At 37.5% G+C, this 144,179-nt stretch overlaps 1 protein-coding gene and 1 long non-coding RNA gene across 7 annotated transcripts; both read right to left on the reverse strand.

The window, feature by feature from the left end:
* Positions 1-5,473: 5,473 nt before the first annotated feature.
* On the reverse strand, positions 5,474-71,394 carry SPOPL (speckle type BTB/POZ protein like). 6 transcript variants are annotated; one of them, XM_030801169.1, is made up of 12 exons: positions 71,045-71,285; positions 28,313-28,450; positions 28,003-28,124; positions 27,576-27,656; positions 25,944-26,071; positions 24,129-24,225; positions 19,403-19,580; positions 19,265-19,320; positions 17,685-17,807; positions 13,773-13,915; positions 13,630-13,683; positions 9,225-9,745 (listed from the first exon to the last, which is right to left on the reverse strand). In XM_030801169.1, exons 4-12 carry the CDS (start codon positions 27,603-27,605, stop codon positions 9,601-9,603), a joined length of 954 nt encoding a protein of 317 aa, XP_030657029.1. In that variant the 5' UTR covers positions 27,606-27,656; positions 28,003-28,124; positions 28,313-28,450; positions 71,045-71,285; the 3' UTR covers positions 9,225-9,600. The 6 variants fall into 6 exon arrangements, with proteins under 6 accessions (XP_030657026.1, XP_030657029.1, XP_030657028.1 ...); XM_030801168.1 differs by having other exon boundaries at positions 27,576-27,727; XM_030801166.1 differs by lacking the exon at positions 24,129-24,225 and having other exon boundaries at positions 5,474-9,745; positions 27,576-27,727; positions 71,045-71,394.
* Positions 71,395-97,079: 25,685 nt separating this feature from the next.
* Positions 97,080-100,869, reverse strand: LOC101176913. Its single transcript, XR_179941.2, has 3 exons — positions 100,776-100,869; positions 100,183-100,474; positions 97,080-98,039 (listed from the first exon to the last, which is right to left on the reverse strand). It is a non-coding gene; the product is annotated as an uncharacterized LOC101176913 (long non-coding RNA).
* Between the last annotated feature and the right edge of the window lie 43,310 nt (positions 100,870-144,179).

Genomic DNA, 144,179 nt, shown 5'->3' on the forward strand with positions numbered 1-144,179 from the left:
CCACTGCTCAATGAAATAAAAGAGGACACAAACAAATGGAAGAACATTCCATGCTCATGGATAGGAAGACTCAATATCGTGAAAATGGCCATACTGCCCAAGGTAATTTATAGATTCAATGCCATCCCCATCAAGCTACCAATGACTTTCTTCACAGAACTGGAAAAAATTTCTTTAAAGTTCATATGGAACCAAAAAAGAGCCTGCATTGCCAAGAGAAACTAAGCCAAAAGAACAAAGCTGGAGGCATCATGCTACCTGACTTCAAACTACACTACAAGGCAACAGTAACCAAAACAGCATGGCACTGGTACCTAACAGAGATATAGATCAATGGAACAGAACAGAGCCCTCAGAAATAATACCACACATCTGCAACCATCTGATCTTTGACAAACCTGACAAAAACAAGAAATGGGGAAATGATTCCCTATTAAATAAACGGTGCTGGGAAAACCGGCTAGCCATATGTAGAAAGGTGAAACTGGATCCCTTCCTTACACCTTATACAAAAATTAATTCAAGATGGATTAAAGACTTAAATGTTAGACCTAAAACCATAAAAACCCTAGAAGAAAACCTGGGCAATACCATTCAGGACATAAGCATGGGCAAAGAAATGTCTTTTTAAAATAAGAGGAATTTACATTATCCTAGTAATTGCATGCCACATTACTTCCAAATGATTATAAACATCTAATCAGTAATGATGGTCTGCATAAGAATTAAATATAAACTGCCAAATCAACCACATGACCTATAATATTACCTTTCCCAAGCTGGGTGTAGTCAATTATTTCACTAATTTACTGTTCTTGATTTTACCATCTTTACCATTCTGGATAGCTTTGATATACCGACTTGCCCAGAGTGTACATTTTAAAAATACAACCTTTTTTCTTATTAATAATGTAATACATTGTTTTATGAAAAGCTTGGAAAATGAAGTACATGGGAACAAATGATCCCCAGTACATAATCTGAAGACAAATATTATCATTATATTCTTGTTTTATATTTCCCTCAAGTATATTTTTATTAAATATTGGTACATAATAGCATGGCTTATTTTTTCTACTTTATGTAGCATTCATTTTTTTCCCTATCTTCCAGTAGAATTTTGTGGGATATTTTCTTCCTTATAGAGTCCGCAAATCTCAAGACAAGAAAATTCCTAGACTTTTTCTATTTTCTGCCACCGTGATTGGGATTTTATTTCCCATCGATGGTTTCCATCAGTACATATATCTTGTGGATTATCTCTAGATTTTCCTGGCCATTTTACCAAGCTGGCATGAAATTCTAAATTTGAGTCTCCTAGGAAGACAATTGTATATAACTTCCAAATATAGGCCTACTTTCTCCTATACTTGGAGCATCCATTTGCTCACTCAGATTCTACTTCTTTCCTCAAAGATTCCTTTCACTTCTTCTTTGAAAAATCTTTTACATTTTAACTTCCTATTTGGCCACTCAGCAGTATGTGACACTGTTAGCCATTTCTTTTCTTGAAACATTCTCCTCTCCAACTTCCTGGAGGGAAACTTTCCTGATTTAATCTTATTATACATCCTCTTTTGCATAACGGTAACATTTTATCTGTTTCTGCCCTGAGCTGCCTTCTCTTCAGCCTACATGAGCAGATTATATTTGTGTATTGATGATTACTTCCTTTATAACTGAGATCACTTTTATGATTCACATATCCAAGCAGAATGCACCATAGGAACCCTAAGTTCAACAGCCTCCAAATGAAATTTTTTTTCCCAAAAACATTCCCATTCTTGTGATTACTCTATCAGGGAACAGTACTACCCTCCACCCAGTTAGCCAAATGCAAAACCTGGAACCTGGAAGCCACTGTTAACTCCTCTTTCTCCCTTCTACCTATGCAATTTATTTTCAAGTTGTTTCAGTGTTTCCTCTCAAATCTCCCCTTAATGGAAAAAGCCCCCTCCAAACTATGTAAAGATTGATAGATTGTTGATCAGCATGATGTATCCCCATTTGAAACACTTCAGTCCTCCCAGGTTAAGTCAGGTTCCTTTAATAAGGCCTATAATAAACTGTAATCCTGCCTTACTGGTTTGTTAGTCCTTTCTTCCCCTTACACAGTAGGATATAGCCATGTTCATTTTCATTTCTATAAATGTTCTATATGAACCTTGGTCAGCCTCTAAGACTTCAAATAATGGGCTGGATGACACCCTCACTAAGCTGCTTAATTCCCACTGAATCTCAATTTAGATATCGCTTCCTCAGAAAAGCCATCTGGGACTTCCACCCTCACACTAGCCTAGGAGCTCCTCTTGTATTCCTATCACAATTATCACATGCTATTATATGACTGCATTTTCTTCAAGAAAATAAACTTTATGAACACAGAGAGTATTTCTGCTTCATCACTGCAAACAGCTCCACACAGTGCCAGGCACTCCATTTAATTAACTGCTAATATAAATTAAACTGAATTGTCTTTTTCTTCATCTCTCTATTCTTGTCCTTATAATCTGGGAACATTTCTCAACCTTGTCTTCTACTGATTCAAATGTCTGCTTTATCATTTCTGGTGTTGATCAAATTTAATGCATCTAACTTTAGTACCTTTTTTCAACTGCATGCCATTCTCATTTTTCATCTTTGCCTGTTATAATGACCATCACAATTTTTTAGGACTTTTAAAACACATATTCTAAAAACCTCTCCTTATGGCAATATATCTATCTTAGAGCGAATAGCAGAGTTCTCAGTGCACTTTTTTTGTTTGTTTTTGCTGTAATTGTTACTTACAAATCCCACCTTTTTTTCTCTTTGCTTGTTATCGATTAAGGCCTGGTTCGAATCTGAGCAAATGGGTAGGATACCACAGAAATTGTTCAGGTGTTATGTCACAGACTGGCACAAGACTACACCTGCATCCTTTACAAAAGGAACAAGGGGGTGGGGGAAGAGCCAGGGGGAGGTGGAAAGGAAGCACAACAGGAATGACAAACCTTTTGTTTGCCAGTGTACACTGCAGATGCATGCTGACCTCTCTGGTACTCCCCAACAGCCCTCCAAAAGCAACAACATATTATGTGAAAGATTTCTACCAATGTGTCTTCTATTTAAAAACAGTGATCAAAGCAAATGCCACTCTTGGCCTTCTCTTAGGAACAAATGATTCTGAGGTGGTAGACGGAGACATCACATCCCAATGTTCTCAAAGTATTAAGGGGACTGGCTGCGGCAGAGTAGGAAGCAAAAGGTAACATAGAGTTCATTAGTAACATTTATTTATTTTATTATTATACTTTAGGTTTCAGGGTACATGTGCACAATGTGCAGGTTTGTTACATATGTATCCATGTGCCATGTTGGTTTGCTGCACCCATTAACTAGTCATTTAGCATTAGGTATATCTCCTAATGCTGTCCCTCCCCCCTCCACCACCCCACAACAGTCCCCGGAGTGTGATGTTCCCCTTCCTGTGTCCATGAGTTCTCATTGTTCAATTCCCACCTATGAGTGAGAACATGCGGTGTTTGGTTTTTTGTCCTTGCGATAGTTTACTGAGAATGATGGTTTCCAGTTTCATCCATGTCCCTACAAAGGACATGAACTCATCATTTTTTATGGCTGCATAGTATTCCATGGTATATATCTGCCACATTTTCTTAATCCAGTCTATCGTTGTTGGACATTTGGGTTGGTTCCAAGTCTTTGCTATTGTGAATAGTGCAGCGATAAACATATGTGTGCATGTGTCTTTATAGCAGCATGATTTATAGTCCTTTGGGTATATACCCAGTAATGGGATGGCTGGGTCAAATGGTATTTCTAGTTCTAGATCCCTGAGGAATCGCCACACTGACTTCCACGATAGTTGAACTAGTTTACAGTCCCACCAACAGTGTAAAAGTGTTCCTATTTCTCCACATCCTCTCCAGCACCTGTTGTTTCCTGACTTTTTAATGATGGCCATTCTAACTGGTGTGAGATGGTATCTCATTGTGGTTTTGATTTGCATTTCTCTGATGGCCAGTGAAGATGAGCATTTTTTCATGTGTTTTTTGGCTGCATAAATGTCTTCTTTTGAGAAGTGTCTGTTCATGTCCTTCGCCCACTTTTTGATGGGGTTGTTTTTTTCTTGTAAATTTGTTTGAGTTCATTGTAGATTCTGGATATTAGCCCTTTGTCAGATGAGTAGGTTGCAAAAATTTTCTCCCATTCTGTAGGTTGCCTGTTCACTCTGATGGTAGTTTCTTTTGCTGTGCAGAAGCTCTTTAACTAGATCCCATTTGTCAATTTTGGCTTTTGTTGCCATTGCTTTTGGTGTTTTAGACATGAAGTCCTTGCCCATGCCTATGTCCTGAATGGTATTGCCTAGGTTTTCTTCTAGGGTTTTTATGGTTTTAGGTCTAACATGTAAGTCTTTAATCCATCTTGAATTAATTTTTGTATAAGGTGTAAGGAAGGGATCCAGTTTCAGCTTTCTACATATGGCTAGCCAGTTTTCCCAGCACCATTTATTAAATAGGGAATCCTTTCCCCATTTCTTGTTTTTGTCAGGTTTGTCAAAGATCAGATAGTTGTAGATATGTGGCATTATTTCTGAGGGCTCTGTTTTGTTCCATTGATCTATGTCTCTGTTGTGGTACTAGTACCATGCTGTTTTGGTTACTGTAGCCTTGTAGTATAGTTTGAAGTCAGGTAGCGTGATGCCTCCAGCTTTGTTCTTTTGGCTTAGGATTGACTTGGTGATGTGGGCTCTTTTTTGGTTCCATATGAACTTTAAAGTAGTTTTTTCCAATTCTGTGTAGAAAGTCATTGGTAGCTTGATGGGGATGGCATTGAATCTATAAATTACCTTGGGCAGTATGGCCATTTTCACAATATTGATTCTTCCATTAGTAACATTTAGAATATTATTAACCACTTATCCTACTTGACTATACTTGCATAGATGATGTTCTAAATTTTTCAACCCTCTTTTATTCCATTAGGGAAAATTCAGTGCATGTATGTGTGTTTGAGGTATATGGAAGGTTTTTCACTGTGCCTCTCTACTACCAAATTGGCCATAATTTTAAAGCACTAATTGTGTTACTGTTATTACACTGGTTCAGGAATATCCTGCCCCAATTTGCTTTTTGATAGCATCAAATGATTAAATTGTCTGGGATAACTGAAATTAAGACAGGATAGGAATGACAGGGAAAAGGTGATCTCTAAGTTTTACATTAATGGTATGTAGCATTAGAATAAGTCATCCAGTATTGATGGTTCATACATATTAAAGTAAATGCATATTAATATTTCACAGTTAAGAATGTCTTCAATTGGTTTCAAAAAATAAGAGCTTCCCTATGTAGAAAAGACAATTACTATGCATGATTTATCATACCAAATACATGGCTCTTTTGCAAAGCATCATACCAACCTGAAAAAAAGAGTATGTATTTTTCAAATAAACACAAAATATGCCAATTAATCTTGAATAAGTAGTAACAACTTTATTTTAACTCAATGTGTTGAAATGCAAAAAATATTTTCAGCAACAAGATACAAGTTTTATGTATCTTATCATTAACATCAGCTAATTAAAAACGAGGCTGAAAAGTTCAATTTAAGTTTTTATACATTTGAATCTTGAAAATCAATTTCCCCAGGAACTAATTTTTAAATAATTTTTGCAGAATTTCATTTTCAAAAATGAGACTCACGTAAGTTACATCTTCATTTTTTAAAACTGAATGCAAAATTTACTGCGTTACAGTATACAATGATAAACTCTGACAACAGAAAAATTTAAATATAAGAATTTCTTTTCAAACATAAAGTTCACATACTGCAAACAGAAGACACTGTGTGATTTCATTCCTAGTAAGGAGTTAAGTCTTACATATGGTAGGCACTCAATATTTGTTCAACTGGACCTAAAATTTACATCATTCCATGAACACTTAAAGTAGAGCTCATTAATTTGTATAAAAAAGGTTTGTAAAATACACTTTGTGTGCGGAAAGTGCTGTCTTTATAATCTGAGAACACTAAAACAAACCCACTCACCCACCCACCTTCTTTTGTAAGAATACATTGAATATTTTTATTTTATCCATCAAAAAGCATGCATGTCCAAGTCAGAATAATTCACCTCTTCAAGTATACTTGGCTCTAGTCCAAGTACACTTAAGTATGTTGAGCTGGATTTTCACAATCCCTGTTCTATTTTAGTAACACTGGGTCATATCTATGACCCACATTTTATAAAGAATTCTGATTAAGATTTTAAACTTATGAACAAAATTTAAATGGGTATATTATTAATTCTAATTTTGGCCATCTAAGCTCTTATTTAGATCCAGTTTAAAAATAAATGAACAATGTTAATGACAACTTTTTGAGATCTTTAATATTTTAAAACAATTTTATTATAATTGATGTCCTAAAAAGGCACTGTTTTCACATTTCATCATGCAGTAAATTGATCACATTTTTGAAAATTATCATTTCCTCTGTTAATCAATTGTCCTCCAAAGTAAAGCAATTTAAATGAAATATTTCTGCTAACCTGAACTTTCAACATTTAATTGATTTCTATTTCCAGAAATTCACTCTTTTTAACATACCACACACAAGCCCCAAGCAAATACAGGTATGTACAGACACACACACACGCGCGCGCGCACACACACACACACACACGATCACATATTTCATGCAAGGTTCTCCAATTACCAATTCAAGACAATGACACATGACTATTCAAGGAGGTAACATTGGCAAGCCATATTATGGCACCTTCATTATTTGTGCTCCAAATATCAACACACATTAAAATTAAAAAATCAAAAGGCACAAATATAGTATTTCTAAGTGTTGGTCTAAACAACAATTACCCAATGATTATTTTTATAGTATGCAACATCTTAAACCATTCATTACTTTCTCAGAAAAAGCCTTGATTAGGTGACAAAGGGAAACAGGCTAACAGGCTAATAGCTCAAAAGGCTGGACAGAATATCTATACCTATTTTGAAAGTAATGTATGCAGTTTAAAAATGAGGGGGAGGAGGCTATTAGAGCACTCATGTCAGAATACATTAAGTGTTTTTATCATTGCCTCAAGAACCCACAATACCAAAAATATACATAATAAATAAAAAAATAAATCAACTACCATATGATTCTGTTAGTATAATGGTAGGCATTATATTATCTGAAAAGTGGACATTTCTACAAACATGGATATTCTTACAGCACAGTGTTTGACATTTTTAGTACAAAATGTGCTACCAAACTAAAGAAAAAAATCTTTATAATAAAATCCTTAAGATTTGCAATAAACTCTCGAGTAAATAAGAAGCTGAAATGTTCATTACATGGTATTTTTACTGAAGTCACTGTGGTTAGAAATATAGATTCAAGCGGTGAATTAAATCACATGTGCCGGGGTGGTGTGCATTGGATATAAATGGATACATCAGTACTTTTCTGATATATGACAACATAATTCTATAGCCTGAGGGAATTTTTGTTTTCTTATAAGACCCTCGCAAAATCTTAAACTGGAAATGTATACATATGTATGTGTGTACGTGTATTTTTAAAATTGTATATTGCAAACTTGAGGCTCAATCTTATGATGGATTTAAGGAAGTGAATTTTTACTTCCCATAATACCTTTGCACAGGATGAAGGATGAAGTCCATCACCAGGTAAGAATCTTTCTTCTATCCCAAGAGATTCTTCCAATCTCAAATTTAAGTTACCACGACAAAGAATGAAACTACATAGAAAGTAATGAAGACAGGTGAAAATACGATCTTTTTAAACTCTAGGTTGTTGTGGATAACAAATGCTTAGTTGAGTTTTTTCAATGTAAATATGAATCCAAATGAATCTGGATATATTAAAATTGCTTCAGTTAACACCTAACAAAGAGATAGCAAAAATAAGGTCTATTTGAAAACACCTCAAGCTTCATTTTTTCTTTTGTCCTGAATTCAAACATTAAATAAACAAATTATACAAATTTTAATCTGAATAGTTACGTTTGCAAACATAGGTATATGCGTTTTTTTCCAGTGACACACTTTTTCCCTTGTGGTCAAATATAAATCTTGCCCTTAAGAAGCACACTGTCACCACCACAGTAAGTCAGATGTGGTACCCCAACACTGACTGCTTCTGCTTCTCCAGGACAATGCACCAGAACAAACCTCCCTTAAGAACACAACTATCAAACACTGAACGTGTATATGCATTTAAAGCTAAAATTCATTTATAATAAAGAACTGGCCCATGAAAAGCAGTTTATAAATAGTTTATCCTGTTCACATTATGCAGAATTTTAGTATCATCCACAATGTTAGTACAGTAACTGAAACACAATGAAGAAAAATGCGGAGTGGGGGGGAGGTTCCTAGTGTGACCTGACATAGTCTAAGAGTTCTCTCCTTTTGTATGCATCTCCCAAAGGCAAGTATCGGTTCATTGTTTGAAGGAGAGTAGACTATCCAGGATTCACTTATTGTTCAGGTGTCTTTTCCAAAGTGTGAGAAAATAAGAGTCAATTCAATAATGAATATCTGTAATCCAAACCAATTTAACTACAATCAAGGATGTCTTTCTCATCTATTATCACAAACATCCCAGTTGCCTCCATCTAAAAATTTCTTTGAAAAGTTAAGACACAATTAATTATACCTTATTAATTCCCTCAAAAGCAAAAAAATATATGTACCATTCAGCATACAAAAGTTACACAGTGAAAGTGCATATATATCTTTCTTAATTGGCCCACTCATTAAATTTGGATTTGGTCATCCTTACTTTTAACATGTACAGAATTCTTCATATAAATGTAGGTCAGTATAAATTAAAAAAAAATTACTTCCACACAATACATGCTTTCTTCATGAAATCTTAACCTCAATCAGTTCTCAATCATTGTAAACTTAGAATAAACCCACAGTTTGTTGGACAGTTAACATACAAGACAAACATCACAAATGTCACTAAAAATCTGGGCCAACTCATTGCATATGTGCCCCCTGAAATGAAAAATAAATTAGAATTGAAGCAGTGTATTGCCATAACTTACCTTGAAGGTAAGAGGGTTCTCCCATATTTATAGAACTTAGACTGGAGACATTACTGGTAATCTCCAATACAAGTGCTTTTAAAGAGAACTTAAACTTTGAGATAGCATAGGACAAACCCCATAAAATTCATTTTTCTTTTTGCAAAATAATGGAAGATCCTTTTGAAACTTAGTATCTTCAGTTATCAATATTACTGCATTATGGAGCTAGTGCAATCCTGCATAGCCTTGGTCAAAATGACAAGGCACAATAAAAAAAAATTAAAGTATTATATGAACAAGAGAAGTCATTGAAGATAATTTAAGGCCTTGAAGTGAATTAATCAGTCTAATTTAAAGCTGAAGAATAAACCATAAATAATCCACCTGAAATGCAAGCAATATGCTTTTTCAGCTTCTGTTCTGTGGACAAAATAACAGAAACAACTCTTGCTTATGGTTTGTGTATTAGAATCCTTCTGGACCTGGAGGAGTGAAAGTCAATTCCATTTTTCAACTGTTCATGGAAGATTTCAGGACTGTTTTAGCCGTTTGCGTGGAATGCCAAACTGTGGACACTGTGCAGATGCTAGTGCTCGAAAAGCTTCTGCTACTAAATGAGGGTGAGACTGAATCATGGACTTCCACCCCGATGTTTCCATTATGTCGGTTGCTTGGCTGAAAAATAGAATTAAAAGATATTTACTAAAGAATACTTTTCAAAATGCACTGTTGCACTGTCAATTTTTTAAAAACTTGCAAATTTCAAAATATTTGAACACTTTTTACCTATGTATTCAAATCATTTGCGTTTATTAAAATACCATCTTTATCTTACTGGTGTTTTCTGTGGCAACTGAAACTATTAAATTTTTCTGGAAGTTCTACTCCCTTAAAGTACGTGACACGGGTCTTCATAGTTCAACTCTCATCGTTACCATTTCTGTACCAGCTCTTTCAAGAGCCCCTTTCTCTTCTTTTACATGCCTCTTACAAGGCAGATTTTCTCTTGAGTTACAAATATTGAACTCTACTCCCTTAACATGCATTATTCATTCTATGTCATCCACTCTTCACAATTTTAACTATGAAATTCAATGATGTTATCTACCGATTTGCTAAATTCTAGGGCTCCACACAAGGTTCATTTGCAACCACTTGGTTTTTTGTGCCTCAAGACCCATAAATTCAGGATTGTCAGATAAGAGCTCATCATCCCTCTCCCCAACCCCAAATTCTTCCTCCTACCTTTCCAGTCACCTAAAGCTTCCACCATCATCCAGTGATGCAAGCTAGAAATCTGGCAGTCACCCTAGACTCTCCTCTCCAATCATCAAAACCTTATTTTAAGGTTTGAAAGGCTTCAAAGATGTCCTGAATCCCAGTTTAAGGCCCCCATCATCTCACGTTTGGATTATGACAACAGACTCCTAAGTGGTCTTCTAGTCTCCTGCTCCCCTTAAACTGAGCTTCCATAATATTACCTTGATAACACAAATATGACTATATGAGGCCCTCTTCATTGTTCCCCACTGCCCATATCCAAGTTCTTTAGAAAGAGAAATACAGCATCATATTATGTTTGGTTTCTTACTCTACCCCCCACTTCCATGATCTGGCATTTTATACTCTGATATTGAACTGCTTATTGTACCCTATGTACACTATGCTCTCACCAAACAATAACAGTAAATAAATGCTCAAGCAACAAATCTAGTTACCCTTCCTTGCCTCATTTCTCTACTTTATGCCATCTACCATCCAAATAATATCCAAATATTAGATTCTCCCTTCAAAATATTTCTTACTTTCTTTTCTCTCTAGCCCCACTGTCAACAATCAAGTCTAATTTCCACCGTTCATCTCTTGCCTGCACTACTCCAGTAACTTTCCAACTGGTCTACCTGTATTCAACCTTGTTTCTCAACTACTGTCGCCACCGTAACCTCCCCACAATTCGTTCTCCACCCTGCATGCAGAGATTGTTAAAAATGCAAAACTAATCATGTCTCACTCTGGGTGAAAACCCTTCACTGGACACCCACTACTCTGAATACCTAAAAACTCTAATGTTATTTTACATGGCCTTTCAGGGTCTGACCTCTGCCTGCTTTCTCCAGCTTCTGCTCATTACCTACCTCCCTGCCCACCACACACACACACACACACACACACACACACACACACACACACACACACTATACTGCTCTTTCTCATTGTTAAAACTTTGCGCATCTCATTTCCTTTTTCTGGGGTGTACTTTTCTTCCTCTCTTCCCTCTTCTTCACCAAGGTAACCTCTACAATATTTCTGGTATTTAGTTTTGTGCTCTGATTCCTAGATTAGGTTAAGTCTCTGCTATATGCTCCTATGGGTATGCTACATATTCTCCATCATCACGCTTTGCTGCAATTACCTATTTAATCTGCTGCTAGACCATAAACTCCATGAAGGGAGGGAAAATATATGTCATGCTCACCACTGTATTCTCTATACTGTGCACCATGACTTGGGAATTTACTGGATAATAAAGGATAAGTATCTGTCAAATGAATGATCAACTACTATTTTACGCTTCTATACTTTGGTTCATGCTGTCCCTTCTCTCTGCAATGCTTGCTACTTCCTTCTTACTTCTGCTAACTCCTATTTGTATTTTAAGACTCAGCTATATCCAGGAAGCCATTTCTAAATTTCCAGGGTTAGTCAAGTGCTTGTACATATTCTCTTCTATTGTATTACTTACCATATTATAATGAAATGATATATTTATATATCTCTCTCTTATTAGATAACTTTCCCCAAACCAATAATTTTCCCTTGAATTTTTTTTTATATGCAGCACCCTAGCATTGTACTTGAAACACAGAAGATGCTAGAGTAATGTTCGCTGAACTAAATAGTAGCTGATACCAACAAAACAATTTTTTAAGTTGGCAAACATCAAATTAGGTTGGTGCAAAAGTAATTGTGGTTTCTGCCATTAAAAGTAATGCCAAAATCTGCAATTACTTTTGCATCAGCCTAATACCAGTATGTCATTGTGTTCAAAATTTCAATTAGTTGTTTAGAATCACAGATACCAATTATACCTTTTTCATTTATTAATAAGTATCTATTGATGAATACAAATACAGCTTCTCCAAGGGGGTACAAAACAAGCTATTTTTTTTGACACTGAAAAAGTTATAAAACGTAAAGTATTTCCCTAGAGTAAAACTAGAGCTTGAAAATGGCTAAGTACGAAGGATCATAAACTGCCATTTGATGCTAATATAGTATACTTTAAACTCAAACAATTTTTCTCTAGGATCAAACACCATGATGATATCATATTAGCATACACTAATCAACATATTATACAAGACAACCAATAATTTTAAAGTAGTCACTACTTTTTACTTTCAGAAAACAGAATCTACAAACTAATAAGATGAACTCAGTTAAACAACATATATCAAAACAGATTAAAGCAATGGGAAACAATTAAGTCGACAAACTAATTCATTTCATTCTTTAAAAACTTTTGGCCAGGCATGGTGGCTCACTTCTGTAATCCCAGCACTTTGGGAGGCCAGGACAGGCAGATCATGAGGTCAGGAGATCGAGACCATCCTGGCTAACACGGTGAAACCCCGTCTCTACTAAAAATACAAAAAAGTGAGTGGGGCGTGGTGGCGGGCTCCTGTAGTTCCAGCTACTTGGGAGGCTGAGGCAGGAGAATAGTGTGAACCCAGGAAGCGGAGCTTGCAGTGAGCCGAGATCACGCCACTGCACTCCAGCCTGGGCGACAGTGCGAGACTCTGTCTTAAAAAAAAAAAAAAATTCCCACTTTCTTATATCAACTTTTGACAATTTGAGGAAATGAAATTTAAGGGTTTATAGGCAAAACTAATCAAAAGCAGATGCAAACACTTCAACCTATTGACTCTTTCCCCATTTTGATTTCAAATAATTACAAAGAATATAAAAGTCATGAAAAGAGAAGGGAAAAAAGTAGAATAGTATGTTCATATTCACAAGATCCAGTCTTAGAAAGATATAGCAACTATCCAACCCCTTATAGGTTCACTAGGGAAAAGGGAATGTCAAATCGGTACCATTTTTGGACTATTAGGAAGCTAGCCTAATATAGCATATTACTCAAGGTACCTGGCTAACCTAAGAAGCAGTGAGTCAGCCTTCAAACATAAAGGCTTTCTCAGCAAATCTGGAGGGTAACATTCCTCATAGGAGTAAATGAATTATTTCCCACACTTCTTGGAATGCTTTCTGAAGGGGCATGGACTGGATCTCTAGCAATACCTGGACTCTGCTATATATTACATGGCATTATGCACTTAAGATATTACAGCATCCATCCGAGGTTGCATTAGAAGCTGACCTACAAGGGAGCATAGCCTCAGGAATCCACTAAGTAGTCTTTGTTTGTTTTTAATAACTGGCAGTTTGCTTCATATAACATTTGGATTCATACTTATTGTAGATGAACAAAAGGCTATGCAAACACTTAATTTCACCTATGCAGAGCAACTTTAAGTCAGAAACTGATGTCGTCTTACTTGCTGTTCCAGTTTTTCCCATCTTTACACCCAAGTTGTCGAAGTACACTGCACCTGCATTGAAGATTTAAACATACTTAAAAAAAAGTCCGGTGAAAAAATATTGAAGGTGTCATGCCCACTGAAATACAAGCATAGCTTACCTATTAATAAAGTCTATGGCTTGTGCTTTCAACTGTTCTGCACTGTGCAAATCTGCAAGGACAAGAGTATCTGCAACATTCTCTACTGAGAGGTTACTACACAAAGCTTCTTCGCACATGACCTTCAGTCGTTCCAGTGCATACTATCCAAAATGAAAACATAACCATTAAACATTTACTCCAACTAAGTTCCTGAATCCATGATACATTTGCAATTTGGAAAATAAAGTTAAAGTAGATTATTATTTACAATTATTTTAAAATTCTTTAAGTTACTGTTTTAACCTAATATGAAGTAAATATAAATGAATGCACTTAGAAGAAAGACTAATTTTCTTTAGGAAACTGCAATTTGCATAAGTGTATTTTTAAAGTAGGATTTATTCTAAAAAGCTACCTTATTACTCAATATTCTTATAAATATACTTCTCTATTACTTCAAACACTAATGTGTACTACCAAGTATACTGCATGTTGCCACCACTCAGTATTGAAGGATGAATTCATTATAATGTTAAATAAATCATACTTATAACCACTAAACATTCTTGCAGGTATTAGTGTATGTTATATAACATGTTGAGCAGCTTTATTAAGGTATAATTGACACACAATAAAGTACACATAAGGTTCACACTCTGGTAAGTTTATACAGCCATAAAACCATCATTAACTCTATAGTAAATACACCAATCGTCCCTCAAAGTTTCCCCTACCTCTTTGTAATCTTTCCCTCTCGCTCCACCCTAGGTGATACCTCTGATATGCTTTCTATCACTATAGATTAGTCTGCATTTTCTGGAGTTTTCTATAAATGAAATCACATATTACATATTTGTTTTTGTCTGACTCCTTCATTCAGTATAATTATTTTGAGAATCATGCATGTTACTGCCTATCAATAATTCAATCCTTTTTATTCCATCATACATAGATATACAACAATATGTTTTACACATTCAATTGCTGATGAATATTTGGGTTGTTACCAGTTCTTGGCTGTTACAAATGAAGCTATTAGTCATATACAAGTGTCTGTATGGGCATATGCTTTCTTTCTGCTTAGGTAAAAACCTAAAATTGGACTCGCTGGATCACAGTGTAAGTTTATTTTCAACTTTCTGAGAAACTGTCAAACACTTTTCCAAAGTGGTTGTACCATTTTACATTTCCATCAGCAGCATATGAGAGCCCTAATTTTTCCATGTCTTTAACATGAGAATCCTATTCTTCCACATCCTTGACAACACTTAGTATGGTCTTTGTACTTTTAGTCATTATAATGATGTGCAGGAATATCTCATGATGGCTTGAATTTACATTTCCCTAATGACCTAATGATGCTGAGTATCTTTCATTTTTGAGACAGGGTCTTGCTGTGTTGCCCAGGCTGGAGTGCAGTGGCACAATTAGGGCTCATTACAGCCTCGACCTCCTGGGCTAAAGGAATCCTCCCATCTCAGCCTCCTGAGTAGCTGGGATTACAGGTACATGGCACCACACGAGGCTAATTAAAAAAATTTTTTTTGTAGAGATGGGGACTTACTATGTTGCATAGGCTGGTTTCAAACCCCTGGGCTCAAGTGATCCTCCAGCCTAGGCCTCCTAAAGTGTTGGGATTACAGGTGTGAGCCACCATGCTTGACTAGAATATCTTTTAATGTATTTCAGATATTATTTCAGAAAATGTTCACGCAAACGTTTTGTCTACTTTTAGAAATGACATTGTTTTCTTGTAACTGAGTTTTGAGAATTCTTTATATAGCCTGAATACAAAAGGCAGATATATTCTGAATAAAAGTTGTTCATTAGATGTCCACTGTGCAAATATTTTCTCCCAGTTTGTAGCTCATCTTTTTATACTGTCTTTTGAAGAAAAGAAGTTGAAATTTTATTGAAGTCTATTTTATCATTTTTTTCTTTTACAGATTTTTTGGTGTCACAGCTAAGAAATCTCTGCCTAACCTAACATCACAAAGACTTTCTCCTAAGTTTTCTTTTAGAAGTTTTAGATTTTTAGGTTTATGATCCATTTTGCATTACTTTTTTTTTTTGAGATGGAATCTTGCTCTTTTGCCCAGGCTGGAGTGCAGTGGCACGATCTTGGCTCACTGCAACCTCTGTCTCCTGGGTTCAAGCGATTCTCCTGCCTCAGCCTCCCAAGAAACTGGGATTACAGGCACACACCACCACACCCAGCTCATTTTTGTATTTTTAGTAGAGACAGGGTTTTGCCATGTTGGCCAGGCTGGTCTTGAACTCCTGACCTCAAGTGATCCGTTCACTGTGGCCTCCCAAAGTATTGGGATTACAGGCGTGAACCACCATGTGAGGCCTGCCTTACTTTTTATATATGGTTTGAGGTGCACATGTAGGTATTCAACTGCCCCTGCACCACTTGTTTAAAGATTATCCTTTTTCTACTCAACTGTCTTTGCACTTTTGTCAAAAATTAAATATTCATAATGTGATGGTCTATTTTCATATTCATATTCTTTATTCTGTTCCATTATTTGTCCATCTTAACGCCAATACAACACTGTCTTAATTTCTAAAGCTTTATAGTAAGTCATGATATCAAGTAGTGTTAGTCCTCTACTTTATTCTTTTTTCCCCCAAAGTTATTACACATAAAATTTTAAATCGGCTTGTCAACTTCTGAAAAAAAAAAAAAAAAAAAGAAAGAAAAAAGACTGCTAGGATCTTGAGAGGAACACGCTGACTCTACTATCAATTTTAAAGACAACTGACATTTTAACAATATTGAGACTTTCAGTCCATGGACAAGATTTATGTACTTATTTAAGTCTTCCTGAGTTTCTTTTAGCATATTTTGTAATTTTCTTTTTTTCAACTTTTATTTTAGAATCAGGGAGATACATGTGGAGGTTTGTTACAAAAGTATATTGTGTAATGCCATGGACATAAAGATGGGAACAACAGACACTGAGGACTCCTTGAGCGGGTAGAGAGAGAGGGGGGCAAGGGCTGAAAACTTACCTATTATTGGGTACTATGATCATTACCTGGGTGATGGGGTCAATCATACCCCAAACCTCAGCATCACACAATATATCTTTGTAATTTTCAATGTGCAGGTTTTAACCCTCTTTTTTCAAATGTATATATCTATGTATTTAATATTGATGATGCTATTGTAAATGGTGTTTTTAAGTTTTTATTGAGACAGTCGTAGATTCATGTGCAGTTGTCAGAAAAAATAGATTCCATATACACGTGGTCCAATTTCCCCAATGGTAACATTTTTCAAATGATGTGTATATATACACACATACCATCCATTGACACATACACATGCATAAGTACATATATACACACATACATGCATATGTGAACTTGTATACTGAATGTGCTTTTAGGATTGAGAACCATTGGCTTAGAGATTTTTCTGATGTTTTCTGCAGTTTCTCTACCTTCAAAAAAATCACCATTACAAAAAAGTATTATAAAATTGTTAATATTGTTTTTGCTCTTTCTATGCTATCATAATAAAAAATCTCTACGTGGAGAGAATTAAGTTACATAATATCCAATATTTTTTCCTTTTTTTAAAAAAGGTCATGCACTACATCTCAAGACTAAAAATATCTGAAAATTATATATGCCAGTGTGTGTGTTCTTTTAAATGAAGTCCATATACACTCAAAACGACTGAGTTTACAGGTTACTCTCCCATGAAAAAAGCCACTTCTTTCTGGCTCAAGATACTTTCACATTGTGACTTAAAAAAAAAAATTTCATTTCCAGATTACCCCACTGTATGCTATTTCATAAAGCTCTCAAGAGCCATCTACAAATAATACAAGTTTTTGGAGTTTTCATTTGATGACAGTTTTCTATATAAATCAAGCTTGAGGGTATATTTTGGTTCCTTAAGACCTAATTACTTACTTTGTCTGCAGCTGCCAACAAGTTGTCAGCCATTTTGTCAAGGTTTGGTGCTCTCCCTGTGTAAATGAATCTCATCATTTCTTTAAAAACTTCAGGGTCTAAATCATTTATTTCCACTCGATTCTGATATCGAAAAACATCACAAGAAAGTTAAAAAAAAGCACACACGAATGAACCGAAGTGAATCTTTGACAGTAATTTAAAAGCCCTAAATCTACACTAAAATAGTGTATAACTCAAATACACATATACAGATATTCCTAAATTCTACTTTAAAATTGAGGTAGGTAAACTTCATTAAGTACTTCGGCAAAGTGAAGTGGACAAGTCCAAGAGGAAAAGCATACACTATCGGAGAGGTGGGAACCACGACCAGCTGGGAGAGCCCATATCCTGATATTCAGACCAAGCCAAGCACCACCATGTGGAAAAAGAAGCCCCGATTTTTCAATTAAAAACAGTTTAAAAAAAAAACAAGTAAACAAACAGAAAACTATAAGCCAAATAAAATACATCTGTGCTAAGTTTCTGACCACTATTCTAAAGGACACTGGCTATTAACCCTTTCTTCGTTGAATCCCTAGGTCTTAATACAACACCTAAGATCCTATAACAGTTCTTAATTCCCAGAATGAAGCAAAAGTAGGGCAAGGTACTAGAGGTAACAATAAAGCCCACTACCTCAGAATTCTCCCATTTGCAAAAATGGCATGTATTATCATATACTCGCACTTCCTTGCTTACCTGAAAAACAGTCAAGCCCAAAGAGTGCTTTTTTACTGCGTGTTTTTGTATTTAGTTTCTTTTCTGAGATCAATAAAGCTAAATATCTAACTAAATGACAGCAAATTTTTCTGACCCCTTGATGTCAATAGTATATGACATCATTGATGTCTCCCAACTTGGAAGTGATCAGCAGGCTGATCACAGCATCTCCCCAAACCAAATTGGAGAAAGAAAGCAGTTATTTTATTGCAGAATCTAGTTCTGCAGAAAGAATAAAATTGAGACACATGAAAAAACTCTGGAGTTGTCCAGCTGGAGCCCTACGGTTCACAAGTTATGCAAACAGCAAAGAATCAACCTCTGATCTCTAACATAATTACATTTCATGATGACAAGTAAAAGAGAAACATCTGGGGGAGTCAAGTAGGTAACATCCTGATTATAGTTGGTATACAGTAATACTGATGTCATCGATGTTATTTTTGTTGCTAGAAAACAGATTCCAAAAATCAATCCATAAAAGTCTATAAAGGGAGAATATATACCTTGAACAGAGACTTCTCAAATAGCTATGGACCAGAACAGTCCTTTGGATAACTATCCTTTTGGATAACAACTATCCAATTTACCTACCAGATGGCCATAAAAAATAGCTGTTCTCTGGAATACTGACTTCACATCCACATTGAGCTACATCTATTGTTCTATTATAGAACACATTTTTTCCTGTTCATAAACATTTTCCCTGCTTATCACAGTATGACAATGAGAACACTGCACTATTACTTTTAAAACATACACCCAACTACTTTACGTTTACATAAATTAAATATTAGCCTTTAAACCATGTTTACCTTTTTGCTTTCTTCCATTTCATGTTCAAACATGGCGTTAAAAACTGGAGATCGAGCTGTAACAAGATTATGCATCATTATTTTATGCATAAATGTATTTTTTTAAATGTACTATATTACCCCATAAGTAGAAAGTACCTGCAAGCACAGATTTATGAGCTTTAAATTCTTGTCCTCTCACAAAAAAACTGCAGTCTGTAAATCTTGTGTTTTCCCAGAGATTACCTAAATCTTCTGCTAGACGACATTCAGGCACCTTCAAAGTATTTGTATTAGTATGTCCTGATATGTTTACTGAATCTTGGACCACACTCACCTAATAAAAAAGGGACAGCAAAAAAAACACTTTCACAAAGTAATATCAATAATTAGTTTAAGTCTATACTTCAATTTTTTATGTTTAAGATTATTTGGATAATTCAGTGTACTCCTAATCAAAATTTCTAATATCCAGAAACTGAAATTAAAAACACAATTTAAGGAAGAGAAATAAAAAAATTAGAAATAATATAGACCTTTTTCAATTTATTTTATGTAAATAAATGGCTTATCAATTGGTCAAAATGCTTGATTATTAAAGTAATTACAAAAATATTTCTCAATAGAAAAGCCACAATATGATATAAACTCAAACAAGAACATATCTTTGTGAGGTGGAGAAAAAAATTTCTTTTTTATTTTCTTATACTTCAAACCTACCTGCATTTAAATTTTACTATATGTACATAAACATAGTATTTTGTTTAGAAGTCAAAATGACTTTTTACAGTATAAAAAAGTGATAAAATTACAGTCTATGATATGCAAATTGAGAAGTTTTTAAAGTGTTATTCCTAATGTTTCACTTCTAGTAAAACTAATTTAAATACATATTAAACTGATTTAAATTTTAAGGTACAAAAACTTCCACAAAAGCAATTGTAATTATTAAAGTTCATGAAAATCTTTTATGGAAGATCAACAGCAAGAGCAATATAATTTAGTTCAATTTGCAGACTTTTATTTACTTAATAATAAAAGGTATGATTACAGTATTATTTTTATGGAGATTCCAACATAATATGGATCAAGTTATTTCCCATAAAAGATGACTAGATACTGAATAATATCCTAAAACACTATTGACTAAGTCTTGCACACCACTTTTTTAAAAAAATTATTTATTTATTTTTTATTTTTGAGACAAAGTCTGGCTCTGTCACCCAGGCTGGAGTGCAGTGGCATGATCTTGGCTCACTGCAACCGCTGCCTCCTGGGTTCAAGTGATTCTCCTGTCTCAGATCTCCCAAGTAGCTGGGATTACAGGCGTGCACCACCACACCCAGCTAATTTTTGTAGTTTTTAGTAAAGAAGGGGTTTCACCACGTTGGCCAGGCTGGTCTTGAACTCCTGACCTCAAGTGATCCACCTGCCTTGACCACCCAGTGTTAGGATTACAGGAGTGAGCCACGACACCTGGCTGCACACTACTTTTTTAAAAAATGGATTCTACAATGCTATTAAAAATTTCACATTACATTTAATACATGTAAAAAAAATACATTTAAAGAAAATACTACCTTAACTAGTAAGTACATGTTTCAAAGTAAATGACTTTTTTTAAAAAAAACAAAACAAAACAAAAAGTGCTACATTACTTATCTACTGCTGTTTTCAACTTCTAAGTTTTGGGATCATTTGTTACGCAGCAATAGACAGCTGCATTAATTTAATAAAATTTCATTAGGCTTTTATAAAAGTATAAATAAGGACATACATATATACAGTAAATTATGCAGAAAACAGAATCAGAAATAAATAAATTTGCTAAACTACCAACATGCTAACAAACACAAAGTCTAATAATGGTCCAATATAAAATGTTTGGAGAAGATTATGTCTCAGAAGTCCCAATACATCCAGACATACAAACATATATCTCATGTGAATGAATACACACTTCTAAAGAAAAACTAGAAAATCTTTATTTTTGTGAGGATATTTTTATTAACCGCTTTTGGCCTCAATTTACATATTAACCTTTTGAAATCATATGTGTCATAGAAATCATCTAATCTATTCACTTTATTTTATAAAGAGATTTCAAACCGTGATAAAGACAAGGCAAAGAAAGTGTTCCAAACCACATTGTGCTGGCTTGTACCAAAGGAAGACTAGACCTAAATCTCCACATTCTTTTGTTTTCTTTTTATTTTATTTTATTTTTTGAGATGGGAGTCTTGCTCTGTCGCCCAGGCTGGAGTGCAGTGGCGCGATCTCTGCTCACTGCAAGCTCCGCCTCCTGTGTTTATGCCATTCTCCTGCCTCAGCCTCCCGAGCAGCTGGGACTAGGGGCGCCCGCCACCATGCCCGGCTAATCTTTTGTAGTTTTAGTAGAGAAGGGTTTTCACCGTGTTAGCCAGGATGGTCTCGATCTCCTGACCTCGTGATCCACCCGTCTCAGCCTCCCAAAGTGCTGGGATTACAGGCGTGAGCCACCGCACCTGGCCCAGATTCCTTTCCTTACGGCTCTTTGTATAATGTTTTTTGATATTTTTTAAAATTAGTAAAATTAACACAATTATGATCGAAAAGCATTTATTACAACAATCTTATGAGATGTTTCTCTAAGTATGGGAGCCACAAGATATTGTATAAATAAATAAATCTGCCAATAAAGATTCTCCTATCTTACCAAGTTTTTAATTAAATTATGTCTAAAATTTTAATAACTATAAAAGAGAAAAAAAGTTTCACTAATCCTTATCCAACTGCCCTGTTCTATTACACATTATAACCTAATGATATAGACACAAAAAATGTTGGTGTTAATATTCAAGGTTTCGTAAGGGATCAGCTCTTTAGACCCGAACAGCATTTATTTGTTCATATCAAGCACTGCTCTTGAAATTTCTAGACAGAAAAAATTGGATCTGTTCAATGGCTTGCATGATATATACAGCAGAGTTACAAAATGTGATGATGTATTTAATTTCAGAAATGATTTCTTGAATTCTACTGTCTCTTAACAAATTCAAAATAATGTATTTAATGTAAAAATTTGGCAAAAAATCAGGTAATGAAAGAAAAGGATTAAAAAATAAAGACAATATTATCAGACACAGATATTGGTATTATATTTGTATTTTGTATGAGCAAGAACAATTCAGAAGATTTGTATTATTGACATACCTATCTATATAGTATTATCACAGCAACCACAAATTTTAACTAAGACACATAATTAACACTTCATACTCCAAAGAGCATTCAAGAGACTTCTTATAGAACATAAATTAATGATCTAATTAAAAATGGACATATGCAATGGATTCTGATTATTTTCTTGATACCTATATTTAAGAAAATGTTAAAAATTTGGTTTTATGTATTACATACTCAAATGCAGGTAATGAATACTCTTACTGAATGGAACCTAGAATAAAAAATTCAGGAAAAAGGCTGAGATTCTTTCCTGAGGTCAATGTTATGCTTCTTTCAAAAAAAAAAAAAAAAAAAACAGGCAAATGTGCAATCTTCAAAATTGTTAAATGTTGCAAAGCAAAACCTCAAAGTCATTTGACATTCCTTTTTCAAATTTGCTTTTGGCTCAACTCAGAGAATATAGTTTAGACTGACAAGGAACATTTGAGGGATCTAATCTGTGACTATCCTGAAAAATGTGGGTCTCTTCTAATGCAGAGCTAAGGTAACTATTGGTTCCAGTTTTCGAAATCTGAATTTTCCAACTAATTCTAAAAGCCAGGAATTTCCAATGCTAAATAGTACTACAATTTTGCCATTTTAATCAACTAGCCAAACACCCACCACACCGGCTCCAAAGTGAGAAACTTTTAACAGTTGAATTTCACATGAATATCTTCCGGAATAGCAAGTTTTAGACTTTCTGATTTTCATAGATTGGTGTCATTAAAAAAAAAAATCTGGTGACAGAAATAGGGTAGTCAACTTTTCATTTTGCCAAGAAAGGGCTTTTTAGAAAATAAATCCCAACTTCCACCCGCTATCATATATAATTATTTTAAAACAGAAAGGCTATCTGCTATGATTTGAATGTATTCCACAAAGATCATATGTTGGAAATTTAATACTCAATGCAACAATGTTGACATGTGAGACCTTTCAGAGGTAATTAGGTCATGAGGACTCTAACCTCATGAATGGATTAATGTGTTTACTGAGACAATGGGTTTATTAAAGCGAGTCTGGCCTGCACACACACACACACACACACACACACACACACACACACACCCTCTTACCCTACAATAACCCCCACTCTTCCCCTCACCTCTTCTGTCTTTCTCACCATGTGATGACTTCCACCATGTTATGACGTGAGAAAAAGGACCTCAAGAGATGTAGCCTCAATCTTGGACTTAGACTCCAGAACCATGAGCCAATAAAAATTCTGTTCTTTTAAAATTACCTAGTCTCAGGTATTCTGTTAATGGCAACACGAAATGGACTAAGACACTATCTTAGCAAAACACAAACAGGATGGGAAAAAAGATGTGTCCTTAAAAATGAGCTAGTTAAACCTCATGAAATACTTATTTATATATATTTTATCTGTACATATATTTTTCCTGTATATCATGAAATGGCATGATATACAGGAAAAAGTCTATAGACTATCAGAGTATTTAAAATCTGTTGGATTTCAAAAGATAAGTTCAACTAACCAGTTTTCTAGTTTTCCTACTTATTTCTCAATTCCTATTTTCTGCATCACTTTGGGAAAGAGGGCAGAGCTGCCTACACACTGCTACCAATCTCTATCTCTGGCTACTTTAACCACTGTAGGGAACTTGCAAGATTAAGTTATGTTTTGTGCAAGAAGGGTAGCACCCAACTGCCTTACCTGTCTACAGCACCACTTGCAGGGGAGGGGGAGGAGGCAGTTCTTTAGGAAGGGTAGTGCAATGCTTCCTCCTCTTCTGCAAGCAGTGCTGGAGATTCTGTAGAAGGAAGGGCATCCGTGAGCGGGGTGGAAGAAACAATGGAGGGCATGAAGCATGTTAGTTAAAAGTACCTTTTGCCCACCTATGCTAAATACGGTGCCCAGCGTATAAATATCTATATCAGCAAAAGGATGTATATTTCAGGATCCAAAAATGAATCTGATCAATGCCAACTTTAAAATATATGTCATGTTGGGTTTTGTTTTTGGGGGTCACTAGCATGCAGCATATGGATACCAAGTATACAAAAAAAAATCTTAAACTTAATTTCAGCCTTATTTCTGAATTTCTTGGTTGTCTAGGTTCCAGCACAGTGTACTTAGGAAAATATCTGTAAACACTATTTCAATTCTAAAAAAAAAAAAGTATTTTCTAAAAAGGTTCATTTCTAAAACTATTTTAGCGAATCATTTTTTGTTTTTGTTAAAATTGGATTAAATAGCCTTTAAGATCCTTTCTGTTCTAAATTAACATTTAAACAATTTACATGTTGAAATTTAGGATAACTGCTAAAATTCTGGAAGACTCTACAGTAAGGATGGTAACAATTTTATATAGCATAACCTATATTTATTTAGAATACTATTTAGAATATCTGCTGATTAGCAACAAATACTGTTTTCTTCCCAATTATTTAATGATAATACTTGTGCTATGTGTTTTGTCAACCAAATAATTGTGTTCATAATAAATTCATCATACAGTTCATTTAACTTAGTAAAAAATAAGATGCAATTATATAGTCTCTGGGGGCATATTTCAGTTATTCTTCTGACATAATGTCATACAATTAGTTTGTAATCTTGCCAAGAAACCTTATACACTTACTATAAAAAGATTACAGCTAACTCACAGTTAAATAAGTTATTATATTCCTAAGACACTCATCTGTCCATGATAATCTGTTGAAATATATCTAATGTTGAGTACATGATAAAAATCTTTTCAACTATCTTTCTTATGAAAATTATCAACTGCCTTAAACATTTTGATGAAATTATTACTGATGTATATTCTCTATAAACTGTACTGGTTAAAAATATTAGATAAAACTACCTAATGATAACATGACAAAAGCAAATCCAAACATCAAATTAGGACAAATCATAAGTGTACGTTATCGGCAGAGGCAATGCTAGTAACTTTCAAAATATCCCATTCTATGCACATAATTACACCTTGTAAGTTTGTCAATAGACACAGGCATATCTTAAAAATTTGAGAACTATTTCTTAGAATGCTGTTTAATTAGATTAATCCAACTGCCTGAACAATCAGAAAAGCTTTTCAATGTTTTCCAGGTACTTTGGGTTCAAACTGATAAACTCTCAGTAATAATGTTTAATACAATCAATCTGAAAATTTTTTTAAAAATTGACAATCTATGTCAGTTACTCAGAATGAAGAAAATATTTAGGAAAGTTCACATATTCACATTCACAATCTTTTCAAGAGGAAGAAGGATGTAGTATGTTGTAGTGTAAGTGTATACACAAATTATAGCTAGAAATATGATAAAATGTTGCCAGACTGTGAGTCATTACATTGATTTGTAGTCAATAATTTTCTATAGCTTTTTCTAGTCAAGAATTTACAAATGAAACTTGATGAACTATACCAATTACTTAATTTTTAAAGTGTTATTAATCCAGTTTATACTTTTGCCATATCACTAAATAAACCATGGGGTTCCTTAGAATAAAAGATGTACCCACCTCACAAAATAACGTAAGCTTGTCATCTGGTAAAAGACCATTAGCTTCGTCAAGCAAAAAGTCCCTTCTAATGAATTTTTTAAAACCCCAGTCCTTCCCTTGCACAAATCGATATGCTCTTTGGCTTTCTGGTGGAAAACAGAATAGAGTTTAAATAAAATAAATATCCAAGAGATTTTTTAAACATGGTAACACAGTTAAATAAAATGTGTGAAAACAGGACTTGTCAATACATCCATCATAAAAATTAGAGATATTTGTGTTTATAAATCGAATGTCATAAGAGTTTTAAGTCAGGTGGAAACAGTAACTCCATATGCCTACTCAACTTTGGCCATTGTCAATGAGCTTAATTTCAGACCTCTGGATCTCAAATAGAAAAGTCAGATCAAATCTCATGGAGAAGGAAGAGATCTTTTTAACAATCTAGGCCCTAAAAGACAATGAAATAGGATCAAAATATGTTGGTATAGGCACACTACTCATCATCTAATATCAAAATCTGGTAAGAAACATACATCTTATTTCCTGCTTCTCCCTTCAAAAATGGATGTTCTAAATATCAAGGCATGTTTAAGCTTTCCTGGCATACCCATCCCACTGATTTAAGTTTTATTCAACTATAGAAAATTCCATGAATCTGTGAAAAAGATAAATAAAGTCCTTTATCATTCCTAAGTCTCTAGACATAACTTCCTCTCCCCTAAAAAGAATTTTTCATAAAAGTCCAAAAGATGCTTTTTGTGTAATTTGTAATAGATTTAATAAATACCTGAAGTAAATATTTCAAATGCCTAAGGTAGTCTATAACAACTATATACTAGGCAGTAAACAAGATCCTCTACAGAAAGTATTCATCATCTATTATACAAAGAATAAAATGGAAGTGGAAAATCAGTAATCAACCTGCCTGAAATACTCCACTATCTTAAGGTGAGACAACGTGAAAATATATATTATTATAGCAATACATTATTTAAAAATGTATGTGAATGTGAATTTTCTATAATCAAGTTACTTGATTCTGTGATTCATTTCTAGAAAATATTATTCTCCTGCCACACACAATGTACATTTCCTATGTCACTCTTCTATTATGAAGCTCAAGGCTACTGCATTTCAGCTGACTATATATGTGAATTTTGGACTGAAATTAATAGGCCCTGAAACTAAGAAAAACGGCTCCTTTCAGTCAGTGTTCAATCTACTGCTCAAAAAATTCTAGTACAAAATATCAGGGCACTCTATCTCTTTCTCATTGTTCTTCAGATTTTATTACCTGGCAAAAAAGGCAAGAGAGAAATGCTTCCTGAGCACCTATTATATATGCCAAGCACTGAACCAGGCACCTTGCCCTAACAGCAACTATTTTTCTAAGTGACAACTGGATGTCATTTTAGGACATGAAGAAGTAATATTATTAATCATTTTTACATGTTTTATGAAGTCTAAGACTCAGTAAAACAATTATAGCTCTATGTTGGATTTAAATAATGGTCAAATTAAAAGTTTCAGGTTAAGCAGATTTTAGCAGAAAAAAGTCCCAGACTTTTCTAGGTAAAGGTGCAGAAGAAGTCACAATATGTAGTTATATATACAGAAATGTCTTCGCTCAGTTTACAAATCACTTACCCATTGCTTTTGTTTCTTCCCTTTTAGCATTCAGAAGGGAAAATTTGAATTTTGCTCGAACTTCACTTTTGGGGCAGCTGACTAAAAGCAAATATAAGGACAAGTAGTCTTTACTTTCATCATCTAATCCCTTTGGGTTTACCCTCAGGCACCTAAAATAAAACAATAAGCTCACATGGAGGAATATAATACTTGAAAAGCATTAGAGAGAGAGAACACTGAAATCACGTGTTAATGTCACAAACAACACTCCTGTCAACATCTCACAGTTCTTTATAATTCCCCACATTATTAGGAACATATTACCAATCTAATATGAAATTACATTAATACTCATTCAGGAACAATAATAACAACAAAATCATGAGCAGCTGACAATCACATCAAAAACAAAACAAAAAAAATCCAAAGCAAACAAAAATCTTACCATTTCATTTTGTCACTTGGGCCAGATGAAAATGTTGAACTTTTTAACACTTCACCCATTTCCTCTCGACAAAAACTGAAGTTATTAATGGTCCACATGTAGGAAAATTTTACTACTTTAACCTAAGAAATTCAGAAAACCACTTTTATAATGATGACACTAATACTTTTAACTTGCTATATGTTCAACATCCTATGATCCAGTCTTCTAACACTTCTAATAACTATGGCAAAGTGTTTCACAATAATATTCTCAACATACTGTAAAATTTATAAGTGACATAAAGTGAGGGATTTTTAAGAGCATGTACCTGTGTGTAACACCAGCTTTCTGCTATGGGACCAGTAGACATATCTCCAGGTAGAGGTGGGGTGGGTTCCCGAGACATTGCCACTTTATTGTAGTCTTTTAGGATTTATGTAGTACCCCACACAGTTGAGTACTTTACCTACAAAGGAAAGAAGTTTGATGTACTGATTAAAAAGTTTAAATGACAGAATCAAGAGGGAAAACATACTTAAACAGACATGAAACAATTACTATTCCAAACTAGATTATGAAGGAACATGTGAGAATTTTAAATAAATTTAATGATTTTAAGAAATACGTTTTTGTAACATGTAACACTTGAAATCTAAACAAACTTAGTATTTATAGACAAGATTATTTTATAAAGCCATGTTCTCCAAAAAATCACAAATTTAAAAATAACATATAGTTTAAGAGTAAGAGCATATACATAAAATCACAAAATATCATGGAAACATAATGACATCAGTTAATATCTGGTTCACCTTCCTTTACCTTTTTATTGACATAGTCATGAAAACCAAAAGGTTTGCAAAGTTAGAACTATAAATACTAGTTACCCATCTGTCACACTCCAGAAGTTTTTGTCAAGTAAAACATAGAATGGAATGTAACAGGCAACGAATGGTCTGTAAGAAGAAATACAGACTTTCTACAAAAGTCTACGTCTATCTCAGACAACAGGTTCTCTGATAAGACTTCATCCCTAACAGAGTGCTTCTTACCGAGACGTACTGTCATAAAATTTCCTCCCAGTTAGCTGTTCTTGTACTATATCCAATGGTAATGCATAATTACCTCTTCATAACCTAACCAGGATATTAGTGACCGGATGCTGCTGCTTTGTAACTTACTAAAAGAAAGAGGCACAATCAGAATAAGCTATATAAGTAGTGCACTCTGGAGGTGCAAGAGGGTTTCAAGATTACATGACAACATATGTACTGAAGTCTGGAGAACCCTATGCTACCACAGACAAAACAGACTTTAAGACAAAAATTGTTATGAGAGACAAAGGATATTATATATTGATAAAAGGGTCAATTCATCAAGAAGGTATGACAAGTACAAACATATATACACCACATAATAAGAGTCCCAAACTATATCAAGCAAAAACTAACAAAGTTGAAGGCAAAATAGACAATTCTATAGTAATAGTTGGAGACAGCAATACCCAACATTCAATAATGCACAGAACCAGGAAGATCAAAAAAGAAATAGAAGACTTGAACAGCAGTATAAAACAACTAGCTAGACCTAATAGCCATTTCATCCATCAACAGTAGAACACACATTATTTTCAAGTGCATGTGGAACATTCTCCAAGACAGACCACAATTCTTTTCTACAGACTTGGGAGTAGAAACAGGAGCAGAAACAAAAGTTGAATATTTATTTTAGGCAAATTCATAGTTAATTAAATAAATGTACTGAAAGAGTAATGATTATTAGACTTATCTGTTAGAAAAATCTCTAGTAATATACGAGAGAGATGTGTCCTGGTCAATACTTTTGCCAGTGACTGTAAAAAAAACCGGATAAAATAAACCATTATGACCAATTTCAAAAACAATAAACCAAGAAAAATATCTGAAATGCATATAGCACATAAAACTAATTTCCTTAATAGATAAAGAATTTTTACAAATAAGAAAACAATAAGCAAATAACTCACAGGAAAGAAACTTATAATTAGAAAAATTAAAATTAAAACTAAATTAAAAAGCCACTTTTTACCTATCAAACTAGGAACAATCCAAAAGATGAGTGAGAATGTAAGGAGAGGCACTCTCACACTTTTCTTGTGGGAATATAAATAGTATAATAATCTCCCTTATTATTTCATGGTAAGATTTCTGGCAAGAAGGGAATGATGCTAAAATATAAGCTACCAATTTCTAAAAGTATAAAAATGCAGATGGTGTTATTTGATGTCCATGAAAGCATTTATATGGTTTCTGGCAACTTGCATTGATTTCAAAAACATTGACACACACAAAAAAATGATGAGATGAGTAAGCATTTCACAGAAGAATAATTACCAAAAAAAAAAAAAAAAAGTTTACCTTCACTTGCAATCAATGAAATAGAAAAAGAACCCACAACATTTTCTACCTATTGCACTGTCCAAGATTATTTTAAACTGTCAAGCCCTACAGCCAGCAAAACTGCAGAGAAGCAGACATCACTATACTGGGGATAAGGCTTTGCTATAGATCAATTTTATAATTAGTATCAAAAGAAATTTTGTCAGACTCATCCTATAAATACATCCTAGGAAAATGATTACAACTGTGAAAAAGATAATTTTGAGCACAGTATATTTCTGTAATATTAATACATGGAAAATGTGCAACCATTAAGAGTGTATTAAATTTTCTTAATGACAGGGAACAGTGTTCAGCATATGTTATATATCTAAAAAAATCAAACAGTATGCCTAACAGGACATTGCTTTTATAAATATAAATAGTATATAGAGGTACTGGTACATAAAGAAAAACAGACTGGCGGGTGGAGGCACTGAGTTGCACTTTGGCATTTCAGTGATAATGTCAAATACATCTAAATATTAAAAGGTTATCTCTGGATGATGAGATTTTTTCTTATTTTTATTTATTCATATTTCATAAATGTGTTGTTTTAATTAATACAGAAAAACAAGTAATTATTTTTAAAAGTAGTGGAAAACATGGTTATTTTCAAACTCATATGGACTACAGAAAATATGTAATATCTTGTGTCTATGTTACTGTTTAAGTAATAGATCCTGGGGTAGAAGGTAAAAAGAAAGAAATCAAAGAAAACGGTAACCTGAATCTTTAAACTTTGATAAAAAGATACTATTATAATTTAATACTAACAAAAAACATAAATAAAAAACTTTTAGAAACCCTGGAGGGTAAAGGGAAAGTTCTTCAATATCTCTAGAAGAGTTATTATCTTCCTGAAGTATAACTCACAACATACCTCCTATATAAAAATATACTTCATATACACTTCAAAATGTAATTCATATATAAAAGCAACTACGGCCGGGCGCGGTGGCTCACGCTTGTAATCCCAGCACTTTGGGAGGCCGAGGCGGGCGGATCACAAGGTCAGGAGATCGAGACCACGGTGAAACCCCGTCTCTACTAAAAAAATACAAAAAATTAGCTGGGCGTGGTGGCGGACGCCTGTAGTCCCAGCTACTCGGAGAGGCTGAGGCAGGAGAATGGCGTGAACCCGGGAGGTGAAGCTTGCAGTGAGCCAAGATTGCGCCACTGCACTCCAGCCTGGGCGACAGAGTGAGACTCTGTCTCAAAAAAAAAAAAAAATAAAAAAAATAAAAAAAAAAAAAAAGCAAACTACAGTCAGGCATGGTGGCTCATGCCTGTAATCCCAGCACTTTGGGAGGCTGAGGCAAGCAGACCACTTGAGCCCGGGAGTTCAAGACCAGTCTGACATGGTGAAACTCTGTCTCTACTAAAAATACAAAATTAGCCGGGCGCCTATAACCCCAGCTACTCCGGAGGCTGAGGCAGGAGAATCATTTGAACCTGGGAGGTGGAGGTTGCAGTGAGCCAAGATCACACCACTGCACTCCAGCCTGGGCAATAGAGTGAGACTCCATCTCAAAAATATAAAATAAAATAAAATAAAAAATAAAATAAAATAAAATAAAATAAATAAAAAATAAAAAATAAAATAAAATAAAAAAATAAAAGCAAGCTACATAAAAGGTTACAAGGATTTTTTTGTTTGTTTGTTTTCTCTCCAGCTACTCCTTCAAAGGATGTAGTTACAAGATAAGGGTATGGAGAATCTGAGTGAACAGATTGTATGTGTGAGCACTTTACAAGATATTATATATGTTGTTCATTCTTCAGTAGCTCTGTGAGATGGGTGTTAATACCCCATCTTAATGATGAGAAAATAGACAGTTTAGAAAGTTTACTTTAAAGTAATTAGAAAATAGTTGAACACAAATTTGCCTGGCTCCAAAGTCAATGCTCTTTCCATAGAATCATGCTGCCCTTCCAGATTTTACAAAGCTTAACAGGCCTTACCTATCTGTTCCAATTCTTATTTTACAAATGAGGACTGGCACAGAAAATAAGAACTGTCCAAATTTACACTGTTAAATGAATATTAGAACAAAGAACAAAGACAAAGCTCTCCCAAAGTCCACTTCAGTGCTATTTCCAGGATTCTATTTTTTTCCTCCTCTTGGTAAGAAGAAAAATGAAAATAAAAACAGTAGACTATCAACTACCTACTAACATTCAGGCCTTCCTATCCTCATTCTTACAGAAAAAGCTTGCAGAGAAGGTACAAGGAAACTAAGATCCAGAGAAAAACACAAGACAATCAATCTATATACATCAATGAATAAGTAAAAGACTCTTCCCTATTCCATCATATAAACTAGTCTTAAGCATTTCAAGTGTGACATTTCCTACTTTTACTTATTAAAGGGAAAGCAAGATTTGTTATTCGAATAAACATATACAAGACTTTCTACTTCAACAAAATGCTTGAATGTCACAATGTTTTATATATGTCATATAGACACACGCAACTAACTTTATATAAAAATTTCAAATATTCAGAAAACATAAAAAGAATCACATGTCAAACAATCATGTACCCACCATCCTGGTGCGTCCCTACCACCATCATGTTTCCTCTCTTTACCAGAAGTAATCTGTATCCTGAATTGCTGATTGTCATACCAATAAATTTCTTGACATTCTTTAAAAATATCTATGAATCCCTAAACTATATAGGTAGAAATTCATAGATACGTAAAAATGTATATACATACAGATGTCACAAAATAGTAGAGAGCTCCAAAACTCCATCCGTCCACAAAAGAAATGAATAGCTGGTGAAATGGTCAGAATCAGCTTGTTTGAAACTCTGGAACTGAATCAAAAACTTAACAGCTGGCCGGCCACAGTGGCTCACGCCTGTAATCCCAGCACTTTGGGAGGCCGAGGCGGGCGGATCATGAGGTCAGGAGATCGAGACCATCCTGGCTAACATGGTGAAACCCCGTCTCTACTAAAAAATACAAAAAAAAAAAAAATTAGCCAGGTGTGATGGCAGGCGCCTATAGTCCCAGCTACTCGGGAGGCTGAGGCAGGAGAATGGCCTGAACCCGGGAGACGGAGTTTGCAGTGAGCTGAGATTGCGCCACTGCACTCCAGCCTGGGTGACAGAGTGAGACTCCGTCTCAAAAAAAAAAAATAACAAAATAACAACAACAACAACAAAAAAACTTAATAGCTAAGGGAATGCTTAATGAAGAAGCTACTGAATTTCAGTGAGAAAGGGCTGTGGCATTTTAACACACCTGCTTACTATGTCTCCCTCCCCAAGTTTGGTGGTCTGCCCAAGTCATCAGCCCTCATTCCTGATATAGGATGCTGATATAAAGTCATTTGCCCTCATTCCTGGTATAGTGTGCTGGTACCAAAGACAGCAAGATGGACCTTATTCTAAAACATATTGTCACGTACTTTGATCAGTCTGGCAATTCCCTGAAGGACTGACTAAAGGGCCAGTTTCACCTGCCTTGGAGCTTCCCCGAGGTAGGGGACAGCATTCTGGGATCTGGCATTTATCAAAAGCATTAAGAGGCAAATGTATTAGTTATAGCCACCTAGAGAAGGAATCAGAGCTGGCACAAGCAATGACCAGGCAAAAAAGCATGGGAAAGAAGAAGCTGGGGAATAAAAGCTTTGAAAAGCTCCCATATATACCAGGAAATCTAGAAAGCCATGGGTAAGCCCAGGGGCAAACACATGCTTGAAAACAGGTAAAAAGGTCCTAAGCTGGCTGACAGTGCTGAGCCAACAGGAAGTGAAGACTAAGGCAGAGTTGTAAATGGCCTGGCTAAGCACTGAAGAAATGATCCAACAGATAGGCAATCTGAAAAGACTGGAAGAATACTGTTAAGGGTTCTTGTGTTTATGGAAATCAAAAATAGGTTGAAAGTGAAAGGATGAAAAAAGATATTTCATGCAGAAGAGAGCTGGGTGGCTATGCTACCATAAGACAAAACAGACTTTAAGTCAAAAATTGTTACGAGAGGCCGGGCGCGGTGGCTCACACTTATAATCCCAGCACTTTGGGAGGCCGAGGCGGGTGGATCACGAGGTCAGGAGATCGAGACCACGGTGAAACCCCGTCTCTACTAAAAAATACAAAAAATTAGCCAGGCGTGGTGGCGGGCGCCTGTAGTCCCAGCTACTCGGAGAGGCTGAGGCAGGAGAATGGTGTGAACCCGGGAGGCGGAGCTTGCAGTGAGCCGAGATTGCGCCACTGCACTCCAGCCTGGGCGACAGAGTGAGACTCCGTCTCAAAAAAAAAAAAAAAAAAGTTACGAGAGACAAAGGATATTATATATTGATACAAGGGTCAATTCATCAAGAAGGTATGACAAGTACAAACATATATACACCAAATAATAGACCCCCAAATTATGTCAAGCAAAAACTAACAGAATTGAAGAGAGAATAGACAATTCTACAATAATAGTTGGAGACAGCAATACCCAACATTCAATAATGCATAGAATGAGGAAGATCAATAAAGAGATAGAAGACTTGAACAGCAGTATAAAATAACTAGACCTAATAGCCATTTCACCCATCAACAGTGGAACACACATTCTTCTCAAGTGCATATGGAATGTTCTCAAGGATGCTAGCTAGGCCACAAAACAAGTCTCAACAAATTTAAAAAAATTTAAATTATACAAAGTATCTTCTCTGATTGCAGTTGAATGAAACTATAAATCAGTAACAGAAGAAAAAATTTTAAAACTCACAAATGTGGAACTACCAAAACTGATTCAAGAAGAAACAGAAAATGTGAACAGACCCCCATAACCAGCAGAGACTGAACCACTAATGAAAGAAACTTTCAGCATGACAACTTGAGGAGTTCCATGGACACACTCCCCAGCAAATTTGGTGAAAAATATAAAAACACTGCTGGAAGCACAGAACAAATGAAGAAACATTTATTCAAGAAAATTTAGTAGAGACTATGAGAAAAGTGAGAGTCTGTGGTCTTTGAACCAGGACCTGCTCTGTCCTAATTCAAGGAGTCCGAAACTCCTAGACTGGTGTAGCCACAAACACTGTGTCCCCTCTTCCAACAGGTCCAGTCAAGTTCTTCCTGTGACAGGAAGCATGTCAACATTTCTCATCCTGCCTCTAAGGGAAAAGACCACCCTTCCTATTGTCTTGTGCCCAATTTCTGCCTCCAAAGAAAAAAGAAGTAAAAACTAAAAGGCAGAAATGAAATCCACAGGCAGACAGACCGGTGCCATGCCCTGAGCCTGGTAGTTAAAAATCAACCCATGACTTAACTGCTTGTGTTATCTATAGATTCCAGACACTGTATGGAAAAGCATCGTGAAAATCCCTATCCTGTTCTGTTCCGTTCTGATTACCGGTGCCATGCAGCCCCCAGTCACGTACCCTCTGCTTGCTCAATTGATCATGACCCTCTCACATGGACCCCCTTAAGAGTTGTAAGCCCTTAAAAGGGACAGGAATTGCTCACTCGGGGAGTTCGGTTGTTTGAGATGTAAGTCGGCTGACGCTCCCAGCCGAATAAAGTCCTTTCCTTCCTCAACTCGGTGTCTGCGGGGTTTTGTTTGTTTGTTTGGCTCATCCTGCTACACCTCTAGCTACTTAGTGCTGATGTTCCAGGTGAATGTAGCCAAGAGGTAAGGGGCTGGCTCCCTTCTTCAAATCAGTCACTGCTGGAAAGGTGGAGGCTCTACTTTGGGCATGGTGCTGTTGGAGTACCAATCACTGTTGTCTTGGCTTGTAAGCTGTGGGTTCCATACTAGGAGAGTGAAGATAAGAAGAACCGAGGTTACTGCCTCCCTCCAGCTCAGCTCCTACAGTAGAGATATCACTGGGAAAGAAATACCATTGTTCCTTACTCCTTACTCCAGAGCCTGGGCTTGGAGATGTTTGCCTGTGGAAAGAAGTGGACCATAAAGCAGACTGCTTTTAATCTCTTCCCAGAGAAACGAAGTTCATTTGGAAGGAAACAGGCAAGCATGATCTGAAAAACAGTAGAGGCTGTGAGAGGCAAACGAGAAGAGACTGAAGAATCAATGGATACAAAGGCTAAACTACAGGACAGTTGATTGCCAAAAAAAAAACAGGAAAAGAACAGCTGAGAGAGCCACCTGGGTTCAGAAGAAATTTCAAGCACTGACTTAGGGAACTATTTCTTCAAAGGAAACCAAAGTTGATGAGTCTGTAGAACAACATAATGCCCCAAGGCATTGTTGAAAACAGTGCAATTAGCACTAGATTAATGGACCTTAACAGATGTGTGTAGTCAGGCAAAAAGAGAGCCCTGCCAAACCACCATCACCCACAGTAACTGGGAATACCCAAGGCTGCTTCCCCAGAGGTGCAACATCACAGGCTTAACACTGTGTGTGTGTGTGTGTGTGTGTGTGTGTGTGTGTGTGTGTGTGTGGTGGGGGGGGGGGGCACTAAATAGACTCCACTAAAACAGTCCATAAACAAAATAAGCAAGAAGCAACAGCATGCACTGGAAGGAAGAAACCAGTTCCAAGAATTTCTCAATATACTACATAAAATATCCAGCTTTGAATAGAAAATTACAAGGCATGAAAAAACAGAAAGTATGACCCATATGCTGGGGAAAAAACAGGTAACAGAAACTGTGATTAAACCTACATGTTGGATTTAACAGACAAAGCATTCCAAATAGCCATTAATAAGTATGTGTAAAGAACTAAAGGAAACCATAATTAGAGGAAGGTATGATGACAATGTCACATCCACAAAAATAAAGAGTATCAACAAAAAGGTAAAGTTTTTTTTTTAAAAGAACCAAATAAAAATTCTGGAGCTGAACAATATAACTGAAATGAAAATTCACTAGAGGAGGTCAACAGTAGATATGAACTAATAGAAGAATTAGTGAACTTACAGACAAATCAGTAGAGATTATACAATCTAGATAGAAAAATACGAAGAAAAATGAACATCTTCAGAAAAGTGCAGGACATTATTTTAAGCACACCGATGTGTATATAACGGGAGTATCAGAAGGAGAAGAAAGACAAAAGCAGCAGAAAGAAAAACTAAAAAAAAAAAAATGGCTGAAAACTTCCCAAATTTATTGAAAAGCAATAATATACACATTTAAGGAGCTCAATCAACTCCAAATAGGTTAAATGCAAAGAAATCCACAAACACATAGATCACAGTAAAAATGCTGAAAAAGACCAAAAAAAAAAAAAAAAAAGAAAAGCCAATAGAATGGCAATAAAAAAAAAAAAAAAAGGAGTGGAGAGTCACCTGCACTGACGAGGATGTAGAGAAACTGGAATCCTTGGACACTGCTTGTAGAGATGTATAATGTTTTAACCGCTGTGGAAAACAGTTTAAGGATTCCTCAAAAAATTAAACATAGAATTACCCTATGATCCAGCAATTCTACTCCTAGGTATATATCCAAAAGAACTGGAAACAGGTGTTCAAATGACTGAGACATAAATGTTCCTTGCTGCAGTATTCACAATAGCCAAAAGGTTACTAGCTAATAATCCATCCATTGATTGACAATCCAAATGTTCACCAAGGAATAAATGAATTTTTAAAATGTGGTACATGTACACAATGAATTTTCCTTTTTTTAAACAGGGTCTTGCTCTGCCACTCAGGCTGAAATACAGTGATGCAATCACAGCTCACTGCCCACACCTGGGTAATTTTATTTCTTATAGAGACAAGGTCTCACTGTTGCTCATTTGTGGTCCTGAACTCCTGGGCTCAAGGGATCCTTCCACCTCAGCCTCCCAAAGTGCTGAGATTACAGGTGTGAGCCATTAAGCCTGGTCACACAATGAAATAATAGGTAGTCATAAAAAGAAATAAAGTATTGATGCATGCTACAACATGAATGAATCTCGAAAACATTATGCTAAGTGAAAGAAGATAGGCACAAAAGGCCACATTGTATCATTTCACTTATATTAAATATTGGGCAGATCCATACACACAAAAAGCAGATTAGTAGTTGCCAGGGCCTGTGGGGAGGGGGAAATGGAAAGTAATTGCTTATGGAGTTTCCTCTGGGACTGATAAAAGTGTTCTGGAACTAGACAGAGGTGCTAGTTGCACAACACTGTCAATGTACTAAGCCACTACTGAACTGTACTTTTTAAAAAAGTAAAAATGATAAATTTTATGTTATATGAATTTTACCTCATTTTTAAAAAGTACCTGCACCTACATGTCCATATGCATATATATACACAATTCTTTTGTGATTAAAAAGTAATCAAAGTTGTCCTTTTGTTTCCATGCGAGAGTGATTCCAGGACTCCCATGGATACCAAAATTCACAGATGTTCCAGTCCCTTCTACAAAATGGCATAATATCTGCATTTGATATACATATATCCTCTGGTATCTTTAGATCATCTCTAGATTACTTAACACCTAATACAATGTAAATGCTATGTAAATAGTTCTTATACTGTGTTGTTTTATTTGATTTTTTAAATTGTTGTATTGTTAATATTTTTTCCCAAACGTTTTTGATCCACAGTTGGTTGAATCCTCAGATGCAGAATCGGTGGATACAGAGGGTCAACTCTATAAAACATCTTCTACAACTATTGAGTCTATATTAGCCACTATTAGAGAATAAAGTACTAATTGTTATTTTTAATCACCCAAAGGAAAAACTATTAAGTTTCTTTAACAAATGTCTTCAGTTGTGCAGTATATCAAGTGTGTTAGCTATCAAGCTTCTAGACCAATAAAATATATAAATTACCCAGCAAAGTAGGGTTAAAAAAAACATGCTGTCTAAAGAGTATTATCAAAACTTTATCCAGTTATAAAATGAGACTGATGTTTATGAGCTACGTCTTTCATTGTCATCTGCAATCAGCTCATTCATCTTCTAGGAGGTAGCTTAATCAATTGTGATTTAATTATACATATAGTATTTTTGTTTATTAATTCTACAATTAACAAACGGTAAATTACTTTACAATTTTGAAATACTACCATATTTATGCTAAAAGTCCTCTGAACTGCTTCAGGATGTTACAACAAAATACTGCCTGAGGTCAAAACAACTTTATATATATGATGAAAAACAGTTAATATAATACGTAACTTAACATATAATGTTCAACAGTTTTGCTAAGACTGTACCAGGGAGAATAATTAGATTCTAATAAGTGTTTATAAAGGTGATAAAATAGTAATACACATATAAATTTCTTAAATCTATTCAAATTAAGTATACAATGACTTTAGGGAAATACAATAAACATTTATTATATGCTTAGATATATCACGCACTCTAATGAACCCTGGGGTACAAAGATAAATAAAACACATTCCCTACTCTTGGCAAAAACTGTAACAGTAGAGGATACAGACACTGAGATATTTTGAATATGATAATATGAGAGAGAACTGTACAGAGTGATAATGAAGCACTTCAGGACAGAAAGAATGTCCTGAAGATATTCCCTGAGCTGTATTCTATAGGAAGCAAACAAGATTATAGAAAGACCACAAACAATAGCATAGATTTTAATAGCAAGAGTTATATACTGAGACCAATGTGAATCAGTGCTTTGCCATGAATTCTGTGATCTTACAGATACTGGGCCTCTCCTTTATTAAATTATTATAGCACCTCATTGCCCTATGGTTGCTGAGTGGATAATAGGAAATTTTATACATATACACACTCTTAGCACAAAGTGAGTACTGGAGTGGAAACAGTAAGTAAAACTTTACTGGTGACAGTTGATGGTAAAGATGGGCAGGGGAGATAAGCCTGGTAATGATCAAAACAATTAACATATATAAAAAGTACTTAGAGGCTATCATGGGATGTTCTGCTTCTGGGGATAATGGAATAACTGGCAGGTAAACTAAATTCTGCTGAGAAATAGAAAAACTTGAATAAAAATAAGTATGTTTAAAGGTATCTAGAGCTGCTCAAGCAATCAGGACAAAAGGTCACAAGATTCTAGAGAAGGGAGAACAACCTAAAGGTGGGCTGACATTTCAAGTCATTACAGAAGTAAAAAACGAAAACAAGGCCCGGCGCTGTGGCTCATGCCTGTAATCCCAACACTTTGGGAGGCCGAGGCAGGCGGATCACAAGGTCAGGAGATCGAGACAATACTGGCTAACACGGTGAAACCCCATCTCTACTAAAAATACAAAAAAAAAAAAAAAAATTAGCCGGGTGTGGTGGTAGGTGCCTGTAGTCCCAGCTACTCGGGAGGCTATTAGCCGGGTGTGGTGGTAGGTGCCTGTAGTCCCAGCTACTCGGGAGGCTGAGGCAGGAGAATGGTGTGATCCCGGGAGGCGGAGCTTGCAGTGAGCCAAGATGGTGCCACTGCACTCCAGCCTGAGCGACAGAGCGAGATTCTATCTCAAAAAAAAAAGTGAACAAAAATTAATAAATAAATTGGGCTGACAGACTACAGCCACTTTTCTCCCCAAGAATATTTGCAGATTCTAACCATAATGCAAGAGCGAGAATCCATACTTTACCCAGACAGAGCCACTGCCATGGGGTGAAACTATCAGCAAAGATTCTGTTGGCCTTACGGCGCTGGAGATAAAACAGGGTACCCAAGGGGCTAAGATCCTGGTGAGGTGCTCTTTAAGACTTCTGCCAAATGCTGACTTTGCATGCAGCAGGAAGCCAAGAAGCAAAGTTTTCAGACATCTTATATTGCAAACGAGACAAGGATTAGAGTTCAGATTTGCCAGAGAGAGTATCCCAAGAATTTAAGACTCTAAATTGAAACGCCTGTAAAGTAAAACTAGACTGTATGAAGACAAATCAAATGTACAAATAGCCTTAAAACAGTCTTGATTCACTTTAGTCCCTGACTGGATAAAAGTTATCAGCTCCCACACTAACATGTCTAAGAAAAGAAAAAATAAATCCTGTCTAAAAGAGATTATCATCCGGAGCCTTCACAATTTTTACAATGACAGTTATTCAATCAAAAATTATCAGGCTGCCAAAAAACAGATGCTTATGGATAAAGGCTAGGAGGAAAAAAAACCCAACAGGCAACAGAGTTTTACCAATAATGTAATTTTAAAAGAATCAAATGGAAATTCTAGAACTGGAAAATAACTGAAATTATAATATAAGTTGAATAGACTAAACAGCAAAAGGTAAGACTAGAAAACTTTTTAAAAGATCCATGAAGATATTTTCACTAAACCAGAGAAAAAAATATAGGTATTACAAAGAGCCTAAGGCAAACGTGAGACACAGTGCAAGAAGAGTCTAACATCTATTTAGTGGAGTCACAGAAGAAAAAGAGAGAAGCAATATTTGAAGAGGTAAGTAAGAATTCTCCAAAACTGGCCAGCAAAAAATTGCAATGTCTTGGGGCTTAAATATAAGTAGAATTAAAATGCATGCCAACAGTAATGTAAAAATCATGAGGGATAAATGCAGTAAAAAGTGTTCTTCATGGGGAAAAAGGTAATCTAAGGTTTTAGCATTCTCGGGGAAGTGGGGTAAAAATAATGATCGGTAGTAGCTCAAGTAACTCCATGAAGTATACTCTAATCTCTACAGTAATCACTACAAGAAAAGACAGCATAACTAAAAATAAAATAGATTTTAAAAAGGAGAGAAAAAGGAAAAGATTGTAAATAAGTATATAATTATATTATTTATAATTACATTTATACATAAGCCAAAATACTCCAACTGTTAGACTAGATCAAAATCAGAATTTATTAATGTGATTTATCCCATTAACAGAAAAAGAAGGGAAAAGATCACTTTGATAGTTGCAGAAAAAGCATTTGATAAAATTCAATACCCATTCAGGATGAAAACGCTACAAACTAGGAATAAATCCTTAATTTTAAAAGTGTCTTAAAACACACACACACACACACACACACACACACACACACACACCCTACAGTAAGGTTTCCCTGAGAAACGGCAATGAGACAAGAAGACCACTATTACCACTTCCATTCAACATGTACTAGAGGTCCTATCCAGTACCTTAAGGCAAAAATAAATAAATGAAAAGCGTAAGAATTGGAAAGGCATAAAGAAAATGGTCACCATTCACAGATAACATGCTTGAGTCAGACAAACTAACAGGAATAACAAGGAAGTCTGTCAAGGATGCTGTATACAAAGTCAGCATATAAAAATCCATTATATTTTTATGTTAACAACAATCGGAAAACAAAAATTTTAAAAGAAACCAAAGTATAATTTAAAAGTCTACTTCCTAGAAATAAATCTAATGAAGGAGGCCATCTTTACACTGAAAACTACAAAATGATATTAAGAGAAAGTACAGGTAAGCTAAGTTAATGAAGGGATATAAAATATTCATGAATTAGAAAATTCATTATTGTAAAGACATCAATTTTAATATATTCAGACTGACTTCAACCATTGTGGAAAACAGTGCGGTGATTCCTCAAAGACCTAAAAACATAACTACCATTCGACCCAGCAATCCCATTACTGGGATATAGCCAAAAGAATATAAATCATTCTATCATAAAGACACATGCACACATATGTTCACTGCAGCACTATTCACAATAAAGACAGACATAGAATCAACCTAAATGCCATCAATGGTAGACTGGATTAAAAAAATGTCGTACACCACAGAATACTACACAGCCACATAAAAGAATGAGATCATATCCTTTGCAGGAACATGGATGGAGCTGGAGGCCATTATCCTTAGCAAACTAACACACGAACAGAAAACCAGATATCACAGGTTCTCACTTATAAGTGGCAGCTAAAAGATGGAAACACATGGACACATAGCAGGAAACAACATACACAGGGGCCTATTAGAGGGTAAAGGGTGGGAGGAGGGAGAGGATTAGGAAAAAGAACTAATGGGTACTAGGCTAACTAATACCTGGGTAACAAAATAATCCGTACAACAAACCCTCATGACAGGAGTTTACCTGTATAACAAACATGCACATGTACCCCTGAACTTAAAAGTTTAGAAAAAGTATGTATTTTCAGACTCACATATAAACTCAATGTAATAACAATAAAAATCCCAATGCTGCTTTTTGTGGAAACTGACAAGTTGATTCTAAAACTTACATGGAAATGCAAATGGGTCAAGAATACCAAAGCAATCATGAATAACAAAGTTGAAAGACTTAGAAGTAGAAAACATAAACCTAAAATATAGCAACTGTAATTAGGACAGAGTGATACTAGTGGAAAAACAGAGAAGTTGACTAATGAAAAAAAGAGTCCAGAAGCACACACACACACACACACACACACGCACATGCATACACACATACACATACCTACACTAACAGTTCATTTATGGCCAAGGTAACAATGAAGTACAATATGGAAATGGGGTGGTCAAAAACATTCAAAAGGGCCATAAAGAATACATCATATTCATTATAGCTTTATAGAAGTACACACAGAAAAATGATATGAGACGAGTATTACTTATTGGCTTCCTATGAGCCCAGTTATGCAAAGAGCTGTACTATTCCAGCAAGTGCTTCCTAAGAGGGACAACCATTTCTAGTAGCTAACTTCTCTCTGCAAGTATACTTTCTACTCATTCCAGCAAGCCACTAACAAACTTATTCACCAAGAGCTTTCAACCCATAGTTTTTCTCCCCAAATACTACAAAGAGAACTATTTTGAAATTTGTTTTATAATAAACTGCTTCGCAGCCAACTTTGCAGAAACTTATCTGTCCTATAAGGAAGGGGCTATCTAAAATGTATAAATAACATTTTCCTGAAGAGAGGCAATTTAAAAACAATGAGAACAGATTTTTTCTAAAGGTTTTCAATATGCCAGGCTTAAGTATTTATCTAATTGATTCTCAAATTAACTCTAAGAGGAAGATAATAACTGCCTCTGTCAATATTATAGGTAAGTAAACTAGGTCACAAAAATGCAAAGTAACCTACCCAAAGTCCTAGCACTGAAATTTGGCAGCACTTGACTGGATTTGAGTCCAAGCTTACACTAAATTATTTAAGACATGTCCTTTCCAGCATGTAAGTAACAGATAATGTTTGGTTTTAATAACCTAGAACAAAAGGGAGTCATACTGTCTTGTCAATTCATATGTGACAAAGTATACAGTTTTTCTATTAATTTTCTGATTTCTAGACACCTGAGTCATATATTGCACCCAAGATGGAACTTTGAGAAAAATGTATATGGTTCAAGGCAGTGAAATGAACACATTTATCAATCTCTTTTACTTCCCAACACGATACTCAATGAGATGACACCAAATTTTTACAAAAAAATAAACCAATAACAACGTTAGAAAATAAGAATGGGTGTGACACTGGTAAATCAGACATTTTTAAAAATTCAAGTCAGAGGAATGGCAATAAATTAGCAGAGATATAAAGGTAGATAAATCACAATCCAGGGTACTGTAAGTATCCATGTTTCTTTCAAGGAGGCCCAAAGAAAAATTAACCTTTCATCACATACACAAAGAGCAGGAAGAGACCAAGTGGCAAGCCTTAGAGTAATTATTTTAGAAACAGTATTTAGGCTAGATGAGACAGCTGAGGCTCTACCCTTCCCCAAGGGTGGCAGCTGTAGCTTTTACCATCATGCCAAAGCCCAACAATTGCCCTCTAAAGGAAGAGGGCCACCTGTCTGGGTATGTTTCTTGTGAGAGCACCAATTCCTGAGAGACAAACAGGATACAGGTTGGACTAACTCTCAATATCACAGCAGACATTAGGAATGAGATGCGAAGAAAAATAAGGAGAAAAGATAACTTCTAACAGAAATTAAATAGTATCAGAGCACTCTCCCACACAAAAAAAGCCCTCCTTACTTTGACATGTGTGACAGTTTCCAACTTACGCATGCAACTTCAGGGAAGTCATCATGTTGAGACACCTTGCCCACTTATAGTGAAAGTGTTCATAACCTTCCCATTCAAGGAAGAGGATGCTGGGGAAACAGATCTACACAAATGCCCTGAAAACCATGACACCCAGATACCATCTTTTAGCAACACAGTCCCTCATCCTAACACATGAACGGAAAGCCAAGGATAACAGACATTTGGGGAAAACTAATAGATAAAAGAGAAGGTCCAAAATGAGAAGAAAAAAATTAACAAAGAACTCTCATAGAAATGGAGACAATTCAGGGGATTGAATGGTATACTTTAAAAAAATTTCTCATAAAGTACAATTGAATAAAACAAGAACAAGCGGCTTTGAAAAAGTGGTCAGAAACAAAGACTTCTTTGATTAAAAATAAATGACAAAGTAAGTTTAATGTGCAAGATAAATAATAATATAGTCATAACTGATGCATAAGTAGAAAATAAAAGATAAAGACGACTTCTGAAGAGACAGATTAAAAACACAAATATAGGAAATATGAGAAATCAGGGAACTGTGGGTCAGATCGAAGAGGTCCAGTATTGATCTGACAGGTGCTCTTAAAGAAGGTAAGACTAGGAACAACAGAGATATATAAAGAGAAAAACACAAGATTATTTCCATAATCTGAAGGCAGACACAAGTTCGTAGACAGGCCTCATCAACTGCCAAGAATGATTACTGAAAAAAGATCTATACCTAGACACATCTGGATAAAACTTCAAAATTCCATTAAAAAAAGAAAATCCTAAAACTTCTATGTTATCTACAAAGGAACAAGTCAGACTAAAATCTGAACACTGTATTAAGGCAAGGGGTAAATGCTGTTAAGAAAAAAAAAGCTTAACTTAGAATTCCACACTCAGGTTGGGTGCCATGGCTGCTGCCTGTAATCCCTGCACTTTGGGAAGTCGAGGCAGGTGGGTCACTTGAGGTCAGGTGTTTGAGATCAGCCTGGCCAACATGGCGAAACCCATCTCTACTAAAAACACAAAAATTAGCCGGGTGTGGTGGCAGGTGCTGTAGTCTCAGCTACTTGGGAGGCTGAGATAGAAGAATTGTTTGAATCCAGGAGGCGGAGGTTGCAGTTAGCCAAGATTGGGCCACTGCACTCCAGCCTGGGTGACAGAGTGAGACTCTGTCTCAAAAAATAAAAAATAAAAATAAAAATAAAAAGTTCCATACTCAAATTTATTCAAGAATGAGGACCAAATAAAGGACATTTTCAGACAAAACATACTTGAAAAGTTTGACATCCTATATTTAAAATGTATTCTGAACCCAATTAAACTCTAAATTTTTTTGTATGGCACACCCTTATGAGTAAAAAAAATCAGAATATACTCTCAGCATAGTTTTATAAAAATATACATCACTATATAAATATATGTATTGTAAAACATACCAAACAATTAAAAATTCCAGATAAAAATTAACACATAATTTAATTTCTAATAAATCCTGATACTCCCCTAAATTATTTTGTGTGCCTCCTTTTACATGAATGTCTCACTTTAAAGACCACAGCTCTAATCAAATGAAGAAGAAAACATGGAAGTGAAGACACAACAGAGCTGAATAACCTCAGAGGAAGAGTAGGAAACAACAACAATCAGATAGGAATCCACTAGAATTTTCCACTTGGAAAATTTTCAATTGATGAAATTTTCATGTACATAGGATTACCTTTCATACTCTGTGGGGCCATTCCACTTTGTTCTAAAGTAAGTATTCATAAAATCATCTATTTCTAGGTTAAAAAATCATTAGAATTGATTTAAAAAGCAAAAAAAGTTATAGTCAGAACAAAATGCAAATACCTTGATGATGCAAAATTAACAACTAATTAAAATTGGGAGATTGAAGGAGTAAGGAAAGGAACAAGACTATGATTCAGAAACATGGGTAATACTATCTAGAGCTAATAAAGGACATATAGAACATTATAGAAACCACTAACACAAGTAAAAGCAAGCACAATAAAACTGGGAGTGAAGGTGAGAATGGATGATATCCTATTGTCTCTACTCTCTAATGTAATGCAAAAGTTGATACAACTTTTTTTTTTTTGAGACAGGTTCTCATTCTAACTCAGGCTGGAGTGCAGTGGCACAATCAAGGCTCACTGCAGCCTCAACCTCCCAGGCTCAAGAGATCCTCCTGCCTCAGCCTCCTGAGTAGCCGGGACTACAGCCATGTGCCACCATACTTTGCTAATTGTTTTTTGTGTTTTTTTTTTTTTTTTTCTACTTTTTATACTGATGCAGGTCTTGCTGTTACCCAGGCTGGTTTCAAAGTCCTGGCCCTGAGCAATCATCCTGGCTCACAAAGTGCTGGGATTACAGGTGTGAGCCACTATGCCCAGCCACAACTTCTATTTTTTAAAAAGGACTATTAAGTAGGAAAAAAAGCAGTATATAACACAGTGTGTCAATTATCTGGAAAACTGAAATCAGTTACTGACTGCCAGTCAGCTCATGTGAAACACTTCTACCACCCTGATACAGTTTGGCTCTGTGTTCCCACCCAAATCTCATCTTGTAGCTCCCATAGTTCCTACGTGTTGTGGGAGGGACCCGGTGGGAGACGAGTCATGGGGGCAGGTCTTTCCCATGCTGTTCTCATGATAGTGAATGAGTCTCATGAGATCTGATGGTTTTAAAAATGGGAATTTCCCTGCACAAGCTCTGTTCTCGTCTGCCACCACGCGAGACATGCCTTTTGCCTTCTGCCGTGATTGTGAGGCTTCCCCAGCCACGTGGAACTGTAAGTCCAATTAAACCTTTCTTTTGCAAATTGCCCGGTCTCAGGTATGTCTTTATCAGCAGTGTGAAAACGGATTAATATAGTAAACTGGTACCAGTAGAGTGGGGTGCTGCTGAAAAGATACCCGAAAATGTGGACGCGGCTTTGGAACTGGGTAACAGGCAGAGACTGGAACAGTCTGGAGGGCTCAGAAGGAGACAGGAAAATGTGGGAAAGTTTGGAATTACCTAGAGACATGTTGAATGGCTTTAGCATACATGAATGCTAATAATGATATGGACAATGAAATCCAGGCTGAGGTGGTCTCAGATGGAGATGAGGAATGTGTTAAGAACTACAGCAAAGGTGTGTCTTGTTATGTTTTAGCAAAGATACTGGTGGCATTCTGCCCCTCCCTAGAGATTTGTGGAACTTGGAAGTTGAGAGAGATGACTTAGGGTACCTGGTGGAAAAAATTTCTAAGCAGCAAACCATTCAAGAGCTGACCTGGGTGCTGTTAAAGGCATTCAGTTTCATAAGGGAAACAGAGCATAAATGTTTGGAAAATTTGCAGCCTGACAATGTGACAGGAAAGAAAATCCCATTTTCTGAGGAGAAGTTCAAGCCAGCTGCAGAAATTTGCATAAGTAATGAAGAGTCGAATGTTAATTCCAAGACATTGGGAAAATGTCTCCAGGGCATGTCAGAGCCTTTTCAGCAGCCCCTCCCATCTTAGGCCTGAAGGTTTAGAAGGAAAAAATGATTTCATGGGCTGGGCCCAGGGTCCCTCTGCCCTGCAGTCTAGGGACTTGGTGCCCTGGGTCCCAACTGCTCCAGCTGTGAGTAAAGGGGGTCAAGGTACAGCTTAGGCTGTGGCCTCAGAGGGTGGAAGCCCCAAGCCTTGGCAGCTTCCATGTGATGTTGAGCCTGCAGGTGCACAGAAGTCAAGAATTGAAGTTTGGGAACCTCCGCTTAGATTTCAGAAGATGTAGAGAAACACCTGAATGCCCAGGCAAAAGTTTGCTGCAGGGGTGGGGCTCTCATGGAGAACCTCTGCTAGGGCAGTGAAGAAGGAAAACGTGGGGTCAGAAACCTCCCCCACAGAATCCTACTGGGTCACCTCTTAGTGGAGCTATGAGAAGAGGGCCACCATACTCCAGACCCCAGAATGGTAGATACACTGACAGTTTGTACCGTGTGCCTGGAAAACCCGCAGACACTCAACACCAGCCTGTGAAAGCAGTCAGGAGGGAGGCTGTACCCTGCAAAACCACAGGGGCAGAAATGCTTGAAACCATAGGATGTTGCATCAGTGTGGCCTGGATTCAAGACATGGAGTCAAAGGAGATCATTTTGAAGCTTTAAGATTTGACTGCCCTGCTGGATTTTGAATTTGCATGGGGGCCTGGAGCCCCTTTGTTTTGGCCAATTTCTCCCATTTGGAACAGCTATATTCACCCAATGCCTGTACTCCCACTGTATCTAGGAGGTAACTAACTTGCTTTTGATTTTACAGGCTCATAGGTGGAAGGGACTTGTCTCAGATGAGACTTTGGACTGTGGACTTTTGAGTTGAGACTTTGGGGGTTAACTACTCAAAACCAGTTGGAAAGGCATGATTGGTTTTGAAATGTGAAGATATGAGATTTGAGATGGGCCAGGGGCAGAATGATATGGTTTAGCACTGTGTCCCCACACAAATCTCATCTTGTAGCTCCCATAATTCCCATGTGTTGTGGGAGGGACCTGGTGGGAGATGACTAAATCATGGGAGCGGGTGTTTTTCGTGATGTTCTTGTGACAGTAAGTCTCATGAGATCTGATGGTTTTAAAAACGGGAATCTCCCTGCACAAGCTCTCTTCTCTTGTCTGCTGTCATGTGAGACGTGCCTTCTGCCACGATTGTGAGGCTTCCCCAGCCACGTGGAACTGTAAGTCCAATTAAACCTTTCTTTTGTAAACTGCCCGGTCTCAGGTATGTCTTTATTGGCAGTGTGAAAATGGACTAATACACACCCCCATTAGCCTACTTCATTTATTGTCTTTTACTATAGAGTTTATGTGCATGGCTGTGGTATGACCTAAGTATAATATCATCTCTATTTTATTCACTTCTGTAAGGCAAAGCCTAGCACAACACTCAGTGTTGGTTTAAAAATAAAATGAAAAAGGAAGGGGGCTATTTACATATTTTGAGAGAATTAATGGAATAGCTAATTTTGACCTACACATGAAAACAGAAAGTCCATCTTGTAGTTTTAATTACTCAAAACCAGTTTACTTAAAGTTGACTAAAATGTGTACTAAATGGAGAGGCTCCGCTCTGAAATAGAAACAGCTGTGTCTTTCAGCAGACTGATTAGACTAAGTGGCAGAGCTGGACACCACTGCTATTGAAAAGAATGTGCAGGGGCAAGAAGAGGGGGTGATTAAAGATGCAGTAATGGCAACAGCTGAACCCTCAAGAAAAAATAATTGGCTAAGGACAGGAAAAAATATTCCTTCTTCTTAGTTATATATATTTCTATTTAAAGGGGAAGCCAACAGAGCTGGGGGAAAGGGAGGGAGGGATGGGTACACTGAAGTAACTGGCATTGGTAATATATTTACGCAGGACCCCAGTTTTGAAAAAAAAGGTGGGGGTGAACAAAAATACCTTCATTTACCTTATAGTCCACTTACCTGGGTCCTGGAGGCATAAGTGAAATAGCTATTCTGTAGTGTGAGCTCTCTGCCCCAAGCAAAAGGCAACCTCCCTTCAAAGTCTGACAGGGTTTTTCAGTCAATTGTATCTGGTTGAATTACATGACACTGACATTTTTGTATGTCAAAAGCATAATATTGGTAATTTCATGTGGTCCTAAAGCAACAGTCCCCCCCTCTAAGTGATTACAATGGTAGACCTTAAGGCTTTATGTTTTTCTAGGGCAGTAAGTCTCAAAGTTAAGTGTGCAGTAGAATCACCTTGGAGGGCTTGTTAAAATGCTGGGCTTCAATCCGGATGTTAAGGGTTCAGTGGGTCCGGGTCAGGTTCCCAAATTTGAATTTCTAACAAAGTCTCAGGTGGTCCTGGGATCTCACACTAAGAACCTCTGTTCTAGTCTGAAGGCTGAACCAGGAAGCCATCCATACCACTAACACAAAAAAAACTCATCATCATTCCCCCAGCTGTTCATTTGTCCTCCATCTCTGAATAAGTCTTCCATTTTACTTGGTTACTATCCTGAGGAACTGGACTACTTTCAACTTCCTTTTTGGGGCGTCTTATTCCAATGTTAGGGAATCTCTTTTGAAATCTACAACATCCTCCAACACTGAAAGCAAGGAAGTAGTTTTAATTACATTTTATAGATACATGAAAAGTTTACAAGGGTAAAGACTTCCAGATATTTTTGGAACAACTCTTTTTCTACTTGATAATTCCTAAAAGCTATTAACACATGCTGTTTTAAAAGAGGAGATTTAGAGCCTCTGTTTACTGCTGCCTTGTCACTTACTGCCAGGGTTCTCCCACAAAAAAAAAAAACAACTAAAAATTAAACTAAGAGTGAACCCCTGTGTACCACAATATAACCCCACAAAATCACTTCATTTCTGTTGCTTTAATGTATTTTCAGCGAAAAGATTAAAAGCAAGAAATCATCTAACAACATTTCTAGATATAGGCATAATGTCATTTTCCATGGCAATAGTAAAAATGGAAAAAAAAAAAAAAAAGGCCCTGCGGTCCATGTGCTGAGATACCTGGATTCTACTTCTACCCACTTCACGTTTCAGGCTGTGTACTCTTTGGCTCATCACTGAGCTTCTGGCTATAGACAGAACTGGAGGCAAGAATTGCTAAATTCTGTCCAGTTCTACCATAAGTTAATACAGATTCATAAACTGTAGTGTAAGATTTACTCAACATCACCAAATAATTTCCTCACACTGCAATTACCTTCTTTTACAATACAAACTACAGGTCATTGCAGAACCTGATTACTTCTCCTATAGATTAACATATTAAAGATATTCTGGATCTCTGGAAACCATTTTTTAAAATCATCATTTGCAAACAACTACATTTATGTGGCATACTAGTTGCGACAAGTCCAATTTTTTCTATTATGTATTAATAATATTGTATAAACAAGGCATATAAGAAAAGACGAAGCCCAGTGTACCTATGTTAATAGTCTTATACAGTATTAGGATTTTTAAAAATCAACTTTATTCAGTTAGCACCAGACTTTATAACTACAGTTATAAGAGGTAAGATTTCAAATTATAGTAACATATAAACAGGGTAGTAAACTACAATGGGTCAGACTAGCAGTCAGGTGACTACTCACAACAGAAAGTTGCACAGCCTCTTCTTTTTTTAAAAAATCATTCATTCATTTGTTCACTCTCCTTCTCTCTTATTCATTGACCCATTTGAGTATTTTGGGGGAACCTACACTAATGTAGGCCATGTAGAAACGAGGAAGAACAACACAAAGACAGCCTCTAACCTCATAATTTGAACTAGCTCTCAGAGGTCCTCCAGATAAAATCTTCTACAACTTCCCATGTGCTTAAGTGAATAAACAAAATAGCAGAACCTGACCATGCCTTTTTTGGTAAAAATTACAAATAGCTGAAACCAAATGTTGTGACCCAAATGTATGTCTGTGTACATGTATGTACGCAGGTATGTATGTATTTTTAAGCAACACAAACATGATAAAAGGAACAGGATCTTAATGCCAAAGCAGTACCTTCAAGTTCACCATAGCCTCTAAAAACAAAGTTACTTGAGCACTGGCCTACAAAGTTTTGCAAATTTCAGCAATGGCTTAAAGCTCTTAAAAGACAGAAGGAATCAGAAATTACCTATGCATAATTAGTCTTTTATAAAACATTATGGAATACAAAAATATACATTTTTGATATAACAAAATTTTTAGTCAATTTAATTCAAGCTCTAGTTTATAAACTATAGTAATACACTTCTTTGATTCAGCTCATAGAGGAATAGGTTATTTCAACTACTAAGTGATAGATAATTTAACCTTATCTCTTTAAGCACCAACATTGCATTTTAATCTTAAATGTCACCTCTTCCGTAAAACTTTGACTAACCACCCTTTGTCCCTATACCATTTTCCTGGGTAAAAATTACTCCCTAGCTAGCTGGGACTTTCACAAAAAATGCCACCCACACAGAATTAATCAAATGTATTGTAGTTAATAGTACAATAATCTGTAGGAGTTTGCTTTACACATTAAAACTTTACTTTTTAAAAAATTTATTTTTTATTTTATTTTTCTGACAGAGTCTCTCTCCGTCACTCAGGCTGGAGTGCAGTGGCACGATCATGGCTCACTTCAGCCTTGACCTCCCAGGCAAGCAATCCTCTCGCCTCAGCCTCCCGTGTAGCTGGCACTACAGGCGCATGCCATACCTGCATAATTTTGTGTTTGTTTTGAGACGGGGTCACACTATGTTGCCCAGGCCAGTCCTGAACTCCTGGGCTCGAGTGATCCTCCCACCTAAACTTTCTTCTTCACACACATTATTTCATTTGATCCTCTAGACAAACCTGTTAAGTATTTACTTCTATTCTACATATAGGGAAACTGAAACACAGAAAAGCAATGCTACTTAAGGTCACAGAGTTGTTGTTTTTTTTTTTTTAAGCCCAACAAATCAGAAATTGAATCCAGAATTTTTAAGTGAAAACACTATGATTTTTTCCAATTTATCAAATACGCTAAGCTCCTTGAGATTACTACATTTCTATCTTTATGCAACCACTGCCTAGTATAGAATGTGACAGAGAGTAAGCAAAGATATGCTGACTGGATAAGAAGTCAACCACTAGTAAAGAACTAGATGTTTACAAAACGGTACATAATTTAATGCCTTCTAAAATAAAGCACCAAAAATACTTTAGTATTACAGAATGATCCAGAGAACACCATCACAGTTAAAAGTTTAGTTTCTGATATCAGACTTAGGTTCAATCCCAAAGCAGTGTAAGGTCTTGGGGTCTCAGTTTTCATGTCTATAATATGGGAATAATAAATGGTAATTATCTCAAGTGACTGGTATATTGAATGGGAATGTACAGAAGACACCTAGTACAGTGTCTGGTAGATAGAAAGCACTCAATAAATTATTCATATGAGTATCAATATAAAACTCAAAGATAGAGCTTGTTTACAAAATAGAAATAATCTTGGGAACTATGAAAGACAGCAGAGTTAAATTTGTCCAAATATAGTTTTAAAGGTTTTATTCTTGCTGTTTAAACTTTTATTGCTTGGCTCTCCATCAGGTATACACCAGCTATTAATTCTGCTCTTCTCACACTGCTTACCTCTAGTAGCTCCAATCTGCCTTTTAATATAAGCAATGTGGAGGTGCAGTTGGAAAAAGACAGACTGATATCTAACATGTCCCTTAGGAATTGTGTAACCTTTGAGCGAACTTTCTGGAGTAACGTAAATGATCTGTATCTTGATTTGGCTGTTGTTACACTGGTGAATACCTCCTTCGAAACTCACTGAAATGTATCTGTAAAGTCTGTGTATAAAACTTTGTAAATTAAAGAACCTTAGGTTTTATACTCTTGAACAAGTTACTTTCCTTTTCTGGCCCTTAATTTTCTCATTTTCAGAAAGAGAATAATTCTTCATTCAGAAAAGTCATATTATAGGAGTATTACAGGAGATAAGGTCTATAAAGTACTTAGGGTAGTTCCTGCACAGTTATTGCCAATTCTGGATCTACTAATATTAACCCTAAGCATTTTTCAAATTTACCTTAGTTTTAAAACAAATTCATCTATAATAAAAGCTATGTTCTCTCCCTCTTCCTTCTCTCATTCTTCCCCAACCTCTTCTGTTTCAGAACAATTTGGCTAAACATTTCATTAAAGCTTCCCCCACATCCAAAGTTTTCTTTCTTTTCTTTTTTTTTTTTTTTTTTTTTTTACAAAATCAGAATAGAGTCATTTGCCTTCATTATTTCTCTTCCTTCTTCATTTACCAAGTCAGAATTTCTTTCTTTCTTTTTTTTTTTTTTTGAGACAGAGTTTCGCTCTTGTTGCCCAGGCTGGAGTGGAATGGCACAATCTCGGCTCACTGCCACGTCTGCCTCCCGGGTTCAAGTGATTGTCCTGCCTCCGCCCCGCAAGTAGCTGGGATTACAGGCATGCGCCACCACGCCCAGCTAATTTTTGTATTTTTAGTATTTTGTATTTTTGCACCATGTTGGCCAGGCTGGTCTCGAACTCCCGACCTCAGGTGATCCGCCCGCCTCGGCCTCCCAAACTGCTGGGATTACAGGAATGAGCCACTGTGCCCGGGCCTAGATCAGATTTTTTTTTTTTTTTTTTTTGAGACAGAGTCTCGCTCTGTCACCTAGGCTGGAGTGCAGTGGCGTGATCTTGGCTCACTGCAAGCTCGCCTCCCGGGTTCACACCATTCTCCTGCCTCAGCCTCCCAAGTACCTGGGACTACAGGCACCCGCCACCATGCCCGGCTAATCTTTTGTATTTTTAGTAGAGATAGGGTTTCACCATGTTAGCCAGGATGGTCTCGATCTCCTGACCTCACGATCCTCCTGCCTCAGTCTCCCAAAGTGCTGGGATTACAGGCGTGAGTCACCGCGCCTGGCCAGAAATTTTTTACTTTAAATTACTGAAGATTTCTTTACCCATCTTGCCCCAAAATTAATCTGCTACAATTCAATCCTCAAAAGCCTAATGCTCCAATGAAAGGAAACAACAAAGTAAGCAGCAGTCAGAGATCAGAGGTGTAATAATTGTCGAAAGTTCTAAAAGATATGCATCGATTCCACAATATCCTCCTGCCAACCTCTAAAAACCAAGAATATTCTCTCTAACATCCCAACCACCCTCCACAATCCATCAAGAAACTGTCATCCACCTATTTATGTAAAAAATTTTGTAATTTATTTCCCGTATTATGCCTGTAAACATAAACATGTCTCATTATAGTTATGGTACTTAATTCCATACTTTGAAAATATAATTGTGTTAAAGTAACAGTTCTTTTACTAGTTTTCAAATCAGCTTTTTTAAATGTCTAACCAATGCTCTTTGTTCTACAATTCCAGGACACTGGCACAATTTCACATTTGTCTAGCATTTACAGAACAAACATTTATTAAGTACCTAAATAGGTCAGGCACTGGTGAAACAAAGATTATGAAGATAAGGTCAAAGAGGTAAATACCTAATTAAAGCAGATAAACCAGAACTGCTCAAATAATATTGTTTTCTTACACCTGTGAAGGATCTAGAAAAAAGGAATATGGAGCAATTACAGTTCTTTCAACTCCCTGATGTTGTTTCCAGACCACTTTTCCAGCCTTCTTCCAAAACTGTTTGGCAACTGTGTGAGTCAAATGCTATACTCTCTTCCCCTCTTTTCCCTGGCTATCATGGGCTCACCTCTTCTATTAATAGTTAGGTTCCCTTATTGAGGACTTCATCAGTACTTGTCTCCCTGCATAGTTTTCTTCACTATTTCTATCATCACCTTGGATGAGTGCACCCTGTGGACTTTCAACCTACCAGCATCAAATTCCTTGACATTCCTGAATGATCTCACCCACATAACATTATAGCAATCTTTTCCAAACAAACTTATTACCTAGAATAGCTTGACCAACTCTGAAAATAAACCTCAGTATATCTTTTACAACAGACCTTATTCCTGTTCTGTCACCAATTTAATCCCTCAATATCTCTTATTATCAATACTTCCTTAGCCCCTTCCCATTTTTTTTAAGTCATTATTCCCATTATGGCTTCACTTCCTTCCTTGTCAAACCTCAAACCCACAATGCATCACCACTTCAAACATGCTCTAGCAAGCATGCTTAACATTTCACTCCTTTGTTCTTTTACCGCAACCATCCTGTAAACCCTCCACTCCATATCAATCTAACCACTCACTGTCTGCTTATTTGAGCTGATGAACAATGCTGTAAAAAATCTTAAAAAGCAGAATAGCAGCTTTGTAAATTATGCTTTCATTAAACATGTACTTCTGTTTTTTGTTTTTTAGCTAGTTGCTGTCTAACAGGTTTATTCCAAAATAAAAATCTTACAAATAATGAATGACATCTTAGATCTTCTGATGATGAGCTAATAATTCCAAGAGTCCTGTGACTAGCAATAATCAGTAAATACTTTTGAATATGTAGAGCACAAGTATTTATCAAATGGCTGCTCTACCTTAAAACAGTACTTTGCAGCAGTAAGAAATGAAGCCAGTTATAAAAATAATAGGTGTAAAAAGTTAGGCATATAAAATGTAGAAAGGGAAAACTATGAGCTTATCTGGAGTTAAGAGTCGATGTGCGTATCTTAAAAGAAGAAATCAACAAATATTATCCCCAAAAGGTACAGGAATGACACTTCCCTACATATGATTGTAACATAATCTACAATGATTAAGGAATGAGAAAAGATTAACTACAATCCTAACACTGAAAAGGATACAAGGGAAAAATATTTTTTGCACTCTTGGATTTTCACTACAAAATGACAAAAAATACATTTTAGCAACACTTCTGTGAAATTTAAAAGAAAAAATCCACAAATAACAAGAAATTAGATATAAAACAATACACAGCATGCTGTGAGTAAATGGTAAAATTTATTTTGTCAACTTTTTTCAAGTTCTGAAAATTGAGAAAGACCTGCTTATATAGTGTTTCCCTTCTTTAAACTGTAGCAAAACCCCACAGAATAATGAATGAACACAACCTGCAATCTGGGTAGATGGTCAAGTAAGAACAAGCGCATTCCAGCATTGTGTAATTAAAGCTTTGGGCCAGTGTTGCAAACTCACTCAGTAAAATAAAAAAGCCTACAAAACTTTTCACCAGCTTGCAAAATCTTAAAACTCATCCATGTTTAGCAACTTAGAAGTGCACTATTTGCCAGAAAGTCAATAAACTACACTGTGGAGCTATAATTTTCATGACCGTCTCATTTTCCTTAAATTATACTTAAATTTGTTGTATATTCTGCATCTTACCAACTGGCAAGGTGACCAGAATCATCTGATAGGTTTTATGAAAATATACAGGTCTCTGTTCCACTTTCTCCTGGTGTGCACAAAGGAGGGGACCAAGGGTAGGAGTAGGGAAAGAAATCATGTTTATTTTGAGAAAATAGCCTACCCACAACTTAATACCATGTTACACCCACCAGAATGGCTAAATATATGAGACAGAATATCAAGCCAATGTTCCAGAGTATATGGGATAACTAGAAATTCTCATCTACTAGTGATGAGGTTATACATTGGTACAACTACTTTGGAAATCACTGGGTTATACTAAAACTGAACAAGTCACACATATGACCCAATGATTACATTACAAGGTACATTCCCCACGGAAATGCACACATGGGACCAAAAGACATGTACAGACAGGAATACAAGGATATTTTATACGGACTCTATTCATGACGGCCCCAAACTGGAAACAACCTAGATGTCCATTAACAGTAAAACAGATAAATCATGATATACAGAGTCATACAGTGGAATATTATGAAGCAGTGAGAATAAACTATTGCTACAGACAACATGGTTGAATCTGTGAAAGGAAAAAACCCTTGGGGCCCCAAAATCACTAAGCTAAAGGGAAAAGTCAAGCTGGGAACTGCTCAGGGCAAACCTGCTTCCCATTCTGTTCAAAGTCACCCCTCTGCTCACTGAGATAAATGCATATCTGATTGCCTCCTTTGGAGAGGCAAATCAGAAACTCAAAGGATTGCAACTATTTGTCTCTTAGCTACCTATGATCTGGAAGCCCTCTCCCAACTTCGAGCTGTCCTGCCTTTCTGGGCCAAACCAATATTCATTTTACATATGTTGATTGATGTCTCATGTCTCCTTAAAATGTATAAAACCGAACCATGCTCTGACAACCTTGGGTACACGTCGTAAGGACCTCCTGAGGCTGTTACCCCACCGCAGGTCCTCAATCTTGGCAAAATAAACTTCCTAAATTAAATGAGACCTGTCTCAGATATTTGGGGTTTACAAATCACATAACCATATATGTATGTTTAGGGTAAGAAGCCAGGATAAAAGACCATACATGCTGTATGATGATATGTGCATGTCTTTGCATGTTACTTCAAAAGTTTGCCTAAAATAAAAAAGCAAAAAAAGTTTAACAAATAAATAAGCACCCTTGATGCCCTGAAGTGTATAATAAAATTCTGTTCCCAGTACCATATTCCCTCTACCCTAAAATTGGGACAGGATACTTTCCTGAATCTTCCCTCATGCTAATTAATTTTTTTTACATTAAAAATTTATTTATATCAAAACAAAGAAAGGTATGTTAACAGAATGCAAAAGCCAAATTTACTTATTTATTTATTTATTTATTTATTTATTTTGAGGTAAGGTCTAGCTCTATTTCCTAGGCTGGAGTGCAGTGACAAGACCACAGCTCACTGCCTCCTCAAACTCCTGAGCTCAAGTGATCTTCCTGCCTCAGCTTCCTGAGTAGCTGGGACTACAGGCGTGCACCACAACACCAACATGTGGCTAATTTTTTAATTTTATTTTTATTTTTATCATTTTTTAAGATGCAGTCTCACTCTGTCACCTACGCTGGAGTGCAGTGGTGCAATTTCGACTCACTGGAACCTCCACCTCCCAGGTTCAAGCGCTCCTGCCTCAGCCTCTCGAGTAGCTAGGATTACAGGTGTGTGCCACCACACCTGGCTGATTTTTGTATTTTTAGTAGAGACGGGGTTTCGCCATGTTGGCCAGGCTAGTCTTAAATTCCTTACCTCAGGTGATCCACTGTCCTCGGCCTCCCAAAGTGCTGGGATTACAGGCGTGAGCCACTATGTCTGGCCTAATTTTTAAATTTTTTATAGAGACGATGTCTTGCTATGTTGTCCAGGCTAGTCTAGAACTCCTGGCCTCAGGCAATCCTCCTGCCTTGGCCTCCCAAAGAGTTGGGATTACAGGCATGAGCCACCATGGCCTCAAATCATTTGTAAGAGAAAACACTAAATTGAAAAGAATTTTAACATCAAAGCTCTCCCCCTTCACCACCACCATTACCACACTCAGATTGTCGCCTCCCTTTGATTCCCCAAGAGTTTCCTCTTCTCTGCCATCTATTTAATAGAAACATTCAAGAAGCACTGACCTACCTTAGCAGTGTAGTTACGAAGATTAAATCAAAAGATGTATATATAAAGTCTTTGGCACCATGCCTAAGTACTCAATGACTAGACACTCAATAAATCCCAAATACTGAGTTCTTCCAGGTCAAGGGCTATTTCAAACTCATCACTAAACACAGGACCCTGGCATTTAACAGTCAGTCAATAACTATTTGTGAAGTAAATGAATAATGTGAGTCCAAAATAAACAGAAAAACAAAAAACAATGAAAACAAAGCAAAAGTGGGAATGAAGGAAAAAGCAAGAAGTTCAAAGGAAGGTCTTAACCCATTTTTGTTATCAGGGTATAAGAAAAGATTATATTTTATTTTTATAGAACTGTGGTTCAGAAAGATGACAAGATTTTAAATTTCAAGGTGAACCAACAAAATCATGTGCATATAAAACTATTACAAAACTGTCTCGGTATTATCTTTCCTCTATACACTGTGCAATGAAAAAGCAGTATATTTTAACTGAAATTAAAACACGCGTCAATAATACTGAAACCCTTTAAAAAAATTTCTGAATCAGTTTCTTATGAGGTTGACAGGAATCCCAACTATATCACAGGTTATTTTCAAGATATCCATCATAGCACATCAATATTCTGACTAAATATGTCATAACAGAGATGAAAGGAAAGCAGATTTCAGCTAAAACTTTATACAGCATTATTTTTATGAAAATAAAAATGTAATTTAGATGTCAAAATTGTCAAGACTGCAATCTTACAATAATTTTAAAAGACAAATCAATAAAATACTTTAATATTTATTATGTGCACAAAATATCAATGAACTATTTGATAAGGCTCTTTTCCTCTCCCTTTTAAGCAAGCATCTACTTAGATCAGAAACAACAATACTGTTTTAATTAACCAATATATATGCAAAGCATTTAACCTCAGGGAAAGCACATTATAAATATACATACAACTCATTCAGTTCTCATAACAACTATATGGTTTTACCATTATCATTTCCATTTCCATTCCACAGAAGAGAAAACTAAGACTTTAAGTAACTTCCCTAAAGTCATACAGCTATTAAATGGCAGGGTGGCTGTATGCTCCTAGTTTCTATGCTCTGATGCCTGGAGAGCTCTGAAGTGAAGCAGACCGACGTTTGTCCTGACTTCACTTCATTTTGGGAGGTAAGTTGCCTTCAGAACCCTGAGTGATAACCACAAAACAAGGTAGCACTAATTCCACCTTTCACTAATTCTAAGACAGCTAGTTTTGTCACATTTTAACATTTCTGAAATTGATAGCATCTTACAATTATAATCCGCAGTGCTCTCTCTCTGGGGTACATAAAATAATAATCCATCTGGTAATTGACAGCAACTGTGATTCAAAAAATTATGATATTATTTATACCTCATGGATTAGTGATAAGAAGTAAATGAGATGAAATGTCTTAAGTACTCAACACAGTGTCTGGCACAAGTGCTTTACAAAGGGTACTTCTCTTTTAACAAAATAATCTATGAGGAAATTTGATGTAAAGGTTATCTTTACACTGTAGAAAGTTGTCAGTTTCTCAGGCCCATGTGTGAATACACCTGGTATACTCCCATAAGAAAAAATACTGGTTTCATTATACAACTTAAAGATGAAATCTTTGTTGATAAAAGACTTGGGGTAGGGAAAAGCAGAGAGACAACAGTAAAAATAAGTCAGACACCTGAGAAAATAAAATGATCAATAATATTAACACATAAACCAAGATACTCCACAATTCAAGCCAGTTCTCAAACACCATTGATAAAATGCTTATAGGAAAAAGTATTTTCATGTTTTAAAAGAGGTACTTTATTTATTTATTTTTATTTTTAAATTCTACATGCAGGATAAAGGTTGCACTTTAAATGCAATCAGAAATGACCAAATCTGCTTAGTGTGTGCCCATGCCCCACTTAAGCTTTTCCACCAAAACTTAATTCCTAAACGGTTAGTAAAGGTTTAAACTGATCCAAAGTGTTGTCACCAAAAAAATTTAATTAAATGAAATTAAATTCATTTAGATATATGGTAGCTTCCTGTATCTGTACTCGCCTTGGCAATCTCAGAACAAATTTATATTCACTGTTATTTTATTTCACTTTTTTGTCTTATAAAAACTACAGAGGAATTTCCTACTAAAACATTAAAAAATATATCCAAATGACAGCTGAAAAAACACCTTGAGACTATTGCAATCTTTACCTTAAAGATCGCTCAATTATATTTAAATGTGAAGAAAGTTATCAGGAATAAAGAGGGGCATTATAAAGTGATAAAGAGGTAAATTCTCCATAATTCTTAATTTGTATGTACTTAACAACAGAGCATCAAAATATGTAAGGCAAAATCTGATTTGCGAACAGAAATAGATGAATCCACTACTGTAGTTGGACACTTCAACACCCCTCTAACAGAAATGGGCCGATCTGGCAGGTAGAAAATCAGTAAGGACAAATTTGAACTCAACACTATCAATCAACTAAACATAATGGACATCTACAGACTACTTCAACCAACAGCAGCATAATACCAAATACTGACAAGGATGTGGAACAACAGGAACTCTCACTCATCGTTGATGCGAATGCAAAATGGTATGGCCACTTTGAAAGACAGTTGGGTGGTTTCCTACAAAACTAAACATACTCTTACCATGCTACCCATCAATCATGGTCCTTGGTATTTACCAAGAGCTGAAAACTTACGTCAATACAAAAACCTGCACAAGGTTGTTCGTAGCAGCTTTATTCATAATCTGCAAAACTTGTAAATAACAAAGATGTCCTTTAGTAGGTCAATGGATAAACTGTGGTACATCCAGATAATGAAATATTATTCAGTATTAAAAAGAAATGAGCTATTGAGCCATGAAAAGACACAGAGGAAACTTAAAATGCATAATACTAAGTGAAAGAAACTAATCTGAAAAGGCTACACACTTTGGAAATGGCAAAACAGTAAAAAGATCAATGGTTGTCAGGGGTTGCAGGAAGGAAGAATGAATAGGCCTAGGTCAGAGGATTTTTAGGGCTGTGAAAGACATCATAATGGTAGATAGATGTCATAAAAATTGTCCAAACCCATAGAATATACTATACAATACCAACCATGAATCTAATGTAAACCATGCACTCTGGATGATAATGGTGGGTCAATGCAGATTCATCAGTTTAAAAAATGGGTCACTGTGGTGAGGAATGGTGATAATGGAGGAGGCTACGTCTGTATGGGTGCAAGGGATGTATGGAAAAGCTTTGTAGATTCGGCTCAACTTCTTCAGTGAACCTAAAACAGCTTCAAAAATATAAAATCTATTTAAAAAAAAAAATCACCTAACTGGAGAGTTCGAGGAGGGGAGATACAAATGTATTTTACACAAGAAAAAAATTGTTAAATTTGCTTCAGAAAACATACTCAAACAAGAAACAATGGTATTTTCTTTGTCAATAAATATAACATTGTATTTTGTTATTTTTGCTTTTTGAATTTAATCTCAGCTCATACCTATAAAATATTTCAAAAGCATACTACTTTATAGATATACTATTAACCTTCAGTTCTGCAGAAAATAAAAACACCTCTTTGTTTTTAATTGTTAACCCTAAATATTTTTATTTATTTATCTAATATAGGATGAAAGCAAATACACCAAGTCCAAAGAAGTGTGTGTGTTGGGGGAAGGGGACTATTTTCTAAATGTATTCATACTGCAGAGACGAGTGTCTTCATCATACTTTCACTTCAGGTATATATATATATATATGTATCTCCTATCTAACCTGTCCCAACCATGGTTAGAGGTGCAAAAATTTCATACTTGAGAATAAAAAGATGATTTTAATCTGCTAGCTTTTACCTATGTAAAATTTAATCTCATGTGTTACACAATTCAGAATATAATGCTACTAATTATCCTGACCTCTTTTAGAACATATAAGCAGGTATAAAGAATACCAAACAGGAGCTATAGTAATGTTCAACACAAAGATAAAAGGCCTCTAAAAGGGCACCTGTAAGAGCCATAATAAACACATGAAAAGCACACAGTTGTTATATAAGACATACAAAACTTAAAACCAAGGAGAAGGCAAGAGCAAAAGATTTTAAAGCCAGTATGAACTAGTAAAAAGAAATTTTCAAAGTTATAATTTTCTTAACTCCCTTGAGGCCAGGAGTTTGAGACAAGCCTGGGAAAGACAGCGAGACCCATCTCTGCCAAAAAATAAAATAAAGTAGATGTCTTCTAGAACTTTTCATTTACTGTGTTTTTAAAATTCACTTTGGCCAGACCCAGTGGCTCACGTCTATAATCCCAGCACTTTGGGAGGCCGAGGTGGGAGGATTACTTGAGGTCAGGAGTTCGAGACCAGCCTGGCCAACATGGTGAAATCCCGTCTCTACTAAAAATACACAAGTTAGCCAGGCATGGTGGCTGTGCCTGTAGTCCCAGCTACTCAGGAGGCTGAGGCAGGAAAATTGTTTGAACCTGGGAGACAGAAGGTGCAATGAACTGAGATCATGTCACTGCACTCCGGCCTGGGTGCAGGGCAAGGCTCTGTCTCAAAAAATAAATAGATAAATAAAATAAAGAATAAAATTAATTTTAACAGAAGTTTCCTTTCTATCCTATTATTTTCTATGAGACCCTGCCCTTGCCAATTAAGGTTTTGCCAACTACAGTATTCTTCAAAAAGTTTATCTATGTCTATAGATAAATTGTATTCTACCCATGGTCCAAGAGAAAAGTCCAGGGATTTGTAGATTCTTTGATGTAATACAACCACCTAAAATAACATTTAAGCTATCAGAGGATGGCTGTCATTCTACTGAGCCCAGAAACACCATCACTGACCATATACCCAAGTTTAGTAGTACATCTTCACCAACCCTTAGCAAGGCTTTCCTTTTAAACTCCCTAAAATTGAGAGAAAAAGTTACCTGTATAAAATTTCTTCCATAATAAGTCACTGGAATGTAACTAAAATATTTAAGTATGCCATGAGTTATTGAATGAACATGTAAGTATAGATTTAATCATATAATGTAAAGCTAATCAGCAAAAATAAAACACTACCTTGGGCAATAAATACTAAAACAAAGAAATATTTAATTCTTAAAGATATTAAAAAGATACCTCCACATTTAGTGACTATATGGGTGGTAAGGATATTAATCAAAAAAGTCCAAAAAGGATACCAGTTCAAGCGAGAAACCTTTCAATGGCATGGCCAACCTCCCCAATCTACTACCCGTGTACTCTAGCCCCAATTTCTGCCTTTGCAGGCTTTCAAATTACTTAAAGTATCATTTCTTTAAACTCCTCTGCCACCTATGTTTAACTCGCCCTCTCCACCTATGTAACTTGACTTTCAGAAACACTCTGCTCAAGGGTCATTTTCCTTAGAAAGCCTCCCCTGATGCCCCTGCTCTGTGCTTCCAAGGCAACCTGAATAAACTGCCACGACAGCACTAATCACACAAGAAAAACAAATATTTGTTTAATCGTCTACGGTCCCTAGTCTCTGAATTCTAATCCCATACCTAGAAGTCTAGTATTCAGTGTCTGATAAATAGTATTTAAAAAATACATACTATGAATGAATAAGCTGTGAAAAGTTTAAGCTGTGGAAAGTTTTAGATACTTATAGAACAGCCAGATGATAATAAAAACATGTCTCAACTCAGGAAGACAGATATGGTTCATGTCACAGATTTAATATTTTATTTTAATTTAGGATTGTGGCTTTGGCAGATTAATACAAAATTCATCATCAAACAGTTTATGGGTGTATTGACAACCAGAAATATAAAATTTTCTTCATGTTGCTGAATTCAGCGTATGCTCTTTACTTTGCCATTTAATTTCCCAGTTGCATTCAAAATATTCAACTGGCCACTCCCTTCTTTTCCAGTCTATTGCCTTGGCTTCAGTGATACCAACAAAATTTTCTTGCAACCTCTAGCTTCTTCCGTCTCAGCCTCTTTTGTTCCATTTCTTTCCACCAAAGTTCAAATGTGAAAGATTCACAGGGCTTACTCATAAGCCCCCTTATCTTCTCTATACTCTCTCCTTAAGCAATCTCATCCCTCACCCCCAGACATCAATTATAAACTGTACGCTATTTCCAAATTTATTTCCAGTCCAAACCTCTTTGCTGAGCTCCAGACCTATATATCCAATTGCTACTAGGCATCTCTACTTATATGTCTCAGTCTCAAATTTAATAAGTCTCAAACTGAAAAATGACCAACACCTCCCCCTTCCCTAAAACTACAAAATAAAAAACTGCTCCTCCCCCAGTACTCTCACCTTAGGCACAAGAAATACTGGCCCTGGAAGTCAGCCTTTTCCTCTCCCCAGGACCCCCAAATCTCATCCATCTCTAAATCCTATCAATTTTTCCTCCCAAATATTTGTCAAATCAGGCTAGTTTAACTCTATCACTGCCATCCTGAACCAGGGTTCCATCAACTCTTGACGACATTATTGTAACAGCTAATCTAAATGCTATTCAAATTGTGATCTGTGCACTGACACTGGTCCACAAACTTTTGCTATTGGTCTGAAATGAAATAAATATAGAAACCTAGAGAAAGCATTTAGGAACGTTTACAGCAGTTTGACACTGCCACAACAAACATCTTATTGTGTGTTACTAAATACCAGTATGAACAGAAAATTAAAACAAAATTGGTCCTTCAACACAGACAAGTTTGAGAAGCAATGACTTAACTAGTCTCCCTGTATTTACACTTGCCTCTTTCCAACCTGTTCTCTGCAGAGCAGCCAACTGATTTTTTTAAAGCAAAAATTTGGGTAACTTATTCAGCTGTTTAACATTCTCTGGTGGCTTCCTATTGCTCTTAGGATTAAGTACAAAATGCTCAGCATGGATTCTGGCCATTGTGATCTGCTCCAGTCTATTCCCCATATTCCCCATTAACCAACCTCACGTGCTAAGGTTCATTCAGTTCTTACTGGACCTTTCAGGTCCAGAAAGTTGAAATTGCCAATATCACTTGGATCACTACAGTTCATCCTTTAGGTTTCTGCCTAAAAGTAATTTCTTCAGAGAAGCATTCCCTGATGGATTGGTGTGCCTTCATTCTTCACAATGATCTTCCTTTGTAGCAGTAATGGCAACTAATTACTTTTTATAATTTTTATTTTTATTTTTTTGAGACAGAGTCTCACTCTGTTGCTCAGGTTGGAGTGCAGCTCACTGCAAGCTCTGTCTCCGGGGTTTGAGAGATTCTCCTGCCTTACCCTCCCAAGTAGCTGGGTGTGCCACCACACCCAGCGATTTTTTTTTTTTAGAAGAAACGCAGTTTTACCATGTTGGCCGGGCTGGTCTCGAACTCCTGACCTTAAGTGATAAGCCCACCTCGACCTCCCAAAGTGCTGGGATTATAGGTATGAGCCATGGCACCTGGCCTATAATTTTTTTTCTTCATTTTATTCCCCAAACAGACTTCTGCCTCCATGAATACAAGTAATCTCTTTCCATTACCACATGTCACCAGAGACTAGCACAGTGCCTGGCACAGATGGGTTGTTAATAAACTTTCGTTAAGTGAACAAATCCAAGTAAGGAAACAAAACAGTGAGCATGACCACTAAATGTAAATGCCTTCAATATTTAGTCATATATAAGGCTTGACATAAGACTTTTGATGAAGTGCTTTACAAGAGTTACATCTCCTTTACTTTCTTCACTAAACAACATGAAAAGAGAAGGAAACTCTGCTGTGAAGTGTAAATTTATAAAAAATAAATAAGATATTCAGAAAGGTGAATAATTTTCTCTAATCAACAAGGAAGTGAGTCTTCTCTAAAGTAAATCAACAAGGAAGTGAAAGGAGTGAGAGGCAAAAGAGTAATAGATGAGAACTATGTTGCCTGGCTGCAAAACTTTCTCAATTGTCTGATTTTGCAGAAGTTAAGTGATATGTTTCTCAAGTTCCTCATTTGTAAAATTGGAATAAAAAAGCCTTCTTAAAGAATTATTATGGGGTTTAAATAAGTTAATATATATAAACTGCCTGTCAGTGCCACATCAGAATAAAATTACAAAAAAGCAGAGACTGCATATTTCTCTTCTCTGTACAGGAGCTTTTCTCAACTAGGGCTCTGCAGAAATTAAGCCCTACAAAAACTGACTGGAGTAACTACTTCCTTAGTTCTCTCAAGAACGGTACATAGCTAGTACTATTCTAGGTGCACAGGAGATGAGATAATTCATTACGTAGCTTAGATGCCTCAGAGCATTAGGGTTTGATTCTCACCCAGAAACATGGTTGAGAAGGGCCACTCTCATGTAGCCCCAATGTCTGGCACATGGTAGATGCTCATTAAATATTTTTGGAAAGAATATTTACAAAACCAAAGAAATAGTGCTAGGCATAGAGTAGATGCTAAATGTCAATTTTATCCCACTCTTTCAAAGTTCTATAAGCTTTAAAAGTCTGATTCTAGGGGAGTTATTTTTCTTCAACCTGCACTGCTTATATAAATTCATGGCCCAAAATGCAGATATAGACATTAGGAAAGCCAAGAAACTAAATGTTGGAAGGAATTATGTGGAAGCAGTGAGAGGTGAAAATCAGGTAGAACCTGGATATGCAGGAGAAAGAGCAAAGGTTATTCTAGGTCAGAGAACAGCATTACCAAAAACAGTGTCACCCCCAGTATGGAACATGCTCTATGGTGGCACAAGAATGATTTTAAACTATAAATGGAAAGACATTTTTCTTTTGATAGTTACATATGTACATATTTTTACATGTAATTAGGACAGCAAATAGTGATTTCAAACTTTTACTATTTAAAACAACACAAAAGTAATATCTATTCAGATCTTTTAATGTGAGTCCTTTAAAAATGTAATAAGTAAGCAATAGTGCACAAGAGGTAAGCAAATACGGCAAAAATGTCAGCATTTTTTTAAGTGAGTAAAGTTCTGTAAACACCAAGCCAAGAAGACATGTGAACATGAATGAACATAACACAGCGAAACGGCCACCAGTCTTCTGAATGAAGAGAAGCCAAAGCTCTATCTCGAGTAGTGACTGAAGATAAAGGTCAGATGAGTATGAAGAATACCACCAGTTTTGAGTATTTAATTTACAGTACTAAAATTTTTATCTGTAAAATCTCATTTTCCAGTATGATGTATCTGTTATACACAGTACTTTCACTTTGTTTACTCTCAAAACAAAGGTAAAATTGTAGAAGTTCCAAATAGACATCTGAAATAAGGACTGACCTATCTGTAGCTTGGTAGTTAGTTAACTTGAAAATGGTGGGCTAAAACCCTGTAGTTTTCAAATCAGAAGGAATTAATTTAAACAGTAACAAATTATAAATGCTATCTATATCAAAAAAGGATGTTAAATGTCAAAGAATAAGAAGGTAGCTTTCCACTCCCACCTTCCTGTCTTAGAATTAATCTACCCACAAGCCAAATCAAGTCAAACCAAGAAGTGATGATAAAGATAACATTTATCAGATATTTGCCCTGTGCCAGGTACTGTTTTAAGTACTTTACTTGTATTTACTTGTGCAATTACTAGCACCATCCTATGAGGTAATATCATAACCCCATTTTACAGCTGTAAGAATACTGAGGCGAAGAAATATTAAGTAACTTCCCCAAAGCCAAAGCTGGTAGATGGCAGAGCAAGGGTTTATACCCTGGCAACTACACTAGTCTGAGCTCTAGAGAAGAGTTCTTAACCATTAGGCAACATTTCTCAAAAGAATGATGAAATGGTAATTTGAAATATTCCACCAATCCCATTGTGGCAGGAGAGATATAATTTTTCAAGGTATGAACCTTTTACCTCTGTCAGTTTCTAGTCGAAGAAACAGAGGATTCAACTGCAAGTGGGAAAGTGAGTACCACAATGGGCCAAACTAGGCCCAAGATTATTCAAAAATAGACAAAGCATCAGAAGCCTGGAAAGAATCATTGAATGACACAGTTGTCAGGAAAGAGACAAGAGAAAGTTAGGATAAGCAGATGGTGAATCTTATTTCTACTGAGTTGTGTGACTGCCTTGAGAGAGAAAATGCTACCATCCCTTTTATGTTGAATCAATATACAAATACATTGACTCAAAAAGAATTAGGAAAAAGGAGAGCAGCAGGAATAAGAGTGGGATCTTTGAAGACTTGGACCCCGAACCGCGCGGTTAGATTGATGTACTCTGGTGTAAGTGAGCAAAAATGTATTAGAAAGCAGGTGGACAGGTTAAAGGCATGACCACCGGAGTGGAGGTACTGAGCGGTCTGCGGAGCTGAGAACTCTGCCTAAAATGGGCTAACAGGGACGAGAGTTTCAAGTGCCTGTGTTTGGGATGAGGAGGTATGAAAGTGGACGCAGCGCGGTGGGAGAGCATGCAGTTTCTGGCTTTGGGTAGCACTCAGGTAAAAAGGGGCAGGCGTGGAGGTATACAGGTATAGAGGAGGAGGGAGGCCAGACGAAAAGCAGGGGCGAGGCCCGGGGGTAAAACTAAAGGGGATCCTGGAAGGTGGAGGCTGGGAAATCAAGGAGGGATTGGGGGCATCCCCGGGGAATGTGGCGCCGCCGCGCGAGGGAAGGGCGGTCCGGGGACGTGGGAGGTAGCCCCCAGGGCAGGCCGGAGCTCGCCGCCCGAGCGGGGGTCCAGAACCCAGAGGGAAGAGGGCGCAGTGAGGCGCGAGCAGGAGGCCGGCGGTCTACGGCGAGCCGGGGGAGGGGAGCAAGCGCCTGGGGCTGCCGCGGGGACCGGAGGGAGGGGGAGGGGCGCCTACCTGGACGTGCAGGGCGGCAGCGGTCAGTCCCGGTGGAGACTCCTCTCTCGCTGAGGCGGCGGCCGTGTCGGCCCTGGGAGCCCGAGGCTGCGGTGGTGGCAGCAGGGGTGATGGCGGCAAGTCGCTGTGGCGGCCGCCTCCGCCGAACCGCATCCCTCCTCCCCGACCCGCCCTCCTTCCCTATCTCCCGCTCCTAAACTTCTTCCCCGGGATAAACAAACCCGCCGCCAGGGGCGGCCACCTCCGCCGCTCCCGCCCCCGCGCAGACCCCACCCCCCCGCCGCGGGCCCGTCTGGGCTCCGGCTTCCGAGTTACGACTCCAGCCCCGGCCCCAGCCCGCGAGGGCGCGTGCGCGCGGCGGCGACGGCTCCCGGGCCCTTGCTCCCTCCTCCAGCGCCGGGCACTTCCGGGCGGGTTCCGATTTGCCGCCGTGCTTGGGAAGCCGCTGCCGCCGCCGCCGCCGCCGCCTGGCACTGGGCTCCCGGCTGGGCAGGCTCTGCAGCCCGCACCGCTCTGGCTAGGCGCACGGAGGCGCCTTGCTTAGCTTGACCCTTATTTGGCCAGCGTAAAACTTGTCCTGCCTAAAAGCCTGCTGAGACCTCCTAACTGGTCTAATCCGCGGGAGACGCCAAAGGCGGCGGCCGTTTGTGCGCACAGGATTTTTCTTGGAGCTGTAGCAGTCTAGGAAGCCAGGGTGGAACTTTTGCTAAGCTCCCGTTGTGAGCCCAGAGCTGTAATAACTGCTGAGACGCAGTATACAGGCTCCAGTTGGAAATCGAGAACTTTCCAGGTAGATGAAGTGCCCCATGGAGCAGTTTTCGGGTGGAGGGGATGAGGCTCAGCTGGAAGTCTCAGGCCAGAAGGAGAGCCTGCCGAGGGGCGGCCAAGGATGCCTAGGAAGTGAGTGCGGAAGAGCAGGCGGCCTCCTGGGACCGCACGGTGGGAAATAAAGCTGCACCTGCACAAATGTGTGAAGAGAGGATGGGATTGCCTTGTTTCTTCAGACGCTCAGTTTAAAAAGGGGGAGGGGACAACTGAACTCTTTATTCCCCACGGCCATGGGACAAAGATACTTAATCGAGCTACCAGGAGTAAACTTCGTTAAAGAAGTTTGGGGGACCAACAATCCAGTCTTTGCTAGAACAGACATCAGCGTCATTCAAGGATCCCAACTCTTTTTACTTTAACTGTGCATACGTCAGCAATTTTTGTTTTGTTTTGTTTTTTGACATGGCTGTCACCCAGGCTGGAGTGCAGTGGTGCCATCACAGCTCACTGCAGCCTCAACCTCCTAGGCTAAAGTGATCCTCCCAACTCAGCCTCCCAAGTAGCTGGGATTACAGGAATGTGCCACGCCCAGGTAATCTTAATTTTTTGTGGAGACGAGGTCTTGCTATGTGGCCCAAGCAGATCTCGAACTCCTGAGCTCAAGGGATCCTCCCACCTTGGTCTCCCAAAGTGCTGGGATTTGCAGGCGTGAACCACCACACCTGGCCATAAACCACCTTCTCATTGCTTACCTGGCTTTCCAGGAAAAGAGAGAGGGCAGAGGGAAAATATTATTTTGCTATGTGCTGAGTATTATAAGCATAGTCTTGTATCACTTCTGTTCTCTCAACAACCTCTCTAAAACTTCAAGGTAGAAATTTCCATCTTAAAATTAAGCAACAAGAACTAGAAATGGCAAGTAATTCATCCAAAGGTTACTGAAATTTGAATACTGGACAGGCACATCCCCCTCATTTCAAATTAATACTACATTAGCTATCTTTTTTATTTCTTTTTTCTTTTTGTTTGTTTGAGACAGGATCTCGCTTTGTACCCCAGGCTGGAGTGCAGTGGCGCGATCCTGGGTCACCTCCTGGATTCAAGCAATTCTGTGCCTCAGCCACCAAGTAGCTGGGACTACAGGCATGAGTCCGGCTAATTTTTGTATTTTTAGTAGAAAGAGAGTCTCCCCATATTGCCCAGGCTGGGCTCAAACTCCTGGCCTCAAGTGATCCTCCCATTTCTGTCTCCCAAAGTGCTGGGATTAGCACCTGACCTTACATTAGCAATCTTACTGACTTATTTAAGACAAAACGTGCTTTAAGACAAAATCTGTGCCAAAAGTTTTCAGATAAAGATGAAGTTAGCAGTGTAACCATAAAATTCAAAGTTGCCTTGGGCTGAGTTGGTAGAATGTTTATGCAGATCAAGGAACTCCAAAAGTTAAAAAACAGAAGTGGAAGTGAGCATTACGGAATGGGGGAAGAGTTGGTGGAGAGAGGAAATATTTGTGCAAACATTTCACCATCTCCAAATACCAGCAAAGAACAGTTGGAACTATTTGCTATACTCACTGTGCACCGGTGTTAACTTTATGGTATGTGACATACAGCAAATATTACATGTAATTTTTGACTAAGCCTTTTAGCTCTTTCAACCCCTTCGTAGTATGTCACCCCGTCTCTTCCAATAATTAAAAATCATAAGACACCTAATAAATATAATACACTCATAGAATTAAATTATAAATGCATCAAGTACATTTCCAATTGGAAGTTAAGAGTGATGCTAACCCTTCACAGTTGACTGGGCTGAAGTTGGGAACTGATTCAATAAACTTCCACCACAAGGATGTCAAATTGCTCCTCAGCGTATTCTCAGAGAGTCTTTTCCCTAGGCTTGATCTCCTTACCCTGAGTGGTAGGACACACCATTCCTCTCTTGCTTGCAGTATTCAGTGACTTTACCCACTAATAAAATGATAATAAATAGTAAGAGTGAATATGGCTTGTAAGTAATGCTAACAAAACTGTGATGGCTTAGCAAAGTAGAAGATGGTTTTATGGTCAATAAGCTTGGATTAAAGCTTACTAAAGCTTGATTCTTTATTACCAGTCTGCTAAAGAACTACCTTCTTAATTTGATTTCCTACTTACTGGATACCTATTGGAAAACTAGAGAGATATGATAGGCTTTCATTTATTGCTGCTGTAAGTAAATTTTTAAAATAGAGAAATAACAGCTTTATCATTAGTGTAGAGCACAGTTTGCCTCTGCTAGGTCAGTATTGGGCTTGCTTCGTTTAAGGCATTAACCGTTAGGATCACCCAACCTGTCCTGCCTAAAAGCCTACTGAATAAATATGCATATAACTTTTGCATATTTATTTTGCTACTATTTGTTAATTTTCTATAGGAAACTATTTATATTCCTCAGTGTATATGGCCAACTTGGAAGTTCTACTTCCTATAATTATGTCAGCAGTTAGTGACGATGATCAGAACAGCCGTTCTGAGTTTAATAAACAGATGAGCCTCAGACTCTGGATCTCCATGACCCAACCCTATGAGGCTCTGCCTGAAGAACCAGTCAAGCTTCCCACTTTGATATTTTAGTGACTGTAGCATCTTGTTCCTCTTCTAAATTAAACACCACAGATGCTCCCATTTCATGGCTGTGTAGGCACAGTGGACTCACCACTGCCATCCATACCACCACCTGGTTTATACAATAATTTTCCAATTCTAGTTGTCAAAAATTAAGATATACAAAACTCAAAAATCCATTATTATCTTCCATGTAAAGATAAAAAAGCAAGGAATATGCCTGTTAGCAAGCATGCAATACTTTATGAATCCTCAGTGATGAATATTTTGGGCTCGCTGGTTCTGGAAATTTTGCTAATGCCCCTACACGTTTTAATGCAGTCCACCAAGCTCTTTGCTAGTAAGCTGTTTTCCACTTTTTTTCTTTTTCTTTTTTCTTTTTTTTCTTTCTTTTTTTTTTTTTTTTTTTTTAAACAGACAGGATCTCCCTTTGTTTCCCAGGCTGGAGTGCAGTGGTTATTCATAGGCATGATGATGGCTCACTACAGTTTCAAACTCCTGGACTTAAACAATCTTGTCTCAGCCTCCTGAGTAGCTGGGACTTACAGATGCGCACTACCATACCTGGCATCCCACATATTTTTCTAATCATTATCCCCTTCTTTCCCAAATTTTCTTCAAGGAAACCAAACTCAGTCCCAACTTCCATAAGCTAACACTTATACAATTAAAATGACATTTAGTTTCTGGAATTAATGTGGAAAGAAATGACAACTTATTTGCTAATTATTTTTCACTGTAGTAAATATTAGGCCTTTTATCTGGAAGGAAACACCAAAACCCTTGTTTAATATTAATAACTTGTAAATTATTGTACACGTAATTTCATTCTCTCTTCCCATGTCTTCATTTTTCTGCCTCTGGCTTTTCACTTTGCTTGTGAATTCCTAGTTTTGTTGTACTTTTGTATTACATGATACTGACTTCTTAAGGGTACAAAAAACTTAAGAACTCAAGCAATTCCATCTGTAAGCCTTGTCTAGTGATGCCTATGGCAAGAAAGGACCCATACATTTGATGTACTTATCACTCAAAAATCATTCCCAGAGAATTCTCAGGAAACTCAGAACAGGGCCTACCTTGAATTCTGAGAACAGGACCATTTTTAAGTGCTTTAAGTCCTTCATTGACACCCTTCCTTTCTCTTACTTTCTTTTCTTTCTTATTTTTCTCTTTCTTTTCTTTTTTCTTTTTCTTTTCTTTCCTTTCTTCCTCCTTTCCTTTCCTTTCTTTCCTTTTTTCCTTTTACTTTTCTCTCTTTCTCTCTCTGTCTTGTCTCCTCTCCCCTCACCTCCCCTCCCCTCCCCTCCCCTCCCCTCCCCTCTCCTTTTCCTTCCCTGTCCCTTCCCCGTCCTGTTCCATCTTGCTCTGTTACCCAGGCTGGAGGGCAGTGGTGCAATCATAACTGAGTGCAGTCTTGACCTCTTGGGCCCAAGGGATCCTCCCATCTCAGCCTCCTGCAGGCATGCACTATCAAGTCCAGGTCATTTTTTTTTTTTTTTCATTTCATTTTTTCTGGAGACCGGGTTTCACCATGTTGCCCAAGCTGGTCTGGAACTCCTGGCTTCAAGTGATCTTCCTGCCTTGGCCTCCCAAAGTGCTGAGATTATAGGCATGAGCCACAGTGCCTGGCCCACGCCCTTACCTTTATGTCCCCAGTCACATTATGTGAAATATTTCAGAATGCTTCTTTGTTTCAAATTAAATACACATTCATAAATTTACTGTTTTGGTTCTTTGGATAATCTGTCAGGTCTATAGGAGAGATGATTTTTGTTGTTTTTCTTGTGAAAAATGTGAAGAATAAGTTGAATGGTTGGCATACTGCCACATCTTATAGCCGTTCAGTTAAATATTCATTTGAATTAGGTTTAAAACGTGGTTGAGGCTCTTGAAATGCTAGTAATCCGTAGATTCTTTATCATTAGTGCCTCACACGTTAGAAATGGCAGTACTTCTGCTGGGGAATATATCATCTGGGAAAAGTCTTGGCTACCCTACCTGCAGGTCTTCTATTCATAGTGTAATAAAAGAAAAACAATAAAAATAATCTCTTCTACAAGATTATCCAAAACTCCTACAGCATCCCTCCAGGCATCAGCTGAGGGCCCTTATCCAAAGTCACTTACTGTTGCTGGAATTATTTTATTCTGCCAGGATCCAGGCAGTCGCTGCTGCCATGATCTAGTCCCTAATGACCTCTCTCTTCAGCTTGGCCAGCTAAGCTCTCTCCTGCTGGTGCCCTGGCCCTGTCCCTTCTCTGCTCTCAGGTAACAGAGAAAGAAGAGTTGTGGTTGACCCTGGAACCTGGATACAGACCCAGGGGAAGTCTAAAGCTCTCCACTCTGTTCTTCAGCCAGAGGCCACCAGCCTCTGCACCAGCCCTAATTGGCTCTAGAGTTGCAACTGATCGGTCTCCTCCTGTTTTATCTCTGCTCAGTCATCACAATGTCTCCAGGTCAGGGTCTGTGGTCTCCTCAGAGAGACACACCCCCCTCCCTATCAGGGCTGTACCTGGCTAGAAGAGTTTGTTTAAACATCTGCCCCTGCAGTGCATACTGGGTGGTTTCCTGTCTTTGTGTCCTTCTCCTAAATTGGAGCCACTTCGCCCCAGTCACCTTGGAACCTGACTCAAGAAATGGCAGTTCCATGCCTATTTCTCTGGACACACAAAGGGGTCCTGTCTCCTAGGTAATATCAGATTGGATCACCCCTTGTTTCACTTAGACTCAGGTGCCCCTCCTCTCAACGAGGATGCATATAGAATAGAATTAGGCCCTGCTCCGAGACAAGCAATCTAGAAGTCCATTCTCATTGGTTGACCTTCTGTGGTGTTCCTGAAATTGCCTTGTAGCCAATCAGACACTAAGTAAACCCAGGAGCCTTAGAACCTCTGGACCTCAGTGTTCCTTGAGTCACTGATTTTCCACTGGTCTGGTGCCTCAGAAGAACCAGATTATCCTGTTCAATCGTCACTTCCCTTCTGCTGCTTCCCCGCTTTAGAAACTAAGCCCTGTCTTGCCTTTGTCAATTCTATGTTTATACCCCCACACAAAACTGAATGGCCACTGGCCTCCAGATGGTTCTCCTACACTTCAGTCTTTCACTGCTAGCCTGCCTGCCGAATTGGAAACCCTGGTATGACCATTTCCAAAATTAGAAACCAGAGTGCACCGTCTCCAGGGGCACTGTGCCTGCATCTCTCAGCACTCAATCAAGCCAACCTCTGCAACTCTCCCAGACACCCGTCCTTCCAGTCTCTTCTCCTCCCCTCCCTCACATTTCTGGCTATGGTGGTTTGGGCTTTTTCCTTCCACTGTTTGCCCAACCTTGCTGAAGTCTATAACACATTGGACCTCCCCTGCCTGAACTATGCCAAGCAGAAGAAAGGCGAATTCAAGGGTTACATAAACCCTGGATATTCTTTCAGAGGCCTCATCCCACATCCTATCAAACACTGGAAAATATAGTCCTATCCCACATGAAAAGCACAATGTTTTGTTATGAAAATTAAAGGAATTCTTATAATTTTCCTCTTGAAATATTTATTAATTTCATTTTATAGTTTGCTTTGTGTTTTAGAGCCAGGACATTTTCTTGTCCAGCTCTCAAACAATTTTATAAGACTGGGAAATGCTTATGAGTTCTGGGCACTGCACCTATAGTGAGAACTTGAGCCTTAAAGGATTAGAAAAATGCCTCTGGGAGGAAAGCAAACACTTACACACGTCTCTATGATGCAGTTCAAGCCCCTCACCTCCATCATCACTTAAATCTCTCTCTTGCCCAGTTTCTATATCCTAATGGGCTTCTTTGCCTGATACCCTGTCTTGGCTACTCACCTTCTGCCAGCAGCTCTCAGGCAAACACTCCCCTTATTCCCAAAACGAGCTGGTCTGCCTGGATTTCAAGAGTTTCGCCAGCCCTTAGATTCCCTTTCAAGCCCTTGTTCTATCTCTGAGGACCCTGCCCCCAGGTGACTGCCACTTTGGACTATGGCATTTGTTTGCTTGACCCTGTAGAAATGATAACTGGACTCTCTTAAGGCTGCAGCTTCATCTGGCTCTCTGGAGCCCCAGCCCCCTTCAAAGCCCTGGTCTGGGATTGCATATTGGGTGCTTCAGTCTTGCCCTGCCTGCTGGGACTGACCAGCCGTTTGTGTCCCAAGTAGGACAGCTACCAGAAATCGCACTGCACGTTTTCCTACATAAGGTGCCTGCTTACATTTCCCTGTGCTTTGAGTGTCTCCTCTAAAGGAGCCTTTTATGACTCAGTTACATGTGGCATCCCTGCCACACTTCTCTGTGGCTTTTCTGATCAGTTATGCAGATTAAGAACATGTACAAGAAAGCCAAAATATCCCCAGCAATTACCCCAGATTACATCTGTTGTAAATGTTAACCATCACTCAGTTGAAATAGCCGTTAATAGTTGGCTTTTGTGTTCCAGGATTTCCGAGGTCTGTATACTAGTGATTCTGCAATTTCAATATATTTCTTAAAATTTAATTACACATATTTTGGGTACACAGTGATCCAGTTAAGAGGGAGAGTCTGCAATTACATATTTTTGTCTCTTTAGTTTCCTTTCTCATTTTTTTCCCCAGAAAGGAAATTAGACTAGCCTTTTAAAAATGGTGTTCTGCTACAGTCTGCAATTTTGAGAGGAAAGGTGATGAATGCCTTTATTTTCATGTCGTCAAAAGCTCAGCAAGAATTTGCCTCTATTTTGACTGTGGAGCCTACTGTGTGCAAAACAGGTGTGACAAAATCCCCTCTATTAGAGCTGTTTTCTTTCTATTTTCTATTTTAAAAAAACTTTTCTCTCTGTGGTAATCACTTAATCCTAAAAGGCCTGGATATTTATACAAAAAGGTACCATGCTTCATTTGTCAAATACTCTTTCTCTTCTGAGTTTGATTTTTATTTTAGTTATTTAATTGTTTGGTCCAGGATAGACTTAAAACATCTTATTTTGAAAGAAAACATGATTAAGTTCCTGGAATATTTACTTGATCACTTGAACCAATCCATGGTGTTCCTCCATTGGCATTCCTACACAGGACATGTGATGACTAGCCTGCTAGTCTTGGAAGATACTCCTCCCCTGCCCTTCTCTGTCCTTATCTCAGCTGGCTTCTAGAGGTTGTTTTCCAGACCATGTGTCAGCTGGCTTCCTACTGGGCTAGGCTAACAGGGAGCACTGTCAGGTGACTGGAGGGTGGGAGAAACCAATGTATCTCCCCATCTCTTTCTGCCTTAGGCACCATCCCCTGTTGCTGTCTCCCCAGAGGCTCCCTCTCTTGCTGGACAGGCCTACCATGAAATCAGCCCTGGGATCTGACAATACTACCTCCTTCTGCCACCTACTTAAAAGTGCAATAGTTTCCTGTGGTTGCTTCTCCGGGGAAGAATTTCCTCTGGATTCTTCTCAGTTTTTCCATCACCTGTGCAACAGATTCCTTGTATCACATTCTTTGTTTGAAGAAATAAGTGTGGTTTCTGTTTTTCTAGTTGAATTCAGCAGATTTATCCATTTTGTGTTTTTGTAAGGGTCTTACCCTGCTTGGGGGAGAAGGAATGATTTTCACAGGAAGGCAGTCACATTCAGTTTAGGAATCTGCCTGTGCTTCTCCAGCTGGCTTTAGTAATGTCATTGTTTTTTCCACCTCTTACTCCCCATACTTGCTCCTCACCTCCCATACTCAACCTATGTTTCTCCTGCTTCCTCCATTCTTAGAGCATATGACACCTGTCTTCTGGGGTCACATCCCCAGAGGTACACAATGATTTGTTTTTGTTTATTTTTAAATTTCTTTTCATATAGTGTCCTTAACAAGAGTGTCACCGCTATAGGATAGGATAGCAAAGGAGCACTGGGTTTTTCATTCAGAATGTGAATCAGTGTGGCTTCTTTGACTCCTCTAGCCTTGTCCTGCACAACAGTGCCCTTGATAGCGGAACAGGAAAAAAGATAATTTCACCACAAATCTATGAGGAGAAAATGAGATGAAACATATGAAAGGATTGTGCAAAAGATAAAAGGCTAAAAGAAAATAAAAAGAAAAGGCCAGGTATGGTGTTTCATGCCTATAATCCCAGCACTGTGGGAGCCCAAGGCAGGAGGATCACTTGAGCCCAGGAGTTCAATACCAGCCTGGGCAGCATAGAGAGGTCCTGTCTCTATTAAAAAAAATTTTTTTAACGATAAAATGCTAAGCAAATAGGAAGTTATTATTTTGAAATAGTAAATAAGCCTAAATTAGTTGTTTTTCTTGAAACAATTGTAATTTTAAAAGTTACCACAAAGGTATTTCTCAACTAGAATTTATACAGAAGCTTAACAATATCACAGTCTTGATTTAACACATGACTTCTCAATCTCAGCTCTATTGACATTTGAGGTTGGATAATTCTTTGTTGTAGGGAGCTGTCTTGTGCATTGTAAGATTTTTGGTGGCATCTCTACCAGTAGCACCCACCTGTCCAGTTATAACAAAACATTTCTCAACATTGCCAAATATCCCCTGGGGAAAAAAAAAAAAGAGACAAAACCACCCCAAATTGAAAACCACTGATCTAACAAAACCTACTTGGAAAGATGTCCCTTCTTTTTAATATAAGTTGTTAAAACAAACAATAATTAAAAGAAGTCTGGCTTTTCATAGATTGTTTGGGAAAAGTGTTTTAAAAATGCAGTTCAGTCCTAAAATATAACCTTAAAGATTCATAAACCCTACAGTGAAAGTCAGTGGTGATTGTCACAGCAGTGGTGTGTGTTACTAAGTATTTATGTTGGAGAAGCTAATCTTCCTGTTAAGTATTGTGGTCAGACTACCTAACCAAGATGGCCTTTCTTCTTCATACAATTAATAACATTGTTATTTTTACTAGGTGTTAAAAAAACCACACTAACACTTTATATCTGACAATTGTATGTTGAAATTCTTTGATGTCCTTTAAAAGGCCAGGTAACTCAGATTGAATATTAGTAGGAACATATATTTCACTCATAACATGACTCCGATGTTCTGGGTTTGTACTTGTATGGACTACCTTGAGTAGCTGCAGGACTTAGAATTTTATGAGCATCACAGCTAAGTCATAGTCTGTAGAATCATTCATATTTCAATTCCTAATATGATAGTCTTAGCTACCATTTAATTTCTAGAAAACTGGAAACCAAAGTATAACTATTTAAAGTCTAGAAATTATTGTATTTAAAATATTGATTCCAGCTCTCCAAATACGTCTCTTCTAGCTTATATCAATAGGTTTCTAAAACCAGTTTTCCATCTCCACTGTGTCAGTTAGCTTTCTTCCCAGCTAAAGAAAATATTGACCAAAGCAAGTTGCAAAACAGGTGAAACTGGTTGTAGTAAAAGAGTTACTTTTTGCTGGGAAGATAAAAGAGATGTAACTACTGTCCTTGACATGAATATATTGCTAAGCTTTGTGGACACACATTCTGAGATTGGTAAAATGCTTGCTGCTTCAGGAAAATTACACTTATTTCCTCATCTATGATTTTGCATTCTCCTAGTTAATCTTCTTCTGGGGGACAGTGAGCCTCCTTTGAAGGACTTACGGGCATTAATAATAATATCACTATACAAAAATTAATAATATGTATTGCTCTTTTAAAGATATTTTTGCCCAAGATATTTTAATAAAACAATCTTATTCAGTGCCACTTATTGTGGTTGGTGAAAGATAAATAAATTAAAACTGTCTTATAACTAAGGCAGGTGGTCAGAGTTTTGGATGCAGACAGTGGGATTAAGTTCAGTCAGAAAGGGCACTTTTATTTGCTGTCATACTTTTGAATTTGAAGGACTTTGGACCAAGCCTGCCTCTCCAGTTCACTGTCATGTTCTCAGTTCATCACATATTACATCTGGCTTACACTTCACATCTTTCAAGCCTCTGTGCAGACATTTGGATCTGTAAACTCTGCCAGGACAAAGCTTGGGCTAGCATCCCATACTATAAATGACTATTACTCAGTGGAATATTTTGTTTCCAAAAAAGAAATCTATTTGAGGTATCAGTGCTTGCCCCATCTGTTTTTAAGATCTGAGAAACAACTATGCAAATATACATAGAAATGATTTGAGTCAAAGCCCTCATTCTCATCATAAATAAGGAAGGAAAGTCATTGACGATGGGCCATTTCAGAGTCCTCCCGGCTATCTCTGATTTAGAAAAAATATATGGTCAAGGTAGAGTAATAGAACTAGATTTACCCTCCTACCTGTAACAACTAAACACGACAAAAACAGACAAAAGACATGAAACAATGGTTTTTATGACACTAGATATCAAGCAATGGACATGGAGATTCTTGAAATACAGGAAATAAAAGGGATGAGACTTACTGTTGCCCCAGCTTACTAATTTGAGAGAGTTTTCAGGTCATGATATGTGGTAGGAGAACAGAGGTGGAGCCCAGTTATGATTCTGAATTGAGGCAACATTGCTGAGAGTCCAGGAAGATCAACGCAGTGAGAGTTCTTAGGAAAGAGTGACAGAGGAGAAAGAGAGCTGCACAGAGTGAAGCCTGGGGGCCCGCAGAGGGATCTCTGTCAAGTATTCAGAAGAGTTTTGATCGTAACTATGAAGAAACTACATGAGACCCAGAAAAGGACCATCTGGAGGAAGTAGAGAGAACCTGTGGCCGTAACATACATAGGGCCAGAAATAGTGTCTGTTCCCACTACCGGCCAGATTGGAAAAACTCATAATTCATAGGCACTGGATAAAGTACTCAAGAAGGTCTTGCCTCAGTGGTGGGAAATAATTAGCCCTAGCCTGAGAACTGCCCTCAACCTGCCAAACAAATCATAATAGCAACATCTGAAAAGATCAAGCTGTTTCCAAGTAACTTAACATCATACCTGAACAAAGCTCAAGAAGATTTATGAGAGTTCAAAAGTATCCAGCACCCAACAAATTCACAAAGTATGCATGCAGTCAAAGATTACCAGGCATACAAAGAAACAGAAAAACACAACTCATAATGGGGAGAGCAACCAGTAAATCAAAACGGACCCAAAATTGGCACAGATGATATAATTAGCAGACACAGACATTAAAACAATTATTGTGACTATGTTCCAAATGTTCAAAAAGCTAAGTAGAGTTGGAATATATTTTTAAAAGACCCAAATCTGGTTGGAATTTCTGGTGGGAATATAAAATGGTGCAGCCACTTTAGAAAAGTCTGGCAGTTCCTCAAATTGCTAAACATGTAGTTACTACATGACATAGCAATTCTACTCCTAGGATGTGCCCAAGAGAAATGAAAATATTTTTGCACAAAAAGTCCTACATGAATGCTTATAGCAGCCTTATCTTTAACAGCTGAAAGGTGGAAACAACCCAAATGTCTATCATCTGATGAACAGATAAACAAAATATGGTATATCCATAAAATAATTGAATATATTTAGTCATAGAAAGGAATAAAGCATGGACATACACTACAACCTTGCAAACATGCTAAGCGAAGGAACCAGACACAAAGGCCCATGTATTGTATGACTTCACTTGCATGAAATGTCTAGAATAGGCAGATTCATAGGGACAGAAAGAAGATAGTGATTGGCAGGGATTGGGAGATTGGAAAGTGACTGCTAATGAAGGTGAGGTTTCCTTGGGAAGTATTGAAAATGTTCTGGAATTAGATAGTAGTGATGGTTGTACAATCTTTTGAATACACTGAATACCACTGGATTGTATACTTTACATGGGTAAATTTATGGTGTGTTAATTATATCACAACAATGATGGTTAAAAATAGATGCAATCAGAATCAATTTATCTTTCTACTACCATATTAGTTGTATAAACTCTTCCATTTCACTCCTCGTATTCTGTCCCTAACCCATCCCATCTTTCCACCAATACGGTTTCACAAGGTTACCATGACCTGAATATATCTAATTAATTGTCAGCCTCTGTTCGGTTTTTCCTCAATCTCTCAGCAGCATCAAAATCTCTCAACATTACATCCTTTTAGTAACAGCAGCATCGTTTATAGATTTCATGAAATACACTCACCTAGTTTTCTCTTACTGGACTTCATAGCTGCATACTCATAATCTTCACTTAAATGTCCAGTAAGTACCTAAAGCCTAACACATATATGACAGAATTCTTACCTACTTGCTATAACGGCATCCTACAAATACATATTAGGTAGGCCCATACCTACTCTTCCCCTAGTCTTTCCCATGAGAGTTAACACACAATCATATATCCAGGAGCTCAGGCCAAAAACTAGGGAGTTGTTTACCATGTTTTATTGCTCTCTTTCCCTAATCCTACCACATTGAATCCACCGACAGGTCTTAATAGTTCTACCTCCAAAAATCTATGTGGAACCTGTCTCCATTCTCTAGTTATTTATTCAGAGGTTAAAGAGGAGACTGGAATGGTGCCTGAGGGATTAGATTCTATCTGGTCATGCGAGCCGTTATATGAACATTCACCTTTATTCCAAATGAGGTACAGAGTTTTGACCAAAGTAATAACATGATCTGACTCAAGTCTTAAAAGGATCACTCTGACTTCTGTAGTGAAATCAGACTGTGGGGGAAAATGAAAATAGGGAACCCAGTCAGGAGGCTATTGAAATTTTAAAAAAGGATTATGGTTTGGACTAGAAGGTTGGGGGCAATGGAGGTGTAAGTGGTGATTGAGTTCTATTTATACTTTTAATATAGAGCCAAAAAGATTTGCTGATAAAGTAGATGTAGAGTGTGAAAGAGAAATTAAATGATGCCAGGACTTTGGTGTGAGCAAATGGAATGATGAATATGCCATTTCCTAAGTAGAAGATCATTGAGTGAGCATGTTTGGGTAGGAGGATATAAATTTGGTTTTTAAAATTTCCAGTTGGAACTATTTATCAGGTACCAGATAGAGCTATCAAAAAGGATAGTGGATATATAAGTCTGGAATTCAGAGGTGAGATCAAGCTGGATAAATAAATTCTGGAATTTTCATTTTATATGTGATATTGAAAGCCACAGAAATTAACAAAATCATAATGTAAGCAGCATAGATAAAGAAAAGTTCATGGGCTTAGGCCTGGGGGCCCTCCAATAGTTAGAATCAAAGAGACAAGGCAAAACTAGCAAAGTAGGCTGTGGCAAAGTAGCCAGTGATGTAGAATAAAAGCCAGTTGAGCATATTATCATTTTCAGATGGGCAAAATTGCAGCATATTTGACTGCTATGAAGAGGGAAATTTTGGGATGCAGGTAGAGCAAGATGAATTGCTAGAATTATATCCTTCAGTAGGCAGGAAAGTATGGGATTAGGACACTAGAAGACATGTTGGTCTGGATAGGCACCGGGTGTTCATTTATAGTAACAGAAAAGAAGGCAGTAGGTGGGCACAGATGCAGAGATACAGGTAGGTATTTGGTAGGAGATTCTGAAGGTTCTTTTATGAAGGACAGATAAGATCATTGAAGAAGAGAAGAGAGAAAGTCAAGGAACTGAGAGGCCGTGGAGTTGAAAGGATCATCCACATGAATATTACAATCACCAAGAATTATTACAGGAATAGCGTTTGATAAAATATCAGTCAGCTAAAGGCTAAATCTTTAAGGAATAAGGAGGAGTAGTCAAGGGAAACACAGGGAATCATAGCAATATTATGGTGGGAAAATATGATATTAAAAGCTGGAGTTTTAGGGGAAGAAGAGAAAATGATCTGGAAGCAGTAAGGAGCCCCCCACTGGCCTAGTGGTATGTGGCATCTGAGAGAAGGTATTGGCACTACTTGAGAGGGCTACAGGAAAAGCTGTGTTTCCAGGGGAGAGAGAAAGACGTGGAAATAAGGAAACGCATGTATTAAGTTTTTGGCTGTCACAGTAACTAGTGGAATTCTGTGTCCAAAGAAGAGACATGCTAAACATCCTGAAAGGTAATGACAAGGTTGTATGACATAGACATATGCTACCCAAATGCCAGTAGCACCCCTGTTAGGAATCTAAAAGTAGAAAGAACATTCAGAGAAAAGGCTCTGATTGATTGCCTTAGTTGAGTTTCTCCAGAAACAAATCTTGATTGTAAGTAATTTATTCAGAAGTACTGGGAAAACCAGTAAAGGAAGAGGGAAGTGATCCAGGGAAAAGAAGGCAGTCATCCAATGGTGCGGTATCGAGCCAAGGTACTGCCATGGGCAACTGGAGTTTAACCTTATGGGAAGCTCAAATGAGGAAATCTGAGAAAGATGAAAAACACACTCCTCACAATTATTTAACCTCAAGAGTGAGATAGCTGAAGTGAATACACACCAGCTTCTGAGAGTCATTGGTAAAAGGCTGCAGATCTGATGAACATGAGCAGAGCACCGACAGCCTCTGTTACAGGATGTAGAATAAAGGTTTATCTCTAGGATAAATTACAATGAGAAGAATCTTCTGGGTCTAAGAATAAGTACATGTGTGATTTTGATAGATACCTGCAAATTGTCCAACACAAGACAGTATACTAATTTACATCCAACCCAGGAATGTATGAGAATATTTCTTTCTACCCTCCCCAAGTTTATATTCTGTTAAACTCTCTGCTTTTTGCTAATCTTTAGTAAATATACATTTCATTGTAATTTTCATTTTCATTTATCTTATTAGGAGTAAAATCGAACAACTTAACATATATTTAGAAGCATTTTTTATTTCCTTTTCTGCAAACTGTTAACATTCCTTGTTCATTTTACTTTCAGTTATCAGTCTTTTTCTTACTGATCTATAGAAAAGCAATATGAGGTTCAAATATTTTCCCAGTCCATTACGTCTTTGGAATTTTTCTTTTTTTTTTTTTTCTTTCTTTTCTTTTCTTTCTGTTTTTTTTTTGGTAGAGTCTCGCTCTGTTGCCCAGGCTGGAGTGCAGTGGCACGATCTTGGCTCACCACAACCTCCGCCTCCTGGGTTCAAGTGATTCTCCTGCCTCAGCCTCCTGAGTAGCTGGGACTACAGGTGTGCACCACCACACTCAGCTAATTTTTGTATTTTAGTAGAGATGGGGTTTCACCATGTTAGCCAGGCTGGTCTCGAACTCTTGACTTCAGGTGTTCTGCCCGCCTCAGGCTCCCAAAGTGCTGGGATTACAGGTGTGAGCCACTGCTCCCGGCCTGTCTTTAGAATTTCTTTATGGAATTCTGTCCATTTCTCTTCATCTCCTCTACTGATCCAAGCCTCCTTCTCTCAGCTCCCACTTACACTAAACCCTCGCCTCCTACTATATCTCTCCTTCCACTCTGCCACCAAGACACTATTATTTTCTATGTACAAGACAAGGTGCAATATGAAAAATATGAATCAGATCATACTACATCCCTACTAAAAATACCCCAAGGACTGCTTCTTAGCACACATAAATCTAGACCCCATGCTATGGCCATTTTGGCCTGGTGTGATTCACACCTTGCCTACTCATGTCCTACCCTAAAATTTCACGTTGTTCACTTTCTTCTTCATTTAGCAATCAGCATGATATCACCCTCTGAGAAAAGCCAACCCTTGCTTTCTGAGTCAAAATGGCATGCACACCACAGTGTGTGACCAGTGAGATACCCACATCTCCAGCTTTCTGATCTCTTTCTGCCTTTTTGTATTGTATTTCTCTTATTATTTAGTATGATGCCAAACACATAGTAGACTTAATACTTCGTTCAAAAGTATTCCTCAGAATAAAAGGATCTTGTCTTACATTCAAGTTCTTGTAAGTCTTTCACATTTTAGAGCATTTTCTAAATTATTTTGAACAAATATTATTTGGGGAACACAAACTGAAATAATCCAAATCAATACTAGATTTATTTATTTATTTATTTTTCCTTCAACTTTTAAGTTCCAGGGTATGTGTGCAGGATGCGCAGGTTTGCTACACAGGTATACATGTGCCACGATGGTTTGCTGCACACATCAACCCATCACCTAGGTATTAAGCTCAGTGTTCATTAGCTGGTCTTCCTGATGGCCTCACTCCCCCAACCTCCCCCTATGAAAGGCCCCAGTTTTTGTTGTTCCCCTCCCTGTGTCCATGTGTTCTTATTATTTAGCTCCCACTTATAAGTGGGAGCATGTGGTGTTTGGTTTTCTGTTTCTGCATTAGTTTAATGAAGATAATGGATTCCAGCTCCCTCCATATCCTTGCAAAGGAAATGATCTCATTCATTTTTATGGCCGCATAGTATTCCATGGTATATATTTTCTTAATCCAATCTATCACTAATGGTCATTTGGGTTGATTCCATGTCTTTGCTATTGTGAATAGTGCTGCAATGAACATACGGGTGCATATATCTTTATAAATAGAATGGTTTATTTATTTATTTATTTTTGGAGACTGAACCTCGCTCTGTCACCCAGGCTGGAGTGCAGTGGTGCAATCTCGACTCACTGCAGCCCCTGCCATCCAGGTTCAAGTGATTCTCATGCCTCAGCCTCCTGAGTAGCTGGGACTACAGGCACATGCCACCACACCTATCTAATTTTTGTTTTTTAGTAGAGACAGGGTTTCACCCGTTGGTCAGGCTGGTCTCAAACTCCTGACCTCTAGTGATCCACCCGCCTCGGCCTCCCAGAGTGCTGGGATTACAGGCATGAGCCACTGCATCCGGCCTATAATAGAATGATTTATATTCCTTTGGGGATATATCCAGTAATGAGATTGTTGGGTTAAATGGTATTTCTGCCTCTAGATCTTTGAGAAATCATGACACTGTCTTCCACAATTGAACTAATTTCAATTGAACTAATTTACTAATTTGTTGAACTAATTTACACTCCCACTAACAGTGTAAAAGTGTTCCTGTTTCTCTGCATCCTCACCAGCATCTATTGTTTCTGGACTTTTTAATAATCGCCATTCTGACTAGTGTGAGATGGTATCACTTTAAATCCCTATCAAGGTCACTGGTTTTAAATGCTTATAGAACTGGTTTAAAGTGGGGGGGAATAGGGCATGATAACGTAAAAGATTCAGTTTTCCTGGGAGGATTTTACAATTGCAAGAATACCATGTAAACATGCTTTTCAAATATCACTTAGAAAGCAATGTGGCAAGGATAAATATTGTGAAGATAAGATGAATGGAAACAAATCAAGTGAGAGACAAACCTATCCTGCAAAATAGAAAATAGGAGAAAATATTTGCAAACCATATGTCTGTATAAAGAATTAGTATCCAAAATACATAAAGAACTCTTACAGCTCCATGCCAAAAAACCCCTCAAAAGCCCAACAACAAATAATCTGGTTAAAGATTGGCAAAGGATCACAATAGATATTTCTCCAAAGAAGACATGCAAATGTCCAACACTTATATCAAAAGTGCTCAACATCACTAATCATCAGGGAAAGCAAATCAAAACGACAGTGAGATATTTCCTCATACATGTTAGGAGGACTATTAATAATAAAAAAAGTTAAAAAGTATTGGCAAGGATGTGGAAAAAAAAGGAGCACTTGTATACTGTTGGTGAGAATGTAAATTGGTGCAGCTGCTATGGAAAACAATAAGGAGATTCCTCAAAAAATTATAAATAACCCCACCATATGATCCAATAATCCTACTTCTTGGTATTTATCCAAAGGAATTAATGTTAGGATCTTGAAGAGATATCTGTATTACTAGGTTCACGACAATAGCCAAGAAATGGAAACAACCTAAATGCCTGTTGATGGATGAATAGATAAAGAAAAAGTGGTATATACATACAATGAAATATTATTCAGCCTTAAAAATGTAAGAAATCCTGCTATTTGCAACACCATGGATGAACCCAGAAGATATTATTCTAAGTGAAATAAACCAGACACAGAAATACTGCATTATCTCAGTTATATGATGAATCTAAAATAGTCAAATTCATAGAAGGAGAGAGTGGAATGATGGTTGGCAGGTGCTGGACGGAGGTATTAATGGGGAAGTATTAGAGTGTATAAAGTTTCAATTATACAAGATGAATAAATTCTAGAGATCTAATGTACAGTATAATGCCTATAGTTAACAATACTGTAATGTATAAGGTAGACTTTTTGTTACATATTCTTATCATACACACATACAATAATAATAAGGGCAGGAGAAAACTTTGGAGGTGATGTGTAGATTTATGGCATAGATTATGGTGATAGTTTCATGGGTGTATGCCTATTTCCAAACCCATCATGTTGTGTACATTTAATATTTATGACCTTTAATATATCAATCATACTTCAATAAAGTGGTTTAGCAAAAAAATTACAAACAAAAAAAATTTAGTAAGCATTGACGTGAACTTATTTGTTATTCTAGAAACAATTTCAATGTGCAAATACATATAGGCATCATTCTCCCTAAAACACAAAAACAGAAAACAAAAAAATGATATCCTAACATTACATCAATAGATGCTTGTGGCTTAGAACAAAATTCAGAATTGATAGCATCATATACCATTTAAATAATTCTTTAAAAAAATTTTGACAAAACTAAAAATGATATGCTCTGAAACCCACTGGAAGATGAGAAATGCAGCATCAATTTTTTGACTCTTTGGATGAAGGACTTTAGCCTGAAGAGTCACCTTGTCCTACAACAGACTTAAAGTAAACAATTACAAAATTTTGTTTTATTAATCTACTAAGATATGGTTTTCAACCAAAGTATAACCTAGCCTATACTGACAAATACAACCGTCTACAGTATTTCCTTGAATTAACCTAGCCATCTGAACATAGATTCATACAGTTTGTATCTTTGTAATGTCCCTTACTTTCTTTTAGGAACAAACCAGTGTATAAAATAACACTTATATAAATAAGTCAGTCTGGACATGCTCTCCAGAAATATTCTTACCTACAAGTGTAAAATTTAAAAGACTACTACTTTTGAAAAATAAAAATATTTCTAAGTATCATCAATCATATCATGTTTATATTAATTTGCCTTTAAATATTGTTACCACAGTTTGAAAAATCAATTTGTAGATCTTGTTTTAAAATGTCTGCATTTTTACAAGCAATATAAAAACCAAAAAATTTTATTCTAAAATAAGTTGGAATATGCATGGTCACATGCACTTAGAATTAGAAATGATAATTTACCAGATAGAGGTCTTTGTCTACACTGTTAATGTAAAGAATCAAATCTCTAGTTTCATAAAATGTGTGTTAAAAATATTTCACAGAAATATATGCTTCAATAACTTTAATAACATTTTATAACAAGATGTATTTTGTTTGTTTGTTTGAAATGGAGTCTCGCTGTGATGGCCAGACTAGGGTGCAGTGATGCGATCTTGGCTCACTGCAACCTCCCCTTCCCAGGTTCAAGCGATTCTTGTGCCTCAGCCTCCCGAGTAGCTGGGACTACAGGTGCCCGCCACCATGCCCAGCTACTTTTTGTATTTTTAGTAGAGATGGGGTTTCACCATATTGGCCAGGTTGGTCTCGAACTTCTGACCTCAAGTGATCCGCCTGCCTTGGCTTCCCAAAGTATTGGGATTACAGGCGTGAGCCACTGGGCCCAGCCTATAACAAGATGTATTTTTGATAGTAAACTGTATTTTCTATATCCTTATTTTTTCCAATGGAAATAAGGATTTCTCAAAGGCTGGCTTGAGTCACCACCCAACCATCTTGAGATATCTGCAGAAACACCACTTCTCACTTCTTAGTGCATACCGTGTGGTAATCTGCTACCTCGGAAAACCAGGGTTTTGGCTTAGCTATGCTTGGTGGAGAATGATGGCTTTCTCTGGAATAAGGGTAGCGTAGTGGAAAGCCCATTATTCCAATTTGGAAATATCCCATTTTAGGTTTCCTATATCCTTCTTTATCAGGTCTTCTAGTCTCATCCACCAAGGGGCACAGGGAACACATGTAAATTTTTTTACCACACTTCAGCAGCATGTGCTACCATATCTTTCTGTATAGTGATTTCATTTTTTTTTTGTTTCTTTGATTACGGTCTTGACTTGAATTTTATCCCCAACCAGAATATATTCACCGTGATATGAAGGCATTGTATAATTATAAGCATTGGTATGAGAATATTAGAAATTATAAACAACGACTCTCCTATTATTTACTGCTTTATTAAGAGGAAAAAATGTGTATTATTACCCATACTTACTCTACAAGACCTATTTAAATTTTAATAATAAAGTTGTTTTTGAGAAGACACTTTAATCATCTTCATCTAGCTTGGAAATTTCACAAAACTCAATTACTGAGTTAATGTCTATGGCCTGGTTTATAATAACATAGCTTAAATCAGCCACAGATCTAGAAGAGAAGCAGCATGGTGTGGTAGATCAAGGCTCTCCACAAGAGGTAAACATGTCCTGGATTCTTTACCCTCTTATTTGCTGTGAGACCTGAGCATAGCATTGAACTCCGTAAAATGAAGGCATATGTCTACTTATCTTTTATTGGTTAGAATATAGGAGATAGGGCAAGATAATCTTTTCAGACCTCTTATAGCACTAAAACCATTGGCTGTTATATTAGGGTTAAATTAAAAATTAAAAGTTACAGAAATTACTTGACTCTTTGGAGGAGATCTCTTTATCCAGAAATGATGTGCCTGTCTATCCCCAAACCATTAACTAGATAGAAAAAGTTACCTATCCTCTTAAAAAAAAAGTATTCCAACTATTAAAGGATATTTTAATTTTAATTTTTGTTGTTAAATAGTAGAACTCTGAGAAATGAAATAAAGAAAAGCCAGTGAATGAATATTCTGTGAATCAGGACAGCCTTTATAAGGGGTGACTTCATAATTTTTGCCTTGCAAGTGTATCAGAGGGACAGATGAAGATATATTCCAAGTTTTCCAGGTCCAGGTTTACTGTATGTGTGGACTGAGGGGAAAGTAATTGGATTGGGTTGCTGAATAAAGCTCTTTTGGTAGGCCAAGGCATTTTCCCATCCACCGTAAGTCTTCTCTTACCAAAGAAAGTAGAATGACAGCCCACTCAGACTTGGAAAAGTGCTGATTGATATCCTGCCGTTCAACATCCTGCCACCAACACTCTGTGGGATCAGTTGGGATGAAACAGGAAAAAACAACAAAAACACCTTCAGCCACTTCATTAAAGATGTATCTGTTTAAAATCTCTTTTTGACTAGTTGCTTTTCTTGATGACTTCTTCAGACATCTGTTTTTGTTTGTTTTTTTGTTTTTTTGAGACAGAGTCTTGCTCTGTCACCCAGGCTGGAGTGCAGTGGTGCGATCTCAGTTCACTGCAACCCCCACCTCCTGGGTTCAAGTGATTCTCCTGCGTCTGCCTCCACAGTAGCTGGGATTACAGGTTTGCACCACCATGCCCGGCTAAACTTTGTATTTTTAATAGAGACGGGGTTTCGCCATGTTGGCCAGGCTGGTCTCGAACTCCTGATCTCAGGTGATCCACCTGCCTTGGCCTCCCAAAGTGCTAGGATTACAGGCGTGAGCCACCACATCTGGCCCAAGACATCTGCTTTTATTTCCCAAGTTTTTTCAAAGGCTGATGAGATTTTTTTTTTTCACACTCTACTGGAAAAATAAAGTATAGATGTATAGATTATTTACATCCTTGCTTTGATCATCATTTCCATGATTGTCCAGTAGGCTTCATGAACTATTACTGAGATCAAAACATAACAGTTCCTGTTACCACACTGAACAAATATCTGTCTGAGTAAATGTGCAGGAGTTTATTTTCATTCGCCTGCTCAGAAATGTATAGCATAGGACTCCCATAACCCTATTCATTAAAAACTCTGATTCCTTACTGACAAGGGTTCCTTGGACACAGCATATATAATAGCTTTGAAATAGGACTTGTGTCGCTTCTTTTTATGTAGTTACAGATATGTGCCTGTTGTCCTTAATGAACTTATTTTCTTTACTTTTGTATTTTCCAGGTCCATCCAGCTGAAGTCAAAAATGCACCTCTCAGGCTGCCCCCAGTGACTCCAGTTTCCTAGCAGAGCCTAACCAGGTCAGGTGGTAAAAGCAGTTTTCTTAGCACCGCCTATAGACAGAGTCTAGAAGTGTTCTTCCTGATTTGTAATTGGTATGGTCCTGCCAAGCTCCTGGAGCATGTAAACCTTTTGTTGTAGGGTTTTTGTTTCTCCCCTGTTACCCATTATATTAATTCAGATCATCAATCTGCTACGCTTTCCTTGCTGGGCTTGAGATACTCCTCAAGCTGCAATTCACTTGGCTGTGACTCCAACTCCCTATGTGCCTTGTATCAAGCCTCTCTCCTGTGGATCCTGGCTACTGGCAAGAAGCTTGCTGTGACAAGAGTTATGATCAACATCAGATGGATTTCTGTTGCTTTCCCTACCTGGCTGATGTGGACCCTTAATTACTTAGCATTGGGCTTCCATATCTTTTTATTTTTGGGCATTGGAATTCCTGGCTAGTCCCCCAGAAGGTAGCTGTTCAAGATTGGCAGGTCTTATGTTCTTCAAAGTCTCAGCTTTTGCTCCTTTCTTATTGATACAAGTTGCTAAGGTACCAGGATGCCTCATGTCTCGGTCTGCCTAATTTGTAATACTATAGTGCTTATCCATGTATACACATATAAATGCATTTGTTTTTATTACTGTAAGACAAAATACACTAAAGAATAAGGCATTGTATCTCCAACTTTCATTAGAATCCTCAGATCATGATGTAGAAGGAATATCTTGAAAGCCCTGAAGCTACTGCTTGTTTGATCCTTGAGAGCCAAAACTACTATCTATAACTTGCTCATGCACTTCTGCATCTATGACTCACCTAAATGAAATTTCATAAACCTACCTGAGGTCTAATAGAATGCACTGCTCTTAATTCCTTGCTTAATTTCATTACTTGATGATTTCTGGACTACCCAGAACTTCAGAAGGCATTCCTTTCCCTAACAATCTAATTTACATCTAAAGTTGCATTAAATTTAGTCTTTGACTAAGTTGAGCCAAAAACATGATGCTGATATCTAAATAACATGATTTTACTTTATAGACTCTGATAGTTGAGAGATGTCAAAGTTGTCACTCTGGTACCAAAGTTTCCCCACAGCACAACCTGAATAGTTCTGAATTTCTTTCTATCAGCTAAACACATTTTTCTATCAACACATGTTTTAATTCCCCTTTGCCTCCTGGAAACCTTTTCCTTCCTGGCACATTTCCATGATCATTTTTTAAATGCTATTCAGAAACCTTCATTTTCTCTAATACAAGAAACCATGGTGAAGTGTTCATTGCTCAGACTTTCTTTACCTTGGGCTTTTGTAATGGAGAGTAGATTCTTCTTTGGAATGTGAAGTTTATATTAATAGTAATCTCAGGCAAAAGCATAATTATGGCACATGCAAGGCTCCAGAACAGTCTCATTGATGTCCCTGCTTTCTGGGCTTACAGTGAACTCCAGACAGACTTCTGTGGTTCCACCAATGAACTGCCGGGCAACTTTTGTCTTAGTCACTAAGAATTACTGTCAATATTGTTTTTAATTCTTTCTGACTTTTTTCTTCCTCTCAAGCTGCTAACTTCCACTATTCTGACACGTGTGAGTAAACTTCACCTTGCAAGTATCTGTTCCTGTTTCCCTTGTGGACGTTAGACAGCCTATTGAATATGGTTCACAAGTGTTGTCCCAGGGATTTTTAGTCAGTTACCATCATCGGGAGATTCCCGTTATCACTCCTTTAAATTTAATCCTCTGTTTGCTTGACACTAGTCTTCCTCTTTCTTTATTTACTTCTTTTTGATGAAGACTTTGCCTTTGTCAGGCAACTAATGGAGAAGTTCAGTCAGAGTTCAACCAGAAAAACAGAACTAATAGGCAATATATACTAAGGAATTTTTTTTTTTTTGAGTCGGAGTCTCACTCTGTCACCCAGGCTGCAGTTGTGGGAGCTGGTTAGACAAGTCCAAAATGTATCAAGCTGAAGTTGATAGGTAGAATTTCTTCTTCCAGGAAACCTCATTCTGCTGTAAAGCTTTTCAACTGATTGAATTAGGGCCACTCAGATGATATAGGATTATCTATTTTACTTAAAGTCAACTGACTGTAGATGTCTATTTTACCTATTCTTTCTTTCTTGAGATCTGAAAGATTGTCTCCTGTCTGTAAGAAAGCTTGCGATCTGAAATATTGTCTCACCAGGCTGTAAGCTTGGTGAACCACCCTTATTTATTGATAGCATTTACCTCAGGTGACCTAGATATAGTCTCTCTTCTTCTTGGATAGTACAAATTTTTATGAATCTTTATTTTTGATACCACCTTTTCTAGCTTCGGTTTGAATTACTGGGCGTCTATAAACATATCCCATCCTTTCTACAGATGGATTTGATTGATTAAGTTATTTTTTTATTTACATTTGATTATTTGACTGGATTTAGATCTCCTCAGGAAAAAGAATATCTCTTGAATATGAAACTTCTACAGTTGGCGACTTTCAACTTCTGTATTTTAATTCTGAATGGTTTCATTCTCATATTTTGGCCTTTTTATGATCTGGCCTAAGCTTCTGAGAGTTTATAATTGTAGCCATCCAGATAATATAAGCTACATGTAAATTTGAACTTCTAGTATGAAGATTCTAAGAATCTTGACATTCTGTTCTTTAATCACTGGAAAGCAACTTTAAAAGTTTAGCATCCAATTTCCTGCTACTATGACAAATTCCACGCTAAACATCATGGGAAAAATACATTCCAGCTTCATCCACATTAGCAATGAATTTCAATTCATAACCTTACACAGTTGGCTTTAGAAGTACTAGCATTCCCTTCCCACGTTCTTATCTATAGCTGCAGCCTCCAACCCATTTCCCGAGACATATGGTTCGGTATTTCTTGGAAGGTTCACAGCAATTCATTACTACATTCAAAATCCCTTGAGTCCAGCTACAATGCACGGTAATTACTCCAATGTGGAGAAGAGTCAAACTGCATGTGAATGTGCTTCTCCAATAATTATAACCCATATCTTCAAAAGAGCGACAAGCATTTTTGCTTAACTTTTAGAATTATAGGGTGGAAGCTCAGTTAAGTACTTTGCATAATGCTACTTTAGACAGTAATCATTGGGAGTACATAGGCTTTATTCAGTATTGAACCATTGGTAAGCATTTAAAAATATTTGTACACACACACACAAAATAAAAAACAGGACTTGACAATATCACTGCCCCTGCTCAATAGGAGCTTTGTCAACAAGCAAGTAGAGTCACCGAAGTGAAATATTCACTGTCAATTAGCAGTTGGGTCAATGTTACTAATTGTCAAACTTTTTTTGCTATAAAACACATTTACACACAATCTTGTGTAGAAACCCACTATATAAAACAGACAAGGGCCAGGTGCAGTGTCTCTTGCCCATAATCCCAGCACTTTGGGAGGCTGAGGCAGGAGGATTGCTTGAAACTAGATGTTTGAGACTAGCCTGGGCAACATAGGGAGACCCCACCTCTAAAATCATACAAAAATTAGCTAAGTGTGGTGGCACATGCCTGTAGTCCCAGCTACTCAGGAGGCTGAGGCAGGGCAATTACTTGATCCCAGGAGGTCGAGGCTGCAGTGAGCTGTGATGGAGCCATTGCACTCCAGTCTGGATGACAGAGTAAGACCCTGTCTCAATAAATAAATAAAAAGAAAAAGGATTAGGATGGAGTTGCTCAGCTTGAAGGATATGGGATGCGCAGAGCGACGTGAGTTTAGCTTCCTCCTCATATCACAGTGGTCAGTGAGGCACATCTAGAGAATCCCAGAGCTCTGCAGAGTATACTAGGAAACCACAAATTTATGTTATTTACAAGAACATTTTGGTTATTCACTTAGCATATTGGCTATTTTCACCACATAAAATTGTCAAAAGACAAAATTACAGCAAATTTAGTTATAGATAGAATTGGCTTTTATCTGTGACTCATGAATGGGGCAGCTTCTATTCTTCAAGATAGAGTAAAGCTCCCACTGGGCAATGGCAGAACAGTGGGTTTTGTAAAGTGGGGACAAGGAAAAGAGCAATATAAAAATAACTGAGGCTGGGCATGGTGGTTCACACCTGTAATCCCAACACTTTGGGAGGCTGAGGTGAGCGGATCATGAGGCCAGGAGTTCAAGAGCAGCCTGGCCAACGTGGTGAAATCCCGTCTCTACTAAAAATACAAAAATTAGCCAGGTGTGGTGGTGCACGCCTATAGTCCCAGCTACTCAGGAGGCTGAGGCAAGAGAATTGCTTGGACCTGGGAGGCGGAGGTTGCAGTGAGCCAAGATCACACCACTGCACTCCAGCCTGGGTGACAGAGCAAGACTCCATCTGAAAAATTTAAAAAAAAAAATAAAAAAATAAATAAATAAAATAAAATGAAAATCTGAGTGGGGCTGGGCCCAGTGGCTCATGCCTATAATTTCAGCACTTTGGGAGGATGAGGCAAGAGAATTGCTTGATGTCCAGAGTTTGAGAGCAGCCTGGGTAACAAAGTGAGACCTCATCTCTACAAAAAACAAAATAAAAAATTGGCTGGGCGTGGTAGTGTGTGCCTGTAGTTACTCGGGAGGGTGAGGGGAGAGGATCTCTTGAACCTAGTATTTCTATGCTGCAATGACCCATGATTGCACCTCTGCACCCCAGCTTGGGTGACAGAGTGAGACCCCACCTAAAAAAAAAAGAATAAAAATAACTGATTATTTAATATCAGGTTACTTTTTTGTGCAGGTTCAAGGAGAGAGGACTTCCTTATTACTCTGACTCAGGTAGACTGGAGTCTCCTATTTTCAGGAAAAGTTGGTCCATTTGGGATCTATTTGATTTCTTAAAGCTTTAGTTTGATTATGTACCATTTAGCATGAGTGACCCCGTTTTGGTTTGGTCTAATTTGTTAGGGACTAGTGCAGGAAATCCATCCTAAAAGAATGGACTCCCGTAATTTTTTTTTCACAAAACGTAGCCAGTAAGTACCAGTTAGTGGCTAGTTTTTGAAGAATTCATTGTGCATAGCATTAAAATAAGCATTGAGGGGAAGAAATTGCTATGAAAAAATCTTGGAGCCTGGAGACAATCTGAAATGAAAACAAAAGAAGGAGTCTTTTGTGAAAAAAACACTTGAAACATAAATGAATATAATCACAGGAAGACGTTAAACAATACACTAAATAGAGCACAACTGATCCTGTTTGATCTGGGAAACTAAGTAGAGCTGATCTTGTTATGTTGACAGCAAATGCCTAGGGTTACCAAGAGCTATCTAGATACCAGATAGTTTCAGGGCAAAGATGTTCTCGGGTTTAGCAGGAATCTATTCAATATAATGCTTCACTCACCAGCACTTTGGCATAGTTGTTTTGCTTTTGTGAGCATCAGTAAAACAGACAAACCATGATCCTAAAGTACTTGATGAGTCACCAGGAGAAGATTATACTACATTCAGCAGAAGTACCCATATATGATTATAATATGATTTAATATAATATGATGTAATAGAATATCATGTATTATTATTGTTGGAAACCTGTTGGAAATGTTATATGGTATGTCAAAGCATATTTTTCCAGAAGCCAGAATATTGTAGAGCTGGGATATTGCATTCCCTGACTGTATCATATAAGAAAAGTTTCTCTGTATAAGTACTAAAGAGTAGCTAAAGTCATTGAAGGGACCGGAATCAAGGACATGAAACAAAAAGGCTTTGAGAACTTTAAATGTAGTAAGAAGATTTGGCAGAGAAACTTAGAAGAGGGCATTTCTGTTAAAGAATCTCCTCATACTTACATAGCTTAAATTCACTTTGTTTGTTTTCCAATTGGTGTATTTAGAAGGCACTTGTTTTCCAAAAGTAGATTTATATTTCAATGATAATGGTAATAATGCTTTCTTTGTAGAACCTATCTGTGTGATCTTGGCCAAATCAGACTGGGTGAAACATAGAGCACATATTTGCTTCTTCTGAATGGTGCTTCATCTCAGTGGCTGAGCCACATGGATGGCATTCAGAAATAACAGTTGTGCTTCCACACAGCGGTGAGCCAATCCCCAGTGATTCTAAAGGCTGAATGTTCTGGTTCTGCAACCAAATGAATACAATTATAGATACTTAGCCGACCCTGACTAGGTTTCATTCTTTCATTAATTAACGCATGTATTTAGTTTTTTATAGGCACTTATTTGGGCACTGCAGAGCTGCCGTAGATCATCTAAAGTTTAATTCAATGTGGCTTTCCCCCCTTAGAATCTTGTTATGATTATTCTTATATCTTCCCTCCTGCCCATCTCTGAAAATTTCTCACTTCCCCTCTTGGAACACCATACTATGATTAGATTCGCTTCCAGGGACTGGCCATGGCTTAGAAAAATGATTCTCTTACTTGCCAGGATCCCTGCACAGACGCTGCCGAGTCAAATTTAGTGCCAAAGGGAATGTGTGCTTTATTTGATCAGCACTGATTTCTGAGCTGGGCCCTGGAAAAAGAAAACATGGATTTTGTTAGTATCTATGGAGCCAGAAAAAAGTATCCTTATTGAAATCTGTCTTGATTACAGCTGTGCTGGTACCACGTGTGGCACTCAGAATATCCAGTATGCTCTCATGGTAACCAAACTTAATTTCTGTATGCAGCAAATGCTAGGGCCTGTTAAATGGATGAAATGTACAGCTTGTAAAATATCTGCTTCTTAAGTTGGAAGTGACTTTGTCTTTGATAACTTTGCCTCTCCAAAGAAAATCTTCTACCACCCACTCAGAATGTCAGGTTCCTCCTGGTCTTCATGATGATCCACAAATATCTACCCTGAACTCATGATGATGATTGGATTCAACATTGTAATTGCATATGCCTGACTTTTCCACTCTGTCAACAGCCTCTTTTCTGGAGTATCTCCCAGTGATCATGTCATATCCTGTTAGGTAAATTGTGAACCTATAGGACTGTATCTCCTAGTTTTATGAGTGAAGATCACATTTAATTCTCTGTCATTTTCAGAACATAACACATCGTTAGTGCTTTAAAAGGATGAAACACGCAGGGCATTTATAAACTTTAAAAGTACTTTTTTATCTGTTATTTTATGCAATCTCTACAATTATCCTCTGAGGGCAGGCAAATCCCGGTTTGACAAATGAGAAAACTGAGGCATAAAGGCTAAGTGACTTCTCTGAAGTCACACAGTGACAGAACCAGATTTACGATCCAGTTCCCTTGACTCCTAGACTCAGACTTTTTTTTTTGTTAAATATTGTATAGTCATATTACTACTCTCTGAAAGCTATTCCCACCAGAAGTCTCATTTTAATTAGATATTTCATACCTTTAAACCCTGTAGTGTGGCTAGCATTTACAAAATCATGCTGAGTAGAGGCAGTGAACACGGCTTGGGTTGCCCAAAGCAGAAAAAAGATATAAAGATGAAACCACCAGACAGACATAAATATGACTGTTTTAGAGAGGGTAGTATAACCTCAGATTCTCCTTAACACCAAGTTATGTTGAAACTCAGTCTTTATCACAGCAACCACTGGGTGCCTTTCTCATGGCCACAGCAGCTTGGTTTACAACAGTCTTCAAACAGCCAGGCTGTGCCCTAGAACTTCACTGGGCTTCCTTCCATAACTTTGGATCTGTGAGCATCACTTTAATTTCAGAGCGTGGAAGAGGCCTTAATAAGAATCATGAATCACATTTTACAAATGAGGATACACAGGATGTAAGGTTAAGTGACCTGTCCTATCAGGGCCACAAAGCCAGTTAAACTTCTTTATTTATTAACTGAGTCACTTAAAAAACATTTATTTAAAACCCTGTTTTGTTCCAGGAACTATTCTGGGTACTGGAAATACAACAGTGGAGACAGAGAGAGGGGAAATAAAAAACAAGACAAAAATTATTGCTTTGGTGAAGTTTATATATTCCACTGGAAGAAGGTAGATAATAAATAAAAGTGAAAAAGTACATTATAAGGTGGGAGGAAGGCTTGAGCCTAGGAGGTTGAGCTTGCAGTGGGCCGAGATTGTGCCACTGCACTCTAGCCTGGGCAACAGGGCAAGATGTTGTCTCAAAAAAAAAAAAAAAAAGAAAAAAAAAAGTAAATTATAGAGTATCTTAAAAGGTGACATTACATGAAAGAAAAACAAAGCAGAAAAAAGGGTAAGTAGTTCTGGGCACTAAGTACATTTTAAACAGGGTGGTCAGGGGGTTATTGACTGAGAAAGTGACGTTTTTTAGCAATAACTTAAAATAATGAAGAAGTAAGCAATGAGAATATCTGAGGAAAGCCTGTGCAAAGCCCCTAAGGCAGGAACATGATGACATCATTGGGAGACCAGAGCTAGGAATACTGGGGCAGCATGAGCCAGATGCAGAATAGTTTGATATGAAATCTTAGGGGTCATGAAGAGCCAGATTTATGTAGGGTCTTGTAAAGATTTTGGTTTTTAACCTGGGTGAGTGAGATGAGGAAACATTGAAGGATTTTGAGGAATGGAATCATATCTTTGAGCTTAGTTTTAAATGGATTATTCTGGGTTTTGTGGTAAAGAATGGACTAGAGCGAGGACAGCATAGAACTAGGGAAACCAGTTAGAGATCTATCACAATAGATTTAGTCAAGAGAAGATGGTGGCTCAGATCAAGTGGTAGAGGTTGACATGGTGAGAAGAAGTCAGATTCTAGATGTGTTTTGAAGAAGCAGCCAAGAAGATGTGTTGAAAAATCAAATTTGGGGTGAAAAAAGAAAAGGAGAAATTAAAGAAAACTTGAAGTTTATAGCCTGAGCAATTGAAAAGATATATTTGCAGTTAACTAAGATGGCAAGGCCTTCAAAAGGACCAGGTTTGGAAAGTGATGAACCATTCAGGTTTAGAAATATTTAGTTTGAGATGTATATTGGATATCCAAGCAGTAGTGTCAAATAGGCAATTGAGTATGAATTTAGAGTTCAGGTAAGAGAATTGAACTAGAGAACTTAGCTGTCAGCAGAGTATAGGTGATATTGAAAGCCATGAGAATATGAAAGGAGTGAATGTAGATAGAGAAAAGAAGAGCCATCTAAGGATTAAACCCTGAGATACATTTGGTATGTCAGTCTAGAACTCAATCATAGGTTCTTAACATAGTGTGCTCTGGAGTATTGGTTTAAGGCTCATAGAATTGGATTAACTCTACTTTGTGCTACTAAAGACAAAATTTCATAAAAGCCTCTCAAGAATCCAAAGTTTATTATAAAACAAGCTTTCCTTAAATGTCAAGTATGTTGAAGTATTGTTCATATTCATGGAGTAAAATGAGAGCAACATTTCATAGGGCTGCCTCCACCCCCAACATTTTGGGTCTGGTGCTAGTTTGTTCTTTATTGTTTCTGTGTACTTTCTCCGTGAAGACTGCAACCCCTTGAACAATTAGCCCCCAACAGACTGAGTACGTACTAGCCGAACACTAGATTCCTACAGCTATGTTAATGTATTGCTTTGGGGACTATGGAGCTTTCAGATAACGATGCTCTTTTTTTCTTATAGAATGAGAGCATTTTTCTAGGAGTTAGTTTTAAGATGGTCGAATCCATATTAGCTTTGTATCCCTATCCTCTAGGCACTAGTTCAAAGATTTAAGTTTATGCAAGAATCAGAATATGCTTATTTAAAATGCAGATTCTCTGGTCTTTTTTAAGTATAATTTTTAAAAATTTCTATTTTTCATTTTTTTATTGATATGTAATAGTTGTAGATTCTCTGGTCTTATCTTTAGAGATTCCAATACTTCAGGTCTGGAGTGGAGCCTATGAATTGGTACAACAAGTGATTCTGATGCTGATTCAGAATCAGAAGAGGCAACTTACTTTTGACAGTGGACAAGTGATTCTGTTAGGCCATTTCTTTGATATAGGAAGAGAAATTTCTAGGGTTGCTAGGAAGATTATGGACAGATTATGATCTTGAAAGAAGTCCTAAAAGTGGACTGTATTAAATAAAGTGTATATTCTAGGAAAGAGGATGTAAATCCATATGGGGAGGTTTCTTTTTCTAATAATCAACTTTATCAAGGGAAAGATACTTGTGAATGTGTTTCATCTTTGAAGAATAAAAGAAAATATCAATTTGAGATGTCATAGAGGAGGTTCCTCTGTGGGAAATAAGGTTTTACTAGTTGACTTCTAAAGCTGCCATAAATTATTTTTTAGAACAAGACAAAGAATGTATAAAGAAGTAGCCTCTTGGGTTTCTACCAGCTCACAGATTCTTTGGGTGTTTTTAAGGCATTCAAAAGATAAAGGACTAGCTCATATTTTTATTGTAGTTTTTGCCTACTTTCTTCAACATGGGGGCATCCTGGTAGAGAAAAACAATTTAAAACTGTTTCCAGATATTTTGGTGAAAGTTTCCACTCTGCTATGGGTAAGTAGTGAATTAGAATTAGCATGACTAGGATTGCTACTATCTTTGGATAAAACTTATAAACCACATGAATGATAAGAAAGAAACTGTTATATGAAGAGTTTGGCCTGGATGATTTCTAAGAGCTCTTTACTTCTAGGTTCTCTAAGTTCTAAAACTCTATAGGTTCACATGAGTTCTTATCCACCCTTATGAAAAACTGCTAGAGAACTCACAGAATTTCATCGCTGGATGAATGGAATGAGGGAATGGAATGAGGGAATGAGTCAGGGAATGAGGTCTTATCTTTAGAGATTCCAATACTTCAGGTCTGGAGTGGAGCCTATGAATTGAATGGAATGAGGGAATGGAATGAGGGAATGAGTCAGGGAATGAGGTAGGGAGATGACTCCAATAACCCCAGCTCCTTATTCTATCTTTTAAATGATTTTTTATAAATTTCAGTAGGTTTTTGGGGAACAGGTGGTATTTGGTTACATGGATAAGTTCTTCAGTGGTGATTTCTGAGATTTTGGTGCACCCATCACCCAAGCAGTGTACACTGTATCCAACATATAGTCTTTTATCCCTCACTCCCCTCCCACCCTTACCCCTGAATCCGCAAAGTCCATTGTATCATTTTTATGTCTTTGCATCCTTAGAGCTTAGCTCCCTCTTATAAATGAGAACATACAATGCATCGTTTTCCATTCCTGGGTTACTTAGAATAATGGTCTCCAAATTCATCCAGGTTGCTTCGAATTCCATTATTTCATTCTTTTTTATGGCTGAGTAGTATTTCATGGTATATGTATATATACCGCATTTTCTTTATCCACTCATTGATCAATGAGCATTTGGGCTGGTTCCATATTTTTGCAATTGCGAATTGTGCTGCTATAAACATGCGTGTGCAAGTGTCTTTTTTATATTATGACTTCTTTTCCTCTGGGTAGATATCCAGTAGCAGGATTGCTGGAGCAAATGGCAAATCTACTTTTAGTTCTTTAAGGAATCTCCATATTGTTTTCCATAGTGGTTGTACTAGTTTACATTTCCACCAGCGGGGTAAAAGTGTGCCCTTTTCACCACAGCCGTGCCAACATCTATTATTTTTTGATTTTTTAATTATGACCATTCTTGCAGAAGTAAGGTGATATTGCACTGTGGTTTTGATTTGCATTTCCCTGAAAATTAGTGATACTGAGCATTTAAAAAATATGTTTGTTGGCCATGTGTATATCTTCTTTCGATAATTGTCTATTTATGTCCTAAGCCCACTTTTTGATATGATTATTTGTATTTGTTGGATTTTTTTTTTCTGGTGATTTGTTTGATTGCCTTGTAGATTGTGAATATTATTCCTTTGTTGAATGCTTCGTTTGTGAAGATTTTCTCCCACTCTGAGGGTTCTGTTTACTCTGCTGATTATTTCTTTTGCAGTGTAGAAGGTTTTTAGTTTAATTAAGTTCTACCTTTTTATCTTTGTTTTTGTTGCATTTGCTTTTGGGTTCTTGGTCATGAAGTCTTTGCCTAAGCCAATGTTTAGAAGGGTTTTTCTGATGTTACCTTCTAGAATGGTTATGGTTTCAGGTCTCAGATTTAAATCTTTGATCCATATTGAATTTATGTTTATATAAGGTGAGAGATTAGGATCTAGTTTCATTCTCCTACATGTGTCTTGCCAATTATCCCAGCACCAATTGTTAAATAGGGTGTACTTTCTCCACTTTATGTTTTTGTTTGCTTTGTTGAAGATCAGCTGGCGGTAAGTATTTGGCTTTATTTCTGGGTTCTCTATTCTGTTCATTGGTCTATGTGCCTATTTTTATACCAGAACCATGCTGTTTTGGTGATTATAGCCTTGTAGTATAGTTTGAAGCCAGGTAATGTGATGCCTCCACATTTGTTTTTTTGCTGCTTAGTCTGGCTTTGGCTATGCAGGCTTTTTTTTTTTTGTTTTAGTTCCATATGAATTTTAGGGTTGTTTTTTCTAGTTGTGTGAAGAATTATAATGGTATTTTGATGGGAATTGCATTAAATTTGTAGATTGCTTTTGGCAGCATGGTCATTTTGACATTATTGGTTCTGCCCATCCATGAGCATAGGATGTGTTTTTATTTGTTTGTGTCATCTATGATTTCTTTCAGCAGTGTTTTGTAGTTTTCGTTGTAGAGGTCTTTCAAATCCTTGGTTAGGTATTGCGTAAGGCCATGGGAGCCCACCTCTTACATCAGCATAACCTAGATGTGAGACATAGAGGCAAAGGAGATCATTTCAGAGCTTTAAGATTTGACTGCCCCGCTGGATTTCAGACTTGCATGGGGCCTGGAGCCACTTCATTTTGGCCAATTTCGCTCATTTGGAACAGCTATATTTACCCAATGCCTTTACCCCCATTGTATCTAGGAAGTAACTAACTTGCTTTTGATATTACAGGCTAATAGGTGGAAGAGACTTGCCTTGTCTCAGATGAGACTTTGGACTTGGACTTTTGGGTTAGTGCTGGAATGAAGCTTCTGGACAGCAAAAGAACCCATCATCAGAGTGAACAGGCAAACTACAGAATGGGGGAAAAATTTTGCAATCTATCCATCTGACAAAGGGCTAATATCCAGAATCTACAAGAAATTTAAACAAATATCCAAGAAAAAAACAAACAACCCCATCAAAAAGTGGGCAAAGGATATGAACAGACACTTCTGAAAAGAAGACATTTTTGGGAGGCCAAGGCGGGAGGATCACCGGAGGTGAAGAGTTTGAGACAAGCCTGGCCAATATGGAGAAACCCCATCTTTACTAAAAATACAAAAATTAGCTGGGCGTGCTGGTGGGCACTTGTAATCCCAGCTACTTGCGAGGCTGAGGCAGGAGAATTGCTTGAACCCCAGAGGCGGAGGTTGCAGTGGGCCAAGATTGTGCCATTGCACTCCAGCTTGGTTGACAAGAGCAAAACTCTGTCTCAAAAAAAAAAAAAAATACACCTGTAATCTCAGGACTTTGGGAGGCCGAGGCGGGTGGATCATGAGGTCGGGAGATCGAGACCATCCTGGCTAACATGGTGAAACCCCATCTCTACTAAAAATACAAAAAATTAGCCGGGCATGGTGGCAGGCACCTGTGGTCCCAGCTACTTGCGAGACCGAGGCAGGAGAATGGCGTGAACCTGGGAGGCAGAGCTTGCAGTGAGCTGAGATCATGCCACTGCACCCCAGCCTGGGCAACAGAGTGAGACTCTGTCTCAAAAAAAGAGAAAAAAAGAAGACATTTATGTGACCAACAAACATGTGAAAAAAACTCATCATCACTGGTCATTAGATCAATCAAAACCACAATGAGTTACCATCTCATGCCAGTTAGAATGGCGAACATTAAAAAGTCAGGAAATAACAGATGCTGGAGAGGATGTGGAGAAATAGGAACGCTTTTACACTGTTGTTGGGACTGTAAACTAGTTCAACCATTGTGGAAGACAGTGTGGCAATTCCTCAAGGATCCAGAATCAGTAATACCATTTGACCCAGCAATCCCATTACTGGATATATACTCAAAGGATTGTAAATCATTCTGCTATAAAGACACATGCATATGTATGTTTATTGCAGCACTGTTCACAAAAGCAAAGACTTGGAACCAACCCAAATGCCCATCAATGATAGACTGGATTAAGAAAATGTGGCACATATACACCATAGAGTAATATGCAGCTATAGAAAGGATGAGTTCATGTCCTTTGCAGGGATATGGATGAAGCTGAAAACCATCATTCTCAGCAAACTTACGCAGGAACAGAAAACCAAACACCGCATGTTCTCACTTGTAAGTGGGAGTTGAACAATGAGAACACACGGACACAGGGAGGGGAACATCACACACTGGGGCCTGATGGGGAATGGGAGTTAGGGGAGGGATAGCATCAGAAGAAATACCTAATGTAGATGACAGGTTGATGGGTGCAGCAAACCACCATGGCATGTGTAGACCTATGTAACAAACCTGCATGTTCTGCACATGTATCCCAGAACTTAAAGTATTAAAAAAAAAAAAAAGACTTTGGGGGACTATTGGGAAGGCATGATTGGTTTTGAAATGTAAAAGAGACATGAGGTTTTGGAGGGGCCTGGGGCAGAATGATATGGTTAAGTTTTGTGCCCCCACCCAAATCTCATCTTGAATTGTAATCCCCATAATCCCCACCTGTCAAGGGAGAGACCAGGTGGAGATAATTTAATCATGGGGTCAGTTCCCCCATGCTGACCTCATGATAGTGAATTTTTATATAGGGCTCTTCCCTCCTCACTCGGCACTTCTCCTTCCTGCCACCTTGTGATGAAGGTGCTTTGCTTCCCTGTCACCTGCCATGATTGTAAGTTTCGTGAGGTCTCTGCAGTCGTGCTGAACTGTGAGTCAATTAAACCTTTTTCCTTTATAAATTACCCTGTCTTGGGCAGTTCTTTACAGCAATGTAAAAATGGACCAATAGAGGTATATTCCTAAGTGTGTTTTTTGTTTTTTGTTTTGTTTTTTTTTTTTGCAGCTATTGTAAAAGGAATTGAGTTCTTGACTTGATTCTCAGTTTGGCCTCTGTTGGTGTATAGCGGTTCTACTGATTTGTGTACATTGATTTTGTATCCTGAAATTTTACTGAATTCATTTATCAGATGGGGAAGCTTTTTGGACATGTCTTTATGGTTTTCCAAGTATACAGTTATATCATCAGTGAACAGCGATGGTTTGACTTCCTCTTTACCAATTTGAATGCCGTTTCTTTCTCTTGTTTGACTTCTCTGGCTAGGACTTCCAGTACCATGTTGAATAGAAATGGTGAGAGTGGATATCTTTGTCTTGTTCTAGTTCTCAGAGGGAATGCTTTCAGCTTTTCCTCATTCAGTATAATGTTGGCTGTGGTTTTGTTATAGATGGCATTGATTGCCTTAAGGAATGTCTCTTCTACGCCAATTTTGCTGAGAGTTTTAATCATAAAAGGATGCTGGATTTTGTCAAATGATTTTTCTGCGTCTGTTGAGATGATCATGTGATTTTTGTTTTTAATTCTGTGTGGTGTATCATGTTTATTGACTTGTGTATGTTAAATCATCCCTGCATCCCTGGTATAAAACCCACTTGATCATGATGGATTATCTTTTGATATACTGTTGTATTTGGTTAGCTAGTATTTTGTTGAGGATTTTTGCATCTATAGTCATCAGGGATATTGGTATGTAGTTTTGTTTTCTTGTTATGTCCTTTCCTGGTTTTGGTATTAGGGTGATACTGGCTTCATAGAATGAAATTAGGGAGGATTCCCTCTTTATCTTTTGGGATAATGTCAATAAGATTGGTACCAATTCTTCTTTGAATGTCTGATAGAATTTAGCTCTGAATCTATTCGGTCCTGGTCTTTTTTTGTTGGTGATTTTAAAAATTACCATTTCTATTTTGCTGCTTGTTATTGGTTTGTTCACAGTTTATATTTCTTCCTGGTTTAAACTAGAAGAATTATATCTTTCCAGGAATGTATCCATCTCCTCTAGGTTTTCTCGTTTGTGCGTATACAGGTGTCCGTGGTAGACTTGAATAATCTTTTGTATTTCTGTGGTATCAGTTGTAATATCTCCCATTTCATTTCTAATTTAGCTTATTTGGATCTTCTCTCTTCTTTTCTTGGTTAATCACACTAATGGTCTATCAATTTTCTTTATCTTTTCAGAAAACCAGTTTCGTTGGCCAGGCACAGTAGCTCACGCCTGTAATCTTAGCACATTGGGAGGCTGCGGAGGGCAGATCACCTGAGGTCGGGAGTTCGGGACCAGCCTGGGCAATATAGCAAATCCCTGTATCTACTAAAAAAAAAAAAGAAAAAATTAGCCAGATATGGTGGCAGGTGCCTGTAATCCCAGCTACTTGGGAGACTGAGGCAGGGAGAATTGCTTGAACCCAGGAGGCAGAGATTGTAGTGAGCCGAGATCACACCACCTCACTGCAGCCTGGGCAACAGAGAGACTCCATCTGAAAAAAAAAACAAAAAAAAAAAGAAAAAAAAAGCAGTTTTTTGTTTCATTTGTCTTATGGATTTTTTTGATTCAGTTTCATTTAGTTCTGCTCTGATCCTTGTTATTTTTTTCTTCCGCTGGGTTTGAGTTTGTTTTTTTCTTGTTTCTCTAGTTCCTTGAAATATAACCTTAGAGTGTCTATTTATGCTGCTTCAGACTTTTTGATGTAGGCATTTAATGCGATGAGCTTTCTTCTTAGCACTGCTTTTGCTGTATCCCAGAGGTTTTGATAGGTTATGTCAATATTATTGTTCAGCTCAAATAATTTTTAATTTCCATCTTCATTTCATTGTTGACCCAACAATCATTCAGGAGCAGATTATTTAATTTCCATTTATTTGCATGATTTTGAGGGTTCCTTTGGAGTTGATGTCCAATTTTATTCCACTGTGGTCTGAGAGAGTACTTGATATAATGTTGATTTTCTTCAATCTATTGAGTCTTGTTTTGTGGCCTATATGGTCTGAGAGAGTACGTGATATATAATGTTGATAGTCTTCAATCTATTGAGTCTTGTTTTGTGGCCTATATGGTATTAGCCACAAAACAAGGTCTATCCAGCCAGGCGGTGGAGCTTTCAAGAGAGCTTCAGCTGACACAAGATAGACCTTGGTCTATCTTGGAGAATGTTCCATGTGCTGATGAATAGAATGTATATTCTGCAGTTGTTGGGTAGAAAGTTCTGTAAATATTTGTTAAGTCAATTTGTTTTAGGGTATAGTTTAAGTCCATTGTTTCTTTCTTGACTTTCTGTCTTGATGACCTGTCTAGTGCAGTCAATGGAGTATTGAAGTCCCATACTATTATTGTGTTGCTATCTACCTCATTTCTTAGGTCTAGTAGTAATTGTTTTATAAATTTGGGAGCTCCAGTGTTAGGTGCTTATATATTTAGGATTGTGATATTTTCTTGTTGGACTAGTTCCTCTATCATTATGTCCCTTTTTGTCTTTTTTAACTGTTGTTGCTTTAAAGTCTGTTTTGTCTGATATGAGAATAGCTACTCCTGCTCACTTTTGGTGTCCATTTGCATGGAATATCTTTTCCCACCCCTTTACCTTAAGTTTATCTGAGTCCTTATGTGTCAGGTGAGTCTGTTGAAGACAACAAGATACTTTGTTGATGAATTCTTATCCATTCTGCCATTCTGTATGTTTTAAGTGGAGCATTTAGGCCATGTACATTCAATGTTAGTATTGAGATGTGAGATACTATTCTACTCATCATGCTAGTTGTTGCCTAAATACCTTTTTGTTTCATTGTGTATTCTATTATAGGCCCTGTGAGATTTATGTTTTAAGGAGGTTTCTATTTTGAGGTTTTGTTTCAAGATGTCGATCTCCTTTTAGCAGCTCTTGTAGTGTAGTCTACCAGTTGGCACTGGTAGTGGTGAATTCTCTCAGCATTTGTTTGTCTGAAAAAGACTTTATCTTTTCTTCCTTTAAGAAGCTCAGTTTCACTGGATATAAACTTCTTGGTTGAAAATTGTTTTGTTTAAGGAGACTAAAGATAAGACCCCAATCCCTTCTAGCTTGTAGGGTTTCTGCTGAGAAATCTGCTGTTAATCTGATAGGTTTTCCTTTATAGGTTACCTGATGTTTTTGCCTCACAGCTCTTAAGATTCTTGCCTTCATCTTGAATTTAGATAACCTGATGACTATGTGCCTAGGTGATGATCTTTTTGTGATGAATTTACCTGGTATTCTTTGAGCTTCTTGAATTTGGATGTCTAGTTCTCTAGCAAGGCCAGGGAAATTTTCCTTGACTATTCCCTCAAATATGTTTTCCAAACTTTTAGATTTCTCATCTTCCTCAGAAACACCAATTATTTTTAGGTTTGGTCATTTAGCATAATCCCAAACTTCTTAGAGGCTTTGTTCTTTTTTTTTTTTTTTTTGATTCTTTTTTCTTGGTCTTTGTTAGATTTGGTTAATTCAAATGCCTTGTCTTCAAACTCAGAAGTTTTTTTCTTCTACTTGGTTGATTCTGTTGTTGAGATTTTCCAGTGTATTTTGCATTTCTCTAAGTATGTCTTTCATTTCCAGAAGTTTTAATTGTTTTTTATTTATGCTATTCCTCTGGTGATTTTTTCATCCATATCCCGTATTTTTTAAAAAATTTCTTTAAGTTGGTTTTCACCATTCTCTAGTGCCTCCTTGAGTAGCTTAATAATCAACATTCTGAATTCTTTTACTGGCAATTCAAAGATTTCTTCTTGGTTTGGATCCATTGCTGGTGAGCTAAATTGATCTTTTCAGGATGTTAAAGAACCTTGCTTTGTCATATTACCAGAATTGTTTTTCTGGTTTCTTCTCATTTGGGTAGACTATGTCAGAGGAAAGATCTGGGGCTCAAGGGCTGCTGTTCAGATTCTTTTGTCTCATTGTTCTCCCCCTTCCCTAGAGATGGGGCTTCCTGAGAGCTGGACTGCAGTGTTATTGCTCTTCTGAGACTAGCCACCCAGTGGGGCTGCCAGACTCTGGGCTGGTACTGGGGAGTATCTGCAAAGAGTCCTGTGATTGGTTTTCAGGTCTTTCAGCCATGGACATCAGCACCTGCTCCGATGGAGGTAGTAGGGGAGTGTGGTGGACTCTGTGAGGGTCCTTGGTTGTAGTTGTGTTTAGTGCACTGGTTTTCTTGAGTGCTAGTTTTGCTAGCTGTTGGTTGGTCTCCAGCCAGGAGATGGTGCTCTCAAGAGAGCATCAGCTGGGCCAGGCGCAGTGGCTCACGCCTGTAATCCCAACACTTTAGGAGGCCGAGGTGGGCAGATCACCTGAGGTCAGGGGTTTGAGACCAGCCTGACCAACATGGAGAAACCCCGTCTCTACTAAAAATACAAAATTAGCTGGGCATAGTGGTGCATGCCTATAATCCCAGCTACTCAGGAAGGCTGAGGCAGGAGAATCGCTTGAACCCGGGAGGCAGAGGTTGCGGTGAGCCAAGATCGTGCCATTGCACTCCAGCCCGGGGAACAAGAGTGAAACTCTATCTCAGAAAAAAAAAAAAAAAAAGCATCAGCTGATACAAGCTTGCCCTAAGGTTGCCTGAATAAGTATTCCGGTTTCTCAGGTGATGGGTGGGCGGGGGGAGGGGCGGGTCATAGAGGTCCCAAGAGATTATATATTTTGTCTTTGGATACCAGGGCTGGTAGAGAAAGACCATCAGGTAGGGGCAGGTTTAGGTGGTATGAGCTCAGACTCTCCTTGGGCAGGGCTTGCTGCAGCTGCTCTGGGGTATGGGGGTGTGGTTCTCAGGCCAATGGAGTTATATTCTCAGGGAGATTATGGCTACCTCTTCTGTTTCATACAGATCACCAGGGAAGTAGGGGAAAGCCAGCAGTGACAGGCATCACCCAACTCCCATGCAGCCAGCAAGGCCAGTCTCACTCCCATCATGCCCCATCAACAGCACTGAGTTTATATCCAGGCAGCCTGCGAGCAGGGCTGAGATCTTGCCCCAGGCTACAAGATTTCCTGCTAAGAAAGTAAGCAGGGATTTCAGGCCCCACCCCTACCTACTGGCCATGGCTTCTGTGCTCCTATCTGCATTTCCCTTTTGCCCCCACCCACCCAATTGTGTCCAGGAAAATTCGTGTTCGGTCAAAATTATTACAAAGATCTGCTAGAAGTTTCCTTCTCCCTATGATCCTTCCCCCATTTCCGCTGGCAGCCCTCCCCAAGGACCCCTGTGAGATAAAATCAGAAATGGCTTCCCTGAGGACTGGCAGTGCCTAAAGGGCTCTTCCCACTGCTTCTTCTACTTTTGTATTTCTCTCGGCTCTCTACATTTGTTTCAGATCTAGGTAAGGTTAGATCTTTCTCCTGTGATCTGGATTGACAGGTTCCCCAGTGAGACTGTGTGTTAGAAGGTGGACTTTCCCCCGTCACACTTTGGACACTCACAGTTTTTTGGCTGTCTCACGGAGTTTGCAGCAGCAACCTGCTTCTTTCAAAGGGTCTCTTGTATTCTTTTGGTTTTTCTGATGTGTTCCTGTGGTAGTTTTTAGAGCAAAAGTTCACAATATGAGTCTCCACGTGCTGTTCTATCCATCTCAGGTGGAGCTGCAAGTTAGTCCTGCCTCGTATCTGCCATTTTTTTCATCTTTTAAATGATTATAGATATCAAATACTTAGTTCTGCCAATGTCTCATTATAATCAAGGAAAACAATTATGGCAGTTTGCAGAAAAGGTTTTAATTTCCATGTATGTTTTTCAAAATTCATTTCAAAATATACTCACTATCTTGTTTTGAATTCTTACTATCATTTTTCTCTAGGTATTTGGTATATAATGATTTGCCAATCAATGACATTCTTATAGTACATCTCTTTCGGAATTCTAAAAGCACATTAGCAGTGGTAAAACCCTCAGAGGTAGGCATATTTAACTGTAAGATAACATTGCCTTTTAGGCATTGTTTGCCGTGTGTCTTTGAACACCTAGGAATTATATTATCTCATTGTAGCAGAAGTCTTAGTGTTTTCTAATGTAATTATGTGATGAAAGAAAGTGTAGTTTGGAATGAACTATATTTTGCTGCTTATGTTTTTAAGTGACTGGTTTAATAACAATAAAACAGATAACTGTAAGTAGCATACTAAGAGAATAATATAAAATTATTCTAACCTGATGTACTGAGAACTTTCTAACATAAGTCTCTGTAATGATTAAATGGGATAATCTTAAATCAGCATAGCTATTGGGTTTATCTGAGGCAAATATCTCCTTCTATAAAATGTTTTAAATCTAAACAAGACATTTTGGTCTGTAATTTAATTTTTAGTGGTCCAGCATTCTTTTCTTTCTTTTTGTTACAATACCATGATTTCCTTTCTTGAGTTACCTTTTGCCCAATGTTTGTAGTCTTATTAACTGTCAAAGTCCCCTGTCCTCAACTGGCCAAGGGGTGAGTATAAGGACCAACTAAACATTCTTGCTCAAGATTTAACTTTTAAAAAAAGTGGTATAAAGATAGGAAAAATAGAGCTAATTCATCCCCACAGAGGTGACCTAATAAAACCACAGAGTAGTTCCTGCTACTTGGCTCTTGCTACCTGCATCCCTGGGTTCTTTGCTGAGCACACTTCAGCAGTTATTACTTTGCTTCTGTGAGCCACCCATATCCTTCCTGTAAGTCCTTTTTTATTTTTCAAGTTTGCCAGTGCTAGCCTTTTTCATTGCAAATGAAGATCTCTAATTGGTACACAAAATCTTGTACTCCTCCTCAATCTTTGTGTTACTTTTGTAAAAGATTATACAGAATTTAACATTTGATATCAGTATACAGATATCAGACATTTACCCGTTTCCACTGATGTGTATGTGTGTGTGCATGCTTGTATGAATGAATGTGTGTTGGTATGTGAGACTCATCTGCAAATATCAAGCTTCCTCTTGTCTTTTTTTTTTGTTGTTTTTTTGAGGCGGAGTTTCTCGTCAGCCAGGCTGGAGTGCAATGGCGCGATCGTGGCTCACTGCAACCTCTGCTTCCCAGGTTCAAGCGATTCTCCTGTCTCAGACTCCCAAGTAGCTGGGATTACAGGTGCACACTACCACGCCCAGCTAATTTTCATATTTTTAGTAGAGACGGGATTTCACCATGTTGGCCAGGCTGGTCTCGAACTCCTGACTTCAGGTGATCTGCCTGCCTTGGCCTCCCAAAGTGCTGGGATTACAGGAGTGAGCCACGGCGCCCGGCCTCCACTGGCATCTTTATGAGACCTTGATCTTTCTTAATTAAAGGAAACAAAGCAGAAACAGGTATATTCTAAGGAGTCTCCCTTCAGCACTCTCCAGTTAATCGGTAAATTTCGAAGTCCTTTTTTATTTGAATAAAAAGAAAAGAGCCCTTTTACAGCCAGAAGTTTCCTACATATTCTTACAATATTACATATATACTAATATTATAACAGGTTTGCATCTGATATCTGGAGAAAGTAACTTAAGTTCTCTTAACTATGGTGGATTCTATTTCTATTATTAGACAGTAAATCAACATATGAAAATATTGTAGAAACATTGCAATGATAACATTTCTGGACTGTTCACGTAGATTTCTTAAGAGGCTCATGAGTATTTAGAAAGATATATTATGGTCTACAGTTCTGAAGCCTGGGAAGACTGAGACTTTGGACATAGTCTTGCCTATGCTAATGGATGATCTTAGATATTAATTTAACCCTTGTCAGCCATAATTTCCCCACCTGTGAAGATAATAATTTCTTTATCTATATCATAAGGTTGCATGAAGATCAAATGAGGTGTCCTCCAAGTAGTTTAATGGAAAATGTACTTTTGATTAGAAGCCTATAAAAATAAAAGTTAAGATGAGAAACAAAGGAAATAGAAAATAAGGTAACCATTGCATAGAAGGACTTATAGAATTTGTGTGGGGGACCCAAAGTAAATGAAAACACTGAAAAACAGATTTAAAACAGTGCTAATCAAAACTGTATAAAACTTATTCAAAAGGCAAGTTTATGAGGTGTGCAACCATTTTTAAACAAAAGTACCCTTTTTGTTTTTATAATAAGTATTATGAAAATTAATATCTGTTAAACATGTACTATTTCTTAGGTTCTCCGTTAGCTATACTTTTTTCTCATTTAATTCCTTAAACCAAGTGAATTGGGTATTTTTATCTTCATTTTACCAAAGAGAAAACTCTTTTGAGACTCAGAGAAATAAAATTACTTGTCAAGGTCAAAAATGATAGAGCCAAGATCCACATTTCTTGTGAATGCCCTTCCCACATTGAGTCTAGGTTTGACCTTGGGACTTGCTTTTGCCAATGGGACATTAGCAAGCATGACATTAATAGAGGCTTACTAAGCACTTGGACTTAGGGAGTTTGTCTTCTTTGTAGTGCTTCCTCTTGGAACCTTGAGACTACCATGATATGAGGAGCCCAAGCTAAGAGTCAGAACCAAGACTCCAGACATACGGCCTCCATTTAGCCATTCCAGCCAGCTCTTAAGTAACCTCAGGTGAGGTACCAGACATCAAAGAACAGAAACAAGTTATTATCATTGTACATTGCCTAACTACTTGACCCACAAAGTCATAAGTATATAAAATAGTAGTCATTTTATGCTACCTAAGTTTGGAGTGATTTACTGTGTAACAATAGATAATTGATATTTAACTTAGGTTCAGTCTAAAGCTTGAGTACTCTTTACCCTGCAATATGCTGTCACAAATTATTGAACTTTCCTGCATATTCTCAAATGAAGTCTGGAACCTTGTTTTGCAAAGACTTGAAACAAACTTTTATTAAAAAGTAAAAGAAGCTTAATAGAGAGAAGAGACAATCCACAGATTGGGAGAAAATATTTGCAAATCACATATGGGATAAGGAGCCAATATCCAAAATATATAAATAACCCAAACTACTCAATAACAAGAAAACAACTCTATTTAAAAATGGGCAAAGGACTTGAATAGATACTTCTTAAAGTGGCCAACGGATACATGAAAAAAATGCCCAACATCTTTAATCATCAGAGAAATGCAAATTAAAACCACAATGATATATCACCTCATAATTGTAGATTGACCATTATCAAAAACATAAAAGATAATAAGTGTTGGTGAGGATGTGGAGAAAAGGGAACCCTTATACACTGTTGGTGGTATTGTAAATTAGTAGACATTTTGAAAATAATATGAAAATTTCTTTAAAAACTAAAAATAGAATTACCATATGATCCAGCAATCTCACTACTGGGTATGTACTCACAGGAATTAAAATCAGTATGCCAAAGAGACATCTGCACTTTCATGTTCATTGCAGCATTATTCACAATAGCCAAGATACGGAAACAACCTAACTTTCCATCAAGGGATGAATAGATTTTTAAAATGTGGTCTATGTACATAACGGAATACTATTCATCCTTAAAAGATAAACTGAAATTCTGCCATTTTCAACAACATGGATGAACCTAGGGGATATTGTGTTAAGTGAAATGAGTCAGGCACAGAGAGACAAATACCATGTGATCTTATGTATATGTAAAATCTAAAAAAGGCAAGCTCATAGAAGGAGAAAGCAGATTTGCAAGTAATTCTGATGCTAAAATTAAAAAAAAAAAGAACAAAAATAGAAGTAGGGAGCAGAATGATGGTTACCAGGGGCTTGGGTTGGGGGAGGTAGATGGACAAAAGGAGAGATATTTGTCAACAGGTACAAAGTTACAGTTAGGAGGAATAAGTTCTAGCTGCTCTATTGCACAGCAAGGTAACTATAGTTAATGTATTAGATATTTCAAAATAACTAAAAGAGAAGTTTGTAAATGTTAAGCAAAGAAATGATAAGCATTTGGGGTAATGGATATACTAATTACCCTGATTTAATCATCACACAATGTATACATGTATTGAAACATCTCATTCTACCCCATAAATATATAGAATTATTATTTGTCAATTAGAAAAAAGTGAAAGAAGAACATTAAAATGATTCATATCCCTCCATAAAGAGATTTATAGTTGTTGGTTAATATTTTGTCTTGTTTACAGTCTTAGTTTTAATAAAATAAATTATTCTGCCTTGTAAATACTAAGTGTATTTTTAGAAGGAATTCAAACACTGCAAAAAGTACAAACATGGAGATTTAAAAATCAATTAAATCTCACCACATAAGAAGAAACTTGGTTAATATTAGATGAACTTTATCCAGGCATGTTTCTTTAAAAAATAGACAGCTAGACATGAAGGAAATGCTTTAAAATATGATTATATTATAGATGACTTTTTTTTTTTTTTTAAAGAGTCAGGGTCTCACTTTGTAGCCCAGACTGAGGTGCAGTGGCACTATCATAGATTACTACCACCTTGAACTCCTGGGCTCAAGGAACCCTCTGGGGTAGCTGGGACTACAAATGCGTGTTATTATGCTGAGGCAATTTTTTTATATTTTGTAGAGATGGGGTTTAGCCATGTTGCCCAGGCCGGTCTTGAACTCCTGAAATCAAACAATCCACCTGCCTTGGCCTCCCAAAGTGCTAGGATTACAGGCGTGAGCTTGGACTATGCCTGGCCTATTATAGTTTTTTTTTTTTTTTTTTGAGACGGAATCTTGCTCAGTCGCCTAGGCTGGAATGCAGTGGCATGATCTCGGCTCACTGCAACCTCTGCCTCCCAGGTTCAAGCCATTCTCCTTCCTCAGCCTCCCGAGTACCTGGAACTATAGACGTGTGCCACCCTGCCTGGCTAATTTTTATATTTTTAGTAGAGATGGGGTTTCACTGTGTCAGCCAGGCTGGTGTCAAACTCCTGACTTAGGTGATCTGCCCCCCTCAGACTCCCAAAGTGCTGGGATTACAGGTGCGAGCCACTGCACCTGGCCTATAGATGTTTTTTTAAAGTGAAAAAGAAACAAGCAAATTTCTTATGACCCAAACACACACACGCATGCATACATACACACCAAACAAAAATTCCCAAACACCCTGATGGAAATGTAAGCTTCAAATAAATATTTTTTTTTCTTTCAACATAAAAGGTTCCTCTAAGACTGTGGAAGAAATTTTGGAAAAACACATATGTTAAGAGATTGGAGGGGCGGGCGCGGTGGCTCACGCCTGTAATCCCAGCACTTTGGGAGGCCGAGGCGAGTGGATCACCTGAGGTCGGGAGTTCAGGACCAGACTGACCAAAATGGAGAAACCCCATCGCTACTAAAAATACAAAATTAGCCAGGCATGGTGGTGCATGCCTGTAATCCCAGCTACTCGGGAGGCTGAGGCAGGAGAATCGCTTGAATCCAGGAGGCAGAGGTTGTGGTGAGCTGAGGTTGCACCATTGTACTCCAGCCTGGGCAACAAGAGTGAAACTCCATCTCAAAAAAAAAAAAGATTGGAATTGGAGTCTTTTTTTTTTTTAAGGTCTCAGTTTTAATAGTGATTCCCTGCTGTAAATGATGAGGACATTAACAGTCACATACTTTCTGTCATCTCATTCTATCTACCTTCCAGGTTTTATTAAAAATTGTTTTTAACATAATAGACTATTACAAGGTACTATAACTATGATTTCCCCTCAGAACCATGAAGATCTCCAATTATCAAGGAATCTGAGGCCAGTGTGATTACTTCTCCCGTGATAGTGATTGGTGCTTTTGGTCTTTCTTGTTTGAATTCTTTTCCTTAATGCTTGATAGTAGCACAACTAGCGTAAGGAGAATAACCTAACTAGAATATGAATTGGCGTTGACTACTCTGCATCAAATTTCTTTCAAATTCAGTGTGTTCTTTCAGTCTGCAGCATTTGCCTTCAATTCAGGGAAATTATTCTTGTTTCATATTTTCAAATGACTTTTTGTATTTGTTTGGTTCTTTACAACCCAGTATCTACGTTAGATCCTTTTTATCTAACTCTCTGTTAGTTTCCCCGTAATCTCTTAGATCGGTCCTCCTTCTCTTCCTTCTTCTTTTCTTTTTTACATCACTATTATTACCTTTAGCCATTTGCCTATGAGAACAATTCTATATTTATCAGAACCTTTTTTATTTTCTTTGCTCCTTTGAAATTATTCATTTTTCTCAATTTGGCCAAAGTCAGTATCTGTATTTGCAACTCAGTTTCGATGCTGTGAGGAAACAGAATTTGCCCTATTTGCTTAAAATTTAGACATATTAAGAAGTACTGTTGAGGTGAGAATGAGATTAAGAGAAAAAAATAAGAAATAGTGAGATTCCAGAGACTAATAACTGCTTGAAGCTGCTACAGGCACAAGGGGAGGAGGTAGCGTTCCTGGAGTCGACTGACAATGAACACAGAAAGGTGGGTCCCCTCTCATGCCAGCAGAGTGTGGAGTGCTGTATCTACTGCCAGAGACCTACAAAGCAGCAGGGAAAAATCGGAGAAAAACATCTTGGCCTCTCCCTCCTCCTACCTTCTGATCTCCTGCCCAACTGGAAGCCCAAGGACAAAGGAACGAGGGTGGTAAGTCTTCAGGGGTCAGCTTTACCAGACCACAGCATATTAGGGAAGGTCAGAGAATGGTAGTGGTGGCAATGGTATTGAGGGGTTGGCCAGTGAGAATGATCAGCGCATACTTGTCATTTTATGTGATGTTGCTGAAGGAACACAAAGACTTTAACTCTTCAATAGGTCTCGAATATTTACTCCTTTCCACTGGTGAGTGTGTGTGCATGCACACATGTGCATTTGCCAAGTTTCTACCAAAGTCTGCATGAAGCCTTGATCTTTCCTAATTTGAAGAGAAGATGTATTATCTTTAAAGCAGGAAACAGGCGGTATCTTAGGGAAGCTCTTCAAACAATGAGTCTGCTTTATTTCCTGAGTTCCTAAGCCCTATTTTATTTGAAAGAAGAGAGAAGAGCCAATGAATTTTATGGCCTGAGAACAATGTTATCCATCCTTAATTGTTTTTTTCTCAGACTGACAAACTTCTTTTTTTTTTTTATTATTATACTTTAGGTTTTAGGGTACATGTGCACAATGTGCAGGTTTGTTACATATGTATCCATGTGCCATGTTGTTTTGCTGCACCCATTAACTCGTCATTTAGCATTAGGTATATCTCCTAATGCTGTCCCTCCCCCCTCCCCCCACCCCACAACAGTCCCCGGAGTGTGATGTTCCCCTTCCTGTGTCCATGAGTTCTCATTGTTCAATTCCCACCTATGAGTGAGAACATGCGGTGTTTGGTTTTTTGTCCTTGCGATAGTTTACTGAGAATGATGTTTTCCAGTTTCATCCATGTCCCTACAAAGGACATGAGCTCATCATTTTTTATGGCTGCATAGTATTCCATGGTGTATATGTGCCACATTTTCTTAATCCAGTCTATCATTGTTGGACATTTGGGTTGGTTCCAAGTCTTTGCTATTGTGAATAGTGCCGCAATAAACATACGTGTGCATGTGTCTTTATAGCAGCATGATTTATAGTCCTTTGGGTATATACCCAGTAATGGGATGGCTGGGTCAAGTGGTATTTCTAGTTCTAGATCCCTGAGGAATTGCCACACTGACTTCCACAATAGTTGAACTAGTTTACAGTCCCACCAACAGTGTAAAAGTGTTCCTATTTCTCCACATCCTCTCCAGCCTGACAAACTTCTTTTCTGATCTCAAACTGTTGTTTGATCAACTCATTTTTCAGTTCATTTTTAAAATCCCTTGAAGTTATATTCTTATTAAATTCATCTATAGCTTAAAGCAACTGTGAGGTATTTCCGTCTCATTTTTAAGCTATAATTTCTTCCAAGCTGGGTCCTTTTACTTTGCATTAAATATTTGTTTGTTTTTGCCATGAGATTTATTTTAATCTTGATCATGCCCAGGTAATTCTCCATTGATACAGTACAGGTGCATTCTTCCTACCATATGAGAAGAATTTGTTTCCCTCTTAGCCACAGGTAGTGGGCTGACTACTTTTCATTGTCTCCACTTTTCTACAGCCTGAGAGAATGGCAGGGGCAAGAGGCCCACCCAGCTTGAGAGAATGTGTACAATCTTCATCTTCCTTGGAGTGCCTGGTCTCTGTCCTCTTTTGTGAGGGTTTCTCAAAGCCCAGCACCAGCTTTCTATGTTCCAGTCCCATAGAGACAAATTTCCAGCTCTGTGCTTGACAACCATTGTTAAAAAAATATTGGAGTAAAGCATAGGTCAAGCATCAAGGAATTAAGTAAATTGACTTTTCTAGATGACGCCAGAAGACCTTAGATCTAGAAAGCCTATAGTTTTCTGAGAAGATACAAGTCTTACTTGGCTCTCTTTGGATCTATTACCTATAACTAGTAGCTACATAATTTCATTGTTGGCTAGATAATTAGAAAGAGAGGATGGCAACCAAGAAGTTGGGAAAACCTATGAGCATTATTCTGAAAACAAAAACCTAAACAAAAGTTAGGCAGAGATCGTTCTAAACAGTACAACAAGAAGTGAGTCAGTGAAAGGAGCTAAGAAATAGCTGGCTTAATTCCACTGACATTTGCATAAACTCCAGAGGGAGATCTATAAAAAATATTAATCTATACAGTTTTTTGTCATTGTAATTTGATTTTTTTTGTTATTTTGTTCTCTTTATTTAAAAGTCTTTAAAAATATTACAGGGCTTGTGTGTAAAGTGGATATATATATATATATATTTTTTTTCTTTCTAGCATTTCTCTTGAGGACAATCCCTGGAATTTTGATGAAACTATGAGGAAAGAGACAATTTGCTGGTGTGGGGAGGGCGAAGGACAGGCTATTGTCTGTAAAGATGATGGAAGGCTAGAGCTGCTGGTGGTCGTCTTTGCCACTATGTGGGAAGAATCTGCCCAGAGAAAAACAGAGATAGAATGGGAAGGTCAAATCTTTAAGACGTAATTTGAGCACTATGATCTAGCCATGCCTGAAGTTCATTGGTAGAACTTCCCAGCTAGAAAGCCAGACAAGTCTGTTTCTTCCAAGTAGTTTAGGTAGGCTTTTTCTTACTAAAAGAGTTTTCGTATTAATATATTTTGTTTCCTAGGGAACTAATGGCTGGACTTTAGAAATAGGTAGGCCTGCACTTTTTTCCCTGCTAAGAAAGGGAGTACTTAGTTGAAGAAAACACAATGAAACAAAGATTAACAACGAAACAGCTGAATAATTTAAGTCACCAAGTGGCTCCTCCTGGAAGCAGGGCAATCTATGATTATGATGTTTGTCATCCCAGGTGATTTGGCTGATTTGCCTAGCCAGGTGAGTATCCTTTCCCTCCCTTTCTTGTGTTTCCTCAACAAAGTTCCTCATCAGGTAGTGTACACATCAGGGGATTTCCTGATGGGAGGTTGGGATGGGGGAACCCTTAGGAATTGAGGATGGGTGTCACTACTGCTGCTTTCGCTTGTGTGTGACTTTGATCTTCCTGAACCACGGACTGTGTCCTCTCTTGCTTATTCATTACAGTATTCCCAGTGCCTGGGACAGTGTTAGCCCACTATGTTACTTAATAAATGTTTGTAGCAGAAACTATTAACTTTACTTCTATGTCAAAATCAGTTCTGCTGGAAGCATTCTTCTCAGAGGAATGGCACAAAAAGAGAGGACTCAGAAAGGCAAGGAACCAAGTATCAGCTTAAAGCCTAGCTTATGGCTAAGAGGTACTATTAGGTACTTGACACATTCTCACAATTACTAAAAAAACCAAATTGTATGCAGGGAGAAAACAAATGCTGCAATGTAATATACATCTGTTTTGCATCAAAATTTTAAAATTATGCTAATTTTGTGAAAAACGACCTATTTTATAGCCACAAATTTTAGTTCTTAAGCTATCACTCTGTGATTATCAGTATTTTGCCTTTTTAAATTACACAATAAAATTCTAAATAATAATGTATCATGTATATGTCATGAAAATGTAAACTGTGGAAGTCAGAAGAGAAACAACATTACTTCATTCTTTTTTTTTAAATGGAAAGTTGTAAAGCATCTTTGAAACACCATGATAAAGATCCCAATGCAGTTGAAGATTTGCTTATCTGATTGCTTGACTTAATGAAATCTGTGGAACAGGCTGACCACAGGCTGTTTAAAATTAGAGAGTAGGTTGGGAAAACATGACATCATAATTTGAGACAGCCTTAGACAAAGTTATAAAGCAGGTGAATTTGGCCTTCAGAAAATGCTGCTTTTTCTTTTTAACCTGGTGCTAGCCAGTTTTCAGTAGTCTTCTTTCTATGTTGACCCTGTCTGAGAAAATAAACACACCAATCTGGCCATTTATTTTTTCTTTAAAGTGTTCTAATGACCTTTGACTCCTTACAGGATAAAATCCCACCTCTTTACATGATAAATTTTGTTTCTTTGATCTGGAACCTTCTTATCTCAGGAATTTGCCAACATATTTGATGTATTTTTGAGTTCACTGTTTTTTTGTTTTTGTTTTTGCCCCACACTAAGGGGGTCTTCTAAATAGCACACATCTTGTCGTACAGGTTCTGAATACATTAAAAATAAGACAAAAACAAAAGTATAAGGCATATGGGAACCCAAATGTGATATTTGTTACCGACAGAGCTGATACTTGAAAAATTGCCTACTGGTGGACAAGTGGGCTAATACTAGTCCCCAGAATTAGATGATTATACAAACCACGTCATAGGCAGTTCTAGATGATAGCAAAAGCCCCCTGACAGTGGGTGGCAATGTGCCCAGATAGTACCATATGGAAGCAGCACAGCATAAGATTCTTCCTATAGACAACTGGCTCCCAAGCAGAAGGAGAGAGGAAATGGCTGCACTGCTTACACCCAGTCTCTCCTTTCAAATTTTCCCATCATATTAAGATACTTTTCTCAGAGGAGGACTAGTGAGCTGGGGGTGGGGTGGGGAGAGGAAGCCCAGGGCTGTGATGCAAGTGGAAGACCCACCATATGGAAGGGAACATAGGAGTAGAGAAGAAGCATCCCTCCAGTAAGACGGACTGAACCTCCAGCTTCACTACTGTTATTGCCAAAGCACTGAGTTCTTTTAGTGAAGATCTATTTTTAGACTCTTTATTGCTTGTATGTCTGAAAACATCTTTATTTCTCTCTCACTTTGGAAAGATTATCTAGTCTGATGGTTTTCAGAAAAGAGAATCAGAAGTTTCCTAGATCTACCTCTGAGGCTATTGACAGGGAAAAGGGAGGGGAACCTGTTAAGCTGGTAGGATATGGGTTCTACATTCCAGCTGTAGTGATTCCCTCTTTATTTCTTATATATATATTTACATATTGAGTTTCTACATAATATTGTTTAGAAGAAATGATCTTATTAATAGATAAAATCTGAAAGATGTTGTTATAATCTAATCCATCTTATAATAATAACAAACACTTAATTAGCACTTATTATGTTTCAGAAACAACCTTAAGTTATGCCTGTGTGTATATGTGTGCATAAACACACATGGTAATTTAATGCTCAAGACAATCTTATGAAATAGTTATAATGATATACCCCTTTTATTGATGAGGAAACTAAGGCACAAATATTTTATCTTTTCTGAAGTTACGCAGCTGGTAAGAGGCACAACTAGAACTTGGCCCCAGTTTTCTGAATTGGGAGTGTATATTATAAACAATTTCACCGTTGTGAGTTCTAGAAAGTTAGAATGAATCCCACAGCTAGATAGTGGAATGAGGAGAAAAACAAGAATCTAGATTTCCTCACTTTCCTACTAGACTTTTGCTACTACGTCATAGCATTTTCAAGGTGACCACCTACTCTGTGCTTATATAATGTTGAATCTGACCAACTTTGTGTTCACTGTTGCTGATGTCCTTAGTTTAGTGGAGATGATGACTCCAGACTTGGATATTTAGCATCCTAATTGATTTCACCTGTTGGATGACTCGCACGCATCACAAACTTTAGAAGTCCCAAACAGAACTTGTGATTCCACACCCCATGAACTTATTTGCCCTACTCATCTTCTTTCAGCAAATGACATCATCATTTTGTTAGTTGCTCAAGCCAGGAACTTGTTCATCTTTTTTTTTTTTTTTTTTTTTTTTTTTTTAAGATGGAGTCTCAGTCTTGTCACCTAGGCTGGAATGCAATGGTGCAATCTCAGCTCACTGCAAACTCCACCTCTCGAGTTTAAGCGACTCTCCTGCCTCAGCCTACTGAGTAGCTGGGACTAGAGGTGTGCACCACCACACCTGGCTAATTTTGTATTTTTAGTAGAGATGGGGTTTCACCATGTTGGCCAGGCTGGTCTTGAACTACTGACCTCAGGTGATCTGCCTGCCTTGGCCTCCCAAATTGCTGGGAATTACAAAGTTGAGCCACCATGCCCGGCCTTGTTCATCATTTTTAACTTCTTCCTCTCTTCATCTCCCACATCCAACCCACCAGTGAGTCTTTTTGGTATACACATAGTAATACAAAATACGGCTGGAATCTATATAATTCTCTCCAACAACGGTACCATCCTAAGAAGAACCACACAGTAGCTATTACCACCGTATCTTTTTCTTTGTTCTCCCGAAACAGAATGAAATCCCTCTGTACACCATCTGTCCTTTCCAAGGTTTATACTCAATATACTCAACAACAATGCTCCATCCAATCCTTTTTACTGTTTTGCAACCCCATATTGTGAGAAATAAATTAAAAGTCACAAACACCTCAAAATTTGCCCTCAAGAATCACATTTCACAAAATTTTCTTTTGAAAAGGATAAGAAATTATAAATACACACGCAACTGTCTTATCCCAATTTATTCTATGCTTGATCTAATTTCTAGTTCATACTGTTGCAAAGTTGTTAGAGTAAGCTATTCAGGAATATTATGGAAATTTGCCACAAAAACCTTTTGCTGTTTCAGTATTTAACTTTTCAAGATTTGATATCAAAATATATACTTGGGAAAGTTTAATTTCAAACAAAGTCCTTAAGCTGTACTGAACTTGTTTAGTTTAGTCATATTTTAATCTTCCTGTTATTATATTGGCATGTTACAATTAATGGCCTATTTGAAATTCCATTAAATCTTCTATTATCAGCAGTTCATAACTGCAGCATAAAAATTTTTCTCTAGGCTGAAACTTGTTATACAAAGGTCTCAGCCTAGAACCAATTAAAAAAATTAGTCATTAAATAGTTTGTCTTTGAATGCAGACTTGTCATTTTCATTATTTTTGGACTAAGCTGTTTAGCCAGGTCTATACTACTCCATGCTAATGTTCTAAAAATTGTTTTTGAAATGTTAACGGAAAAAGTTATGGGAAATACAAGGAAAAATACTATCTCATTTTAGACTGGGGAATGATTTGGCTCTTTATGTCCAGTATTCCCCAGTCCTGCACTCTCTGGCCCTCCCTTACCATCATATAAGTCTCAGTTCCTCTTCCAAGGTTGGGGAGGATCTGTCTATGCAAAGTGCCTGTCTATGCAAAGTGAAGACTAAAATTTTAATCAGATTTTCAATGACGCTACCTGTTTTGGGTCCTATATTCACCTCTCATTTTTAGAGGTACCAGGTACCACCTGTTTCTTTGCCTCCTTGGCATTTTGCAATGAACGTCTGCTCTTCTTGGTTCGGTGAATGGAATGATAAAGAGTACCGCTACTCGAGTTCACATCTTGGCTATATCATTCACTAGTCTTTTAATCTTAGATCAAATACTTAACTTCTGGCCGGCCCAGTGGCTCGTGCCTTTAATCCCAGCATGTTGGGAGGCTGAGGTGGGTGAATCTTGAGGCTAGGTGTTTGAGACCAGCCTGGTCAACATGTTGAAACCCCATCTCTACTAAAAATACAAAAACTAGCCTGGCATGGTGGCGTGTCCCTGTAATCCCAGCTATTTGGGAGTCTGAGGCTGGAGAATCACTTGAACCCAGGAGGTGGAGGTGCCTTGAACCCAGGAGGCGAGGTTGCAGAGATTTGAGCAACTACTGGTGGCCACGATCACGCCACTGAACTCCAGCCTGGGCAACAGAGTGAGACTCTGTCTCAAACAAACAAACAAACAAAAAACAAAAAAACACTTTTTTTGAGCCTCAGTCTCCTTATCTACAACATAGGGATAACAAACTGTCATAGGGTTTTTGCGAGGATTAAGTGAGCTAATGAGGGTGATGTTTAATGTAACAGAGGAATGGATCAGGCAGAACATGAAAGGCCAGTTAAGGACTTGGCTTTTACTCTAAGTGAAGTGGAGAGCCATTGCAAGGTTTTGAGTGGAAGGGTGACATGATCAGATTTTTAAAAAAGAAAACAATCAAGGTTTAGGATTTTTCTGACAGATTATGTGTTAAAGAAAGAGAAGTGTCAATGTTGATTCCAAGAGTGTTGACCTTCAGCAAGGATAGAGTTTCCATCAACTGAGACAGGCAAGGCTGTGGGTAGAGTGGGTTTGGAATGGTCAGGAGCAGGAATTTCGTTTTGGTTCTCTGTTGGACATTAAAATAAGGCAGTGGAGAGAGAGTTATGGGCAGGAATGTGACAGTTGAGAGTCTTTGCACTGAAATTGTGGTTAAAGCCCTGAGAAAGAATGAGATCACAAGGGAGTGAGTATAGATAAAGAGGACTGTGCCCTGGGGCACACTAATACCAAGAGCTCTGGATTAAAAAGAGGATTGAGACTGAGAAGGAGTGCTCAGTGAGGTGCGAGGACACCAAGAAAGTTGTCCTGGATGGCAAGGGAATGAAGTGTATTGGAGAGAAGTGAGGGATGAATTGTGTTTCATGTGGCTGATAAGTCAAGTATAACTAGGACTGCTGGATTTAGTACAGTGAAAGTCATTGAAGATCCTAATGAACAATTTTCATGGAGGATTTGGGGAGAAAGTAAATGAAGTGATTTTACAAGGTAACTGAAGAGGAGGAATTGGAAACAGCAAGGCAGATAACTCTAAAGGATTTTTCTGAAAAGGGAATAAAAGAAATAGAGTAGTAGCTTGCAGGGGTCAGGAATCAAGAAATAACAGCTTATTTGTATATTATAGGAATCAACTCCCATGAACAGAATTCTAGAATACTATACAGTCCAGTTCTAGATGCAGAACTTTTACTTATACAGCATATCCTCAAATAACATCGTTTTGTGCAAAGTCATTTTATAATGCCATCAATGAAAAAATCTTAATTCTGGGACAGGGTCACTGTCTGTGTGGAGTTTGCATATTCTTCTTATGTCTGCATTGATTTTTTTCTCAAGTATTTCTGTTTCCTCCCATATCCCAAAACTGTGCATGTTAGGTTAACATGTATGTCTAAATTATGCCAGTCTGAGAGAGTGTATGTATTTGTGTGTGTCCGTGTGTGTGTGCATGTGTGTGCCCCACAGTGGAATGGTGTCCTGTCCAAAGCTGGTTCCCTCCTGGTGCCCTGAGCTGCCAGGAAAGGCTCCAGCTACCTGAGACCCTGAACTGGAATACTCAGGTTGGAAAATGAAGAATGAATAGAAATGATGGTAAAATAAAAATTTGTAAAGTATACAATAATCATACAAATCCAGGACAATAAACAATTTGGCATGAAAGCACTCAGTGAACATACCATATTTATGGTTTTTTGGACTGTGTGGTGGTTGGAGGTGCTCATTACAACTTTCACTTTGCAAACATTTATTTCTTGATTGAACCCACCACGACTACTACTGCTGTGACTCACTGATTCACTAAAAATTAGATTTCAGTAATTATCTTACTTGTTTTTATTAATCTTTCTGAAATGTACATGTAGGCCACATTTATTTCAATGTTTACTATTAGAAGTGGGTCTTTATTAAGAAGTTTGGCGATGTTTTTGTGACCAGAAATATGCCACAGGATCTTAACTCTTATTTATATCAATTAGCCTATCGTAAAATCAGTTTTGTTGAATATCGCTTTGTTTAAACCTACAGTTTCCAAGAATCCATTGACGATGTTAAGTGAGGACTTACTGTAATAGTTAATAAATGGAATCAATTTGAGAAAAGAACATTTGTAAGCCTAAAGCACAATGGTTAATTGCATGTATCAAGTTATGTAGTCAAAATGACTTATCTTCAAATTCCAACTGTGATATATATTGGCTCTTTGATAGGAATAATTATGCCTACTTTGAAGAGTTTGTTGAAGGTGGCTTCAGTCAACCAACATTCATCATATGCCTAATGTATGTCAGGCACTGTTTTAGGTGCTGCGGATAGAGCACTGTACAAAACAGATAGTTAATGCTAATCATTTGTCACAATGCCGTATCATAGAAAACACTCAATAAATATAGGTTGTTCTCATAATTATTTTTTTCTCTATTGTTATCTTCATCAATATTAATTACAGAATATCTGGAGGGGACCAAGATCATGAAATATTTAAAAATTTATAGTAAAATCACTGATCGTTAGAGAAATGCAAATCAAAACTGCAATGAGATACTATCTCACACCAGTCAGAATGGCTATTACTGAAAAGTCAAAAAATAACAGCTGCTGGCGAGGTTGTGGAGAAAAAGGAATGCTTATACACTACTGGTAGGAGTGTAAATTAGTTCAACCATTGTGGAAGACAGCGTGGCAATTCCTCAGAGACCCAAAGACAGAAATACACAATCCCATTACTGTGTATATACCCAAAGGAATATAAATCATTCTATTATAAAGACACATGCACACATATGTTCATTGTAATAGTATTTACAATAGCAAAGATATGAAACCAAGCAAATGCCCATCAATGACAGACTGGATAAGGAAAATGTGGCACATACTTACCACGGAATACTCTGTAGCCATAAAAAAAGAACAAGATAATGTCCTTTTCAGGGACATGGATGGAGCTGGAGGCTATTCTCCTTAGCAAACTAATGCAGAAATGGAAAACCAAATATTGCATGTTCTCAATTATAAGTGGGAGCTAAAAGATGAGAGCACATGGACACATGGTGGGGAAGAACACACACTGGGGCCTATTGGAGGGAGGAGGTAGAGGCTTAGGCAAAATAACTAATTAGTATTAGGCTTAATACCTGGATGATGAAATAATCTGTACAACAAATACCCATGACACAAGTTTACCTATGTAACAAACCTGCACATGTACCCCTGAACTTAAAATAAATTAAAAAATAATAAAATACAATTATTTGACTATTAAAAAATCTGGAGTATAATGCCTAAAAGAAATGTGAAAATATTAAAGAGAAAAGGAAGCAAAATTAATCAATTTCTCAAGTATCAGAACCAGGAACAAAGAGTAGAAGGAAAGAGATTACAGCTAGATATGAAAATAAAATATCTCACAAATTGAATGAGCTGTCTAATTGTGACAAGTGATTAACTCTCAGAGGTAATATTCAGGCAGCACCATCAGGAATGTTGTATTGGGTATTTCTATTTGAGAGTGATATTTTAGACCTGGGTGTTTCTAAGATCATTTGTGGGTCTAAGATGTAATGATTTTATAAATTTCTTTAGATATAAATTATTCATCCTGGTTGGAATTTTGATTGATTTGTTCTTAGGTGGTTCACTTACCTTCTTTAGGTCTCAGTTTGGAACTCATCTGTAAAAAGACTTCTGGTGGGTTTTTAGCTCTAAATTACTTTAGTTAATTAATGAAAGCAACCTGAAAAACTATTTTTTCCATTGCCAGGCATGTTGGTGCTTGCCTGTGGTCCTAGCTACTCAGGAGGCTGAGGCAGGATCACTTGAGCCCAGGAAGTTGAGTCTACAGTGAGCCATAATGGCACTACTGCACTCCATCCTGGGTGACAGAATGAGACCCTGTCTCAAAAAATAAAAAATATTTTAAAAAATTTAACAAAAACTTGTCTTCCCATTTGTTTTTAGTTTTTATTTGGAGCTAGGAATGTGGAGAATTCTGGGCTACATGCAGTATATAGTATTACTTTTCCTCTCCATTTGACTTTAAAGATTAAAAGTTACATGAATTATATTTGAAAGAAACTTTGAGCTTTGCAGATAAGCAGAAAAGCCTCAGCAAATAAAAACGATATTGCAGAGAGAATACTGTGCAGTGTAGGTAAAAATCAAACATTTACTCTTTGTTCTGAAATCTAAGTTACTGGAAGTGAACAAAACTGCAAACAATTATTGCTGTGAGAAACAACTCCTGCTGGGCCATCTTAGGATGTCAACTTTAATTCTGCACTGAGGGCTAGTTCCGTAGTGCCTGGGATAATTATTGAGAAGACAACTCTTTCCAGCATTTAATTTTTTTCTTTTTTTTTTTTTTTTTTTGAGACGGAGTCTCGCTCTGTTGCCCGGGCTGGAGTGCAGTGGCGCGATCTCGGCTCACTGCAAGCTCCACCCCCACCTCCCGGGTTCATGCCATTCTCCTGCCTCAGCCTCCTGAGTAGCTGGGACTACAGGCCCCCACCACCACGCCCGGCTAATTTTTTTTTTTTTTTTTTTTTTTTTTTTTTTTTTTTTAGTAGAGACGGGGTTTCACCGTGTTAGCCAGGATGGTCTCGATCTCCTGACTTCGTGATCCACCCTCCTCAGCCTCCCAAAGTGCTGGGATTACAGGCGTGAGCCACCACGCCTGGCCTTCAGCATTTACATTTTTTAAGTATTTTTTTCTTTCAGTGCTCTCTCTTTATTTCTCTACTGTTATTTTCCTGTGCCATTTCATTTTGATCTTTCTAAATTCACAATTATTTGAACATATGTGCTCAGAATAACTGACAAAGGATAGAGGCAAAGGAATATAAAGAAGTGTAAGACTTGGTCCCTGATCTTGAAGGATTTGTAGATTATTCAAGGAAGGAAGAATGGAAGGAAAATAGAATAAACCAAGCTCTTGCAGTGACCTTGGCATTGTATTAAGTATGAGAAGACTTAGGTAGTTTTAAAGAGGTTATACATAATACTTGGTGGGCATTACTCATTGAATCCCCTCACCAACCCTGTAAAATACTTATCATATCCACATGTTGATTCTAGGTTAAGAAATTTGTACATGGGTGCCTGAACCGAAAGTCATATTTCTTTTTACCACAATGTGCTGCCTTAGAGGAACAATTGCATACAATGGGATCAAGTGCATTGTAGGTTCTATTTATAACATGCATATGAGAGAGAGAGGTAAGATATCACAGGTGGTTGGAAAGATGGGTGTGAAATTCTTGAAGAAGTGGGGACTTGAGTCATTTTTTCATTCATTCTTTAATGAAATATTTTTAAGCATTCTATACCAAGCACAGTGTGTAGACCTGGCTTAGCAGCTGCTGGTGATACAAATTTTAGAAAGAATTGATGCCTACAGAAAGATTATAACAAAAACTTCTTGAAATATGTATATAGTAGGTGATGACCATGTTTGATAATGTCTTTATTTTCCCAAGTTTTCTTGACAAGCATTAATTTGAATTTCTTGATTTAAGAGGAGCTTCTAAGATCTTTTAAAAAGTCAATAAAAATCTCTGCTTTATTTTTGGTTTCCACTTAAAATGAACATTTAGCACAATGTTTCCCAAATATAGCTGAAAGAAGTAGTCACCTGGGGCACATCTTAAAACTGTAGATTCCAGAAAAGTCTGGGAATCTATATTTTTAACAATAGCTCCAGGTTATTTTTATTTTAGCAAGTTTGGGAATCACTAAGTTAGCCCAAAGCTATTTGAAATTTAGCCTTAGATTTCTTGATAATCAACTCAGGCCTGTACAATCCAAACTGGTTTGACACACAGCTGGAAATGTCAGTCAGATCACTGGGCCAGATAAACTTGAAATTGCCCTTAAGTTTTGACGGGAAAACAGCATTCCAAACCAGATTTGTAAACAAAGTTTAACATAATTAATATTTAATCCTATTAATAAAAAAATAATAACCAACCAAACTCAAATTTGTTCCATTTCTACATTCCTAAGACTAAGCTTTTGAGGCAAGAGAATCAGATGGGGGTAAGTAAAAAGACAGTGGCTGTATCATTCATTTTAATTTTATGCTTGGATACTGGAAGCAAATCAAATATGGAGGAGAGACAGAATCTGGTTTCTAGGAGATCATTGTCTTGTTTTCAGTTTTAATAGAGTTTAAGAGCTGAATAACAAAGGGGTGAACAATAATTTTAGTGAAAAAGATTTTAGGTGCTTGAGGAGGGTAGTAAAAAAAGTTCTGTGTTATGTATAATACAATCGATAAATACTTCTTAGTGGAGATTATGATAAACTTTTCTCCAAACCAGAGCTTTTCTTTTCTTTTCTTTTTTTGATGAAGCAACTGACGACTTGTTTGTGGTATAGAGAAGAAAAGATACTTTAGTTTTCTATTCCTTAGTGGTGAAAACTAATGTAATCTATTCCAGATATTAATTAATAGGCTTGGGTTTGTGTTGGTCCTGCAATTAACGTGCTGTGTGATTCTGGGCAATTTACCTAGCTCCTCTGCTTTTTATCTTCAATCTCTGTCAATGGGACATAACAACACATATTCCATGCATCATACAGGTTATTGTGAGGCTTGAATGCCATAATGGGCATAAATACAAAGAGTTATTAAACTCACTGGATAATCACAAATTCTGTATATTTCATTTCAAAATCGTCTGAAAATCATTATTCTAAACTGTTTAAAAGGAGTATTTGGTTAGGGAATCTAATACAGGCAAGGGAAAGGTCCGATAAATTATTGAGATCCTACCGGTGCCCTGCTTCTCTCAGTGACACAGTAATAGCTCACCCTATCCCCAGAAATTGTTTCAACATCACAGTACAAAAGAACAGTGGCGTGGGAGCCACTCTTGGAAACTTCCCCAATCCCTGCTTGGCTTGTTTAGCAGCTCAATAGATACCGTCCTGTCGCTGCTGTCCGATTTCACCCCTTTCACGGGCCTGTAACTCAGGCAGTGGCTTGTGTTCCTTCTTAGTTTAAATGCTATTACTCACTTGGAATTCCAAATGGGAAAATGCTGGCAATGCAAAGGTTAATAGAAGCGCTGACACAACTCTAATTGCAGCAGCACAGACATATCTCTGTAATTGTAGCCTGCACTTATCTCAGTTTCTCATACCCTTTCAGCCCATTGAGATCTGCCTCAAGCTAAAGATGAAAAGGGGGCCTCTGGAGTCTTGATTGAGCAGAGTCTGGATCAGGCTTTTGCAGATAGAATGCCTACCACTGTTGGATACATTGTCATAATCAGTGTTTAGGCAAAACACCTGGACTTCTGCAAGGACCACCAGCCCCCTCCCCACCACAACACTACTGGTGCCTAGTCATTTGACTGACTGGGAGAGACAGATGAAACTGAAAGGGATAAAGATGCCAGTCTGAACTGGTTGTCAGATGCTTCACTGAACGTTTCCCATTAGGTCATTATTGAATATATGTTTATTTTCATACTTAGGAAGGCATTGGAAAGATGCCCAACTCATCTACAACAACTGACTGCAGCTTTTAAAGCCCAAACATGCTGATGCTTGTTGAGTGTAATTGGCCATGCTACATGGTGATGGCTTTGGGAGGGTGGAGATGCTAATTTTGCAACTTTGGGAATCTAAAGTCAGCTAATTTAATGAGGACCCAGACTCTTTACTGTCAAAAGAGACTCTCATGAAATTAACCATCATGATTGTTTGTCTCCTTAATGTTAGCATTGAACTTGCCTAGGTTGGGTACTTCTATGGTATGAATTAGACCAATGTTGCTGGGTTAATATGTGTGGGTGGAAAGATTGGTACTGACTATCTTTATTTAAATTTTCGGAGTCTTTGTGTATTTGGTTCTGTTTAAAGATTTCATGGAAGTACATGTATGTGAAATTATATATTCTCTCTTTTATTATCATTCTATTTATTTATCTGGTTTGCTTAGGCTAGTTATAGGTTACCCATATGACACTGCTGTGTATATGACTGTAGATATTTGTGCTCAGTATTTTTACCCTGATCCTGGGTAAATCACGGAGCTAACATTTTTCAGGTGAAAATGTGTACATAGACACTTCTGCAACTTTGTAGTGATTTCAAAGGCAAAGGCCTTTGTCAGCTTTTACAGACTAATGTCTAATGCACAGGTTTGCCTTTGAAACCTCCAGTCACCCACTGGAGAACTTTTACTTCCTCTCCCTGAAGAATACAACATATTCAAGGTCTACATTTTTCTTTCATTCAATTTGATAATTTATTTACACTGATGATTTAGTAAGTTACCCATTTTCAGTGGCATTTTTGTTTAAAAAGGGGTATGTGGTGAGGAAATAGTTCATCTTAACACCAAAGAATCACTAAAAATGACAGGCGGCAATGATTGGTGGCAAGGACACTTTCAGGGAAAAGATCTTCTGCAGTTATCTTCACTCCTATAATCAGCTTTGGTAAAAAGGCCCAGACTCTGGGATGTGAGTGTGACAACCTGAGTCATGAGAATGAGTGGGTATGTGAATGTGTGGGTTTGTGTCCTCGGGGAGATGAAACACAGGCAGAAGAAATACCTACTGAAAATTAAAGGGGCCCTACAAAACATCTTGAGGAAGGACATAAAGGGGAGGAACGTGTTGAATGAATAACTATATGCACAAATGGCAAACCTGGAGCTTAGCTGTAGTATTTTCACATGGCTAATGATAGTGGTGACACTAATAACAATAAGCCAGCATTTATTAAGCATCTACTCTGTGCTGAAACTGTGCTAAGTGCTTTATTGTATTAGTTCATAAAATTCTTGCAACTACTTTATGAAGTAGGTGTAGTTATCTTCATTTTAGATGGTAAACCTGAGGCACGAGAAATCTAAATAAACCATTGGACATAGTAAGTTGTCAGAATTAGATCAAATACAGGTGATTCTAATTCCAGAACCTAGTTTTTTTTTTAAGTTCATATAATTCTTGCAACTACTCTATGAAGTAGGTATAGTTTTTATCTTCATTTTAGATGGTAAAACTGAGGCATGAGAAATCTAAATTATTGGACATAGGAAGTTGTCAGAATTGGATCAAATCCAGGTGATTCTAATTCCAAAACCTAGTTTTTTTTTTTTTTTTTTTTTTTTTTTTTTGTTTTGAGACGTAGTCTTTCTCTGTCACCCAGGCTGGAGTGGAGTACAGTGGTACAATCTCCACTCACTGCAACATCTGCCTCTTGGGTTCGAGCAGTTCTCCTGCCTCAGCCTCCTGAGTAGCTGGGATTACAGGCACTCACCATAACACCTGGCTAATTTTTGTATTTTAGTAGAGACAGGTTTCACCATGTTGGCTAGGCTGGTCTCGAACTCCTGACCTCAGGTGATCCGCCCGCCTCGGCCTCCCAAAGCGCTGGAATTACAAGCATGAGCCACTGTGCCCAGCCCAAAACCTAGATTCTTAACCAATGTACTGTGCTACTTCCAACAAAGTCATTTCAGAGTCTTTTTTTTTTTTTTTACTTTTTGTTCTCTTCTTAGAGAATGTTATAGGTCAGCTCAGGTGAAGAAAGAGAAAATGGCTATTAAGACACGAAATATATGTATCCTACTATGAATTACCTCTTTTAAACATCTACTCATTGTCAGGATCAGATTAGATAAACAGAAGAAAGTCATTTTTAAGATCTATAAAGAACAATTTTAGAGAAAGCACTGAATGAAATGAGTGAAAAGTCTTTCCTGATCTCTATATTTTCATAGCAAAAACCATTATATGTGTTCCATTTTAATCAGGAAGATTATATACTTATTTGGACTTTATATGTAAACTGATTTTTAAGAGTCTTTAACATTCTGAAGTTGGGAGGCTCTCCTAGGAAGTGGCTTCATCTTTTTCCTTGTTGAATTTCAGCGCTAGCACAGGATTGGCCTTTTGAGAGAGTGGAGGGTGACTGACTCTGCAACATGAGGAAATGGGGTGAAATAAAGTGAGATATTGGCATTCGATGCCTGGATTCAGTTACCAGCTCTGCCTTTCCCATCTGTGTGGGACCCTGGGCCAATCAAATCATTTAAGCTCTCTAATGCAGTGATTCTGACACGTTAGTATGCACCAGAATCACCCAGGCTTCTTGCTGAAACACCATGTGCGGGGCTCCACCCCAAAGTCTCTGAATCGATAGGTCTGAAATGGGCCCAAGCATCTGCCTGACAAGTTTCCAGGTGATGCTAATGCTATCAGTCCAGGGCCACACTTTGAGAAACACCATTCAGAGTCTCAGTTTTTGCATCTTTAAAAGGGGATAATAGTATCTACCTCATTAGGCTGTTGTAAGGTTTGGAGACAGAACCTCAAGCTGACTTTCTCACCTGTGTGTGTACACCCCACACTAGAACCCTACGTTCGTTTAGTGCTTAAAGTCCACTATTCAAACCCTCCATTTGGATTGTTAAAGGGACACTGGTGATTCAAGTGTTTCTGGAAAGTGTCAGTTAAAACTTATCAGCTACCAGATGTGTGGAGTTAACTTGCAAAAGTTACAGGTATCTGAGAAAGAGTGAAAACAGGAGCAGAGATCTGTGCTTGTGCAGCATAGAAGAAAATGTCTGAAGACCTTCTTCCCTTTCTGCATAACATTCATGACGGTCTCTACTGATTTTCAGTATTTTCTAAACACAAATTTGAGAACCAAATTAACTCATTAATTAATTTATTTAGCACATATTTACTGTGCCTTTAAAAAAATCCTTGCGCTATGAACTCCTACAATACCAGGCAAGGATAAGAAAAATATAATCCCTAGCCTCATGAAAGTCTATTAAAAATCCTTTGAATCTCTGTTTCTAGATTAAATTCTAGGTCCTCTTCTGTAATTTGAATATATTTATTATTTTACAAGACTTACTGATCTAAATCAATCATCTATGTATATTGAACATCACATTGTTCTCTCTGACTTTTATTAAGTTTAGTGATAGCACAAGAGAAATACAACAGACTCTGAATTCAAAGAACTAAGAGTTTATTAACCAACACATATTTAAATATTATATACTATCAGCACTAATACCACATATATTTGCTAAATATTAAGGAGTGTTCAGAGAAGGAAACCTAAAGGAAGATTTCCTTATGATTGAAAGTGCTTTCATCATTTGGTGGGCCCGTCACTGTATTTCAGAGGCAATTTGAGATTCAGTCATTGATACTATGACTTTTAACTTTAATCCAAAGTCAGACCCTAATTGAAACCTAAAACTTGCTGAAATACATGGCAAAGAGAAATCTGTTTGATGTTTTCCCTTATGAGTACTATTTTACACTTCCATTTTCATTTCTTGGGTTCTGGAAATTCTAACTCATCAAAACCTTTACTGACAATATATGAGACTCCCTAAGTTTATTTATTGACTCGGAATTTTTGCTTTTTTTTTTTTTTTTGTGAGACGGAGTTTCACTCTTGTTGCCCAGGCTGGAGTGCAATGGTGCTATCTCGGCTCACCATAACCTCTGCCTCCCAGGTTCAAGTGAAGTGATTCTCCTGCCTCAGCCTCCCGGGTGGCTGGGATTACAGCCCCTGCCACCACGCCCGGCTAATTTTGTATGTTTAGTAGAGACAAGGTTTCTCCATGTTGGTCAGGCTGGTCTCGAACTCCCAACCTCAGGTGATCCACCCACCTCGGCCTCCCAAAAGTGCTACAATTACAAGTGTGAGCCACCATGCCTGGCCAACTCTGAATTTTTAAAGTGATTCTACCCAAAGTTGGAGAAAACCTTTACTTGTAACTATATCTGCATACCAGAGAAAATGAATGTACAAGGCTTACTGTAGAGTTTGACATTGATCATAAAGTCCCCTTGGTAATCTCTGGATATTTAATAAAATGTAGTATCCTTCATAGTCAAATATAATATTGTTGACATAAACATATCAACACGTTCATGCAATAGATAGCACATAATATCTACTATGTTTTAAAAGTCACAAGAATGGATTTGTACTGATTTTTGCACATGTTCTAGCTTGGTCCCACTTGAACTGAAAGGTTCTCATTCTCAAATTTTCAATTAGAATTAAGGAGATAGGAAGAAGTCACAGAACAGATTTTCTGTCCTAAGTCCAGCCAGTTATTTTTGTTGTCAGTTACTGGGTTGTTGGTTGGAAAATTTAAGCCTGTAAAGGGAAAGGGGTGGAGGTGAGTCAAATGAGGCTAGGTTATTTTTCATACCTGAAACTCTATGACCCTCCTTATGGCTGGTTAAAAGAGCGCTAGCTAAAGAAAAAGAAATACATTTTTGTTGAAAGTCTGAAAAGTCATTCTGAGTTTACTTAGTCATCAGTGCTTCATTCACATTAGCTTTTGTTTGTTTGCTGTATTTGTCTGTTTTCACACTGCTGTAAAGACATACCCAGGACTGGGTAAATTATAAAGCAGAGAGGTTTGATTGACTCACAGTTCTGCATGGCTGGGGAGGCCTCTGGAAACATGATCATAGTGGAAGGGAAAGCAGGCACATCTTACGTGGTGGCAGGTGAGAGAGAGCCAGCAAGAATAGAGAAAACTGCCTAATAAAACCATCAGATCTTGTAAGAACTCATTCACTATCACAAGAACAGCAGGGGGAAATCACCCCCATGATCCAGTTACCTCCCGCCCTCGACACGTGGAGATTACAATTCGAGATGAGATTTGAGTAGGGACACAAGAGCCAAACCATATCATTTGCTTTGGTTTGCTTGTTTTTTGGTTCCTTTTGGGAATCATATTTACATGCCAGATTAAACAGAGTCAGGTTATGCTTGTAGTGCTTAGGTAAAGTTCTTACTTTGACAGCAGCTCAGCCTCTGCTACATTAGATGGGAGCCAGGAAGGACAGGAATAAAGAGGATATCCAAGGTTGGGTGGCTTTCTTTATAAGTGTTCTTAGAGTATAAGGGGTGAATATGATAACCAAACATCCTTGGGGGAAATAGAGGTTTAAGAAAGGGTCACAAATTGTGAGAGAAAACTTTAAACTTTAACCATTTGATAGTTATGCCTAGAGCTGATCCTTTTTTCTATTTGTAACTTTTCCAGTTAAGTAATAGATAAAACCTGCCAACTTGAGGTTACACAATTTTTTAAACTTGAGCGCTTTTAACATATTTTAAAGATTTCACTGTAAAATTGTTTTATAAATTGCCACTCAATTAGCATTTGACTTTTTTAATTAATACAACAAAGGAAGAAAAGAAAGCCAATATATCATCTCAGATTCTTATGTAGTTTTTTGAAAGGTAAAAGCAGACCTCTTCATTTCTGGATAATCTAATTTAAAAATCAATAATTAAGAGTCAATATTTTAAAGAATAAGTTAAAGCATTAAGTTAAATTATCTCCATTTTCAGATGATATGATTATGTGACAAAAAATCAATAATCTATGTAAAAATTACTATAATCAATAGTGTAATAAAACTGCAGAGTTAAAACTGACATACAAAATTGAATAAACATATATATATAGAGAGAGATTATTTGAAGTAATAATAAAATTGAAGACCCAATTTATGCTTAAAAACAAACACACAGACACACCTATACATAAGCTCAATATGAAATGTCTACAGCCTTTGTAAAGAAAACTATAACCCACTATTGGAAGATCCAAAGGTACAGTTGAACAACCAGAAGATATATGTTTTGGACAGTAAAATTTGACATAATACAGATATCAGTTATTTCTAAGTTAATTAATACATTTAATACACTCCCAATAAAAATGCCATCAGTTTTTTTTTTTTTTCTGGAACTAGAAAAGTTGTCTATAAAGTTGATTTGGAAAAAAAAAGAAGCAAGAATAGACATAAGAACCTTTAAAAAAAAACAAAAAAGGTAGACTAATCCTGAAATATATTAAAACATACTATGAAACCTCTAAATTAAAATAGTATAACATTATAGCAAAGGTTGAAAGAAAAAATAGACCCAAATACATATGCAAATGTAGTGTAAAATAATCTTAGTGGGGGAAATAACTTATTTAAATAAATTAGTGTTGGCATAAGTAGATGGCAATAGAGAGAAAATTGGTCTCATTCTCCTTACTGCATACTAGGACAAATTCCAAATGTGCCAGAGAGTTAAATTAAATCAAAGAAATACTGAAACAAATCATAGGTGCAAACCTATATCCTAGGCGTAAGAGAAACTCTTGTAAATATAACTCAAAATACAAGAGCAGTAAGGAAAAATATTAATAATTTGACAGCATAAAAATTCAAAATAATAACATCAAAAAACTTTTCATGGCAAAAACAAGGAAACACTAGGAAAGTGAAAATGAGGAAAGTATTTGCAATATATATCAAAAGACAAAGTTTAATACTATGAGTATACAAAAAGTTTATAACAATAGAGAAGAAAAACATCCTATAAATCCTATAGAAAAATGGCAAGAGATTCAAGTAAGATAGAAAAAAATTAAAATGGCCCTTAACTATTTGCAAAGGTATTCAGCATCATTGGTAAAGGGTTCAACAATTTAAAGCTACACTTAGATCCCTTTTCCCATTTAGGAGATTGGCCAAAATTCGAAAGTTTGACAGCATCCCTGCTAGCTGGATGAGGCATGCTCATACATTGTTGGTTGGAATAAAGAAATGTACAATTTCAAGTGGAGGGCAAGTGGGCAATATTTATTAGCTGGCACAGAAATCTTACTTTTAGGAACCTATTTTGAATAAAATGGAGGGAAAAAACAAGATGACATTTGCATAGGCTACTCATTGCAGTAAAAGGCTTAGAAAATCCCAAGTGCCCATCATAAGAGGACTGGTTGAAGGCTATGTTACATCCACATGATGGAGTAATATGTAGTGGTAAAGAGAAGTTAGAAAGATTATTATATACTACTGTGAAGCCATCTCTGGAACTAATAGATTAAAGGAGAGACTTGAGAGACACAGTCACCTATCAGGGGAACCAGCCCCCAATATTTCAACATAGGTTCTTTTCTATTTTCCCTAAGTGTAGGTTGGTCTGAGAAATAAAGAGAAAGAGTACAAAAGAAAGAAATTTTAC

Source organism: Nomascus leucogenys, chromosome 20 (genome assembly GCF_006542625.1).
Source record: "Nomascus leucogenys isolate Asia chromosome 20, Asia_NLE_v1, whole genome shotgun sequence".
In the NCBI taxonomy this organism is placed as follows: domain Eukaryota; kingdom Metazoa; phylum Chordata; class Mammalia; order Primates; family Hylobatidae; genus Nomascus; species Nomascus leucogenys.

Excerpts from the sequence above, each read along its gene's own strand:
- SPOPL (XM_030801166.1), bottom strand. The coding sequence starts at position 28,390 with ATGTCTCGGGAACCCACCCCACCTCTACCTGGAGATATGTCTACTGGT. Across the intron at positions 28,125-28,312 it reads AAAGCTGGTGTTACACACAG|GTTAAAGTAGTAAAATTTTC; the intron begins GTACATGCTCTT and ends TGAATTTCTTAG. Across the intron at positions 9,746-13,629 it reads GGGAAAAACTGGAACAGCAA|CCAAGCAACCGACATAATGG; the intron begins GTAAGACGACAT and ends TCTATTTTTCAG.